This window comes from Emydura macquarii, unplaced genomic scaffold (assembly GCF_026122565.2).
Source record: "Emydura macquarii macquarii isolate MOO-44397 ecotype Brisbane River unplaced genomic scaffold, CSIRO-AGI_Emac_v2 contig_3122, whole genome shotgun sequence".
NCBI classification, from domain to species: domain Eukaryota; kingdom Metazoa; phylum Chordata; order Testudines; family Chelidae; genus Emydura; species Emydura macquarii.
The window spans coordinates 2,199,527-2,343,705 of record NW_027133259.1 but is presented as its reverse complement, the minus strand read 5'-3'; the positions used below and the strand labels follow the sequence as shown (position 1 = coordinate 2,343,705).

Sequence of the window (144,179 nt, the reverse complement as noted above, 5' to 3'; positions counted from 1 at the left end):
TCCAACAGAAGCAGGTTTTTGTTGTCATAGCTGCACCACTTCCCTGAATGACATTAGCTATGCTTGCAGTGTTGTTTTAGCTGTGTTGGTCCCAGGATATTGGAGAGACAAAGTAGATGAAGGCTATTAATGTTGCTTCATGTGTGAACACATTTGGAATCCAGCTCCAGTGGGACCTTCTTTTTGGGGTCTGTGAGGTCCCCCTAAGCATTTATTTGATGGGCAGTCTGGATTTTACCTGTTATAAAGCAGCATTTCCTTCACAATTATTCCAGGGTTTCTGTGTGGTGAAAAAAACCCTAGAGACTGATGTAAGTAAATTGAAGTCTTAATCCTACAGACAGAGAGTTCTGGATGTAATATTTAATGGAACTGTGAATAGTTCCATTACAGTTTGTGATAGGTCCATAGATTTTAAAACCAGAGGAACCATTCCGATAATCTAGTCTGACCTTCTGCATAGTACAGACCAGAGAATTTCACCCAGTAATCCCTGCCTCAGGCCCATAACTTTGAGCTAGAGTATCTTTTCTTAGAAAGACATAGTAAGGCCCAAACTTGCAGACATTTACTCTGGACCTGGTGCTTACGACAGTGAGTAGATTGCAGTAAATGCCACATCCAGCGTTGTTTGCAGAACTGGCTCCTAGGCTTACAAATTGGATCTGTGCTGTGTGCAAAGCCACGGGGAAAATTCGCAAAAAAACCTAACTGACTTTGATGTCTAAATTCTATTTTCAAAAGTCAATACAAAGTCATTAAAAGTCAAGGGACCTAAGTAACATCTTTAAAATGGCACCTAGGCTCCTAAATCACTTAGGCTCAAATCTGCAAAGCTATTGCCATGTAACACCTGATGGGACTTCAGTGGGGATTAGGTACCTAAATACCTAAATCTGGGCCTTAGGCACTTTACATTTTTTTGCCCCTTGTCTACATTTGAAAATTACACTGATTTAACTGAATCGAATTAGAAACCGATTTAGTGTGATCAGTACAACCTACTTGTGTGCACACTGAAACAGGCTTCAAAGTGCCTTATGTCAGTTTAATTCATGCCAATTGGTTTTGATTCTTTACATTTTTTTTTACCATCACCGGAGTATGTGTCAATTTTTTCCTTCAGTAAGGATAGCAACATCATCTTCAACAACTTTCTTCTCTCACTCTGTGTTGTTGGGGGAAAGGGAGATATTAAAACCAAATTTAATCACTGGCAGAACTTGAAAACATTTCAGATAAACTGTTTTTCTTTTGTACATATCATTTTATAATAGAGAACTGTAGCTTAGGCTAGTTATTTCTGCACAGCTTTACAGAGCTGGGATTTAGTTATTAAGTCATTTTATTCTTTTACTGTATAGCTTATAAGAAATGAACCAGCATATAGTGTAGAAAGTCAGATACGATGGCTTCCTTTTTCTCAGTAAGTACTTAAATCTTGGGTTGGAAAAAGGCCAGAGCAGAGAGCAACACTGTTCCAGCAGTAACATTTTGTACCTTATTTTTAAAACAACAACAACAAAACCCTCACTTGAAGTAAAAATTTTTCCCTTCCTCCATCCCAAATACACGTGCACACTCTCACTTACACATACTTTCTGTCACAAATACACACACAAAATTTGTGTTGATAATTTCTGGTGAGCACATTACATACCACAACCTCTGCAATATTGTTATACATTGACATCAAATTGCTAAAAAAGAGCTCACGTCCCAAGGCTGTAGTGCAAAATTATTTAAGTGACTCGTGATTTTAAGTACCACAATTCTGGGGTGGCCAATTTAAGACACCTCTGAAAATCAAGACTATTAAAAGTGTCCCAAGTAGGACACCCAAGAACTGAAGCACACACATCACTAGTCGCTTTGGAAACTATTAGCTTGGGGTGCCCTTGGCAGTTCTTTGAAAATGCAAAATAATCCAGTTCAATCAGCAGATACTTTCATTACTCTTCGTATTCCAGAACAAGTAGCAGCAGACATAGGAACAAAGTTTAAGATCCATAAGCGAGTGCTCACACAAGTCAGCCAGCCTGACTAATCTTCCCCTGCTCCCTAAAACCCAGGAAGAAGAGACCGACCCTGCAAAGTGCTCTTCCAAAGGTCAGTAAACTTGGGCTTCTTTTGGAGCAAGGGGAGTAGTGACTTCCTCAGGGGGGAACACACTGCTGGCGACCCCCTTTCTCTTGTAACAGTGGAGTTCCAGCTCTAGCGCCGTCACTGACTGAAAGGCAGGCTCAGGGCTGGTCTCCACTTGGAGTTATTCAGGAATTCCTATACTAGGAGTGCTTTACTGCCATAGGGATGCCAAAACACCGTGCCGGCCAAGCGCTCTGTGATGGGCATGTAAACCCCACACGGGCTGGGAAAGGATCAATGAGCTGCTGTGGGTTTTGTTTGCCCCTCCGTGCGACACCTGCCAGAGGTTTCAGCCTCGGATGGAGGGCTCAAAAGGAGAGAGCCCAACTCATTCAGTTGGAGGCTGGCTGTTCTGGACAGAGAACAGACTTTCATTTGCATTGGATGAGAGACGTTTGCCTGGGGCCAGGAACTGCTTGAGCGGCTGCTGCCTGCCAGAGCCTCCCTGGGGGAAGGTAGGCCTGCTGTGACACTAGGGGTGTGATTTGCTGCCAGTGCCTTCCTCTTGTTACGGGAGAACGCTGCTGCAGGTGCTGCCCTGCCTGAAGGGGGTGACAGCTAAATAAAGACCTTGTGCGGTGTTCACGCAACCGGGGGCCCAACCGTAGCTGGCTGTGGACCCAGAAGCACTCGTGTCCCATGCTCCTGCTCAGACTGCCATTGATACTGGCAACGCTGTGCTTTGCCTGGCACTTTGACTGGATTCCACAATCCCGGAATGAAACAAGCTACGCTGGAAAAGCACATTTTTGCTGCTGTAACTACAGCTGCACCAGGGGCTTCTGCTGGCACAGATCCATGGCCAGGGACACTTCTTCGCACCCTGATGGCAGCAGAAGTCTGTAGTGTAGACACTACCTTAATTGCTTTTCCTGAATAACTCCAGGGGCAGACAAGTGCCTGGGTACCAATCCTCCACAGAGCTCTCAGTGAACAATGTTTCCACTGCACTCTTGGAAACCACTGTTTTGTGGGGGATCTGGCTTCCACGCCCCGAATTCCTATCAGACTTTTTTGCCACTCTCCTCTCCGGCTCTGTGTCCTCTCCACATTTTGTCTCTCTTGTCTGTCGAGACGCTAAGCCTTCAAGGGCAGGGACTGTCTCTTAGTCCGTGTTTGTATTGTGCCTAGCACAATGGGGCCCTGCTCTAATAATAATAATTATCTGGTTTTGAATCGGTTTGGCCAGCTGCGGTGGACGGTGCTGCACCATTGTCAACTCTGTGCTCGAGACTACATAGTCCTTGAACAGAGCATGGAACGCTGGGGGGGGTCTTTTCAAACTGGCCAGCCCACCATGTTAAAACCTGTTTTATGATGGTACCATGTCTGAATCAGACTGTGGCTGAATGCACCCCTGTGTTTACACGCTATCGACCTTTGTAGTAATCTTTGTACAAATATGCCTTGTGAGGTGTCATTTGAAAACTGAAAACTGGCTGGACAGTAATATTATGGTAAAATGTGGGGCGCAACATCATATGTAAAGTTACGAATGCCCCACATGGTCAAACCCACAAAGCCCCTGTTAGGCAGGACAGGTCAAGTTCCTACACAAAAGGATGTGTGCTTACCCCAGTTTATATGTAAGTTCTAAACAGTTCTCAGACAGCAAGAGGAGGAAGAGGGGAGACAAAGAGAATCTGCACTTCAGCAAGCAGAGGTAAGAAGAAACAGCGTGCATTGTCTTTCACCACCAAACACCATCTTGCCTTTTTTGTTGTTTGAATAAACTTTTAACTAGGGTTAACCATCAGGAAAGTGCATTTCAAAGGATACCTGAACTGTAAAAGTGAGGGGCAAAACACCCCAAGTTATCTCTTCCTACCGTTTCTCTCTCTTTCACTTAAGAAGCAGCTGTTGGACTTTGGGAGCAGATCGTGGCCCAAGTGTTTTGTCAGCAATTTTACTGGAAACATGTGGTAAGGGACTTCACCTTGAACCAAGTCTGATTTGTTACGTCTAGTTCTAGGAAGCGTTTTTTCTTTATTTCTCTTATAACCATTTCTGACTCTAATGCCTTATACTTGTACTCACTTAAAACCAATCTCTTGGTAGTTAAATAAACTGGTTTTATACTTTAATCAGAAGTGATCCCGTGTTCTGAACTGTCTGGGTAACTCCATTTACACTAGCAAACTGCTGTATGTTGATCCCCTTAGAGCAGTGGCTCTCAACGGGTGGTCCATGAGTCCCAGTGCCTGGGGGGGGCAGAACCTCTACCCCAGCACTAAAGCCCCAAGCCCTCTCCTTTGGCAGTGCTAAAACTCCAATCCCCAGTCGTCCCCCCCACTGCGGCTGAACCCCTGAGCCCCCCTACTGGGCCCCAGAGTTTTTATAGCATGTTGGGAGGGGGGCTCAGCAAGAAAATGTTGAGAACCCCTGTCTTAGAGGTGCGACAGACCTAATATACCTGGACTGTCCAGGAGAGGGCTGGCCAGTGCAGAATGCACTTTTTGGGGGGGAAATCCGGGACTGAGTACGTGTTGGGGTCACCCTGCATGTGGTAACCAAGGTCGCTGGAAGCCAGCGTGCGGCTGGTGTTTGCTAACGGGCCGCTGGGCTCCGATTTGCTGGACCAGGACTGTGGCTGTACACAGACACTCAGGGTCTGAGCTGTGTGCTGTGTGGCTGTTTGTGGGCGGCCCACGTTGGGAGCCAGAGCAGCAAAGCACTGTGAGGCTCCCCAAGCTGCAGGGCAGGTGGTGACAGAGCCCCTCACTGGTCTGGCTTGCACCCCAGAACGTCAGACCTATTTTAATATAACTTCCAACCACAGCACAGTCCACAGTGAACAACGCTTCTGGCAGTGCGGTTGTCCCACGCACGTCGCGTAGGAGGCTTTTGAATAATCACAACGGCTGCTGCAGGTGCTCTTTACGTCAATAACTATGTTATAAACTCATTTGATTCCTGTTGTGTTAAGAATAAGTCTATTTGTATGTATGGGCTCATGTCGTTTTATGGTTATATGACAATTGTTGTCTCATAACCAAACAAAGTGGATTTTATAACCTGTGAGTCAGTTCTGGCTGTAAAGGATTTTTCGTTTAACGGACAGGATCTGCTGCAGGTAGGGCAGAGGTGGTATGGCTGTTGGTGAAAGGGATGCACTGAATGTAACTATTGTGGGCATAGCTGGCTGCTTTGCTTGTGTATATTCAGTTCTCTATCACCTCACATTCACAGCTCCGCTTTTCTCATGTCAATCATTTACAGTAGGGTTGGCCGATTTACAGCCCACAGAACACGCTTGGCCTGGAGCCTTGTTAAAAATATATACTTCCACATACTGCAGTAACATTTTTGGGCACCTGTTCTCCTCTCAGGTGCCAGTAATATTATTATCTATTATTATCAGAGCACCCAGGAGCCCCAGTCACAGACCAGGAACCCACTGTGCTAGACGCTGTACAAACTCAGAACAAAAAGATACTCATTCCTGGTGGGATCCTGGAAAGGAGCAAGAACTAAACAGCTTTTCCAAGTCTAAGGTCTTGGCCTTGGATAACATTTTCAAAAGTGAAACGGGCCAGGATCTATGGGAGGTAAGGGCCTAAATAACTTTGTGGGGCTGGGCCTATGTCATATCCCAGCCTAATTCCCATTTTCCAAAGAGACTCAGGTGCCTACGGCACACTGAAAAATAATATACTCTAGGCTCACAAGTGCCTAACTTGCTTTCGAAAATGAGACTTGGGTTCCTAAGTCACTTAGGCGCATTTGAAAACATTTCCCCCTTGTCTGTGCACACACATTGCAGGAGGATCACTTACACGGATCTAGTTAAACTGAGGTAACTAAATGCACCAACTGCAGGTGTTCGCATCGCTGCATGCCACATTGCATTTGCAGTCACCTACCCGTGAAGCATAGCTGCTGCTTCAGAGTAGTGCATTGCAAAGTGGGCAGGGGTCTCCGAGTGCTTTGTACTTCCACCAGGCTCACAGCATTCGGTGCAACTTTCATGGCATAGTGTGGGAGACGTCCTGGAGGGCAGAGGAAGTGTGGGTGGAAGGGTCAAACTCCAGTGATCCCTCCTGCTCTATCCCAGAAGTCCTCCATTGCCACTGCCACTTCCAAACGTCAGTGTCGGCATGAAGAAGGCTCAGAGGAGCACTGCACACCTCTCCCTTGCAGAGACTGAAGAGGAGTTTTTGTTGCTTGGCTTCACCGCAGAGTTCATTTGAGTTAGAACTCAAGTGTTGCTCCTAATTCAAATCCTGTCCACACAAAAACCCTCACTCTGGTGTGGTAGCGCTTTCAGCTTGAGCTGACTGGCCCGTCACAGGTTAGGGGCTACAGCTAGAGATACGCCAACTCCTCAGCTCCTGACACAACCACTATGTGCTGCTAATCCCACCTCTGCAGCTGAAGTGTTGTTTTTCACTGTGGCCACTCTCACTCACGCTAAGGTAACATGAGGGTTGATAACCAGAGTTACCTCTGCAGTGAAGACACAGCCTAAGGGAGCTGGTGGCAAGGTGTGCATCGTGGCATCCTGGAGGCAGTGGGTCTTTCTGGAGATGCTCAAGGACTGGTGCAGTGCGGGACAGCACTGGCAGGACTACTTGTGCTACTATTTGTCTACTTAAATCAGAAGTGGGATGCATTCACACTTCCACTAAACTGATTTAACTCTCTCTGAGACAGAGCTGCATCGTGCGTGAACCGAAGTAACGTCTATCAACCCAGAGAGCTATCAATGAGAGAGAACATGCGTGTGACCACATGGCATTTCCCACTGATATAAGGAACATTACACTCGTGCACTTACTGTATATAGACCAGGCCTTTATCTCCAACCCCGAGACCCAAATTTGGCGCTAGTATAAGAGGGCTCAACTCCATTAACTGCAAGGATTATTTACACCAGTATGTGATCCCATGTATGCAGCTGAATTTGGTGCAGAACAGGAAGTGGTAATTAGGGACTTTGGAGGGCAGAGTTAGAATTGAAAAGGACCTTGACAAATTGAAGAATTGGTCTGAGATCAGCAAGATGAAATTCAATAAAAAGAAGTGCAAAGTACTACACTTAGGGAGGAAAAATCAAATGCAGAACTACAAAAAGGGGGATAACTGGCTAGGCAGTAAGACTGCAGGAAAGGATTTGGGAGTTAAAGTGGATCAGAAATTGAACATGAGCCAAAAATGCGATGCAGTTGCGAAAAAGGCCCAGTCTATGCTGCCAAGCGCCAGGGTAGCGTGGGCTTGTCTGCACTAAAAAACTAATCCACTGCTGACGATAGGTGTCAGCAACAGGCTCAGCTGAACGAGGTTGTAGCTGCAAGTGTAGACAAAGACGCGGTTCAACACTTTTTCTGTGACCATAATGAAGACCTGAGCAGAAGCTGAGGGGCAGAACAGATTTCGACCGTGGTTACAGACACAGTGCTGACCATGGCAATTCCTTGCCGATGGTTGCAGGTAAACTGTGGGCAGCTGCCATTTGTGTAGCATAGACCAGGCCTGAGTTCCTACTAAGAAGGTGGTGACACAGCTCCAAATCTCTGTATAGACAGGGTCTCAGCGGACGTAACCTTTCTAGGAAGAATTCTGTTTGGTGATACTTGTTTCCTTGTCCAATGCAGACAGTGCCAGAATCATTTGCCTGTTTCCTTGTCTCAGTCTGTAAATTGTAAGTACTCGACTTTATATTTATTGTGGGCCATAGCACCTCTTCTCATGGCAAAACCCAAGGAGGGGGACAGGCAGCCCAGGAATTTCCTCTGAATGCATCCCGATAGATAAAGGGCATGCATGAGAACAGCCATCCAAACTGCATCATTCTTAGGCACCCATGAGGAGAAATACTAACCCCTAGTGTGGGGGGGTGCTCTTCTGTGCTGCCCAGCCTTCTCTTTCCCCTCTAGCAGCAATGCTGTCTCAGGTTACGTCTACACTGCATCTGAGAGCAAGTCCCACCCCCCCCCCCTCCCCACAGCCTGGGAGCAGGCTTCGCCAGTGCTCTAAAAATAGCTGTGTGGACATGTAGCTCCGGCTCTCAAGCCCCCTCAAACCTTAGCTGTGAGCTCGGGTAGCTAGCCCAAGTCTCTGCTGGAGCAGCAACATCCCCACTGCTATTCTGAGCACACTAGCCAAGCACCTGCTCGGCCCCATGCAGAGCCTGTCTACCCCGCCTAGAAGGCTCGCTCCTAGTCACAGTGTAGACATACCCTGAAGAGCCACGCAGCCACTGGCTTGTACCCAAACAGCAAGGCCCTCCCACAGGAGGGAGCAGACGCAGAATGGGAGCTCATGCACCTCCGCTTCCATGCAGAAATGTGGGAGGTCTTGAGGGGAGAACGTTCAAGACAGCAACTGCTCCGTCGCGTCTGTTTCCTCTCTCTTGTGCCCTCAAAGCTACAAGCGGGGCTTTAGCGAACTCCTGGGGAAAGGGAAGCGGGCACCTCCCATGGTCCCTACCTCCTCTCCACACGCTCTTGCTCCCCGTTGTCCTGGCGTGTGCATGTGGCAGCCCTGTGCATCCATGCAAAGGCAGGACGCGGCCTTTAACCAGGAACTCCAAAGGTGACGGTGAACAAGAGAGAGCCGGCAAGAAGCAGCCACCAGTGCCTTTCAGCCCTTCCACTTCAGCCACGTTTCCCTGCTTGCTCCCTCGTTCCGTTTTGTCTTTAGCGACATCTCTCCTCTTCCTTTTTTATCCTCTAACTTTTAAATATATTTAAGTGTTGTGCTTCAACGCCCACATTTGGTCACAGGTGTGCATAACGCTTCACGTGAAATGCTCTTGCAGACAGCTTTCTTCACAGCCGCTTTTTAAAGCTCATGTTCTTTCCTTGTCACGTTCCCTTTCTCCACTACTGTGGGTGCTTTTCAAAACAGGTCAGCTTAACCCTTGGTGTCAGTCCCAGCCCCCTCAATCTTCATGAATGTTCAGATCTCTCACCTTCGCTTGCCTAATATTTTCTTCCCTTCCCAAAAAGATGAAGAAAAACGAGTCTGCAATTGGTATTTCTTAACAGAACAAAAACAGCCGCTTTCAATGCCTTGAGGCTTGTTTTGGTTTTGATAAAATGAAGCTGTAAGGGGAGGAATGACAGGTCAGCACACCCCACCCCTGTTCTCTGCCCTAGCTGATTAGTGCACCTGTTATTCTGCAAGCTGGGGGAGGGGGAAGGGGAACAAATTTAGATCTGATGTCATCAGGCGCAGGTCTATTGACTTTGAAGAAGCCGCACCCCTTTACACCTACTCTGAACTTGGCCCTGGATTTTAATTTACTTTGTATCTCCTGCTATAGAAATCTGAGCCTGGACTTCCATAGGGGTGGTGTGTGATAAAATGATGATCGTCAGGAGATAGAGTGTGTTGGAATGAGCTCACAGGTTTATATATTTGATCATTTTTAAAATTGCAGTTTAAGTTCTCCGTTGGGACAGGCAGTAATTTTTTCCCTGGGACTTGAAGTGGAATTGCAGCGCTACCATATTGGAGCATGGTCAGCATCCGGGCCTTGATTCGGGAAAGCATCCCTGTTCTGGAGTAGTAGTGACTAGTAGTGAGGTTGCGGCCCTCGGAATGCAAGAATGTACCAGTTTGGGGGGCAGGTTTGCACAGCTCGCACTGCAGCCGGGGCTACAGTGGCTTCACTGCTATCTTTAGCTGTGCTAGCGAAATTAAAGCTGCACCAGTATGCCTGCGTGAGCTCTGATTGCAATAGCCATACCCAGACAGGTGACACCTTGCCGAGACGGCTAGGGTGATAATGATAGCTCTGAGACTAGAACAACCTTCCGGGAAGCAAGACGGCGTCAGTTTGCCCCGTGGTAGTGAGGGGTGTGGGCTCCCTTGGGGGACTGACAAGGAGGAATCACTGCCCCCCCCCCTTGGTGAACACAGCCAGGAAAACCATGCCTGCCCCACCCGCAGCAGCGGGGCGGGACAGGAATTGGGAGTATAAAGGGCAGTCTTTCCAGCGCAGTTGTGGGCGAGGGGCTGGCGAAGGAGGAGGTCTCGTTCATGCTGCTGGAGCAGGAACCCGAGGAGGACCTCTGCTGTGCCAGGGCCTTGCCTGACCTCCCAGAGCTGCTGACAATCCAGATGCTGAGGAACTGCTGGGACTACCTTGGGTGGGGTACCCCGTGGGGCTGGATGATGACCCTGGGATCCAGGGGACTCCCCGAGGGGAGGGGAGGAAGTAGCCCATGGAGAACCAGCTTCATTCTTGAACACAAGTCAGCATGCTGCAGCTGGATCCCTGCCACCAGGCATCGTTTGACTGCGATATTTGGGGGGGAGGGGGGAGTGTGATGCATGCTGCAGACAGTTCCCTGCCTCACTGTCTCTCTCACCTGCCTGGAGTGGTACCTGGGCTGCCAGGGCTGGGTGGAGGGTGGCTGGCTTGACAGGGGAGCCCCAGCTGCTGCTGCTGCCAAGGGCATGCTGCCTGCCAGGCTCCCGCTTCCCTGCCCCTATTCCCTTATCACCTTCCTTCCCCACTGCACCTCCACTGCCTGAACCCGCCTTCCCCCAGCCCACCCCCGCGGGCACTCATCCATCACCACTGTCCAGGAAACGGGGTGCTGGCCATGGGGCGCTCAGCACACACAGAAGTGGAAGTCCATCGACACTAGGACCCAGGAGGCAACATCCAACTGCAGGGGCAGTGAGCACCCCATAGGAGAAAGAGCCCCGTTCTGCCCCCTCCACTCCCGGCCCAGGCCTGGCTTGCGGCGAGAGGGGCTGAGCGTGAACCGGAAATGTGCCGGGGAGGCAGAGCGTGGGAATGACCGAGCCCCCTCCTCTGCCCCGGCCGGCCCTTGGCACCTCAGCATTCACCGAAATGGGCAGTGGGCAGTGGCACGTGACCCCGTGTGCTCCTCCCACACCTTCTCTCTGTTTCGGGGGCCAATGCCCTTCTGCACCCCCCCAAACTACGCCCATGTAACCACCACTGTTGGAGCCCTGGACTGGGACCCGGTGGAGGCGGGTGGTCCCGAGTCCCTCTGCCCCCCGCCATCAACCCCGCTTGGGGGTGGCAATTCCCCCATCTTAGCCAAGAGGCCCTGTGTTTGTGTGCCATCCGCCCGAGCCGGGACGTCCAGCGCTAGACTGCTCTGCCCTGCCAGAAGGCCAGAGCCCCTTCAGACTGCGTGCGTGCTCTGTCCTTCTCTGAGGGCCTGGGCTCCTTGTTCTGCTGATTGTCCTGCCAGCCTCGAGGGCCAGGGCATCTGAGACAGCTAATTCCCCTGTTTGAGCTTGATAACCAGGGGGACGGCCTCCCGCAGAGACTGATGACGAGGGATGGCCATGCACTCCTGCACCCGTGAAGAAGCAATTCTCTAGACAATGTGTTTTGTGTGGCTGTCTCGTTCTGTTTTTGAATGCAGTATAAGATGGGTCAGAGGGCAAGCAGAGACCAACTGGGACATAGCTGAAGTAATGCCGCTGAAATTAATGCAGTCGGTGTATGCTGGATTTACACAGCCATAACGGAGAACAGGATCTGGTTCAAGGAGAGAGCCTTAAATGCAGCTAAATAAAAAGAAATATTTGCCTCTTGTGTTTTCCTCTTCGACACATGCCTTGAACCCTTCAGATCTCTTTCTAATATGATTCTGCTCCAGTTACACAGCAGTTAATGCTGTACCCATCATAAACGTCATGACGAGGGTTGCCAAAGGCAATATATCAGTCTCGCAAGGCACTTCATGTCTGGGAAAGTTGGATTTGCTTTTGTGTCTTTAAAGTCTTGCCCTTTTCTCTAAAAAAGCCCCCTATGACATGTCACTGTCAGGTGTAGTGACACCTACCGGTGAGAACAAAGCCCACCAGATTGCTTCTGGCTTCAGCATATGTTTTTAATTTTAAAGTCAATTGGAGGTTTATGAAGTTTTCTGTTCCTGCCTGACCCATCCTCTAAGAAACAAATGCCAGCACTTTGAAGTCTAACATTTGAACCCTGCCCTCATGACTTAACTGTGCCCGACATCTTTGCATGAGTACATATTTAGGTCATGAATTAGTTTAAACTATTCTCATTAAAAGATTATACTAGGGTGCAAATTGCACTTAATGTTGCCTCCTTGATCCATGCGCAGGATTTTAACGCTGTCAGTTTTTCTGCATGTGCCTCACACATACACACTTGCAAAATGTGTACCTACATTTTTGGGGCTAATGAATCAATCTAAATTATCACCACTGACCACTTTACAAAAAAAAAGGCTTAATGAGACATTTAGGTCTGGTTTTGAGAAATAGGAAATGTACTTAGACATGGGGCAAATCTAATGTTTTTAAACTGTCAGGAGTGCCAAAAAAGAAACTCGTCTATAACTTGAACTATTCACGATTTGGTTGTGATTCATGTCACACTGCATACCCTAGTTATGTGAAAGGTAAACGCCTCGTTCATTTTGTAGTGCACATAAACATGAATGACTGGGTACAGAATTCATTTTTATGTGAATGTAAAACTTGATTAATGGAAGAAAACCCAGATATTGGAAGATGTTTAGCCTGTAGCATTTCAAAGTGAATCTGATCAAAACTAACAGAACCCCTATCTGTAATAAATTAAAACATGCCTCCACTACTTTCACGATCGTTTAAGTGACTGAGGGAAAAACTATTACACTTGGAACATTAAGGTTAAATCTGAAATGCAGGGTGAAATCCGGCCCACACTGACGTCAATGTGCAAACTCCAGTGGATGCCAATAGGACTGAGAGTCCACCATCGGTTTTGAAAACCTCAGAGACAGTGTCAAGGTAACTTTCATGGGAACAAGAGTTACCCTTCTGCAGCACACCATTGATCCATCTAGATTAATACCTGGTCTCCAGCAGAGCCCAGTACATAAGAGGAAAGCAATAACAATGAGGGAGAGAAATGAGTTAATTCCAGTTTTGTCTAGATGTAACACTAGGATCACAACTAATCAATATATTGTCAAACTGGATGAGGGGACAAGCTGTGAAATTTGCCTCTTCACACAGGGTTTTATTCTGACATCTTTACGCAAATCGAGTAGCTCCTCACACTGAGAAATTAATTGGACTACTCTGAGCGTAAGGTGCTACTCAGTGTGAGTAAGGGTGGTGGCATCTGGCTCAAAATTAATTGGGTCAGTCAAGATTAGAGAGTGGTAAGATGCTGCCCAGAAGCTGTGACAGATGCTAGCCACGTCTCTTAATGTACCTCCGGCTCAGATGCCATGGTGATGGGTGTGGTATAAGAACTTGGAGATACCTAACAAAACTAGTGCAAGAAATTGGCATATGACATTTTACACAGAAATATGCAAAGAAATAAACAGTGGGGCAGAAAACAGGTTAATTATACGCAGTAATGGGTTCTCAACTGAGTTTTATGAGACTGGATCAGACGTTTTCAAGAATAAGGTCTTGGTATCATTAGAGAGAGCTCAGAAAAGACATCTGCTCAATGGGCAGCCAGGGGAATAGCAATGAATAAGAAGTTGGGCTATCTGAAGGAGACAGATTAATATGGAATACGTTATATTTCACGTTGCATGACTCCCCTCCCAAAGGCTGGAGCAGCAATAGAAATGGACTAGAAAGGGCAAGAAAAAAATGGAGGCCTTGGGAAGAAGTTGCGAGGGCATTTCACAGAAGAAGCTAAGATTCTGTGCAGCCATATCATCTCCCACCCACCAGAGGAGAGGAAAGGCGTGGAACCCCTACTTGACTTTCCCAAAACACGTTGGAAAGAGAGCGAAAGTGACATCAGCATCCCCTATGCAATTAGGGCTCACTGGCATTTGGGATGCGTAGCCAAACAGAATATGTGGCACTGTATGTGCCATTCTCACCAGCACTCCAGGGAGATCTCACCCGTGTCTGCAGACTGTGGCTTCTGCCCACCTCTCCCTACTGCTGTGTTTGCTCTTAGCTGCAGGAGCTGGGTTTACCAACCACTTTCAGATGTCGCCAGCATTTGTTATCATCACAGGTTTGATGGATCCTGAGCTTTGTCTTAGCACAAAGATGTTTTTGCATCCATAAGCAAGACATGCACTTCATGAAGGAGGTGGCGAGATCTATTTGTTGAAGAACATCCGGTTTGCTGAAACCCAGTGACGTCTGAGGAGGAATTAGCTAAAAGTAGGATTTTGAAAACGCTGAAAAGTACTTGGCTACAGTCTACATTTTCGCTTTGCTTTTATTTAAAATCTTTGTGTAAATGAGAGATCACAAATAATGCAGAAAAACAGCAAGAAAAGATGAATAGAGAGCTGAACACAAGCATAGTTACTTAGTAGTAACTCTAAGGGCAGGTCTACACTAGAAGTGCTACAGCCGCGCATCTGGTGAAGATTCTGTATGCCGACGGGCGAGCGCTGTCACATCGGTGTAATTATTCCACCTCTGTGAGAGGTGAAAGCTATGTCAGCGGGAGAGCGTCTCCTGCCGACATAGCGCCAGGGTAGACAGCGCTTAGGTTGCTGTAACTTGCGTAGGGTAGGGGGTGTCTTTTGCACATCCCTGAGTGACGTAAGTTAGATTGACTTAAGTGATAGTGTTGACCTGCCTGAACAAACAAAGCAGACAGACTACACCCCTGGTAAAATTCAAGTAAATGTACCACCCAAAATGGGACTAAAGGGGGAGGAAAATCATATGCAATTAAGCACTGATCCAGCTCCCATTCAGATCAATGGAAAGACGTTCATTCACTTTAGTGGGATTGGGCCCCTAAGGAATGTAAATCTTTGATGTGTGATAATGTGCCATTATGAACTACAGAATAAAGTCACCCTTTATAAAGCTCTGTTGATAAATTTCTCCACCCAGGGGCTATGTCCAGTCCTGGTAACAAATTTCTAGGTCATAACATACAAGTGTTTTATTATTTAAAGCAGCTGCCCATGGAGTGCAAGAGAAGGGGTTATTCTAACCACCTCAGAACAAATGGAATTGCATATTGCTGCAAAAACAACCTTGTCTGGCAATACTTTGCTTTAATAGCTAGAGAAATGTAAGGGTGCGTTTTTCTGTTGTTACTCAAGGCCACCAGCACTAGGTGTCACTCTGAACTTTGGGGGATATGAAGTAAGAGAAAATAAAGAATATGAACAAGACAAGTTTGTTTATCCTAATGGGTTAGTGCAGGGTAGAATCCCCCCCCTCCCCCCCCCACACACACACCCTCCCCCAGATTACAGAGAATTGGACAAACAAACTGCGGGTGTGTAGCTGTTTATGAAAACAGTACTGGGGATTCAGTACATGACATGGCAACCCCAAATGAAAAATTGAACAGAAACGACACAAAAAGCCAGAGAGAAAAGCTACAGGGTCCTAAAAATTCTGAATTTTTGAATCCCCAGATAATCAGGAATGGGACAGATGAGCTTTTGCATAAAGTATTGCTAAGACGAAGACCTCAGTTAATGGTGAAGTGCAAAGGGTTCTCTGAACACAGATGTTGGCAGCAATGTGCTTGAACTGTGGGATGAAAGTCAATAATTGTTCTCATGCTGAAGCCAAGAGACAGAGAGAGAGAGAGAGAAAGAGAGAGAGACTGAATGAAGATATTTTCCAGTACATTTTCCACCTCCCTCCCCAACTTCCCCTAAACAGTAGCAGAAGTATCACGCCACTCCTACATGCACTGCACATTTTCTTCAGGAATTTGTGTCTATTTTTGGAGAATTCCGAGACCTTTGAGAACATTCCTCATTCACAAACACACTCTATTTTTTCCTGTATCCCCTGTGACTTCCCCCATCCTGCCTTCGTCAGATAGTGTGTATTAAATAGTCCTGTCTGACCAGTGACACAAGGCATGGAGCGGTGAGAATTCTACCCTCCCTAACTCCTCGGAGAACAAGGGAGAAAGGATTCCCTTCACCAAACAAATAGCTGGGGGAGCCCTGTAAGTGTGCTCTGGTCTGCGAGGGCCAGGTCTGAGCTATTTTGGCATGATGGCATTTTGCAGCAACCAAAGGAGAAACTCAAAGGTTTCCGTTCAGATTAGGATGAAAAAATTGGACTGTTCCTCTTCCTGGGTGTAGAAGTCTCACAAGCACAAGCACTCCGATACCCCCTAGTGTTGGCTGCAAATAACGCCAGTGACATTTTTGTTTGTTTCCAGGGGTGGTCAAAAAAGAGAAAGTGCAGATATGTGAGACAATGTGAAAAGAGTTGGGGGGGGTTCTTCTCCTTCAAGCAAGTTTTGGGTGAAAGTAGCATTGGTGAAGGATGCCAGACTGATGATCCTAGAGCTTGAAATGCTGTCTGTATGCACAGCGTGGGTTCAGGATAGGCGGTAGAAGAGCACACTACCCCACTCCGAATTCTGTGGAAATCCTGTTCTGGTCGTGTCACCTCTAGGGATGAAATTATAATTCAGTTCCCATGTGCAATTGGTCTGCAGGTCCGCACTGAGCCTGCCCACAAGGGACTCTATTATTTCTATTGTAATAATTTTTTGTGGAGGTGACACCAGTCCAGTGGAGCCCAGCCCGAGACAAATACATTCATTTTACACAGTTCACCAAATAATTGTTAGATGGTGAAACGTTTTGCTCACTACCAGGCTGGGATGGATTTGAAGTAAGGTATGTCTTTACTGCCAAGTTATCCTGGGCGACCAGCACCTATGAATACCCATCGCCTAGCCCAGCTCTGACAAGCCATATTGCAAAGCCCTATCTAACTTACTGGCTGCACTCGTGTGTGTCACTAGGATTTTCGGGGTACATCCCTTGCTTTTTAGTGCTGCAGTAAGCTCAGTGCATTGCAGGAGAACTTGTTTGTCCTTGTGGGCTGACAGGAGGGATTGTGGGAAGGACCTGGAGGACTGACAGCAGCGGAGCGATTTAGCCTGCATCCACACTGCAGAATGAATGGGTTACCAGCAGGAGTGAAAGCAGTACTTTGGATGTAGCCTATACCCCGGAAGAGGCCAACTAGCTTGGATTGACAGCACTGTCACACTCAGATGAGCGGGTTTGTGAGTAAGCTAACTCTGCAGTGACCACATGCCCTAAAGGTGAAAGATTACATAACAAAACCTTCGGCCCTACCCTCCCACAAAAAAGCAAACAGACAAAAAGTTAACCAAAGATCTTTAAACTTCCCAAAAAGGATGGGCTTAAGAGACAGATCTTGGAATCAGAGCACCTGGGTTCCACCACAGACTTGCTTGCAAAGTCATGGTCTGTGCCTCAGTTGCCCCATCTGTAAAATGGGGACTAATGCCTAGCTCATAGGTATAGTATGAGGATACATTAAGTAATGTTTGTAAAGTGCTTTATCCATCCTCACACTATCCCTGTGAGGTAGGAAAACACTGTTCTCCCTGTTTTACTGCTGGGAAACTGAGGCAGAGAGAAGCTAAGTGATTTACCTCAGGTCACACAGGATGTCTGTGGCAGAACAGGGCTTGAACCTAGATATCCCCTAGGCCAGTTCCCTAACCTCTGGAACATCCTTACACTACAGATTTGCCCTGTTTTCATCCACTGGTGTCTAGACACTGGTATAGCTGTGCTGGAGCGAAACCCCCATGTAGACAGACAAAGCTATTCTTTGTACTGGCAGAGCTTACATTTGTATTGGTTCAACTATATAAGGAGCTGCACAGTGATGGCTACAATCATGGCAAGTCTGCAGCGTAGACATTGCCTTAATTTGTATGAACAAGTGAATTCAGGATCTCCGTTCTTATGGTATATATTTGATTCAGGTTTTAGGTTTCTAACCCGAACCATGTAAGTGGTTATTGGGACAAAGTGTAGCATAATGGTTTGTGTGCATCAATGTAAACACAGCCCTCCTCAAAAGAGAAGACGTGTCTCAGAATTTGCACCTTGCCGACTTGGGGCTAAAAGCTTCTGCTGCTATTCCCTTTAGTGACGGTAGTGCAATGATATCCCTGGACTGCAGCGCACCTTGAGTTGTCAGGAGCACAAGCTGGGGGCTATGTCTGACAAGTTGTTTGGTCCAGGACTGCTTGGTATCAGCGGAGGTCTTGTTTCCACAGGCTACTAGTCAGAGCCTGCCCTATGTTTGGGCTGAGATGTGATCCCACAGCATAATACTGGAATTCAGTCAGTCATTGTGTACTAACCTATACAGTCTAGGCCAGGATCAGAACGGTGAAGGTTTAGGTACCTTCACTGGTGAGGCCATGGTGCATCTATCTTACTGTGTGCTTCCATACCGCCCCAAGTACAGTTGTGCACAGCTTCACAATTGCATTGCAAACAGCATGCTCGTGACTAGGCAGGCCTTACGGATAACTCGGTTTGGGAGCCACCTACAGGCTGCACAGAGAAAGCACGTGGAGGATGACCGGTATTGTCCGGGTTTCTTTGCATACGGCTCCTTAACAAATTGTTAAAGGTCTGGATATAATCAATGGGTTGAAGTTAGTTATTTTGGAGCTGTCCCTTCTCCCTGCAGAACTGGTTGATGGACACTGCAAACATGCCCTCTCAGTAATGAATTCATGTCATTGGTGAGGCCAAGGCAGGCCTTTCCACTAGAAGGGCCATTAAGAGCCGAGGCGCAGTGGTTGTATTAAGAGGGAGAGTCATTGCTCACTGTAATTCGGTGTGTTTCTTTTTCTGTTGGCAAGCAGCCAAGGCCGTGCAATGGCAGAGCTGTATCTTTAGGTCTGGGAACTTTCATAGTCGGAGGACGGCTGGAACAGTGTGTGTAAGAGAGAAGCAGACTGAACAGAGCTGTCTTGCTGGGAGTCAGGTGTGCTACCCATGCCTCTGTGCACTGTAGGCTGCACTTCGCTTTTACCATTCAGGATTCTCTGTTTATAAACAAATTAGCCAAGGATACAGGATCCTGCCTCTGTGTCAACTCATTTCTCTCCCAGTCCCAGCAAGGAAGAACGTGCTTCTCAAGTCCAGATTTTACTGACTGCTTGGAAGCTGTGACTACTTTCTAGGCGGGCTCTTTGCCATGGAGGCCAAGATACCAGCCTGCCTTCCAGCCAGACTTCGAGGGACGGATCCCAGGGAATTTTTTCTGCATACGAAGTGTTCTTATTTAACTGTGCCACATGACGTGTGATAGAAGGCTGCTCATTTAAGAGAACTGGTCACCAATGGGTATTTGAACTGCAAAATGTTTTAGTTAGCTCCCTGAGTGAATGGGCTTATATATTGTGGCGAGGGAGACCTATTCTGTGGGTTATGCCGGGGGTGGGAGCGGGGGGGGGGGCCCGGTCCCTCCCTCTACCCCAGGCCCCAACCCAGGGACCCTGCGAGGAGTAGCCTCAAACTGCTTAGTTCATGAGACCTACTACCTTCCCTGGGTCTGTGGGGCCTACCTCCATTCCTCCGTCCGGTCACGCATCCGGGCGGAGTTCCCCTGGGCGGCGTCCACTGGCTCCCTTGACACCTTCCGGGAGCAGTGGGTGCTGTCTGGGGTTCTCTGCTCGGTGTCCCCTTCTGGTTCCCTCTGTTTGGCCCTTTGACCCTCACGCCCCTCCAGTTTTTTCATTAGTTGTCCCCCATAATTAGTTGAATCCCGGGCTCAGTGGCTCCTCCCCTTAGACTGGGGGAGCCGCCTTTAGCAGCACTTGCTGGCTTACAAATAGTAGCACCCTTCTATAGCCATCAGGTCTGGCCCTATCACAATATGTTTGATTCCAAACCGCCTGGAGCTGCTCTGAATTCCCACTTTAAGCTCTCCCTGACACAATAATACCATTATTCTCATATGTATTGAATATTGGGTCTGGCCAGGTGGCAATTATACCATTAGTTTTGTTTTCACAAGTGTTTGCATATTACACATGTTCCTGCAATCTTTAAACCTAGCGTAGATACAGATGTAATTGAAGTCCAAACCCTGCTGTGGTACCATGCCTCGCCTGAGCTGTGAATAGGTTATTGATCGCTGCCGGTGCAAAGTGCAGAATAACCTTGTTCGACAGCCCACAGACAACGTCAGACTGAACTCTTGGATTACTCCGTCTAAGGGGGTGTATAGCAATCAACTTGAAGTGATCTACCAATGACTAATAAAAGATTCAACATGAGCAAGGTAACTCCTGGATATATAGTCATCTTCGGCTATCCCTTGATATGAGCATACTGTCTGCACAAAGGGTTCATTGGTGGATTTTTAGGTGGCTAAAAAGCCCAATTCATGCCCTGCAAATTTTCCCACAGAGGTAATAAGTGTAATCTTGGAGTAGACATAGTTGTTGACCAGAGTGTTGTGTCCTTTCTTTCCTCCTTTGTCGCTTTTCTGTCTCATCAGCACATCTGTTCTCCTCAAAATGGCTGTAGCTTGGTGTATGGTATGGCCCCCGGTGTTCAGTTCTGTGCCAAGTCCTCCCAGTTTGTAGGATTGATACCACCCTTTTTACGGTGTACTCTCAGTCTGTCTTTGAAGCATGTCTGCTGCCCTCTGCAAGCTCTTCATAGTCATATGCCTCGTCATCTGGCACCCAGATATTAGAGGGATGGGGCTTTGGAAGTACAGATAATACTGCCTACTGAAAGGCATGACGGAGACTTGAAGCCCACAGTTAATAGAAAAAGACTGCAGTAAGAGATTGTGCACCGTGGATCTGTGCGTGGTGGGCACACTGGCTCTATAGAGGAACTTCCAAGGGACCAGGGATCCATGCGTGTGAAGGGGGAAGACTAGAGAAGCATGCATCATTATCTGTCCCCAAAACCAGACACACAGGGAATCCACTCAGGAGTTAATGCAGCCATAACTTGGTCTTTTCATAGGTTTTGTAAATCCCACACATGGGAATTTTGCTTTGTGGGGAGGGAACCGATTCTGCTAATTCAGAGCTCTCCTGTACAAGTTTATGAACCATACAAAGAGACCAAGGTATCGCTAATTATGTTTTGTTTAACCAGGTCATTTAAATGGCTAATACATTTTGAATGTGGCTTGTCTGATCAATATTATCTCTAAATATGGCTACCATGGCTTTTTAAATGGATAACATGGCTTATATCAGTTACACTAGTGCTAAGAAGCAGAAAAGAATCTGGTAATTCCCATGTGATCATGGGACAGCAGCAGAATCCACTTTGAGTACTTATTTATATATCACTCGACATGTCGCGACATTTTACAAACCATCTGTGAAGGCAAAGTCCCTGGCTTATATGTGATCTCAAACATTGTGAGATGTACAGAGGCAGAAGGGACAGAGAGGAGGACTGAGATTTTCAGAAGTAATTTTGACTAGATACACACGGGACATAAACTGAGCGTTGCAATGCCTAATTTTTGATGTATTGCTACTCAGAGGAACTCACAGCCCTGAGTTAGCTGCCCAGGCTCCCTATGCAACATATAGGGAGAGTTAAGCACCTAAGACATCTTAAAGGGGCTTGATTTTTAGAGGGTGGGTGCTCAACGCTCTCTGAAAATCAGGCCTCTTTAAAGTACCTCAGGTTGGGCACCCAAAATTACTAGTCACTTGTGAAAATCTTGGCCATTAGCCATGATGTGACCCATGTAGGTCCCTTGAAGTGAGTAGGGTGAGTAGGGCAGAAATGAGGGAGGGGAGTAGAAGGGGGAAGGTGGATGGGAGCTGGCTGCTATATTTGTCTTCTGCAAGTCTATCCACCCAAGGAAGTTGGGTTGGAGGAGGGAAAACCTTAAGACTTTATCCCTTCTGTATTTTAAATGAATGAAAGAAGCCACTGCTATTTCTGTGATCCTTAGGGTCCCTAAAACCTTTGGTGTCTTCACTGAAATAACTAGCTTGATTCAGAGTTGGAATTTCTACTCCAAAGATTTTCTCAGTTCAAGAGACAGAGAAGAGAATGGGGGTGGGTAGAGGGAACTTTATTTTTTACTAACAGACAAGTTTGCAGTTTGACGGTTTGTAGAAAACATAAATTAACACATAGGTCACAAGTCAGACCCTGAGAATCTGCAGCAGCCACTGCTAAAGAGTAATGGTGGGGATTTCCCTTGGACTCACACTGTAGCTATAATTAGATGAAAAGAGCATGTAGATATTATCTTCCTAAAAGAAAAAATTGCCCAGTTCCCATTGCACACCTCCCGCTCCTACTGCTGGTTTGGGAAGTTCTTCTACATGTGCATTTACATAGATTGAACATCCCAGCCCTGCAGTGCTTATTTGGGTGAAACTCACATTGGCTTCCATGGGAATTTTACCTAACTAAGGACTGGTCCCATAAAAATTAGGCATAAAGAGGTGCTTAGTCCTCCAGTCCAGGCTGGGAGGCCAGTGTAGGATTGTTCCCGTGATGTTTTCTTGAGTCATGTCTCGTAAACAATTCAATACACGTTATGCATCCAGCTGTATATAACTGTAAAAAAAGGTGGGTAACTCTGGAAACTATTAGGTACCTTGTAACCAATAAACAAATCCCAACCCACATCCCAAACCAAACTGCAAATAGTTTTAATTTACTCACAACACTTGGAGTCAGACCCTCAGCTGTGTAAACACTGTGGCTTGGTCTACATTTACCTCGGTGATTCGGCAGCAGTCGACGGGAGTTATACAAAGTACGCAAAGAACTTGTGTAACTCCCGTCGACTTCTCTGCTTCTCTTCTGCGCGCCGTCTTCACTGCACTGCGCCGACGAGAACCGTGTTCCTATCGACGCAGCGCTACGCCACTTGAGGAGATGGTTTTAGTACGTCGACTTCTGGATTGACTGAGCAGGTCTTCCCTGACCGCTCAGTCGATCCAGATAAGTCGATCTGACGGCGGCAACTTTGCCGCCATCAGTGTAGACATAGCCTGTAACTCCTTTGAAGTCAATGGAAATACATAGCAGCAGAGGAACTGGCTGTTAGACCTCGTCTTCCCAACGCCAAACCATAGAGTTTAAACCTAGCTTTCCTGTCTTTATTGAGGACATCCCTTCATCGGTTTATCATCATCAACCACTCACTCACCATGAAAATGAGGCTAACCTTTTATCTGTCGGAAGGCATCTCGGGTCTCATGCAAAGGTCTATGCTTATCTCCATCAGACAGAGTTGGTTTGAATAGGATTTGGACATCACCCTGTCAGCCATGCTCCCAACCTGTTATTCCACCTGCCACCAGAGAGAAGATAAATATATATTATAAGCTTATATTCACACCGGCTTTTTGAATACAAGACATAGGCGGTTTCTATGGTGTCACTTTATAAGGGAAAGTGTCAAACATGTTTAACATAACTCTTGATATACAGCCTGCTTGCTCCATCTCATTGCGAAAAGATGCTTTAGCCCACCTCCCCAGGGATCAATGCCAGCTGAAGCAAGGGCACCACTTCAGATGGGGGGGGCAACGTTAAGCATGATTCTAGTCACTGCTTAGGTGCCTGAAAACTCTCTGATGTTTTTTCATAGGCGTAGTTTGACTTCTATATTGGGGGGGAGGGAGAACCATTCAGGGTGCAGGCAGGGGATAGCCAGGGGCTGTGTGCAGAGGGATGTAGGCACGGGATAACCAGGGGCAGTGCGCTAGGAGGGATGTAGCTCAGGGTGCAGGGAGGGGCTGTGTCTGAGCGGATGCTGCTGCTGCGGGGCCCAGCTGTGCGCTCAGTCCCTAGTTGGCACAGTGTGGGCAGATCCGCTCCTTGTGGCTGTGTGTGTGCCGGGCCTGGCCTGGCCACGCCGTCCTACATGGTCACCGTGGCCACCAGCACCCTGTGGTTTGCGGTGCCGAGGACTACGTCTACCTGAGTTTGGAGGGCACGGCGGCCGTTACCCAGCCCACGAGGAGAAACTGATCTGGACGCACGGGGTTCGCCTGCCCCCCCACCCCCCCGAACATCCCTCTGCACCCCCCAGCGGGCTCTGGCCAGCCCAAACCCCCGAGGGAGGCATGGGGCCCACCCCGTACGGCAAGGCTTGGGGAGGGAGCAGGGCCAAATGGAAGGCAGAAATCTAGGCGCCCCCCCATGCATCACCTTTGCAAAATATCCAGTGTGGGAGGACAACATTCTCTCATTTCCACTCCTCCCCCCTCAATCTCCTGCCGTGCTGTGGGGGCAGGTCCTCTCCTCGCCTTCCCTTAATGGTGCCCCTGAGCTGAGGTTATGTTGTTAGGAAAGGCACCGAGGCCAAGCCAGAACAAAAGCGTCCGGCCGACTTCCCCTGCTCAGACGTTGGAGCTGGCGAGGTGGGGAAAGGAACCCAAGAAAGCCCCGCACTAGTGCTGTCACTAGGAATTGTTGAGTGTCCTGGGGATGGACAGCAGAGTGTGTCTGGCTTTGTGGTCAACAAGCTCTGCTCCCTCCTTCTCTACATCGCCCCGCAACATAAAGCCATTTAAAGAGAACAGCAGACTTATTTGACATGTAAAGCTCCCTCCCCCGCAACTTCCTCACAGCAGAACAAAACCAAGCGGGGCATCCAAATCGAGAGGGAAAACCAAATCGTGTAAGAGACTCCAATGCTCTCAGACAAGCATAGGGGTATCCCTTACCTAGGAGGTCCTGAGCGCACAAGCAGTAAGACTGACATAAGGACAAGCACCTTCTTCCCCTTCGACATTTTTGATCTGTCTCTCCCTAGTCCTTCAAAGACAAATGTTCTGTTGTTGAAAACTGGGGGCGTGGCTGCTCCGCTCCCAGCTCCCCAGGCAGGCGGGTTGTGCCTGCCGAGCTGCTCTGCATCCTCTCTTTCCAGCTGTAGTCCGTGTGACTCAGAGTCTCCAGAAAATTCCTGGCTCAGCATCAGAGAAGGAGGAGGGATTAAAACATCTGAAAAAGGAGTTGTACCAGTCCTTTCTATACGTCTCTAATGGAGGGTCATAAGAGCTGGTCATTTCTCCTGCCTTCCCTTCCCGTTCTCCAATCCTCTGTTATTCTTGGCTGCAAACTTTTGGAAGTCCTGGTAGGGATGACTGGATCGGGACAGGATATCCCATGCCAAAGCCCAATTCCCGGCATGGCTTTTTCCTACTGGAAGCAGTCATAAAATGTACTTTGGTTTGGTACAGTTTGTCTGACCTACATTTTCTAACATGGTGTGACCTACATTATAACACTGACCTACATTTCCATTTTGAAAAATAAAAAGCCCAGCAAAAACGCCAATAGAGAGATATGGGAAGCAGGAACCCAGCCCGGTGGGAAAGAACTCTGAGCAGTTGCCTGAAAGGGAATGGATTATGCAGCTTCTCTCTCTTCTCCCCCCCCCTCCCCCCCCATTTCTCCCCAGCTGTTTCTGCTTAAAAACCAAAACAAACACAGTTTGCCTGCAAATTTGATTTCAAATTGGGACAGATTTTTTACAAAGAATCGGTCTTCTCTTGACCATTACCCCTTCCCATTTTGAAGTGAATTTAGCCCAGGTAAAAAAGGGTTAATTTCTGTAGGGAGGCAGTGCTCCCTAATCGGCAGCATTGGCATTCCCTGCAGCTACAAGGTGGTAGCCTATCTGGTGATTGGGACTGATGCATGGAGTCCAGCAAAAACATGGCAGGCCCGGGGAGGGAGGAAGGAGTCCCAGAACCCAGTTATCAACTGACAGAAGGGGATAAAAAGGGACCGAACAGGAACAGGGGGGCAGACCAGAGAGTCAAAACAAGATGAACAGAAAGGGACAATTTGACCGCTGGGCAGTGTGACAGTCTCTATTTATTCACAGACCTAGTGAAGGATGGGCGGTAGTAGTACAGGCTTCCACATGGGACATAACAGTGGTCCATCCTTGGGCCCTCTCCCCTCCTCTCTCCATACTTCAGCCCTGGGTGATCTTATCCACACTCATGGTTTTAACTGTTTTCCTCTATACTAACAACTCACAGATGGTTCTCCATTACAGCTGACAACACTACCTTCCTCCCTGGCACCCGGATTCACAACCTGGGAGCCAGCTTGGATTCCTCCCTGATATCCAAATCCAGCCACTCCTTTCACCACAACTTATTGAAAATCTGACCTTGTCTTCTCTGTGCTGACATCAAAAATGCTATCCCAGGCTCTGATCATCTGTCTCAATAACTGCAGCCTGCTCCTATGGCCTCCCTGACACACACATCAACTCCTCCAATCTGACCAAAATACACCGGCCAAAATTATTCTCTCTTGTAGCTCAGACAGGCTCATACCCCACTTTGATTCTCTCCACTGGCTTCTCCTTGAACGCTGCCTCAAGTTTAAACTTCTTGTCCTTGCTTTTAAAACCCTTCAGTGCTCCACCCAACTTACCATTATTTCACAGGCCAAAACTGCCTTAAGCGTCTAGTAATTTTGGGTACCCAGCTTGAGACCCCTTCTTGAGGCTTGTTTACCACAGGCTGCTCGGCCCTGTCTGAAAATCAGCCACCTCATGCTGGGCACCAGAGAACTGAGGCCCCTGAAGATCACTAGTCATTTGTCAAAATCCAGATACCTAGGTACCTCCGTGGGCAGCTAGCTCGTCACGCGGCCATGTGAATGTTGCTAGTTTTAGCACACCTGCTGAATCAGAGCTAGTGCACATATGTCCACTCAGGCTGGAAATCACATCTCCAGCATGAGTGTGGACATACGTTAAGTGGGCTTCAGGACCTAGCCCACCTGGGGAGTGCTAGCAAGTTATTCCCACTCTCCCCTGTGACTGTATCAATGTACTGAAAATGTCAAGGGTCTTGTAAGTCACCAAATGTTCATAGCAAACACGTGGGCCCTCAGCGAATGCATCTCATTTCCATTTGTGTTAATAGATGAGTACAGATTTCCAAGAAAGACATCATCAATCATCCCTACCCACCCACCCCCAGTATAGGTAATTTAATTTTTCATTCATAATATTTTAATTATTTTTTATATGAAAAGCTTTTTGGAAAATAAATTCTTGTAGACAACTTTGGGGCTTTAAAATTTTTTTCTGATCTTTTTTGATGGAAAAAATAAAACTGGAAAGTGTTTCATTTTTCACTCTATCCCCCTCCATCTCCCCCCTTTTTTGCTTCCTTCACCCTTACTGTAGGAAAGATGTGGACAAACTGGAGAGAGTTCCGAGGAGAGCAACAAAACTGATAACAGGTTTAGAAAACCTGGAATGAAGGTTAAAAAAGGTTAAACCTGGCCAATGAGTAAAGGTTTAATCTTGAGAAAAGAAGACTGAGGGGGGACCTGATAATCATCAAATGTGTTGAGGGCTGTTGTAAAGAGGATGGGGCTCAATTGTTCTCCATGTCCACTGATGGTAGGACAAGAAGTAATGGGCTTAGTCTGCAGCAAGAGAGATCTCGGTGTGTCTACACTGCAACTGGCAGGTGCGATTCCCAACGCAGGTAGATGGATTCATGCCAGCATGCTAAAGATAGCAGTGTGAACATTGCGGCACAGGCAGCAGCAGCTCAGTCTAGCCGCCAAAGCTTGGATGCAGGGCAGGGAGGCAGCCTTGGACTCGTGTGGCTAGCGTGAGCCACTGCCCATACGTCGGTGTCTACGCTGCTGTTTTTTGGAGCACTAGCTGGAGCAGAACTACTGCAAATCTGTCTGCCTGAGCTTGGAATTGCACCTTCCAGCTGCAGTGTAAACAGACCCCTATTCTCTTCCTCCTTTTTTTTTGGTGTGAAATCCCTGTCCCTCTCTCTTCCCTTACTCCTCCCACAGAATAGCACACTTTGCTTAGCTAATTGATTGCTCATAAAAGCAAAGCACAGCCAGCCCTGACTTCAAACACGCATAGTGCAGGTGGGAGTAATAGGCTAGTTCTCTGCACCGTCCCAATGCCCTTCAGACCTGACTTGACCCTACCCTTCCTGTGGTAGGCTACAGCCCGCTCACATAGTGCTGTAACTCACCAAGTACAGCATCCCTCACCTTATGGGTAACATCACCTCTCTTCCAAACCTGGGCTCACACATCCCTGCTGATTGCTTGCCAATCCGAACGTGTCCCTCCCGAGGGTCACTCCTCATGCCTTGTCCTCCCCCTGTTCTTTTCCAATGCATCTCAACAGGATTCTCTGCCTTTTTCAAAATCAGCGGGGTTTGCTTTGTTTTTTTTCTTTAGGAACCTAAATATGGACTTAGAAGACTAATTGATGGCATCCAGGTTTGAAAATGTTCTCCATTATATATAAAAACACCCTAGCTAAAGACCACTTCCCATTGCTCAGGACACATGGTTTTCACCTGCCTTAAAATAGAGAGTCCAGCCTACAGAATGCACCCCCCAGTAGCAGAAACAAATTCCTTGCTTCCCAAGCACAGCGCAGTAGGGATGGTGCTTCCTATTTGCAGTACGGCCCTCTAGACAGTGAAGGCTGGAACTCATGCTTGCATTGTGTCCTCGGATCACACCAGCCTGTCAGGTTTCCTTGCTGAGACATGACCATCTGTCATTCATTTCCTGCTGGAATGCAAATGCTAACTATAGAGATCCTGCCCCATCACCCGTGTTCAATAGAGAGTTCACTGGTAAGCTTTGCTTGGTGCCACAGCCTAGCACTCTGTGGTGGAGTACCGAAATGAGTACCAGGGACTCTCTTTCTCTCTTACCCTTACACAACATGCCCCCCTGAGACGTGATAAGCATTCTTCCTCCCCACTGCCCTGCATCTTCTCGAGGTAGATGTTTTCAAGGTGCCCCACCCAGAAAAGACGACTCAGCTGCCATTTAGCATACATTCAGGAACCTTGGCAGCACTGTGTGCGCTATTTCTGATGCCAACAAGAAGTCCTGTGGGATCCCAGTCAGCCAGGCATGGGGATCAGAAAAGGGCTGAACTGCAGTTGGTAATTAATAACAGGGAAACAAGACACCCAGCTGCAGTTGAAAAAGCAGGATTCTTATTTTTAATTCTATTTCACTCGGAGCACAGATCTCAACCTGTGAGTTGTGACTCCCAAGTGGGTAGGAGAGGGTCAGTGTCAGTTATCAAAGGAGGGGGTTGTGAACCTGCTCTTATTTCCTAACTCCAGACTTCTGCCCCCATAAATCATTGTGTTGAATCTCATGGACCTCCTTGGAAATGCTGTGGGAAATGGACCCCACCTTTGAGTACAGTGACAACTGACACACAAGATTCTGAAGGAGGAGTTCCAGATGTAACTGGACAAATGTGCGGGGAAGGGAGTCAGAGTACAAATAATAACATGATAATATATCAGATGTTAGTAGCACCTTTGATCTTTAAAGATCTCAAACTGCACTGTGCCTGAGATTTTCAAAGCCAAATTCCACTGGAATGCAAACAACACTGGGTGCTTAATGCCCTTAATTAAATCTCAGTCCAAATACAAGCACCACTGGAATGCAACCAGCTTTGGGGCTGAGAGTAGCAATGAGTATTGCACAACATTGGAAGGAAAGGAATCTTTGGCCAAGGACTCTCACAAAAAGCGTCAGTAGCTCTTTAATGTTGTCACGTTCTGGGGTGCAATTCAGACCAGTGAGAGGTTGCATCACCACTTGTCCTATAACTTTGAGTGCCTTAAAATGCTCTGCTGCTGTAGTTCCCTGTCTGGATATTCCTAGCCAGCATTCAAGCAAGCACTAAGAATTTGTGTGCAAGCATCCCTGGTTCAGAAATTCTGACTCCAGCAGCCTGCTTATAACATCACAGTCTTCACCAGCCTTGGTTACTACTAGAAACACCCCCACCCCAAATTGTCCCTGAAATCATCTTTCTTGAAATGTCCAGCCCTCTCCTGGAACATTCAGAGGTGTAGTAAGGTCTGTTGCTCCTTTAGAGAGCCAAAAGCAGCGTGTTGCTTTAACTGGAGTTAATAATCACTACAAGTCAAACACAGCAGTGGGATGATTTAGAATAAAAGTAAAACAAGTTTATTAACAAACAGAGAGAGGTTTTAAGTGAGTTCAAGTATAAGAAATAAATGGTTACAAGCAAATCAAAGTGAAAAAAGGCTTTCTAGTGACTAAGACTTAACAAAACGACAGTGTTGGTTCAAGGCAAGACTTTTACCACACCTTCTTTCAGCAAGATGGCTGCCCACCCCTTTGGTCAGGAGTAACAAGTCTTCTTAGGTGAAAGATGACTTGGGGTTCTTTACCCCTCTCTTTTATAGTCCAGTGAATTTTTGAAATGTACCTTTCTTAAAGTTCATTGCCCCTGCTGTGAGCAAAGGTGTCTTGGAGTCTGGTGGAGAAGGTTCCATACTGGTTTCTTCCCTACTGGTGCTTTCTACAATGCAAATAAATCTGTCCCTGCAACGTCCAATGTGCCAACAAATGGCAACTTGACTCTGATTACCAGTTGTCTATGACTGAAGCTAGCTGGAGGCAACAGCTTTTCCTGTGTCTGGAAAAAGCCTGTTTACCCATTCCCCAGACTTGTCTGGTTCAAACACAGTGTAGTCCCATATTTCTTTCACATTTGTACAGTCCATTTACCATGGAATGTTAATGATCAATGTGTTATTGATTTTCTAATGATCACTTATGTCATAATCTCTATCTAATAGGTGTTGTGTAAGGTAATTGGGTCACACTGAACGGATCCGGCCAGCTGACACCCACTGCCTGATACCAGTGAGCCCCTTGTCCTCTGACTTTGGGATGCTCTTAAAATCAGAAATGTACATACAAAGCAGACTGGACCTCAGTTTTTCAAATCTCATGGAAAAGATTGGTTGATTTCTAAGAGAAAGATAGGAGCAACTTGGCCAAGAGGCCTTGATTTTCAGAAGAGCCTCAAGTGGACCTCCAATTCAGTGCCCACATTTTTGTGATTAAATACAATGTCAGACACAATTTTATATTTATAGACGTAGATGTTTAATCATTAGTATCGGATTTGTATGAGGAATAAGGTATTAAGGCATTTTTCAAACGTAGGTGCCTAAAACTAGGAATATAAATCCACCTGTAGGTATCTAAGTGACCTGAGTTTTCAGAAGTCTTAGAATATATGTAAGAACATAAGAGCTGCCATTTGGATCAGACCATGGTCCATCTTGCCCAGTATCCTGTCTCCAACAGCGGCCCATACCAGAGCTTCAGCAGTAGTGTACAAAACAGGGCAATTATGGAGTGATCCACACTGTCTTCTACTCCCAGATTCTATGCACTGTTGTAGCTGTGTTAGTTCCAAGATATTAGAGACAAAACAAGTGAGGTAATATCTTTTATTGGACCAACTTCTGTTGGTGAGAGAGACAAGCTTTTGAGTTTACACACAGCTCTTCTGGTAGTCAGAGATTTAGGGTGTCCCCAAGCATGGATTTGCATTCCTGACCATCTTGGTTAATAGCCACTGATGCACCTATCCTCCATGAATTTGACAAGATGGACTATGTGATAAATGATCACTTACACCAAAAACCACAAAATATTCAGGTTGCACCCAGTCCCAAGAGACCAGTTACTCACCCCGGTCAATTTGCAACCTAGATCTCACAGCAAATAATGCTGGTAGCCAATTCTATAGTAAACTAATTACATGTTTATTGGCTAAGAAAAAGAAATGAGAGTTATTGAGAGGTTAAAGCAGGTAAAATATATGTTCAAGAGAGTCAAAGTCTATACTTTCAAAAAGTAGCAGAGATGTAGTAATCTGCCAGTTTCCAAAAGTCTTTTAGGGCTACCCAGAATAACTCTGGTGATCTCTGTCTTCTTATTCAGTTACTCTGCCCTCTTAGAATCCAAACAATCCGGAGATGATGAACTTTTCCTTGTGTCCATACTTATAGCTTCTTCTCACAGAATACAAGTTGACAGTTCAGCAACCCCTGTGGACTTTTTCTCTGATTGCTGAGAGAGAGGAATGCATTTAGAATCTTTGATCTCCAGTCATCACACACAGTGACCACATGCTTTGAAATGCACAAGAATTAGCATTTTCCTCTTAAAGTTCACGTGCATAACATAAGGCTTCTTTCTTGTTTGATGGGTTATTTAGTTACAGAGGGGTACATACAATGTAAATGTTTGTTATTACATTCTAACAGGATACAGATAAGTGAAAAGAATACATGCAGCATCCCATTCATTTTCATGAAGTTTAAAAACCAAATACATTCTTACACATTTAACAATCACCTTTACCTATACCAAGGCACAGATGAATTGACCTGGCTTCCAGGTGCGAGTTTGTCAGTTCTCAGCTGAGACCTAGGTCTTGGCCAGAGCTGGCACTTGGTCTGCCAGTGTCACACCCAGTTTTTCAGGAACAGAACTGTTCTGACAGTGAGATACAGATTCAGTTCCTTAATCTTAATCCTTAATCAGAATAAAACTGTGCCTGTTAACATTGGGGAACAACATCTGGAGGGCAATCAACCTATAATAACCAGCTCACTAAATCCACAAGCTGTGGCTTATTGTCTCACCGTTACAAATGACTCCCACACTGCTGCTGACACTGATGGAAGTGCTGAGATGTCATATGGATACAGGTCAAAGGAATCAGTGCCAGCATGGGGACAGGCAAACATTAAGTCATGAATCCACCCGGATGAGAAAAGAATGAAGGATGTTCACATATAATCAGCTTGGGACTCCAAATTACTAGTATAGGAACCCATAGATCAATTTGGATAGTCCCTCGGAGGTTGCCTTCAGTATACCAGTTACTACAATATTTAGTGCCAGTGAATTTAGGTCCAACAATATATGTATACCAGGATTAATTGAATAAGAGATCCTGTCATATTTAAATTGTTACTTTGAAGTATAGGCATATCTCAATCATTACACAATAAGTTTATGATCTAAAAACCAAACTGGTGACACCAAAAGCCTTGGTCCCTAGTTAGTAGAGGATTTTTTCCTGTTGGAACCAAATAGAAGTGTTACAACAAAGCAAGGCGTACCTGTAACACCGGTCATGTGTTATAGGTGTGTGCTGTATGCTTATACTGACTGAGATCATAAATAATCCTGTGTTTTCAAAGGATGGAATCTGCCTTTGGAAGCGTTACATATGCAATATGCTTGGAATTTATGTGCAGACACAACATCAGAACCCAAGTGAAACCCCTTGGAACATCAGGGCTTCCCGGCCCATTTGCTCATCACTGCAAAACTCCAAGTGTGAAATCAGAGCCCACTTCTGAAAATTCAGCCAGAAAATTCCCCATGAGAATGTGAATACAGAGGGTTTTTCTCCCTAGATGACCAAGGAAACACTTCCAGGGCACCAAAGGGAAGGATTAAGAAAACACCTATGATACGTGATGAAGTGGTCACATTGTACAAAAGTGGAGGAACTGAAAATGCCTACACAAAGACTGGTTTGTAGGCAGGGAGGGAGCAAGGGGTCAAGGATCCAAAGTTTTGATGCTGTAAAAAGGATAGGAGTGGAGCAACAGTCATCAAGGCTCCAAGAACGTCCGCAGTTCCCTCCCTGAGTTCAGCCCAGCACAGCCTGGGAGAGGTCTCTTGCCCGTAGGCTATTGAAGCACAACACGTTTAAGAGCCCGGAGACAAGTAAACCTGATATTGCCTAGTTTTGACGGGAAAGAAGCCTCTAGCATCAGAAGCTGAACTTCTGAAAAAAATGTCTTTTCTTCCTCCCCTCCCCCTTTAACCTGGGTGAAATCTGGGAGCTGCAGATAACCTTCAGCATTTGCTTTACATTACAAAGTACCATCTCAGGACTAACAAACACCCAAGTCTGTAAAACACCGATTAAGGGAAGAAATCACAATTCAATTTCCAGAAAAACCAAAGGAATATTTGGCTCACACTTACGATAATAAAGAGTGTTTAGTTAGTAAATTTTGGGGAAAGCCTCTTAAATAATTTAACTGGCACTATAACTGCCTTGGTCAATCTCCCACCCAGTATACCCATTTGTTTAAACTATAGCCTTTCCAGTCAATTGGGCACACGAGTAAAAGAAACCTTTGCAAACATCCATGTGTGTGCACACATTGTAATTGCAAACAGGTGTTTTCACATGCAGTTCCCTGTTGGCGTTTTTAAACACTTATAGGGATAGCTGGAATCGGCTGGAGTTCTTTTGACAGCAGTCCATGCTTTGATTAGCGCAGGGGTGGAAGCAGAATGCTCTTAGGAAGGCCCTAGGCTTTGGAAATTGCTTCCCTATTGATTCCACAGAGCCCTAAGCCTTGTCTGCGTGACAGTGAATACAAATAACTGGCTGCCCCCGGATCCATGCTGATGTAGTTACACGGCTGCAGACCTCCACCATAGCTGTGCTGCACTGGTGCTAACCAGGGCTTGCATGAGTGCAGCACATTTACAGCGGGGTCGGGGAGAGAAGGAAGGGGGTTGCAATAATGTTGCAGTACCGCAAACTACAAACTGCAATTGCTCCAATGCAAAAATCCCTGATGTAGACACGCCCCTAGTCTCACCCTACAGAACCACCACTGTGTAAGACTTCTCCATTTTCTGAGGCTTTCATCTGAGACCATCTATAGGGAGCAGGGATCATTCCTTTTGAGACACATGTATGGCTACCATACCGCTGCCTCTTCCACAAATGCAGACCCCTCTGAGACCTTCTTGCTTGTAAACACCCGCATGCACTTTACTTAGTGCCTCAATCCCTCCACCAACACAGATCAGTGCATCAAAAACCTTGGCAGGGTTTTCCAGCTTTCTGGACCCTTCTCCAGAAGGGGGATTGAGGTATCTCTACTCAGAAAATGTGTCGGTCTCTCCTATCCTTCTTCTTTCCCCATCTTCTCCCAGCACTTCCTTCCTGTTCTCTCTTCAAACCACTTGCCTGTTAACGGGCTAATTGGCTCATTCACTTCTTAACTCCAGTCTGGCCTAGTAATCAAGCACACCCCTGACTACTTAGGCCTTCTCTGAGGGAACCTAATTAGTGCTAAGAAATCTGGCTCTAACTCTATCTCTCCGCATGCTGCCACAAACTTCTCCTCCTTCTAACTGAAGGGAGTTTCTTCCCCCTTGCTCTCCCTTCTTTGTTGGAGGTTTTATTAGGGCAATGCTTCTCTTTGCACTCAGGGTGGTTGTCTTGACTCCTCCTAAAGGGTATGTCCATTCTCCACCTGCAAAAATCACATTTCATGGGCAGAGATGGTCCCCATAGTTCCATCTCTGGCCACAGGTCCTCACACCAAAGACAGTCAACTGAGTTATCCTCCCCATTTCCACCCTCTTTGTGTGGTATTGGGGTTTTCTTTTGCCCTTCCACCAGATATCCTGGTTTCTCAAGAGTGTTCCAGGGATGTCTCCTCCTGACATTCTAGCAGTAAGGGTTAAATCTTCATGGACAAGCTTGTGTTACCTCCACCCCTTGATCCAGTAGCTATGTTTTCTTCCTCCTCCCCCTCAGTACCTCAGGGGACTTCTCTGTCATCCTGTTCTTCAGGTTTTATTTCCACCCAACGGCAAAACTAAACTCCCCTTGACTTTCAGATGCAATTCTGCTACAGGGCAGAATTTCTTATCCCCATGTACACATTCAGTTTTGACCCTAGATCTGGGAAGCAATCAGTGGGGCTTCAGTAGCTCCCACCTGATTAACAAACAGGCAGAAGCTGTGTCCACTACACCCCTCTGGAACCTTCTCCCTACCATTACCAAGGTAGTAGGAGATTTCTTCCTTTTTTCTTTCTTGCCTGGAAGTCCCAACCCAGCCACATCATTCTGCAAAGCCGTACTCCATGTGTGGGCAGTCTCTGTCTGTGTCCTTCATGTCCACATTGGAAACACACTATGGCCCCAGCCCCCACTGGAGTTCCTCATGGCTCCTCCTCTTCCTCTCAAAGCCCTTTTCACACCATAGATTCCCCAGTCTTTTTCCCCAAGATCCAGTCCCTTAAACCGTAGACTCACTCTTGAACCATCCACCTCACCAGACTTTTTAGTCAGGTTAACTGTGGCCTCCAGTTATGAGCTGATGCAAGCTGACCCGTACTTCGGTAGTCTCAGTAAGATCTGAAGAAATTGTTCCAGAATTAGAGTCCAGAATCTCCCCCCTGTTTGTGTGCCTGGCCGTAACCAACACAGCCCAGCTTTTGGGCAAACACCCGGTGGTGCCGCTCTAAATTTCTAGTGGTACTTTTCCATGGACAGACTCACCCAATCCAGGATGGCTATCTTCACCATCTCAGTGTCTCTCGCCTGCCCATCACTGCAAGCTACACATGCTGCCTGTGAGTCCCTGATTAAATAGGAGGCCAGCTGAAGGGGCCCACCTCAGTCTGTCCCAACCAGCTCCCACTGCCACTCTCTCAAAGATGACAAGAAATGCATCAGGGTCATCTGCAGGTCCCATCTTACAGCGGTCTATCCCCGGTGCCTGGTTTCTATCCCGTCACAGGGCTCAGCAAACTTTGCAGGAGGTGCTGCTGTACCTGGCTTGCACTCTTATAAATTCCTGCAGGCTCTTTTGCTGCTCTGCCTACCCAGCCAGCAAGGACTGTGTGTGTGGTGATTGTTGGAAGAGCTGCATTTCTCTGTGCTGCTCTAGTAGCCATTGCACCTCTCCGAGTGCCATACTCTACACCAGCTCCTCGAGCACGTTCTCTAATCACACGCATACAGGCAAGATCCTGGACAAGCCCTCACGTCTGCTCAGCTACCATAGCCTTCCACAAACACAAACCACTCTGAGACCTTCTTACGTGTGAACACCAGCATCTACTTCATTTACAGTGGCTCAGTCCCTACAGCAATACATAGCAATGCACCCCCACGTCTGCACAGTGTTTGGGGTAGGTATGGATGTGCTGTTGAGGTATCTATGCTCAGAGAACTCCCCTTGTCAGGCATGTCGAGCCTTCTCTTGCACATACAGACTCTCCTCAAACCCCTCCTTCCTGTGCTCTTTTTAAAGCACTTCCCTCTTAATGGGCTAATTGGCTCATTCACTTCCTAACGCCCGTCTGAACTAGGAATCAGGCACACCCTGGACCAACTGCACCTTCTCCAGGGGAACTTAATTGGTGCTAATTGTGACCAGAGTGCTGGCTCCAGCGCCACATCAACGTTCTAGCACAATGTATTTAAGGTTGTTGTTTGCCTCTAGTCTAAGTTTCTTCCACTCCCTCCTCTCGTTCTCAGGCTCCTTATCACCATCTGCCCCCAATGGGTCCAGCTCTCGTCCCTTTTGTATTTGAGTCTGACAGCTTTCTCCTCCGCCAGACTAGCTGAGCCCAGCAGGAAGTTCATTGAGAGCACAGGCGAGACAGGATCCCTGCTCTCAGTTCAGGGGCTTGGACCCAGCATGGCCTGCAGAAGCCCAAGGCTGTAATCACAGGGAAGGTTCTGCCCAGTGCTGGGTTGGAGCGTGCCCGGTGTGAGTGGAACCTTTGGTGATTTTTGCTGATAGGCAATAGCAAGTCTCTACTGGACATGTGTAAACTACAGTTTTCTGGAGGCTTATAACGTGGCCAAATTTGGGCAGATTTTTATAGCGATTGCCAAAGGCACCTCCTTGAAAGAATGCCATCCCCCTACCAAATTTCAAGTCCCTGATCCAAAGCAGGGAAGAGTTAGAGCTTTTTAAAGAAAATGTCACCACAATTTTTTTAATATGGCCAAAACTTTGTATTTTTCCTAGCTTCATTCTTGGGAATGGCTGAATCATTTCAGCTGAAATTTTCCAGAATAATTCAACCTGAGGCAGACACATGGCATGGAAAGTTTCAGCCCAATTGGTGGTGGTTTGGCAAAGTTATAAGCAACTGAAAACAGATTCTTGTAATGAGAAATGTCAGGTAACCTTAATAATAGGTGGTGCTACCAGCCCAGACTACATGAAACTTGCAGTTAGGGGTAACTATTAGAGACACCTACCAATCTCTTTAAAGCACCCCATCCACTTTAAAACATTTTAAACAACATCCTTTAGTTAAATGACCCAACTCCACCAGGCAGCCAATTTTTCTAGTCCTCTGAATGATCACCAATGACAAATTTTACTCTCTGTGTGCTGGGCCTGCTTCTCCATGGCCCTGCACCTTGTGCATAACTCATGCACACCACTACAAAGTGGGTGTGCAACTATGGGCCAGATTCCACACTACCAGCTTAGGAGGGTAGGAGAAAGCATAGATGGTACAAAGCCACCATATCAGGTCCTTCCTGTGGCTGGCTCAGAGGTCACGGCTGGGGAAGGGGGTCATGGCCGGGGCATCCCTGCACTCCTCTGATTCCTGGCTGCTGTTGATGGCACAAGTTACAGCAGTCTCCAGCTGATCTAACTTGGGCGAGGAGGCAGGCCTAGAATAGAATGGTTGATGGATCGGGAGTACACACATGTGGTTTAAAGCACCCTTTGCTCATTCCCTTTCTTCGGTCTCATCCTGAGCTGTGCTGAGCAATTCTTGAAGCAGAAAAGAGGACTGGGACTGGACAGACTGCAGGGAATTCTCATTCGGTAGCTGGGGTGGAACATGTCAATCACTCTTCATCAGCAAGGTCTTTTCACTCACTTTGTATGGGGGGGAAGGACACCACAAGGTGTAAAGCAGTGAGAATCAGGCCCCGTCGGTCTAAAAAGCTCATTGACACCCTGTGCCAGGCAAGTTGCCATCCAGATGTGCTATTAGGTGATCAAATGAGAACTGCAGCTATTCTTTTTTGTTGTTAGATGCTTCCTTGCAATGCTTTGCTCCAATGATTTCCAAACCCAGATCGGAAGCTTTTGATTTCTCAGGCCTTTCATTCTGTGGACAACACAGTCTATTCTTACCTTGAAGAGAATGTGTAACTCTCTTTATGAGTTACCCCAGTGCGTCAGCTCTCAATCACCATCCACCGTTCTCAGTTCATTCGTCTGTATCCCCACCACCAACAATGTCCTGACTCCCCCACCCGGCAGGATAAACAGTGTATTATTCATCAGATGGAGGACAGGTTGCAACCTTTGTGGAAATACCGTGCCTCCCAACAGAGATAACATTTCTGCCAGACCTCTGTGCTACTGGCAAAGAATGACAACATCTCAATAATACAAGTAATTAATTAACAGTCATCCATGCACTCAGCTTTGGGCTTTGCGTCGTTTTCTGATACAGGGAAGCCAGGTTTTTAGCAATGCCCATGCCATCTGTCTTTTCTCTGCAGAGGAATTTATCCCTGTTTTTTAGAAGTCAGTAGGGAAACTAGGTCTGTTTAACATTCTCACCTAGTTACAGTCAGTACGCTGTGTGCTGCTACTGGAAATAAATGTGTGTGTCTTCCTGGACTAAGGAGAAGATGCTATGTGCCAATTTTTTTTTTTTTTTTTTTTTAATATTCTCTTGAAAAACATGATTACTTCAAATCTGGGGAATGTTTTCTACAGATTTCCTTACTTGGTAAATAATGCTACAGCTGCCTTGTTTATTTGTTAAAAGAAATGGTAACAACGGCTTAAGCATTTATTATGGGGGGAGAGGAATGAGAAAAGGTCGTCAGCTTCCCCCCACCCTTCATCCCAAGCACCTAACTACTACCTTTAAAAGGCCTAGAGGGGTAGCCATGTTAGTTTGTATACAGCAAAAACAACCAGAGTCCAGAGTAAAGACTAACACATTTCTGCGGGCTGCATCTGACGAAGTGGGTTGCAGCCCACGAAAGCTTACGCCCGCAGAAATGTGTTAGTCTTTAAGGTGCTAGAGGACTCTCGTTTTTAAAAGGCCTAAACCGTGGCAACACTCTTCCCTTGCTCTGCCCAATACACGGGGAGTTCTCTCATGATAACACACGCCTCACACTGCCCGTGTGCTTCAGGCCTGAGGTGCAGATCAGGTGGGTCAGAGTACTACAAGCAGCATAGTCCGGTGGAGAAGGCATTGGCCTGGGGCTCAGGTGAACCAAGTAATTCCATCCCCGGCGTTGCTTGTACAACTGTAGGCAAATCACTTTGCCACTCTGTGCCTCAGTTTACTCGTGTGTAAAATTAGGGATAATGACACTTACCCTCCTTTGCAAAGTGCTTTCAGATGTATGGATGAAAAATGCTAAGCATTACTGTTAATGGTGCTCTCACATGGGAACCCAGCAATGCTACACAACAGGAAACTGATAAAGGCCAAAAGAATTGGGGGGGAAGAGTGACCCAAGTAAATAGGGGGTAATGTCGGAGAGGGATAACCATAGAGCAGCAAGTAGCAGTGAGAGACAGGGCTAGAGGGAGCAAGGAGGACAGAGAACAAGAAGAAGGCCAGGAGGCAGGGTGAACAGGTAGCAAGTGTGAAAAATGAGGACCGGGGGGTGGGATAATAGGCGCCTATATAAGAAAAAGCTGCAAATTTCAGGACTGTCCCTATAAAATTGGGACATTTGCTCACCCTAGCAGGAGGAGAGGACAAATAGGGCAAAGGGGGAGAGAGATACAGGGCTAGATGGACCACATATCTGATCCAGTATGGCAGTTCCTAAATTTATTGGGGATTAGAGGAGAGAAGTATATTGGGAGAAGAGAATCACAGAGGCTAGAAAGGGAAGAATAGAGCTGAGGCATGACCCAGGGCCAGTCCAGGATTGTTTCTGATTGCACATTTTCTAGTTCTTTGCCCCATCTATTTTTAAATATCTCACTCCCACTATTTCCCTTAGGGAACCTAATAGATCTATCAATGTGACATTTTTCCTGATACCCAGATTGAATTTTCATTTTCTAAATCTCATCCTGTATCTCCTCGTTATTCACCCTGGGGCTTCACTAAACAATCCGCCTTCATCTCAGTGCGTGCACCCTTGGAATATTTATATACAGTTATCACCTCCCCCCACATAGTCATCTCATAGCCAAATGGTACGTATTTCTCTTTTCATCTGTCCTCACAAATGAGAAAAGAACCTCAAGAGGACAGTGAAAGAACCATCTATAAGTTATTTCTATTGCATATATGCATGAATAAAATTGCTATCATCATAACACGCCCACCACACCAACTTTCTTGTACTTAACAAATGCTAAATATTCAAGAAACTCTGCTCACCCCCTCCCCGGCCTCTTCTCCTCCACAAACACACCACTCTTTGACGTAAGGATTGTGTTTGCTCTGTGTTCATTCAGCACCTAAAACAATGGGGTCCTGTTCTGTGACAGCGGCTCCTACATGTTACCACACTACAAATAAATAATAGTAACCAACATCCAGAGCCCCAAGACTTAATGTGTTGCACCAGAACTTTCTCAAAATGTGTCAGGAGCTCACTGACTCACCTGACTGAACGCACATGCTCATTTTAGCCTGCAAAACATGTGCCCTCTCTATAAAGACATAGCCCACAATTGGCTAACTGCTCTGATTGGCAGCTAACCGGAACTAGGAGGAAACTTTCCTGCTGCAGACTGTCGGGAACCTACAGCATGAATGAATGGCCTGAAACTTCTCGTGTATCTGGTGTGAGTGGAGAGAACAGGGGCAGTCTCTGCAACTAACCTGAGAAAGTGAAGCCACCTGATTAAAAAGAAAATCAAACAACCCCAGGGACAAGTTTTACTCTGATTCCTGTTGCTTTTGCCTCTGGCTTTCTCTTGCAACAAGTGTACGGGGTGGTGGGTTAAGGGATAGCAACAGCTGCATTTGTACCAAGGGAAATTAATCCCTAGAGTTTTTCTGCAGTTAATGTAAATTTGGATGGTTAGTGTAAACACGTCCTATGTGGCTTAAATGTTCATTTGCGTTTCCCTGAGGAGGACAGGGGAGGGGTGCGCTCTGTCACTTGCAAAGCTCTGAAAATCCCCATTTCTCCCCATGCTCATACACTCTGGCACCCTCACAGAGAGACACGCAGCACGTTTCCAAACACTTGTTGCATTCAAATAGCTTGCGTTGAAGCCGCAAGCATCTCGGGAGGCTGATGGTGCTAAAACTTTGTCCTGGGCATATGACCAGCTGGAAGGATATCACAGGATGCTAGCCCACCAGGGAGACAGGAACATAGGAATTGCAACACTGGAACAGACCAATATTTCATCTGGTCCAGTATCCTGTCTCCCACACTGACCAGTGCCAGATGCTGCAGAGCAAGGCATAAAACACCCATAATGCACCTAACTGTACATTACACAACAGGGAAAGTTTCTTGCCTGTCACCTGCTGGTGATCAGGTTCTGCCTTGAAGCACGAGGGCTTAAAGGCCGTGTAAGTTTAGTTTAGCAAGTGTGACTGCAGATGCTGCTTGTCAATTGCAATCAGGCATGGGAGCACTTGAATGGGAGCACAATGTCCATACGAGGGTTTTGTTAAGAGCTAGGGTAGGATTTTCAATAGTCCACAGACTTGCACAGTTCTGCTCCTATTTAAATCGGTGGGACTTTTACAGTTGACTTCAATGGGAGCAAAATTAGGCCAAAACTGAACACTTATGAAAACCCCTTACTTATTGTCTTCAGACGTGGCTTTATGAGGCTTACCATAGCATTGTTTCAATGATCTGAAGATGATGAAGACCTTTCTTTTTATTCTTCTGGCAAACTTTCAGAAAAATCTGGCCTTGACCATGAAAAAAAGAAATCATGAAGCAAAAATTAGAACTTTCTCCACAATGCAAAATAAAATGATATTTGCTCATTAGGTGACATCCCCCCTCCACTCCCCCCCACCTCCATCTTTTGCCAAATGGTTCAGGAGTCATCATACAACCATTAAAAAATATATTTTAAAAAAACCTCCACTGCCTTAAACTATAAAATAACTAAAATGAGAGAGCGGCCCAATCCATAAAGCTCAAATATGTTTCAGACCACAATTTAAATGTTACCAGAATACAGTGGTACATGAAGATGTTGTTCCATTTTGGGCCACTAACTTTCCCTAGTACCTTTAAAATTGTTTCATTCCCCCTGCATCCCAAATACGCCTTGCTATCTTCTCTCTGTCATTCTTAGGCTGTGCCCAGACTACAGAATTCACTAAAATAATTCAACATCAAATTACTACCCTGGAATAACTTACCCCAAGGAGAGTGGACATGCTACAAAATAAGAGTCAAGTGGTGAGAGGGGATTTCTGTAATGACTTGCACCCACAGGTGGTCTACGTAGTCAGGGATGGTGCCAAGACTTCCAGGGGCACATCCCATGGCTCATAGGGTCACGATGAACTGCGTCATTCTATGAATGCCCTCACTGGGAATTACAGGAGAACTTGTTTGTCCCCTTTGTGGCTCGTGGGTGGCAATGGTGCAAACCAGGCAACTCACAAAATTATACCTAATGTTGGCATTAGTGCAACTCATTTTGGGGAGAGGAGGGCGAAGCGGAGCACTAAAAGCGGTGGTGGACCACTGAAGGACTCAGCCTTCAACTGTTGTGTCCCAGTGCTAGCCTGAATGTTTGAATGAGCAACTCTGAGGGGAGCCCACTTGAGGTCTACCCTGTGCCCGAGACTTGCTGGCTAACTTGTGTACGTGCCACAAAAACATGAGTGATGGGGTTTTGTGTCTGGATTGCGGTGGCGTTGAAGGAAAGACTCAAGCTGCAACCCATGTTAAATGGCTAGGGAAAATCCCTTAGTTAGGACATCACAACCTTCTCTGTACCCAAGTTGTGAGTTACCCTGACTCAGCCCCTTCCAAGGTCATATTTTATTTCAATAATTATAATTAATAATTAATATTTCCATGTTCAAAAGCCTTTATTACCATAAACTAATTAAGTTTTGTCTCCTAGGTGACGGTCAATGACAGTCCCAACTAGTAACATCTGAGACTGCAGCCAAATTGCCTTAAACAGGTGCAGATTTGATTGGCAAATTACACTAGTAGAAAGACAAATCACAGAATAAAAGAGAACTAGAAAGAGGCCTGGTCGTTTAGGTACCAAACAGGGAATTAGCTTTGCCACCTGGTTTGATGCCCCTTCCCACGATTACCCAGACCGTCGTTCCACTCACTCCACAGCCTCTCATGCACCAGAGCAGCAGTGCTTTCCTCTTCATGGCTTAGCTGTCTGGCTAAGTCACATTAAAGTTCCCCCCCTTCTGGGGTATCACAAGTCCTTTGAGGCAAAGTGTCCCAGGTGCTCCGCTTCCCACTGCCTGGTCTGTGCCACTCCCCCGGTGGCTACCAGGGGAATCCAGCCCACCCTCTATGCCAGGTTTCAGTCCAGGGACCCTCAGCCCAGCAGCTCTGGGCTTTTATTCCCCCAGCCTCTACTGCTCCTTCCATGGATTGTTTCCTACACCCCACTTACATCTTCCCACTCTTCCCCTTGTACCAGGGAGTGCAACTGCAGGTCTCCTCACTCAGCCTGCCAACTTCCTCTCTTTATAGAACCTGCCCCGCTCCTCTCCGCAGCTGGACTTCACCTGCAGTTAGACCCTAGCACTCTCTAGGTTTCCTCTAGGTTCAGCCTATGGTTAATTGGCCTCCTTTACCCTTCCAGGCCTTGTGTGGGGTGGACACCCCATCACACTATGTCCGAAGCTGAAGTCACAGAATAGTAAAATATGACCAGTGACATAGCTGGAAAACTCTTTTGTCCAATCCACTGTTCAAAAGGGCAGTTTCCCAGAAAGGTGACACATGTTCCAGAGTGGTTGTGTGTGTCGTCAGAGATCCTCCTTTCTTTTAGCCTCCTCCACTAGGTTATGACTACGCTGGCAGTATGTCCTGATTTAGACTAACGTGGTGAATCCTATTTGATTAGACTTTTGGGTGACTTGTGCCTCTCATTATCTCTGCTCTGCATAAAATGGTAGGCCGTTTTTCCCCTCAAAGTACTCTCTGCTAGCCCAGCAACAATGTCCTTTCACGCCATGGAGACCGGCTTTCGTCAAACTGCTAATTGTGGGGTTTCTCCCACGCTGCTATTGTATTGTAAATGTGTATTTCCTCCCCACCCCCCAGAAAACAGCTCTTCGATTACCGCTTCGTTGGGTAGCACCATGAACAACCCCATTTCTTCACAGAACTGCCTGGCAAAGGGTCAAGTTCAGAACTTGACCTTAATTGGCAAGTCTGAGTCCAGAGCCTAGATTGATCTTGGTGCAGAAACTATCTGCTTAGTAACAGTGCCCAGTGCTTGGGCCCCTCAACACAACAATTAATAAATAAAATGCCATTGAAGTGCTAAATAATAATAATGTAATAATGAATAAAGTTTCCCAAAGTGTGGGGAAAGGAGGTCAGGTTCAATGGCCCACCTCTGGCCCAGTCCATACTCAGGACGTACCATAGCACTTACAGAATACAATTATCGGTAGTGGTTTTCTGAAGATCAGGATGACTCACCAGTGGCAGACCATATCATGGTCTCGGTTCTGTTACTGTAAACCCAGGAGGATCCCAATCCCAAAGAGAAGGACCCTACAATAGCTAAGTCTCAATCCACCCCCCCCCCTTTTTTTTTTGTTTTTTTGGTATGTGACTTTCCACCCAGTACATCTTTTGTCTCGCTGAGTCATCAGCCCAGAGGGGGATGACAGTATTTGCACTGAATCCCCCTATCCTAAAGGGTTTTAAAACAGGCTTAAACAATTAACTCTGGGCTGACTTGCAGCATACAGGATCTTAAGTATTGTTTAGCTGGAAAATAAAAGCCATTGAAAGGCTGCCAAAAAGACATTATGTTTAGTTTTAATATGCTCTTTAGTGCTCCTATGACTAACTGCTCCATGGCATGCATGTTGGCCTTAAAGAAAGGCAATTAGTCTAACAGCATCATGTCATTTTGGGTGAAGGTCTGGGGTGTGTTGGGGCTACCTACAAGGGGGATCTTTGCCCCAGATGGCCAATAAAATAAATGGGAAGATATTGGCATTATGAGCCAATTACCAGCACTACTAAGGTGGCCATATTTTAAAAATTAAAACCTGAATACTTTTCTGGTGACAATTTTAGCAACATGAAATAATCATGGAAAAGACGAAGTACCTTCTTTTTCAAAATGGTGTCCTGCTGTCCCTAATGCTAACTACCTTCAGACTAGTGAGAGAGGCATGTTTCCGTTTGTCCTCATTCTGAATGAGTTTATTAGGAAATGTTGAACAAGTGTCACTAACGTTCAGTGTGAGCCAAAGGGCAGTGCGGATAGCATCTATGTTCCTTTGTCTTTTCTCTTCGCTCCACACACTGTTCATCCACTGGACAGCGTATCCCCCAAAACACAGATTAATACTAGTTGGTGCAGCAAATCATCTTAAACAACTTTTGCGAAGTTATAAAAAAAAAAACCCTCCAATGTTCTGACTGATTAAATAAAAAATTGGGACATTTCAGGAGTCCCAAAAGACGATCCTGGGACACTGGGACATTATTTTATGTAATGAGACTGGCCTAGTAAAACTGGGCCATATGGCCACTTTTAGCAGTTGACTGGGTTTGCCAATACCTCCTTCTAAGATGGCAGAGTTCTAGTTGGCTTCTGGCAAGCACTAGGTAGGCCCTTATTCCTGATCAGCAGGGATCAGGATGAGCGCTGTGTCGTTGTCCCCTAGAAGTCTAGTGAAGCCACAGCAGGGATGCACTTCTGTGAAAAACAAAATTTTACAACAGTAGAACCCAGTAGCAAAAGCTCTTCCTTTCCAAGCTTGCCTGTGTAATGCAAAGCAGAGAGACGTCCAGAACAATAGCTGCAATCTCTTTTAGGTGCATGGCAAAATATGAAACTGCAATTAAAACTTACTCTGTATCACCACAGGTGAGTAAAATATTCTGACAATGTTCTACTACACTTGAGGCTGTAGGTATCCATATCAGATTTTTTCATGCTAGAACTCTAATGTATGCTGGAATGAGTTTGGGGACCAAAGAACATAGTACCATGTGACTGATATTGTTTTGCATAACGCCAAGGATTGATGCCTGCAGGACCCCACTAGAAATACACCATTTGATGATGATTCCGCCTTTACAATTACATTTTGAGACATATCAGGTAGCCAGCTTTTAATCTATGTGTCATGTTAGTTTGATATCTTTCTAGTTTTTAAATCAAAATGTCATGTGGTACCAAGTCAAAGGTCTTACAGAAGTCTAAATATATTACATTAACACTGTTACCTTTATCAACCAAACCTGTAATCTCATCAAAAAAAGATATCAAATTAGTTTGACAGGATCTATTGTCCATAAACTCATCCTGATAGGTATTTTTTATATTACTTTCCTTTAATTCCTCATTAATCAAGTCCCATATCAGCCACTCCATTATCTCGCCTAGGATTGACATCAGACTGACAGGCCTATAATTTCCCGGGTCATCCTGTTTACTCTTTTTAAATATTGGCACAACATTAGCTTTCTTCTGGACTTCTGGAACTTCCCCAGTGCTCCAAGACTTATTGGAAATCAACACAGACAGTCCAGCAAGCTCCTCAACAAGTTCTTCTAAAATTCTTGGAGATAAGTTACCTGGACATGCTGATTTAAAATACTTTAATAGCTGCTGTTTAACATCCTCTAGAGATACTAGTGGAATGGAAAGAGTGTTATCATAGGATATGATTGCATCATTTGTTTTTTCCCCAAATATGGAACAGAAATATTTACTGAACACTTCTGCCTTTTCTGCATTTCTATTAATAAATCTATCATTTCTATCCAGTAATGGACCAATACCATTGTCATGATTCTTTTTGTTCCTAATGTACTTTAAAAACTCCATATTGTCCTTAACTCTGCTGGCCCTATATTTCTCCTTGTGTTCCTTTGCTTCCTTTATCAATTTTATACAATTCCTAACTTCTGATTTATATTCATTACTATCAACTTCCCCTTCTTTCATATATTATAGGTTAAAAAGAATCACACCCTTAACCAACATAGTTATACAGTACACAATCTGTATTTAGGCCTTAGTTTTGCAGGGTGATGGACAGACCCCTCAAAATTATGACTATCCCAAAAAATTCAGAATGGATGGCAAATTTAACCTAGAGAATGCATCACTGGTGATAACAAAGTTGTGAACCAAAACAGAACTTTAAGAATGCCTTGATGTTTAAATATGAATTACCTTTGTAATTTTGTTCAGCGTAAGATGATGATTTGAAATAGATACAATATGACTCATAATGTTTGGCACTTACAGTGTGTCTAAAACAAGGCACATGATGACATGTAATTATGTGGGAAACTATATTGCTAATTTGAGCTACCATAAAAATCCAATAAATTAGAGCATTCCAAGTTTCTGAAGAGTTCAAATTCTTGCAAAGCAAAGAAAGATCTCATATAAAGGACATTGTTATTTCAATGGGAAATTACTGTACGTAGATGGCAACGCAAACAAACTCTGCTAATTAAATATATGACTTTATAGCTTGTGATTTGCCAAGGGGACAATCTCAGGTCAAATTTAGTCCAACTTTTAGGTTTTTCTTTTCAAAAAAATACACAACAACAAGCAAAAAAAAAAAAAACGTCCACACACATTCTCAAAACCTAAGATCATGTTTCAATGATTTTCTAAATTGCAATTACAACAGAAAAAGCATCCACTCTTGTGCAGTGTTTGAACTCCAGACATTGCAACATTGTGTTACTACATGAGAACCTGAAGTGAAATTGGGTAGAAATTGGGTAGAAGATGAGAGAGATCAGCAAGGAAAGCTACCTCTTGGAGGTCAGAACATGTTGAGATAAAGTGAGAAATGCCAAAAGCCAAATAGAGTTGGACCTTGCGACATAGTAAAAGGTTCAATAATCCTATAAATAAGAAGAAAACAAAGAAAGAAGAAGTGGGATCGCTAAACACTGAGGATGGGGTAGAGATTAAGAATAATCTAGGCATGGCCCAATATCTAAACAAATACTTTGCCTCCATTTTTAATGAGGCTAATGAAGAGTTTAGGGATAGTGGCAGGGGAGCTAATGGGAATGAGGATATGGAGGTAGAAATTACCACATCTGAGGTAGAAGCCAAACTCGAACATCTTAATGGGACTAAATCAGTGGGTGTGGATAATCTCCATCCAAGAATATTAAAGGAATTGGCACATGAAATTGCAAGCCCCATAGCGAGGATTTTTAATGAATCTACAAACTCAGGGGTTGTACTATATGACTGGAGAATTACTAACATAGTTCCTCTTTTTAAGAAAGGGGAAAAATGTGATCCAGGTAACTACAGGTTTGTTAATTAGACCTCAGTAGTATGCAAGGTCTTGGGAAAAATCTGAAAGCGAAAGTAGTTAAGGACATCAAGGTAGATTGTGCCAGACCCACCTGATCTCCTTTTTTGAGAAGAGATTTTTTTAGACAAAGGGAATGCAGTAGATCTAATTTACCCAGATTTCAGTAAGGCATTTGATATGGTTCCACTTGGGGAATTGTTTGTTAAAATGGGGAAAAAATGGGGATTAATATGAGAATTGAAAGGTGGATAAGGAACTGGTTAAAGGGGGACTATAACGGCTCATACTGTAAAGTGAACTGTCAGGCTGGAAAGAAGTTATTAGTGGAGTTCCTCAGGGATCAGTTTTGGGACCAATTTTATTTAACCTTTTTATTACTGACCTTGGCACAAAAAGTGGGAATGTGCTAATAAAGTTTGTGGATGATTCAAAGTTGGGGGGTAGTGCCAATACAGAGAAGGATCGGGATATCATACAAGAAGATCTGGATGACCTTGTTAACTGGAGTAATAGAAATTGGATGAAATATAATAGTGGAAAGTGGATAGTCATGCATTTAGGGATGAATAACAAGATTTTTTGCTATAAGCTGGGGACGCATCAGTTGGAAGTGACAAGGGAGGAGAAGGACCTGGGTGTATTGGTTGATCATAGAATGACTATGACCTGCCAATGGGATGTGACTGTGAAAAAAGCTAGTGTGGTCCTAAGATGCATCAGATGTGGTATTTCCAGTAGAGATAGGGAGGTATTTATACAGTTATACAAGCACTGGTGAGACCTCATCTGGAATACTGTGTGCAGTTCTGGTCCACCTTGTTTAAGAAAGATGAATTCAAACTGGAACAGGTGCAGAGAAGGGCTACTAGGACGATCCGCTGAATGGAAAACCTGCCTTATGAGAGAAGACACAAAGAGCTTGGCTTGTTTAGCCTAACCAAAAGACTGTTGAGGGGAGATATGATTGCTCTCTACAAATACATCAGAGAGCTAAATACCAGGGAGGGAGAGGAATTATTTAAATTCAGCGCCAATGTGTACACAAGAACAAATGGATATGAACTGGCCACCAGGAAGTTTAAATTGAAAATTAAACTTGAAATTAGATGTAGGTTTCTAATCATCAGAGCAGTGAAGTTCTGGAATAGCCTTTCAAGTGAAGCAGGGGGGCAAAAAACCTAGCTGGCTTTAAAACTGAGTTTGATAAATATATGGAGGGGATGGTGTGATGGGACAGCCTAGTTTGGCAATTAACTGATCTTTGACTACTCGTGGTAGATATGCCAATGGCTTGTGATGGGACGTTTGATGGGGTGGGTTCTGATTTACTACAGAGAATTCTTTCTTGTGTGTCTGGCTGATGAGACTTGCCCAGGTGCTCAAGGTTTAGTGATCACCATATTTGTGGTCGGGAAGGAATTTTCCCCTAGGGCAGACTGGCAGAGGCCCTGGGGTTTTTTCGCCTTTCACTGTGGCATGGGGCACGGGTCACTTGCTGGTGGATTCTCTGTACTTTGAAGTCTTTAAACCATGATTTGAGGACTTCAATAACTCAGTCATAGGTCAGGGGTCTATTACAGGAGTGACTGGGTGAGGTTCTGTGGCCTGCGTTGTGCAGGAGGTCAGACTAGATGGTCATGTTGGTCCCTTCTGACCTTAAAGTCTATGAATCTATGAACATAAAAAGCATCCACTCTTGTGCAGTGTTTGAACTCCAGACATTGCAACATTGTGCTACTGCATGAGAACCTGAAGTGAAAGTGGGTAAAAACTGAGAGCCAGATCATGCACGCAAGAGCAGTGTGTGGTGAGGTCCCAGATCTATTCTCAATCCTCCTGGGCAGTCAGCCACCTTCCTCCATGTCATCACCCCTCACCCTTCCTACGACCCCCATGGCATGTTCCACAGATCTAGGATCCAGGTGGAAATAAGAATTAGAGACTGAGTGGGGCAGGAGACACACATCAAACCACCTGCAGCCCTTTGAAGAGTCCCAGGAAAATGCTCCAGCCTGGGTTCTATGAAGATGGTGGGAAGATCCAGTGGCCTATTCTACAATAGGATAAATCCCATCCCCTACTGAACAATGTGGGAGAATGTCACTGACTTTTCCTCTGCCTTCATCCCTTCCCATGGGTTTCACTGCAAGAGGGAACAATCCAACCCTCTCCAGATTTACCTTTAAATGCAAAATGTCATATCAGGTCTTCCCCATAGGAGTTCAAGGCCAGGTCTACACTTATCTGGAAATTTGGCGGCAGGTGACAAGAGTTATGCAAGCTACACAGAGTAGGTCTTCACTGATCGCTCAATCGATCTGGATAGATGGCAAATTTGTCACCGTCAGTGAAGACATACCCTAAGGATGGTTTTGAAGGGGGACATTTAAACTATTGTTTTAATATGCATTTTGGTGTGTGAATCCTTAGAGATAGAAAATAAAATTATGGTGGAAACTTTTAATGTTTTGGAAAGAACACAGCCTATTATGATTACAGTGAGTTTACAGGGATGGTCTGTGTGTCCCATATCATTTCACTCTTTTCGGGCTCCATTCAAAATTTCTTTTCTCCAACGGTAAGGATACATGCAATGGAGCCCCTATGTCTCTTTAGCCTGCCCTGCCTGTGAATAAAGAGAAAGAAGCTTCTGGTGTTCTGAGATTCCTCCCACTTTCCCAGCTTTGAACACCAAGCTAAATATTCAGAAGAAGTAGAAAACAAAAAGTAGCAGATTTTTGTCTGACCAGTGGATTCCAGGAACTCCAGAGCCCATAATCCTTTAGTTAACAACAAATTCCTTTCTGATGTGTGGCAAGTCACTTAACACTTCAGCTCCAATAAATAGCCTGATCTGTAAAATGGGGATAATACTGCTTACCTACCTACCTACTTCTCAGGGACATTGGGAGGGTAATATCTGTAAAGCACTTTGAAGAGAAATACTTCTAGCTGCGTGCTAAGTGTTATTTAAAAGCAGGGTACTATACTGCTGATTGTGGTTATATATAAATATATAGTTAAATTTTGTTCTGATTATTTTAATTAACAGTTTTCCCAAACTTAGATTTTCTACTTAAAAAAAAAAAAAAAGCAGGTTTTCGAATCTCTCCTTGATAAGTGCCAGCAATAAACAGACATCAATAGGGACGTTCAAAGGGCAAAATTAGCTCTTTCGGGCATGGAGGTTATTTCCATATTTGTCAGTAAAGCACCTTGCACACTTCAGACAATACAGTATGCTCACCGTTATAATGATAGTAAAAGGGCTATATATGTTTACATGGACTGGGGTAGACAGATTTTTTTTTTAAGTGGGGAAACATGACAATATGGTAAAAATCTCATTTGTAAAAATTGGGATTTCCCTTTTGAAAATGATAATGGCAACTTTAAAAAAAAATCACCTTTTGATCTGAAATGATGTACCTCCTGTTGTGACAAAGAACTCCTGAGATTGTTATGCCTGGAAGATCTTTTCCCCCCAGTATTTTTTCAGTATTCCTTTGTGAATGTGGAAGCTCTTCGAGGGCAGTCGATCTCGGTTGTTCCCCTGTGGCCAGCCTCGCTTTCCACTCTGTACGGATCTGTCATGGACAAGCAAGAAGGGAGGGGGAAAAAGTGTGTTTTCAACCCCAGGAAAATGTGAGTGTGCGGCCCCCTTCTACGAACGCTGCGGGGCAGGAGCGGTGCCGGAAACAAGGCATGTCTTGTTTGTGGACTGGATTTCCACCTAGCCTGCGCCCTGCACTAAAGACAGCTGGCATCTTGATCACAGACAGCAGGAGCGAAACAGCGCAGGGCAAGCCTGCCCCGTCCTGAGTCACTCTGCGGGCTGAGTCTTCTCTCCACTCCGGGCTGATGTTCCCCGCCCCCCCGCAGCATTCACTGACGGCAAGTGTCTGGCTCAGGCCTGGCCTATTTGGCAAGTGGCCGCTCGGGGGGAGGCGGGGGGGCAGTCACGTTGCAGAGCCGCGTGCCCGTGCAGCGAGCGGCTGGAGCGCGGCCCGGGCTGGGGACTGCAATCAGGCGAGGCGCTGCCGCTGCACACGCCGCGCAGACAACACCCGCAGGAGAGCCGCAGAGGAGCCAAGCGAAGCGAAGCGGTGCGAACCGCTCCCGCAGCCGGCCGCGCCTTCCCCGCACTCATCCCTTGCTGCTGCTGCTGCTGCTGCTGCTGCGGGGGGGGGGGGGACCCCAACATCTGCATGTCGGCAAACCTCTGCCGTGCCCTTTGGAAGTGAGCGGTGCCCTCCGTCTGCACCTCCGCCCGGGAAAGAGGCGACGGCGACGCGCGGCGAGCGCCCCTCAATGTAAGTGTCCTGCGCCGTGCACCGCACCGGCTAACGCCCCGCTTTGTGGATGCTGCTAACCCGAGCGCTGCTGCCTGCTGCTCGGAGCCCGGCTGGAGCCCGGCCGAGAAGGAGGACCATTGATATTCCAGGCTGAGTCCGTCCCGGGCTAGTCCCCTCCCCAGGACTGCGGTGTCAGCTTTAACACGACGGGGAGACACCCCTACAGGCAGCCCCAGCCTTACTGGGCCGGGGGGCTGCTTTCTGTCCCCGGTGACCTGCTTTGCTCTCCCCACCCCCGGAGGAGGTTTGACTCCGGCGCGGTTCGCGTGCGGGGCGGTGTGTGGTGTGGCTGGACCTGACATCTAGTCACAGCCGGTGTCGGCAGCCCCGGGTCCGGAGGAGGAGGAGGCGGAGGAAATGGGCGCTCAGATCAGGGCCTCACGGGGAAAATTTGAATCTTCCCGGGGGAAAAAAACAATCCGGCCCTCTGTCATCCAGACCGGTTCCTGTCCCTTATGTAAACGCAAACAGAACTGAATCAAACCCACACGACCCGTCCCAGCGGGCAGTCCTGTCTCCTGGGCTGGCCACTCCGCGGACACGGGGAGAGGGGCCGGATCGCTTTGCTGCCGAACTGACACCGGCGCGAGGTGCCTGTCCCGCCAGCGGGTCGCCAGTGATTGGAGTGGAAACGAAATCCCTCCTGGAGTGACACCGGAGTAACCGAGATAAGGATCGGTCAGCGAATTGATTGATTGGTTATGATTCCCTCCTGCAGTCACCCACACTGAGAGGGTCCCCTCCCCCCCGTTGATAATAGGGTTCTCTTTCCCGTGTAAACGTTCGTTCCCTCTCAACGAGTCCGGTCTGACTCCTGTTTGTGTTGTAACCGAACGAAGCGAAGCACACTTCAGCTTTGTTTACCAGGATGTCACCGGCTCCAGGTAACGTGAATGTCTCACCCCACCCCCTGCAGCTCCCGGGCAAAAGCGGCGCGTTCCCTGGCCGCTCCCGGCTGTTGGACAAGGCCGCGGTGCGCGTTACAAAGGCCGGTGCAGACGCGAGACGTTCCGGTGCAGCCTGCATCCGCGGCAGGACGCCCGGTTCGCTTCCCCGGGTTCCCCAGCCCCTCTCCTATTGCACTTTCGTAGGGGCTGGGTTCGTCTGGGCGGTGCCTTTCTTTGTCTGCCGCAGTCACTTCGCCCAAGCAGCTCTGCGCGGAGGGCAGCGGTGGTGGCTGCGATCACTGCCGCAAGCCCTTCGCGTCCCCGCGCTAGTGTCCGGCAGGGAACCGGTTTCGCTTGTCCGCTCCGAATCACGGGTTCGGGACTCGGTCCGGGCGGGTGCCGAGGGATAGCGCGGCGCTGTGAACTCGGCGCGATCCCGGTGTCGGGGGGGGGGGGAAGGGCTGCTGGGGGCTCCCTATCGTGTGTATTTCTCCTGATCGTCTGTCTTCTCCGTTATCACCACCTGCAAAGTCTGCCGCGGGGGGAACGATCCGGTGCGTTAGCTGAACAGCTGCCGGAGAGCGAACGGCCTCTGGGACTTATCTGGAGTGTGTGCGTGCAGTGCGCGGCCTGGGTGTACTGCTTGTCTGCGTGCAAGGAGCCAAAAGTCCACCCGGGTAGTACAGTTGGTTCCCTCCAGCTACGGACTTTCCCCTGCTTGGGGAGGGGGCTGGGAGAGTGACTCCTTGGTTCCCCAGCGCTGGCGGCTGCCAGAGACCCTGCAGCTGCTCTTGGAGAAGTCAGCCCTTTCCCCACAGATTGTCCAAGGGTCTGGAAAATGACACACACCCAGCCCCCCCCCTGCTGTCCTGAATCTGTGCGAGGGATGAGCCATGGAAGGACGGACTGCGGTGCACATGGCTTTGCTAAAGAGGCAGATAGGGTGGCAAACACTAGGTAAAAATTAGGGAGAAAGGAGAAGAGGTCAGAGTAATTTTAAATCAGTGAATATGGTGATGCCTGTGTATCCCTCTGGGAAAGGTAAAAAGAACTCAACCATCTGCTGTAATAATAATGATACCTAGCTCTTATAGAGAGCACTTTTCATCAGCAGCTCTCACCACCATTTACAAAGCAGATTAATGGAGTTATCCCATTTTACAGATGGGGAAACTGAGGAACAGAGCAATGCTGTGACTTGCCTGGGCTTCCCAGCAGTAAAGCCAGAAATAGAACCCAGGACTCTTGAGGTCCAGGCCCCTGTTCTGTGTAGTAGACCACGCTACATAACAGGCACATTGTGTATCTGGAAAAAAATAGGACTTTCCAGCTAGAATTTTAAACAACTATGCACACCACCCCCATTATTATACTAAGGGAACACTCATCCATTGGTAAGGATGAGAATTCAAAATTCCATCCAAACGTTTTTCCCCAAAAAATTCATTTCAGTGGTTTGACCATTGATAAGAGCTGGTTGAACTATTTTGAAATTCAACGTTTTGACAAAATGTTCCATCAAAATTTTGAGGCAAAAATAAAAATGTTTATGGAAATATGGATTAATTTTGACCTACTCTAGTTGGTATATAACCAGAGTGAAATTAAAAATGGCCATCATTGGGCAGAGCCCTGTTCTTCCATGCTTACTTAGTCAAGTTGACTTCAATGGAGCTACTTGTGTGAGTAAAGACTATGTGCATGAATGAGAGCTGATTCATGGATTTTAAGACCAGAAAGGACCATTGTGATAATCAAATCTGACCTTTGGGATAACACAGGCTATAGAACTTCCCTGAATTAATTCCTGTCTACATCTGAACATGTCTTTTAGACAAACATCCACTCTTCATTTAAAAAACTCCAGTGATGAAAGGATCAGGTTCACAAGTTGTTACTACAACTCACAAAAATCAATGGTCACGAGAGAATGAACCAAACTGATCGCAAAGATTTTCAAGGTTCTAAATATTTGGTATGTAGAAAGGAGTTCAGATTGTTTTGTTTTTGCACTTCTGCGACACACGGAGTTTTACACGACGCAGGATGAACATGTGGAACTCTCTGCCATAATGTACCTCTGAAGTCCAGGGCTTAGCAGGATTCTAGAGAAAAATTAGAGGTAAAATCCTAGTTCTAGTGAAGTCAATAATAAAGTTCCCATTGACTTCAATAAGGCCAGGATTTCACCCAATATATTTATATGAATGGTGAAAACATCTACAGTTATCAAGTATGTCAAAAGTTTGGCAAAGATATGGACCCTCATGATTCAAGGTATGAATGAAGGCACTAGAAAGCAAATTTCCCTATGGGAAGGTTATTCTAGAATTACCCACTTCCAGGTGCTCTCATCTTCCTCTGAAGCACCTGGCATTGGCCACTCTGGATAAGTCGGCACAGCTCACAGAAGCAAGGGCTAGTCTACACTGAAAACGTACAGCGGCACCGCTATATCAGTACAGCAGTGCCACTGTCAGAGCGCGTGTACAGCTAAACAAGTGGCGGAAGATCTGTCGGCGGGAGAGTGTCTCCCATCTATATAGCGCTGCCCAGACTAGAGCTTATGCTGGCAAAATTTATGCCACTCAGGGGGATGATTTTTTTCCCCCCTGGAGTGACATAAGTTTTGCCAGCATAAGTGCTAGTGTAGACAAGACCCAAGTCTCAGAGCCTGGGTCTGCAGACACAGACTTGCACAGTCCATGCTGAGGCACTCAGGCCCTGTCTACACTAGTACTTATGCCAGAAAAACTTCTGTCACTCAGGGATGTGAATAAACACGCAGTCGGAAGTCCATAGAGTGATGGGACAGGAAAAAATGCATCATGAGACGTTGAGCCCACACCCATGACGCTCTGCCTTCCCACAACTCCTAGCTGCAGAAGGTGGCAAGTTGCACAGTGGGCTAGCTACCCACAGTGCACTGCTCTCACTGTTGATGCTAGAGCACCAACTCTGGACGTGCTCCGCCAACAGAAGGAGCATTGTGCGAAGATGCACAAGCGCTGCAATTGTAGCAGTTTATGACTGTCAGCGTCATAAACCTCTGTAGTGTAGACAAAGCCTCAGTACACATTCAGGCAACTAGCCCCTCCTCTCACCCATACCACCAGGACTACACTGTTGTTTTTAGCATGCTAGCGCCATCAAAGCTAGTACACGTACATCTACCCACGCTGGAAATTACACGTCAGAGATAGGACACTGGACTGGAGAGGCGCCACTCCTGCGTTCCTATAACCAGACATGGTCAAGACATATTCCTCTCTAGCTAATGTTCTTTAAGATATTCAGAAACGCTATTACCAAAGGTCCAGAATGTTTGAGAAAAGTCATATTTTGCCCTTCAGTAATATAGCAAACAGCCAATTTACAGTTCACATGAGAAAAGTTTCTAATGCAAAAGATTATTTCCTGCAGTACAATATCTGTCCTTTCCTAATGTTGATGGATCACCTTTGAGTAAACTTAAGCTATGTTTACACTGGCAGCGGCAAATCAGGATAGTATAGACCCGCTCATAGTATAGTATAGGATAGTATAGACCCGCAAATAGGATCAGTATAGACCCGCTCAATCAATGAGGGAGTCGACTGAATAAGTCCACCCCCTCAACTAGCGTAGCGCTGAGCCGACGGGAACGCTGTGTGTGAACAGCGTGCAGAAGCAGTCGACGGGAGTTACGCAAACTATTCTGCGTGGTTTGCGTAACTCCCGTCGCCTACCGCCGAATTTCTGGGTAAGTGTGAACAAGCCCTTAGTTTAAACGGCTGGAGGTTTGGTATCAGATGAAAAAGGAGCCGAGCAGCAGCGTGACTGTTATTAGCTATAGTGACAACCAGCAAGGCTAAGTATCCTGACAACTAAGGGCCAGGTGATACCTGAATGAAGGGAAAATGGAGTTGCCTTTTGGGGTTTTGGACACCACTCAGAGGTTTATTCTTGTTGCTGGATTTGCAGCTGCTTCTCCTTTAGGGGCGCTGAGGGCTCACCAAAGGAAAAATAAATGAAAACCTTTATTTGTAGAGACTATAATGTCTTATTTATATACTAGATATTTTCACCTACAGAGGCAACATGGGCGAGTAGTGGACCGAGAAGGTGGGAGTCAGGAACTCCCAAATTCTGATTCTGGCTCTGCAGTGGTTCTGTGGACAAATCACTTAACCTCTTTCAGAGTCCTGCTCTGTGTATCCTCCAGACCTCAGAGTGGCAGCAGATAGATCCACTCCTTGGCTGGACGCTAATGCATCCCTGAGGCTGCATTAGCCTCTGTGCTGCCTCTGCTTCCATGTCCACACTATGGGGATGGGAGAACAATGGCGAGTGGATCCGTGTAGAGAAAGAAATTGGATATCTTTCTAAAAGATGTGCTCTAGGTTCAACCAGAAGTTATGGATTTGATGCGGGGTGAGATTCTATGGCCTGTGTTATGCAAGAGATCAGAGTAGATGACCATAACGCTCCCTTCTGGCCGGAAAATCTATGAATCCACTGACGTCTCAACTCCCCTCAGCTTTGCTCTGTCCCAAACCGCACAGCACATCACTGCATAGGCAGCCCTTGAGTTCTTTTCCATATAGGGGACACATGCTCCTGAACAGCTTCTACAGATCATGTCCCTCCTCTCCCGCGCAATACGGGCTGCTGCTCGGCAAGCTTTCTGCACCCACCAACACTGAGATAAGGGGTGCCCTTAGAAGGACAAAGATGGCGTTTTGCTTTTATTTTTGTCTTCTCCTCTTCCCACTGTATTCCAGAAGGAAGAATAAAAAATGGCAGAAAAAGGGTTATATTTTTAAATTTCTTTCAACTACCAGTTTGTCTAACGCAGAGAGTGAATCAGAGCAATAGCACCACTAAAATTAAGCAACTGGATTTGTCACTCATCCCCATCCTAACATTTATTTTTTTTTGTTTTAATCTCCTCTCCTTATATTGGGATGTTTTTATCCCCATCCTCTTTAGTTTGTTTTCTATCCTCCCTATGTGTTGTTATCCACTCTGTTGTGTTATTAATGATGATTATCATTATTACTATTACCTAGGAGGCCCAGTCATGGGCCAGGACCCCAATGTGTTAGGTGTATAAACACAGAACAAAAAGACTGTCCCTGCCCCCAAAAACTTGCAGTCAGCTTTCTATTGTTCCTCATGGCTTGTGTTCACTGCTAATAAAGCTGTGTTTTTACCTCAGAGTAAGTAGCACAGCTGAGCTATCCTGAGGTAAAAACACAGTGAAGAAAAGGCACTTCAGTTTTGTCATGAAACACACTTGTGAGGTCCACCCCAGGCAGGGATGTAGGGCTGACTCTGACAAGTTTAAAATTAAAGTGCCTGGTTTTCACTGTCTTTACCTCAGGATAGTTCACATTTGTTAGTTACCCTGCAGTAAAGAATTCAGATTTTTTAGCAGTGAAGAAAAAGCTTCAGTCTCCAGGACAAACTAGCCAACACCTATCACTAGCTCTACATGAAGCACCCACACATGCAAGAGAGGAAGGAACCCTCCTCCCCCTCCACAGCAAATACAGCAATCGGCCTAGGCTCCAGTCTACACAGTCCACTAAAGCCAATGAGAGTTTCACGTGAAGATTGGCAATTGGCAGAAGCTTTCCCAAACAAACAGTTTCCCAACATTTCCTGTAAGAGAGTCAGAAATTCCCCGACACTTGCTACATCCCCCTTTGAGTTGCCCTGACCACACAAAGGGTGTCTGACGGTCTTTCTATCTCCGGCAGGGAATCGCTGCTCTGTACACTCCTTGGAGAACGGCGACTTGGAGAGCAGACGGAGTGGAGGCCGGTGAAGGCAAACCATGTACGAAGGAACCTCTTCGGCCCCGTGGACCATGAGCAGCTGCAGCGGGACTTCCAGCACATGCTGCGCAGCAGCATGGAGGGAGCCCAGCGGAAGTGGAACTTTGACTTCCTACGAGACGCGCCAGCTGAGGGGCTCCTGCAGTGGGAAGAGCTGCAGAGCCATGACGTCCCGGCCTTTTACCACAGTTGTGTGGTGAGTGAGGCGCGCAAGCCTTTGAAGCCCTTGAACCAGGGTACAGTCAAGGAGGTCAAGGCTCACCACTTTGCCACGGGGACACTGACTGAGAACCCCAAAGCTGCCAAGAAAATACTGGGCAAGGAGAGCCAAGAAGCGCAGAAGCGAAGACAGACATCCTTGACAGGTGTGTGAGATTTGTGCTCTGTGCTGCTCAGTGGGGCAGAACTAGCTCTCAGAGCTTCACAGGAATTTAAGCCTGATAGGCCTGTAACTAGCCTTGTTTTAAACAAGTAACACTTCAGATAAATCAGACGGCATTTCTCACGCAGACAGGTTAAAGGAGTTTATCATGTACAGTTTACATAAGAGACAATTCGGCTGATTTTCAAAAGGGCTGAGCATCGGCAGCGCAGCAGGCATCTAGGGGATTTGTGAATTCTCAGAACATCTAAAAATCAGGCCAAATAAGGGTAGGCCTGGTCTACACTTAAAATTAGATTGATCTGGCTACGTCTTGAGCGCCATAGTGAGGTTGAGCTAACCCGCGGTGTAGACATGGTCAGGTCAGTTGTTCCATCCACCAAGCTACCATCTCTCAGAGAGGTGGATTAACGACACCGATGGAAAAAACCCTTCTATCTATGAAGGAAAAATCTGGCCATTAATTTTTATGGATAAATGGCAGCTGAGACCTTTTGAAAATCTGCCCTAATTGTGAGTGAAGAGCAAATCTGAAAATCTTATCCTACGTGATTATATTTTATTTATCCACCCAGGGAGTTTGGTTATCCTGGACTCCTGAATAATAGGATTTTTCCTAGCTTATATGGGGGATATAATGAGCAGTACCAACCTGAAATTGTCAGAAAGGATAATTAAACTACGACATGAGGAAATTTCTTTTGGATAATGATGCAGCTCAGACAATAGACTAATTTGCCAGGAGAGGCTATGGCATAAGCTGGGTGCAAGCAAACAATATGGGTTTTAGTACAGCCAAATGTAAATGTATACGTCTAGGAACAAAGAATGTAGGGCATACTTACTGGATGGGGGACTGTTTCCTGGGAAACAGTGACTCTGAAAAAGATTTGGGGGTCATGGTGGATATTCAGTTGGACGTGACACTGTGGCTAAAAAGGGCTAATGTAAGGTTTGTGTCCATAAACAAGGGAATCTCAAGTAGGAATAGAGAGGTTATTTTACCTCTCTGTTTGGTACTGGTGTGACCATTGCATCCAGTTCTGGTGTCCACAATTCAAAAAGGATGTTGATAAATCAGAGAGGGTTCAGAGAACAGCCACATGGTAGATTAAAGTATTAGAAAACATGCCTTATAGTGATAGACTCAAGGAGCAAAACCGATTTAACTGAACAAAGAGAAGGTTAAGGGGTGACTTGATTACAGCCTAGGAGTACCTACCTGGGGAACAAATATTTGACAACGTGATCTTCAACCTAGCCGAGACAGATCTAACGTGATCCAATGACTGGAAGCTGAAGCTAAACAAATTCAGACTGGAAATAAGGTGTAAATTTTTTACAGTGAGGTTAATTAACCATCGGAACAATCTACCAAGGTTCGAGCTGGATTCTCCATCACTTGTAATTTTAAAATCAAGATTTGATGTTTTTCTAAAAAATATGCTCTAGGAATTATTTTGGGGAAGTTCTGTGGTCAGACTAGGTGATTACTGTGGTCTCTTCTGGCCTTGGAATCTATGAGTCACCATCATTAGAGAAGTTCAAGAATGGTCTAGAGATTAGTGATGAGAGGACAATCCAACACCAGAGCACAGGGCATCGATACTTAGAAACATAGAATCACAGAAGATTAGGGTTGGAAGGGACCACAAGAGGTTATCTTAATGAATGCACTTTTCATCTCCAAAGCACTTTGCAGGCATTAACTAATTAACAGTATAATTTCAGTGTAGGAGTACAGGCGCGTTATTCAGGCTCCAGTGTTGTGACAGTTGGAGGGTATCATTATTCAGTTGTAAATTTGGCGACACTTTTCCACAGGAAATGAACTGAGCTATCTTCTTCGTAAGCCAGATCTCAGCAGCTTCAGCAGCCAGAGCTAGAGAAGGAGCCAAGGGCAGGAAAGATATTTTCCATGCACTGCCGGCCTACCACCTTCACATGCCAGCTCTCATCCTTTTGTTTTCAGAGCCCTGTGGACTTGACTTTGGGTGTTATCTACACCATGGATGCTGCAGCTGTGCCGCAGTAGTGTCATTGTGTAGATGCTTTCTACAGTGATGGAAGGCGGTGACCCACTTCCCGCAAGTGGCAGTAGCTAGGTCGATGGAAGAATTTTTCCGTTGACTCAGCTGTGTCTACACAGGGTGTGAGGTTAGGTCCATCTTCTGGACTAGTGGTTTCAAGATACTGAGTAAAATTTTCAAAAATGACTAAGGGCTGGTCTATACTACAAAGTTAGGTCGATCTAGTGATGTCACTCAGGGGTATGAAAATTCACTCTCCAGAAAGACATAATTAAGCGGACTAAGCCCCAGTGTAGAAACCTTGAGGTCGATGGAAGAATTCTTCTACCGTCTCCTGAGGAAGTGAATTTATTACAGCGAGAGAAGAACCCCCTTCACACCATGGCAGCGGTGTCGCTGTAGCATTGCTGGTATAGACATCCTTTAGGCACTTAGAACCCAGATCCTCAGAGGCATTTAGGTCCCTAACTTACATTGAAATCAATGAGAATTAGGCACCTTAAGTTTCTTTGAGGATCTGGGCCCTAGCAGCCATTGACTATGTCTGCACTACAGTTTATATCTGGTGTGAATAAACCATGTAAGTTACACTAACATAAGCATTGGTGTAGACAACGCTATGTCGGTGGGAGAGCTTCTCTCACCGACAAGCTTCTGCCGCTGGTGGAGGTGGATTTATTATGCCAATGGGAGAGCTTTCTCCCGTCAGCAGAGGAAGTCTTCACCAACTGTGCTGCAGCGGCGCAGTTGTATTGGTGCAGCTGTCGAAAATGGGACTTGGGCTCCTAAATTGCTTCAATGCTTTTGAAATTTTGCACTTGTTAAAATTCACCATCAGTGAAGTGAGGATAATGCTATTGAAGTCATTTGTGAATTTGACCCAGCAAGTATAATCTGCAATATATCTTTTCCTCCCCAGTGCAAAAGAAGGACAATTTATGGATAAAGTCTCCTGACTAGAGGAATTAACAATTGTGAGGATCACACTTTGTGAGCTCTCAAACATCCCAGTTATTACTGTTATTCCTTTCCAGTTCCTTCCCACCAAGAACTTGTGATATTTGCAGGCCTTTTCCCCTCTGATAAATTAGCTGTTCATACTCCCAACAATATGTGATATTAATTTGAGTCACCGCTATACATTTATACATAGTATAAATATATACAATGTAAATAAATAAATAAATATAACAACATATATATAATATATGTATATTATCCTCATCATAAACCAACCAACAAAACTTAATAACATTGACTACAGAATTTAGCTGTGAAATCCTATAGAATTCCAGGGACCTTGCCAGTAGAATTTTCTATTGAATACAAGCTGTCAGCTGCTAGGACTCCATGAATACTTGTTACATACCTTGCCAATTTGGTTATGTGGGAAACTGAAGTTAAAACATCATCAGGGTCAAATCTTGGGCTAGTTTAAATTGGAATAGCTCTATGATAGCCAATGGAGCCAATTGACACTAGCTGAGGATGTCGATCTCTGCCTGTAAATGTGGCTCAACTTTAGATTTAATGTTAACTACATTTGTGCTCTTAACTACCTGAAAAAGTGTCTTTGTGTCAGAGCTGGAAAAAAAAAATCACTGATTAGTGTTTCCACAAATTATGGAAGTCCAGTCATGGTTCTGTTGTTAGGCTGAGTTGAGTTTTGCACTTGAAGCAGGAATTTAATCACTTTACTATGGATAAAGAATACAGAGTATATTCCCCATAATTACAGCACTTACTCTGTGAGTACAGAATGAATAATAATTCAGTGTTATTGCAAGGTTATACGCAGTCTTCCTAGAGTTCTTATTTGGTGTAAGTGGAACACTGCCAGTAAACTTCAGCATAACTATAATTCTTCCAAAGTAATTCTAAACTGCAAATCTTTTTAAATGAGGTAAAGGAGCACTGAAAAACAACTGTTTCTGACCAGAAAACACTACTGTACTGGATCTAAAAGTCAGAGAGTAAAATGTCATATTGTTGAGCGTGTATAAGAGGGTCCAAAGTCCTTTGATATATGCTGGATAAAAGCCAGCACATTTCCTTTGTTTTGTTTGGTATTACACAGCTTTATATAGAACATACTAAAGGTATTAGTTTTGGTCCCTCATGGGGACCCTACCTGACTTCTTTACTATGAAAGCAGTAAGACTAAAGAGATTTCTTTAAAATATCATTCACCAGTTCTGCAGTTTCCAATTCTGTTTGTTTGTTATTCTACAGATTACTACACAGCTAAGAAGCAAGTCAAAACTAACAGTCAAACTGCTGCAAAGAATTCAGCTTTCTGAAATGGAACACAGGACTGATCTGCACCAGGGATGTTATAAAGAGCTGCCAAGTTTATTTGTCATTCAGAAAATGTGTGCGCAGGCTACAGACACTTAAGGACATCCCATGGATTGATACATTCATGAAAGTACTGATAGAAAGTCTTATAAATATAACAAAACTCGCATTGGAATGAGGTCAGGCCAAATAAACTGGAAGCCCTTTTGCTAAGGGTTACTAGCCTTAAAAGCATCAGTAAGCAAGTTTGGAAATGTTACGGGAATTGGCTAATAGTAGCAACTTAACCATGTGCATTTCAAAGAATAGTGTATATGAGAAAGCATTCTCATATAAAGCAGTGAATGCAAGCTTAAACAGCTGTACAAATGTAACACTGCATTCGAACAAGTCAAAATATAATCAGGACCATATTATGGTTTTGATGTTTTATTTTTTACACCTTTCATTTATAGCCTGTACCCTATTTCTAAGGGTGATGGCCAATAAGTTTCACCAGCTAAACTCTACAGATCTGATTTATTTAAAAAGTTCCCAACCCAGCCCCTGATTTTTCAAGTGCAAAATTGTTACTACAGTTTTGCACCTACAACTGTTTGTGGACATAAATGGTGGTATTTATAATGCACATTCTCTGCTGCTGCAAAAGGACATAGCTGTAGTTACTTCAGTGGAGTTGTGCCCGTTTACATGGGCCCTATCTACTTGACTGTGTTCACAAATCAAGTGTTAAACCTACAATTGTTATATGCAATTTTTGCACCCATGAAATCAGGGACCTTATGTTAAAATCACTCCCTATATCTGCTGGGACAAATATAGTCTTCATTTTCACCTATGGGACTCCGCTGAGACCAACCCAGGTGTGAAAATGAGGGCAATATTTGCCCTGTTGGGCACAGAACTTTGTAATGCAGGCTATTATGGAGACATTGGGCTGGATTCACAAAGACACATGGTTGTGGTAAAGCTCAACATCATCACACCTAACTTTTAGGTGCCTAGAGACTCCCCAGGATTCACAAAGCCTGAGTTCGGTGCCTCGGCTCCCTGCACAATCAATGGAGGGAGATAGGTGCCTCAGAATGGGATTCACAAAAGCCAGTGGGTGAGGCGGCCCCTCGTCTACGCGAGCCATTGGGAGATGCCAAGACATAGGTGCCTAGGGAATTTGTACTGCTAAAATGTAGGTGCTGAGTGAGTTTAGGGACCTACAGGATTTGGTGGCAGCTGGGGGTGGCGTGGGATTTGTGAATCTCATTGTGGCCTTATTCTGGGATTTAGGCACCGAAAGTGGTGGCTAGGCACCTAAATCCTTTTGTGAATCTAGCCCATTAAGGTTTAGGTTTTTTTTAAATCCCCCATATGGTGTTTCCCTTACTATGTAGGGTTTTTCTACAAAAAGAGAAAAGGTATTAACAGCACTGGATCATCCATCCCTCTGGGCATTGCATGGATCATTATTTCTAATATATATATTTGTGTATGCTGTACATATGGGATGCATGTTCACATAGATATTACATGCAACACCAAGACAAGAGAATTATTTTTCCAGAGGAGCAATAATATTTAGATGTAAACAACAGTTCATTAAAGCTACCAAAATGTATCCACTTTTCATGAGAAAATGCAGTGAATCAAGCCTTTTCCTTTACGTGCTGAGCTAAGGGTGCTCAGCAAGTTGCAGGGTCTATATTTTCAACTCCAGGCAAGTGAGAGGGTCAGGGGAAATGATTTTTCTTCTTAATCTTTGATGTGGGAACAATGGAAACAAAGAACCCAATCCGGCTCCTACTGAAATCAATGGGAGTTTTGTTCAATGGGAGCAGGATGAGACCCTAAATGGCGAATACTGTGAGTTAACTTTGTGTGTGTTTGTGTTCTCAGCAATCCTGTTACAACAGAGATGGCACACTGGGAAATCACGTTTTCTTAATTTTGCTGATGATTAAAACAAATCTATTTTTTTTAAGTATGTGATTTTTCTTTGATTCAAAAAAAAATTGCACAACCGTATGCTTTCTGTGTGTTTGTGTGTTTCTAAAAATCAGACCAATGATACGCTGTGTACTTTCTGGTTTTGTAGTGATGTGTTAAGTAGCAGTATTTTCTGATCAATAAGACAGGAGCTGCACAAAAAGCCTATACATCTGTACAAGGTTACCATGATGTTGCCTTGTTTTCTTATAGGGGAAAAGGAATACTTCTTTTTATAGAGGAAAATTACGTTAGCTTGTCAGGGATTGAGTTTGTCTAGGCATGAGTCTAGAGGTTAGAATTTAGGCCATCCTAATTTCTAACATCTCTGCCAGTTATGATTGTGAACATTAACTCAGAATGTTATAGTCAATAAGAAAATAATCTGCTGGCAAGGCGCAGTGATATTCTGTGGCTTGCTGTCCATATATTTTTTTAAAGTTTGTTAATTACAAAATATTGTAAAGGAAGGTACAGAGTACAGAAAAGAAAAAGGAAAAGGAGTTCCTCTCTGACTACTCCACTCCATGGTGTTTGCAGTTAGGATGCCCTGATACTACATAATATAGGAGCAGATGCTCAGCTGGCGTGAATTGTTGTAGATCACTGAACTGTGACAGAGGTATGCCCATTTACACCAGCTGAGTTGCTGGCCAGAGGTATTTTGCACTAGTGCTTTGTGTTATTACAGACCAAAAGTTGATGACAAGCAGCTAATCAACTGTGTACATCAACGGCCTCCTCTCTCCACACACAGGTTTTACAGAATGGTTTTTGCAATAACAGCACTACAGCTATTAGCCCTACTATTGTGAATGACAACAAGCCTCGGCTTAGTTACTGAGGTTTGTTATATATTGGATAGAGAACAGACCATTTGAAACCTTTTCTTCAATGGTTAACATTCTGATGGAGAAGTATTTGAACAAGGCAGCATGAAGTAAATGTCTTTTTTTCTTTTATCCTGTAAATTGCACTTTCTTGTCTAACACAATTGCAAATTTTCCTTATAGAGACATTTCAGTAATAATATCTAATAGGCAGCAAAAAATAAATTAATTAAATGGACCTTGAACTTTCCCAGTCTTGAAATGTATGGAAAAGGAGGCAGACCCACTTGAAGAAGCAGTATACTGTAGCTTTAGTACATGTTTAGTTCCATTTAAGTATACCGTGGTCTAAGGGAGCGAAATATAACACAGGGATGAAGCTGTTCAAGGCATATTTGCTGATCGTTGACTTTGATTGGCTGCATGGTTGTATGACACAGACCAACAGTCAAACCCCCAAGTAGCATTTTTGCATCAGGAGAAGCAAGGTGCTGCGTTCTGGAACTGAAATAAATGTGGGCATTAAAGAAGGGGAAGCAGCACTGTTTCAAGGTCTTATGCAGCTATCTTAAGTGTGCTTTTGATTACACAGCAGAGGGCAACCTGCATCAGGAATCCATGCTATATAGCTGTTTTAACCTCAACATGTTAATAAATAGACAGCTAATCCATCTGAACCATCTCCTCCACCCATTATACACATAATACATGACTCAGGGCCATATACGCTCCTCAATCTGCAACCCAATTCTCACCGACACCAATGGGCATCTTGCACACTGATTTAGGGAAGTATGTGGCCCTAAGGCTTTTCCACTCAAGATAAACATGTGTCCCATGTGCAACACAATATTAGCTGAGAGTGGGACAGAGCAAGTACAAGTACAGCCCTTGCACTTGTTTACGTATTGTACAAACTTGGAAATACTCTCTCAGGTACAGATCAGTTCATTACATCCCTTTGGCAGCAAGTGAGGGAATGGTGCCACTTCAGTGAACTATCCAGGAAAAGTGACCCCAGATGCGTTCAATTATGTACCACACAAGGACTGATCATACAAATAGAGGTCTCTTCTAATACGTAAAACAACTGCTCTGCCTATTACCAGAGCTACCCTTCTGGAGGTCAGTATTGTTTTCCTAGAGAATCTACAGATGAGTTACAGTAGACACCTATATTCTAATATTTGCTTTTGGATCTTTATTAATGGACGAGCGGAAGGACTTATTTATTCCAAAGCTTGTGATCTACTGTGAGAAAAGTGGATATTCTCGATTCAAATGGCAAATATAATGGGTAACGATGGCCAACAAAGTTCATTCTGAATTTCAGAGGGTTTATGTTATACCAGGTACTTTCTTTCAGGTATTAATTTTGCTCTGCTTGGAATGTTGAAACACTGTAGGTTCAATGAATTTCAGTGTAAGAGTGTTGGTGTGTGAAATGCTTGGTTGTCAACTGTGGATATTTGCAATATCATAAATAAAAACTGGTTTGTATACTTTTTTTTTCTCCAGCAAATGAGACTGAGTTGTCCTCTTTTCATGCAGTTCTTTTGTTTCTTCACTACTCTGACCCGGATTCCATCCCCTTTCCTCCCCATACTGTTCCGCTTTCACAATGCTTCACTGACACGAACAATATATAGACTGCATTTGGAGTAATTTTAATTCAGCTAATCTAGAACCCAGCAAAATGGACTTTGTTTCTCCACAGGGTCTTCCCATATTTTCCCACTGAGACACCACAAACATAGGCAATGAGTGGCAGGGCTATCTCTGCCTTGCCACACCACCAGCTGTATGCATCTCCAGCTCATCAGGCAAAGGCTGATGTCTGGCAGAACCAGGGCCAGGAAGAGGGGAGGGGCATCACAGAGCAAAAATCCCACCTGCACATGAACACATGCACCTCATGACACTGTGGCAGGCTTCTCTGAATAAGCAAGAGCCCGTGTGCTGGAGAGAGGAGCCGGGCCCAGCCTCACAGGACAGGTACCAGCCCTGCGGGGTGAGTGCAGGGCGGGCTAGCTCTCCAAGCCCTCCTCTTCTCCTCCACTCCTCATTGGACTGGTATAGAGCCCAGAAACCTTGCATACACACTGGAGAGTGGAACCTGACACACACAGAGCAGGTTCCTCCTGCATGCACAGCGGGTGGGGACTCAGTCCCCCCAAGAATATTTGCACTAGCTGCCTATGGGCATAAATAGTGCATTAAGAAGTCCATTTTTCTTTCCTCCTCTTCTCGGATATGTTTTTGCTGAGGAAGTGCAGCCTCTCTTTTGGTGTCAGCAATCCTCCAGTTCCCCTGGTACCACCATCAGGTGTTTAAAATGAAAGTTGTTTAATTCATATTTGCAAAGGCAGGAGGCTTGTCCCCGTGTTCGGCATGTATTCCAACACTGGTAATTACATCTCACCTGACTAAATCCTCCCTGTGGTTTCATTGGACTATGGCATTCTTCACTTCCTGCCATAAACTGCTGCAGAGAGCTGAAGCAACATATTAAGCACCTGCCATGTTTCACCCCAGAAGTGCACTTCAGTACCAGGTGAAGCGATTCATATTTTATATTCTATGCATACACCCTTATTATTAATTATCACAATGACTATATTGCCTACAGGTCAGTGGAAGCTACTGGACAGACAGCACTTTTGAAAATCAGACAGGTACCTAAATATGATTTAGGAGCCTAACTTTATGCTTCTGTTTTTAAAATCTTGGCCAAGACCATTCTTCTTCTCATAAAGTAGTGTGGGTAAATAGCAGGGCCAAGTGAATTATCTTTGATGGCAGTCACCTGCACTCTGCCCATTAGAACATCTCCTCTGAGCAGTTTCAAACAGCTGCCAGAGACCAAGACATACACACCCCTGCTAGATAAATATATCCTTTTTCATCTCCCCACCCTGCACAAATCAGAAATTTCGCCCCTAAAATTACATTGGCCTGAAGCCAAAGACAGTATTTAGTCGTGGATCAATAACAGATGGAGATAACTTCCGGGCTAGAAAGGAGTGACACATAACACTGGAAAAGGGAAACTTCCAAATTCCGGCTGGGATACATAGCACTTATTTCTAGTCCTAGAAGTACCAGACTCTAAAATCACTACATTGTTTTATACATAACCACCTTTTGGTAACTATCAGAGGTTTAAATGTGTTGTTGTTTACCCGAGTCAAGTTTGTAAGGGTGTGTCTACGCTGCAAAAAAAAAAAAAAAAGACTTGCAACAGTGAGCGTCAGAGCCCAGGTCAACTGGGTCTGAAAATGTGGGTTTCAGAGTCCAGACTCCAGCCTGAACCCCAGCATCTACCCTGCTATTTTTCGTCCCGTAGCACATTCTTACCAAGTCAGTTGGGCTCTGAGACTCACTACCACTGGCCTTTTTTTGCAGTGTAGACATACCCTAAAGGCACTTCAGAATTCATCTGGATCAGAGGCTCCATCTAAGTCCCAAATGACCAAATCAGTATTTATCAGCTTTATCCAACCTGTTGAAAAGTGGCCATTTTTGATACTAGCACTACTGGAACACAGCATAATGGATAATCTTTTGGCAGAGGGCTAGGAGAGATTGAAGGCCTTGTTTGTTTTTGAGGAAGGGGGAAAGAAGGAATAGAAGTGGAGAGAAAAATTATTTCATTTGGCTCTTGTGCCCTACTCAGGAAGAATAGGCCCAGATCCTCAAAGGTTTTTAGTTACCTAACTCCCGTTAAAATCAATGGAAGTGAGATGCCTAAATACCTTTGAAGATCTCTAGCACTTTGAGGATGAAAGAATGTAGGAAACGGGTTCCCCTTATGTTAGCTCTAGTGCCATAACTAAGGACACTATTCAGCAAAATGGATACCTGCCTTTTTAATGTCCGTAACATCTACATCTGCACCTATAATCTACAAAAACCCCTGCCCTCTCCAAATAATTACAATGGCCTTTTTTTAAAAAAAAGTGCAGGAAAATCATTTAAAAATGTGTGCCATATGCCATAAGAGTCACCACGTAAATATTTCACAAACAAAGGAGTGGTAACGTACGCTTTGGAACTCTCTTGCTTCTGAAGAGATGTTTCTATAAACCAATTGCAGTGGATATTCACACAGCTACATTAAGACACATGCTAGTTTTGTCAAGCTCTTTCCTCCATGTGCACATCCTGGGATATGGGATGTGGCAATGTTATACTTTAAAGGTCTATAAATCTTTTGCCAAGCCAACAGAGCACATTTCTTCACTTAGATTAAGAGCATTGTTTGAATTCTTGTGGTTGTACAATTTGTCCTGTCTCTTTCCATTTTTTTCCGGCCATGCGAAACAATGAAGTGGCAAAATCGTGCTGTTATGTAGGAAGGCTGATGTGATAGATAGCAGGAGATTTTTAACTTGTCTGCCACAAATCAGGATGATCCCTTTTACCTTTCCACAAATCTTTCCAACTCTATTATTTGTGGTTACCAAGAATCACATGCAAGGAGTCTCAAAGCTGGTAGAACATCTTTGCCATTAGATTTGATGAAGGCTCTTGAAAATTATGCTATATCTGGGGCATTAAAAACGTGTATTTGCATAGCACTTTTCATACAGACAGAACCCAGAAATATATGCATACTGCGTGCAAGGACCATTTGACCCACCACTGAAATGCAGCCAGCTCAGGGGTTGAACACCACAGCAGTTTCGCAGTGCACCACAGTCCCCTTACACTTTACATAATACAGATATGACATGAAGAATTTATTCTACTGAAATTAGCTGGAGGTCTCTACATAAAATGTAATTTGAATAGCACTCCAAGTGCCATGGAATTCTCTAATAGGCACAACCGCATTTGTAAAGCTGGAAAAAATTGTAAAGCCAAAATCTTTTTTTAGTGAACTATGCAGATGCATTACACCAAAACGTCTCACAAATTCACATAGGTTTTGCTGAATTATTTTGACTAAAAAAAACCTTAAACCCCCACCCCAAATCAAAATGTTTCATTTCAACATTTTCAGAATGAAACAATTCAATTCTTCAGTTCAAAATACATTTTCAAAATTTCCTTTCATTTTATTTTTTTAATTTTTTTTTAATTGCAAAAGGCGGAAAAACAAAATGAAAGGTTTTGATTTTATCAAACAAAATATTTCATTTGACCCAATATGAGTTTTTTTTAACTTGCTGAAAGCTTTTTTTAAAATGTGTTTTCTGTTTGATCCAAAATGAATTTTTTTCACTTCATTTTTCAGAATTGCTAGCAGATTGAAAAGTCTGTTATTCACACAGCTCTGCTCATTTGCACATCATCCAAAAGACACAAAACCAAATTCAAGGGTGATGTATAAGGGGTGATAGATAGTTACATTCCCCTCCCCACTACAGTAACCTAGGCCTACTTACACCCCCTCTGCTGATGTGTAAAGGCGTCTAAGTTGATATAACTTACCCACTGAGAATCCAGGTACAGGTGTAAGGGGCTGCACGGGACGGGGGGCGGAGGGGAGTTTATTTCTTGTAAATATCGGGAATTAAAAAGTTAACGCTGATTACTTTTATTACAAATTATTTTCCTCTAGTCTTTTCAGGACACTTCACACAATGGAGCAAAAAACCGTATCAATCACGTAAGTGTTGGGCTGAGGGTCAAATACCAGGGAAAGGCTGCTATCAGGGGGTGCTTCCCCTACCACCACAATGCCACCAACAGCACAGCTTTCACTGGCGCTGCTCCAAACTGTGGCTGCAAAGTTTGCTAATGTAGACATGCTTCTGAACACGACTGGAAGGAGCACCTGTCTGCAACCACCATGGGGAGAGTGGTGGCGACCTGACACGCAGTTGAGCCAGCCTGCAAGTGCAGGGGAGATCATCTCATGGACCCACATGGTCAGCAGGCCATGCCTCTCGCCGGCTCGGTACCCCCACTGTAAGGGAGAAGCATATAGTGGATTTCCCATGACATCAAATCATTAGGTGTCTCCATATAATTTGAAACATTTTAAAATGGGAAGTGGAGAGGCTATGACCTAGATTTCTCAGAAACTAACTTGGTTATATATAAAATACATTTTAGTGGGAGGGGAGGGGGAAGGGTTAACATTATTGGATCAGTAATATTAACCTAGGCTTTTAGATATCTAAAAATGTTGCAAAATCTCCCCTATGTGATATTGCCCATTCAATAATGTTAAAAAACTCCAATAAAATAAAAGATATAGTGGCACTGGGTAGCTTCTGCATATTAGCCACCCACTCTTGTAACCTTTACTCATGCAACCACTCTTTACTCATATGAATAGTTCCATTGATTCCAGCACCTTTACTCCTATGAGTATTTTACGCATGTAAAAGTCATAGGATCTAATTATAAGTTGTTGTTCCAAATGAACCACTGAAGAACTCTTATTTACTTCAGCTCACTTCCAGACTTTTAAAGTTCTCCCCTAAGGGAATAATAATTAAATCTACTGGTAGTTTCATGGCAGGTGAATACTTGTTCAGTGCCTAAAAGAAAATAAACTACCAAGGATCAAATTCTTGTTTTCAGAAATCAAACCTTTGCAATAAGGATTTTACTTTTGTTTCTTCAATATAACTTGGCCTATGAGTTTCATACTAGGTGCAAATGAGTGGCGTGCTTTGCTTTGCATATTTATAAACAGCAACAGCTCACTGAAAAAAACCATGACTGTTAAGTGCATTGGAAAAAAAATCAGTGCATGGAAAGGGGACTTACTATATTCCTGACATTCTTTATCTCTAACAAATAGCAGTAACCCCAGATGACCTTCTGGCTCCACCCAAGTTCTTGGCCTCTTTTCAGCATCCTGGCAAAAGTTGCAGACATCCGCAACACAGTGCCAAGTAGCTGTTTTGTCTGTAGATATGTAATAGAGATTAGAACAGTGGTGGTGAGGAGCCATAAAATATCCCCTTCAAACATGAAACTGGCGTAGAATTCCTCAGTGCCTTTCTCAATGACCCCAAGTATCATATCAGGAAGGAGTGGCTACACAACACAAAAGAAAAAGTTTCCACCACTTCACTTTATTGGATATAAGTTTCCCTCCTCCCACTCCCTCCCAGGGTCGATGCTGAAACCTACTCTTTCATGTCAATGATTAACTCTATGTTATTCAGCTTTTGCAGCTCATGTGAAGGGCGGATTGAGTGCAGGGGACATTACATCATACCTTTCTGATGTGCTCAGTCATGGATCGCTGATTGCAAGCTAACAAAACTGACACTTGAATGGAAAAGAGAATGTAACCCCTGCCTATGGCTCTTTAGCACTTTCCCTATGTAATCGTTTTTAAAGAGATGCCTGATCTGTGGTCATAACGGAAATAGCTTTTATTTTTCCTTTAGTAAATCTTAAAAGGAAATTTTGCTTGAACTTAAAAGCTTTTTTTCCATTCATTTTCCATTGGAGACAGGAAACAGTTCTCTTCTATGTTCAGAAATACAAATTATGATGGGCAGAACATCAGAATTACAGTAAAAGAAGGCAGCCTGTCTTTTGGAAAAGATCTCTGTTTGATGGTCAGGAAAGACAAAGAAAATGGTCTTAGGCCCATCACAAATCCAACCCCTCTTCTGTCTTTATCTACTCCCAGAAAGAAAGAGCTTTTTTAAAGTTAATTTCATTTCTCATTAAGCTTGCAATTAAAGGTGAATTGCAAAGGGAGGAGAAAAGCATTGGGCTTTCCCCTTCCTTGCTTCTTAGGAGGTATAAAGAAGGCCTGAAAGGATTTGTCAAACAAAAGAGCTAGGTGCTCAGTTGTCTTTAATATTAGAATTTCAGATCACACTTATGCTGAAAGACTGTGTTGTTAGGAGAACTAGTGCAATGGTGATGACAGACATGGAGCTGCTCAGTAATAATTGACGAGCACTGTATGTTGACCAGGTTAGTGGGACGCTTGCTATCTGACTATAGTGGCTCAACTTAACAGCAGATTGTAAGAAACAAGCAAGCAGTAAGGACGCAATTGCTCAAGATAAGACTCTTTCCTTCCCCAGTAAACACTTCAAGGTTATGAATCAATGCCCAAGTTATGAGCTGTGAATATTCTACCTCCTGACTCCAGCCAAGTTACAAAACTTGTTTTGCCAACCAGGGCCAAGGCGAAGAAACAGAAGGTCAAAAGAAGCGAAAAGGACTGTCTCTCAAGAGGGGTTTGAGTTGTTGGGGGGCTGCTCAGACCGGCACAGGCACCCACTGGGAAGTCTGAAGAAATTAGACATGCATAGGCTACCGCAAAGGGAAGGTAAGCCTCTAGGTGAGAGAGAGATAGGAAGGTGTAGGCGTCTGGTTGTTGTTTAAAAATCCCTTTTCTCTTATGTTCTGCTTTATCCCTATGGTTAAAGTTTCCAAAGGCTGTCTGGGTGCTCTGTTCATCACTGGGCTGAGACTCGTGATGGAAAGAAGTGCAGGTTCCAAACCTGTAAGTCTTGGAGACAAGTGATAATGTCACCTTTTGGCGTTCAAAGAGGCTTCGCCTACCACCCCGGAATTTAAGTAGGCTGCAGCACATTCAAAATGAAAAATGGGAGAGGGGGTCAATGTAAAATAACTTCAATTTAACATCAAAATATGTAACACTGAGAGCTTGATCTTTACTTATACTGTGGCTGCGTTATACTTCTCTAGCAGTGCAAAGGGGCCTGAAAGTGATATAAGTATAATGTAGATCCACTCCAATGTATATCCTTCGAGCGACCAGAGTGGTGTACAGGGACCTTGTGTAAATGAGAAATCAAGCCCAAAGGATACATTTTATATTGCATTTTTATGATTAATTCCTTTAAAAACTCTTTTTTCCCATTTACCTGCAGCTGCCACAGAATCCCCAGTTGGCCGTACAAACCTGGGGGCCTCACCAGCACTGCTACCACACAAAAAAAATAGATGGGGACCAGAGAGGTCATTTTCTTTTTGCTCACATTTTTAGAAAGGGGCCACTGTAGGGGGTAACAAAAATAAATCTATGGACAGGACTGCAGGCTGGGAACGTGCTCTTTTATTTAACTGCATCACAGCAGTGGAGTGAAAAACTCCCACTAACTAAAAAGGAAGTAAGGGAGGGTGGAACATGGCTCCATCTCATAATCCTCTGGGTAACCCATTAACCTTATCCTGATCACTTTACTACACAGACACTGGAGGCAGAGGAGAGGGCAAGGAACTGACTCTCCACAGATAAGTTCGGGGCTTTCCCAAAAGTCCCCTAGTAGCACCATGCTCTACATTTTTACCATGTGTGTGTGTCTGCATGCGTCAGCAAGCGGTGTCCCTCCCCATCCCCCAGCGCCTGCAATTCCCCACCGTCTCACTATCCGCTGTCTCCTTCTCTAGCCCAGACTTTCCCAATAGGGGGTGTTAATCCCTCTCCCAGCACAACTTTCCTCCACGCTAATAAGAGGGACTGGCAGGAGTCCTCAGCTTCCTCTCCTGTTCTCCAGGCCAGAAAAAAGGGGGACTCCTCTTTCCCCCATCCCGTAAGTGCAACCAGCGGCAGGGAGCTAGACTTTTCCCTGCCTCCCCTCGCTGACTGCATCTGGTACTGCTCCTGTGTGTCAGATGGAGAATGGAGCTCTTATCTCAGCTCACCAGCTGCTAGGCAGCCCTACAGACAGGGGAGGGAGAAGCATGGCACTGCACACAGGAGCACTTTGGGAGCTGGAAGTGGTATCCCTTACCCTCCTCTTCACCACAGGCTAGAAGTTGTTGGGGCGGGGGAGAGACATTGTTGGGTTTGAGGGAGAAAAATGTTCCCCTCTCTTCCTCCCAGTGGTTGCACCTTTAGGCCTCCCCAGAGACTCTAGATCAGGTTTGCCACAGTGCCCTGGCCTATAACTCCTGCAGCTGAAGGACAGCCTAGTGGTAAAGGTGTTCAAAGTCTCAGGGTCTCTACTCCTGAGGTCCCAGATTGAAGAAGTAGCCAGAAATGCTATCTATGACCTAACATTGGCCAAGAGATTGAGCCCTTTCCTCTCAGAGGCAGCCCCTGCCATGGATAGACAGACCATTGGTATTTTAGGACCTGACTAGTGCAATGTTCTCTACCTGGGGCTCACCCTGAAAGCCACTCAGCAGGTTTCTCATCTAGTTCTCCACGCAGCCATTCACCGCTCGTGCAGGGCAGGTATCTGCTCCAGTCTGCACTGGCTGCCCTTTCAGTGCCAGGTGCTAACTGCCCCCCACAAAGCTCTAAATGGCCCAGGCCTCAGACAACTCAGGGACCTCTTGCTGCTCAGGACTCCACCCTGATAACTGGGTTCAGCTGGAATCCTGTTTGCATTTCCACTAGCAGGCCCACACCCCTGCAAGTCACTTCCATTGAAATTACAACTGAGCATGACCGTGACCACACTTAGAAGGAGATGGAAGCAGCATCTCTGTGTCATTTGGGTCAGCTCGCCCTGGCTGGCAGCCAGTACCCTTGTTTTGTTCTTATTTGTACTATCTGTATTGCAAAACATGCCTAGAAATTGTTCATTGGCTCATTTTATACATGAAAACAAATATTAGAAAATTGTAGATGCTGAAAACTCCTGTACTTTAATCTAGCTGAGAGTTTTCCCCACCTCTAAGGGGAAACGTCTGCACTAGAGCTGAATTTTTAATTCCAGTTTGGGTAAACCAAGGCATACAAGCTCTGAATGAGCATGCTAAAAATAGCCATGTAACTGCAGTGCCGTAGGCATTGGGAGGCTTTGGGATTAACCACCCTGAGTCCAATCCCATCCAAGAACACAGATACGTGCTGCAGGTGGCCAGCCCCTCCCACTGCTTGTGCTACCATGGCTACCCGTCCGTGTGCCAGCTCGATCAGAACTAGTGCATGTACCTCCACCCAAGATAAAAACGACTCCTCCCACTGCTGTGTAGACATACCCTAAGATTAGCAAGGGTAGTGCTGTAGGAGAATGCAGTGTCTATGCTCTTTTGGGGATGGTTACCCAAGCTACTAAACAGTTGCATGGGTAATCACCAAGAAAAACAGGCAAAAGCAGTCTTGTTATTTCAGGGGGAGGCAAATCTTCCCTGTAATTCGGGCATGACTCATAGACCTGGTGTGGTGTTCAAGGACACTGTGCTGCCGGAGGTCTTGTCTCCCACCTAAGACAGAAAACCAAGATCCTGACTGCATATGGTCATTACAAAATCCACTGCACTTTTTACAAGAGTAAGGCTGTTAATCCTGAAGGCCTGGCCAATTTGAGTAACTTAATTCTGTCTACTTAAATTCTCCCTCGCAGAATTTCCACTTAACGTAACTGTCCTTTGAAACTTCTTGTTCTAAACAGTTGGGTCGGATTGCTGCGAGTTGTTAAACAGCCACCACATTTTACCTCACAGATGGCTGCATTTCAGTGATCCCTGCCTACTTTGAGATAGAAGAGGCTTTATGAATAAAATATATCATTCCCTTTATTATAATAGTCCCTTATGTCCTTTCCCTCTGCCATTTCCATCCTGCCAGTTGTATCATGTAAAAGCTCTTCTTTTGTAACTGAGAATCATCTGACTCTTTACGCAATGACTCCAATGATGAATGTGCACTGGATTCCTGGCAGAGTTCCATCCTACATCACTTTTAAGTCGTGAAGATGAGAGGGTAAGGGAAGAGTCCCCTGGCTATGTCTAAAACTTGGTCCGTCTAGCAGCATTGCACTTTCAAATTCATGTTTAAATTGGGTCCAGCTACACAAGCGTATGTATTAGTATGACGAAATTGCAATGACCATAGAACGGAAAAAATAGCTTCCTTAATGGACATGAATTGTGCAAGATAACCTGGTGGCACATTGGACTCTCTCGTGATATTTAACGGTCTTTCACTGCCCTGAGGAAGAGAGTCCTGACAGAGGCGCCATTATGTCTGTATAGCCATTGGTGCACAGCCGGGGCATACACTGTAATGGAAGGACACCATTTAGTATCCCCTTATTTTTATTACTTTTTAATATTCTTACAAAGCAGAAATACGTCACAATTTCTCTGTGGAACTCAGTCATAACGAGCAAGCCCAGCTGGATGCTGGGGTACTTTTCTCTCAGTCCACCTGTACGCAACCACCTGCACCCCATACAAATAACAGCACTCCAGTACCATTTCAATGAAAATGTTCCCTTCACAAAATAAGCCCAAACAAGGGTCAACCCTGTGTCCTGGTGCTCTTGCACAGCACTTCTTAGTCAATAATAAATTATGATAAAAATAATAACACAACAATAACTTCCATTGTGGATAATAATAATTTATGCTGATCCAATTTTGGAATAGGGTCCCATTGTGCTAAGCAGAATACCTACTATTTATGCAACCCTACTTTAATTCCCAGGATCCAATTCTGGACTCTTTTGTCACTTCTATAGGTCAGCTCAACACAGGCAGCAAAGCCCATGGATTTCACTCTAGAGTCAGGCCCTATACCACCTCCTCTCACAGCCCTGGGTGAAGGGTGTGTTGGAGGAGAAATGGGACGATTTGGGGGGAAGGAGGCGGCATGACTGGAGTGCACTGTGCTCCAGCTATCCTGGGCTTCTGAATGGCTCCCTAGGCAACCACTCTAACCAAGTTAAAGCAGTGTCCAGGGCATGCTATGCCTTATGCTGGTGGGTGCTTCAATCCCTAGTGGCCACCCTCAAACTTCCCATCTCCTGGGCTAGGCCTCCTCAAAGCGGCAGCTCAAACGTGGGCCTCCATCTCTTCTTCAACAGTCTGGCAGATGCAGGGCATGTGGAGAAGCAAGTGCCTTGAGCTGCTCAGCTGTGACCTACTTAGCTAGCTACCAAGGAGTGTCAATGGTTCCAAAGGGAGGCAGGTGCATCGTACCTCAACTAGATGGATGCAGGGTGCGATCTTGAGGTTCAGGGGGTGAAAATGGGAATGGAGATCTCTGTGGAAACCCCCCTCATCCTCCCGCTCTTTACCAATATACATACAAAATAATACCTGAGTCACCAGGGGTGAGTCGTAACTGATAGTCCGAAGAGCCCTCTCCTAGCTCTTTTACATGAACTGGGATCTCGACAGAATAAAGTTCCGGATCTGAGGAGTTCATGTTCATTTCTTTTTAAATAAACAAAAATCGTCCCGCCTGTCCACATAATCATAATTTGTTTTCCACCTTCTACTTAAGAGCATTTATGAGTAGGTATTTAACTGAAAGGTTCAAACTATGCTGTTGAGTTAACAAATAATTACCTAAAAGCATATTTAATTATGTGATAACTCCTTACTTACACATTTGGCCTTTCCTCCTCTCCCCATTATTCCTCCAAAAGTTGTCTGTGTCCCAATATCTCCTCCGTCACCATCCAATTTCTACAAGTATAGTCAATTTTATACGGAGGAAGTAGGTTGACAGCAGGTGATAGAGACAATTGTGTCAGCATGATGGCATCATTTGTGGAAACAGGCCCTAGTCTCTGGCTTTCTGGTGATCACTGAAAATCCAAATGAACACCTTCTGTATGTTTTGGCATTGACAGGAGATTTATCATCAGTCCCCCCTGATTTTTTTATTCTAGGTGAGGTAGACCTAATATCTGAGGAACAGCTAATGCTGTGAGACCCCTTGCATTCAAGGTGAATATTTGCCATTATGAGACAAAAATCTCATGAGAGCAGCTTGTGAGACTTTAGTGTTATCAAAGATAAACCCAAAACCATGTGACTGCAGATTCAGTGGATGAGTTTTTCTTTTGCACGTTAACCTAGTGCTCAGACAAGTTACAGGCTGATAGAGACAAATTATAGATGAATATTGCAAAAAGATTCCATGAATATTCATTTGAAGTTTTAATTAATTTGTTTTCAGTGAGCTCACACCCCTGTTGTGTTCACTTCCCATGAATATTCCAGCAAACAAGATTACTGGCAGGCGTGAGAGCCAGTTTTAAAAGACTATTGAAGAGTGTTCATAGAAAGCACATTTGAGATTTGTAATCATGAATGCTAGCATTGAAAATCTTATTCTAAGTAGAGAAAGATAAGATTTATGTTTCTGATCAAAGCAGTTTAAATGTCAAATACATAACACAACTATTCAGAAAAATTCTAGGTAGCAAATTCATTTGAGAAAGATCACACAGACAACTTGTAAATGAAAAAAGATGGAGACTGCATCAGATTCATTATTCATTGGGATTTTTTCACCCAGCTCTACTGATAACACTGGATAATAAACTGAGTTTTATTAGTCCAAGTTTCCTCCACACAGCTCAGCCAACGAACCTCAGTGCGGACTCTGAGCACTGTTTTGAATTCAATAACGACTGCCAGTCCTGCCAGACTAAGCTGTGCTTTTAAGAGGTGGACATGTGTTCAATGGAAACACAGAGGAGACTCACCAAGATCATTTCAGCTTCTTAGCTAAGCCAGGATTTAAATACAAGTTTCCAGAGTTGAAAGCTCAGTGTTGCTCCATTGCCATGCTCTTTATTCCACCTCCATCTACAACCACCACCAAGCAACTGAAGTGCTGAACACAGGGGAGAGCCTGGCTGAAGGGAAACCAGCCAGCCGGTGGCAAGAAATCACCTAAGTTTGTAAGGTTGCTGAAAGTATTAAGCTTAGTTTAGAATATGTTTTGCTTTTGTTTCCTCTTGACCAAATCTGATTTGCTATCCTTTGACTTATAATCACTTAAAATCCTTCTGTAGTTAATAAATGTGTTTGTTTGTTTGATCTAAAGCCGTGTGTTTGGTTTGAAGTGTGTGGGAGACTTCACCGGGAATAACAAGGCTGATGCATATCTGTTTCTTTATTAAATTGATGAACTTATATGAACTTACATTGTTCAATGGGCAACACTGAACATTGTAAGATGGAAGTTCCTAGGGTTGCATCTGGAACTGGGGGTATAACTGGGGTCATTTTGTTGTATAACCCAAAGAGTGGCTGGCTAGAAGTACTCACTTGGTTAGGAGCCCTTTACATGCTGAAGGACATGCATTAACTGGCCAGGAGTGGGGGTTCTCACAGCAGAGCAGAGCAAGACGGGCTCCAGGAGTGGGGGATTGGGGTGACAGCCATACACCAGTCCAGATTGCACTAAGGGAACATCACACTCATATATATGCATACACAAACCACATGGGCCCGTTCACTGTCATAGATCTGGCTGTCTTTTCCAACTGATCAATCTGCATTGCCAAAACTGGGTGTCCTACTCCACAATGACAATGCCATGCCATACCGTGGGAAGGTGACGCACTGTTAGACCCAGCCTACACTACGTTGCAGGACTCAGTTACAGCACAAGTAGAATCAGATATGGTTAAAACATGGCTGCTTTTTGCGGTGTTGATGCGGCCAAACTGTGCACAGGCGGTGGCCCTTTAAAACTCCTCCAAAGCGCAGCGTGCAGGCAGCAGCTCAGACTCCGGCTTCCACTCCAGGCCAGGCCAGGCTTTGGATGCAACAACCATCCTAGTCAGCAGCTCTCTGCGGCAGCTTCTTTCCTGGGCTCCAGCTCATACTGAACTTGCAAGTTTGTCCCACTCCTGACCGGGAGTGGTGGTGAAAACAGCTTCCCTCTCCCAGTGGGATAGGATGGGAGGGGGTGAAACAGCGCCCTTGGCTTACAGGAAACAGCACAGACCCCTTGCTGTTTCTGCTCTGCATGCCAACCTTTAAGATGCAATACAGGCACAGTATAGAATTTGCTTTCTTTTCTTTTTCCCCCTTCACTGCTGCCTGATTACTTACTTCTGGTTCCACATGGTGTTCAGTTGACCAGTCAGTTCATAATTCTGGTGTTTGTATCTTTGAGTTTCTACTGTATTCCCAGATCATGCCACAAAACTGCACATTAGAAGGCTGAAGAAGATTTGGGGAACCAGAACATAGTTGGGTCTTGTCTACACTGCATAGATGAATAGGTTTTAATTATGTTGGGCACTACCATGTTAAAAACAGCTCTTGCAACGTGGCTGATTTTCTTAGTGGAATGACCCATTGTGACCAGATGCCCCTCACTAATGAAAAAGGATCCAGACATGATTCCACTGCCGCTCACATTGTAAACTTTTATTTATTGGCAATGGTAGATCCTGCATGAATATCCAAGCCAGAAAAACAAGTCTATTTCATTCTCAAAAAGGGAAATTTCACCTTCTTGCTGACCTAACCGGTGCCAGTATGACAAACGGGGTCTAATAATTTAGTCTTTAGGGACACTAATGCCAACCAATTAGCTCATCCTGTCTGCATATTTGTTGCTAAAAAGGAGACTGGTATAATTTTCCTCATTGGAAACAGAGGTGACTTAATGCCTCAAAATAATCGGTAATGTTCTGTAATCTTTAAACTCCACCATTCAAACATTCTTCATAATCCACCCAGGGTAAAGGAATTGTCACAACATGGAAGTGATGTGTAAGATGGGTGGAGAGGGAACAGAAAAATGCTTCTGTGTTTCTCCAGTCCTAGCAACGTGAGCATGCAGAGGACTTGGTTCCTAGATTTAAGGACCAGCAGTTCACAGAGTGTGAATTAAAGTTAGTGAAATGACTTGGGATACGTTTTATGGAATGCCACAATTTGCATTGTTGTGACGGAAACACAGTCCTGACCTAAACTAGTGTAATGCCACTGCATTACACTAGTGCAACTCCATGGGTTTGAATGAAGTCCCACATGACACAGATCTGCTGTCATGGAGTAGGGAAGAAGTATTTTTAAGCTTCTGAGGAATCTGTCACTGTTCTATTTATATTGTGGTTGTGCCCACAGGCCCCAGTTGGGACTTATCACTTCATCGTCCTAGACACTGTAGGCACCGTTTAAAGGATGGGATCTACCCAGAAAAGCTTGCAATCTAATTAGGCCAGACAGACAAAAAAAGACAGACAGCATACAAGCAAAATGTCCATGGTGCAAGTCTTATTAGTTACATTTTTTTTTTAAACAAACTGCCCCCAAATTCCACCTGCCCCCTACACTCCATTGTCCAGGGGGCCCCCATCAGCATATTTCACTGGTTTCACGTGTTACCCAACATCCCTGTTGCACTGAAATGCTCTATTTACTTTAAATGCTTTTGAAACTTAAAAATAGCCTTGAATCATTTTATTACTTAAAAAACCAAAACAAAAGGGCTGTAAGTAAACGATATGGAACTAATTTCCTCTCCAGGAGAGGAAGGGGGCATTCTGGTGACAATACAAACTACTTGAGCGCCATTCTTGTGGTCTGTGATGTCACTAGCACCCTTTAATGGTATTTTTTCTATATAAATCAGGCCAGACCATCCATTATCCTCCACACACATCAGACAGAGGCAACAATGACAGATGGTCATTCAGACTAACTGGCTGTGAACAATTCCTATTAAAGGTTTTTCCCAGAGAGGCCAGATTATACAGTAGCTGAATACACGAACCTCAGTCATCACTTATTACTTCATTGTAAAATGAAGTGGCCACATGATTTATTCTGGTTAGCTACAACTTTGTGTTTCTACACAGCATAAATATAGTGTAATCTAGTCTAGCATATGCTGTCATATTAAACACCTTCCACCAAACGCAGCCCCAACATGTGAAAGAAAGCGATAAAAAGAAAGAATACTAACCATTGTGGATGAAGCCTCCAATCAGCCCATTCCTGGTTTCTTGCTCACTTGTTTGCGATCTGTCTTATGAAAAACAAAATGTAACATTGCAGTTAGAGTGGGTGGGAAATTTCCCATTGAATTTTTTTTCCAGTGGAAAATTGGGTCATCAATTAAACAATTTTTTTTTTTCTGGAAAGTGTTTGCTTTCCAAATAAATAACTATTTCACTGGAAAACTGAAAAATTTCAGCCAAAATTAAACATTTTCTGGTTTTGGACGGAGGTTGTTTGTTTGTTTGAGGAGGGTGGCTCAGCCATTTCTGGCCAATAATTTTCCATTGCCAACGCATACAAAAATGTTCAGTTTCTGAACATTTCCACTGGAAAAAAACAAAACACAAAAAAAGACCAAAAAGTTTTCATTGTAATATTCTGACCAGCTCTAATTTCAATGTCTCCCTGTCACAATGTACATGGGAAAGAGTTCCATAACCCAATTCTCAGTTCAATAGTTTGCCTTCCGCATGCTGGAATCTTGCCTCTTTTACCCTTCTTCTTTCTTTCCAGCAAGGAGACAGAAGATAGAATTAAAGACTCAGAGGAGAAAGAAGAGAAGGAGAAAAAGACAGGAGGGAAAGAAGAAACTGGATAAAAGGAAGAAAGGCACAATAGGCAGGAGAATAAGTCCTCCTCTGTCTCCACACATCTCCCTAGACCTCATGGATTAATTACTAGAGGTGATTGACAGAACTTGCTTCCTGATTCCTGACAGGTAGAGCCATACCACTGGTAATCAAGGTCTTTATCGTGGTGTAAGAAAAGGGACTTACAATAAACATTACATTGGCTGTCAATACTTATGCTTTTAGATCATCTATAACTAGGAAATGTTCACTTCCCCACCCCATTCCCAGAGACCATAATACTGTACAGTTATGGGAGGCTCAGGGAATTTGCAAGGTCCCTGTCTTTCTCTGAAGCATCCACTGTAGGATACCAGACTAGAAAGACCTTTGTTTTGTTCTAGGATGGCATTTCCTATTTTCCTAATAATCTGTGGCTAGGACTGTTTTCTTGTGGCATTTTTTGGGAGACGTTTTTAAGTGATCATGATGAAAGGTGGAAAAAACCATGAAAAATATAGTGAAAGAATCACAGGCCTTGTTTTGTTCCCCACATTACATTAAATAAGAAAATTAAGGTTAAGTTTCTATCTATTAAATTCACTTGTGCTGTGGACACAGTGGACAAGTCTTTGCACCCCATTTCCAGAACAGCTTTTATTCTTTACCATTTATATTATGGTAGCACCTACAGAATCCCAATGAGATCAGACCTGCCGCGAAGAGCCTATAATCAAAATAGACAAAACCAGCAAAGGGCAGGAGTGGAAACAGAGGTGTCAAAAGTCACAAAATACACATGGGAAAGACCCAGGACTAGCATCCAAGTCTTCTGACTCCCATGCCATTATCTTAGCCATGAGATCATACGTTCCTTTGCTTTTGCCCTAGAGAAACGAATTTTCTCACTGAAGATCCATTGGTCTTGTTTTATGTTGGCTGGCTGTTCTAAGGACATCTCTGTGAATGGTATTCAAGTATCTGACAAAGCTGATGAGCTGATGCTGTGAAAATCCTTTTCAGCACATATTGCGCTAGGGAGTTAGCTGTTCTGGGAATGGCAAAATAAAATGCCAGCCCACACTGCTCTGGGGTGATCACAGATAAATCTAGTATTTTGGAAGCACCTATATATTTATATCTGCAAGAGGATTGACAAGAACTGGTTTAAAAATAGGGGAGTGGGGAATTCACAAAACGGTTGGTAAACAATCTTTCCCCAATTTATCAAAATTTGAATTAAAAATGTTATTAAAAAGTTTGAATTTCAAAAAAACCTTCAAACAGCTCAATAGATAGTAAAAAATGGGATTTTTTTTTGCAATAATATTTCTCCTCCCCCTATCAAAATCTCAACAAATATTTTTGTCAAAAAAAATGTTTTAAAGCAATCTCCAATATTCAGCATTTCTAGTTAATCTGTGCAATTTAGTCCCAACTAGACATATCCGCATCACAAAACCACCCCACAGTTGCTGGGGAATGAATGACTCAGTGTAATAAAGGGATAAGATATAAAGCTTCTTGCCTCCAATCACTACTTCACATCACTCCCCTAGAACTCTCCCAAGCTGGGCTGAGGTACACCGGGGAGAAGACTAGTCTGTCATTGCTCATGCCCTACCAGTTGTGTGTAAACAGTGAGTTCACTCTCTACTGCTGTTTACCTGGCACCATTTACAAGCCATAAATTCACTTTTGGAAAAGTTTTAAAAGGTAAAGAAAACCACACCGCACAACAGGGCATAGCTGATAACCTGTGTTCAGCAAAGTTCCAGAGGGGTAGCCGTGTTACTCTGTATACAGCAAAAACAACCAGAGTTCTGTAGTACTTTAAAAACCAACACATTTAATTTCTGCAGGCATAAGCTTTTATGCATAAAAACTTATGCCTGCAGAAATTAAATTTGTTGGTCTTTAAAGTGCTACAGGACTCTGTCGCGTGCGGCAAAGATACTCAGGACCTACATAACAAAGGTGTTGCAGGTCAGGATTAGAAGACTAAGTTTGGGCTGAATGTATAGCTTGGCCCACAATAGACATGACTTTGGCTAGCGTTTTAGGCCTTTAGCTTTTATGGGAACTGAAAACTTTAACTATAACGAATATATGCAATAAAATGTAATTGCTTGAACAAAAAATTAAAACATCAAGTGAGAACTCTATTACAGCCCACAGGGAACTGACTTCTTACTAAGAGTTCCAAAATGAGAGCCATGATGACTGAAGTTGTCAGTTTATCTGTAAAAATGATTCCAGAAAAGTATTAGTGTAACACTTTTCAAACAAATTTGCTTCAGCTGTGTTTTCCCTTCTTGTGGGGTTCACTTCCCATGAATGTTCTAGTAAACAAGCTGAATTTACTCTTAGGAATATTTGCCAAAAAAGTTAGTGTTAATTTCAGAGTATTCTCAGAAAGCAAATATACGACTGGTAATTGTGAGTATTCTCAGCAGAATACTAAGAGTTACACACTCACCCAATCATGGAAGAGAAACTATTCAATCAAGTATAACTAATCAATCAACTGTCCAATCAAAACAGCTCACATTATGAATATTGATTATTCCTAATAAGCTGTTCACAGACAAACTATAAAACAAGGATAATTCACAGACATTCCTGGGAGAATGATTTCAAACAGAACATTTAAGAACATCAGGGCCTGATCACAGATCATTTGCAAACAGAAAAAGGGGCTAAATTCATCCATTAAGTTATTTGTTGTGAATTATTCACCCAGCTCTAGTAATAATTTTCAGACTCTGCTGACCTGGATTGGATTCGGTCCAAAATGGTGAAAGCTTCCCTCTTTCATCACCAGGCAAGCCCATGCAACTTAAATCCTCTCACCCACTGTTTTAAAAACATTTTATGTAGCTGCTCTGTAAAAGAGCAGTGAAAGGTTAGGAGTTCTTCCATGGTTTTTTTATTGTTTTAGGTTTGGTTTGTTGCTAGTTCAATTCCGTGGTTGGCAGATATTTGCATTACATGGCTTGCAGGATGATCAGTAACGCCTGACAAGCTTAAAAGAAAAGTACAAACCTCCAAAACCCATTTTTCATTCTGGAAACATTTGTTTGATTCTCACATAACAGCAGCAACCATTGCTTGTAGCTACTGGTTTTGGAAGCTTAAAAGTTTAAAAATAAAAATGCTACCATCCAGAGTGGTTATACCCACATGTTAAATGGGCTCAGCAACAATTCTGCTTATGGCAGAAACTAGCCTCTCGGCCCAACTCACTTAAAGGCTTGCACTTGTGTTCTACCCATCTTCCTGCCCTACCTTTGAAAGATGGTAACCACTTCCCCACTGCCCTTCCTACCCATAATCATGCCATGAACTATTCATATACCACAGCTAATCTGTGACCAGCTAAGATAGGGTGACCAGATGTCCCATTTTATAGGGACAACCCTGATATTCTGGGCTTTTTCTTATAGAGTTATATAGGCGCCGATTCCCCCCTGCCCAAACATACCCTCACCTGCTATCTAGTCACCCTAAGCTAAGACTTCATGGCGGGTGAAAGGAATTATTTTTGGGGGGTGTTCTCTATTAGGATCCAGCCGAAAACTTTCCCACCTTTCCACCAGGACCACTGGACACAGCTTCTCTCTTAGTTCATTTATAATGCTCCTTCAGGTAGCCAGAGGAATTTGCCAGAGAGCGACTTGAGCTCAGTTTCGTGTGTGTGTGTGTGGGGGGGGGGGGGGGAAGAGAGAGCCTTGCCAGCTCCACAGCCGTTGTTCATTTTTTTTAAACAAAAGAATAATTAATTTGATCACATACTTCAGCTAAAGTGATTTATCGCTGTTACTAGGAAAAGTAAACCAAGATGCCTTGCGCGTTGTATTTTTAAACAGATACTGCATGACGTCAACTAGTGCTCGGACAGTACTTCATAATACGTGGTGCATAGGGGAGCTCTGCCTGAGCACGTAAAGTACTGGGCTCAATACAGGGGTAACTGGGTGATGTTCTACAGCCTGTGCTATATGGGAAGTCAGACTAGATGATCGTAATGGTCTATGCTGGCCTTAAGATCTCTGAATTGATGCAGCTCACCACACTGTCAATGAGATGGGGAGGGGAGAGAAGCACTGTTCAAAATCCCTTTGTCCTTCACTTTATCTGCTGGGACGCACAATAAAGGAGGATTTTTTGCCCAGAGGTACTACTACTGATGGGTAGCCCCCTCCTACAGGGGACACAAGATATATCTTCACTGCAGAATTAGCCTAGATTATCAGCACCTAGGTCTGAACACCCAGGTTAGCCTAGACCAAGTGTGAGCAGCCATACAACAAAACTACACTTGAGTTACTGTGTCCTCACCGGTGCTGTGCTCCCCTGTATGTGTCACAATGGCTTCTGGTTCTTAGCACCACAGCAAACAGAACTGCTCTAGGATTCTTCCCCAATGAGTTGTGGGAGAAATTGTCTGTCTTTCTGGGTACATGGGGGGGAATTGTGGGAAGGCACTGGAGGACTCAGCACATGAGTGGTTTAGCCTGCATCCTCACTGCAAAGTGACTGGGTTAGCAGCCCACGCAAACGCCCCACTTGGGTTTAGCCTGTAGCCCCAGTCAGGCCAGCTAGCCCAGATTTAAAGCACCGAACTCGGATGAGAGGTTTTCGTGTGAGGACAGGAGGGTGCCAAGGGAAACACCGGAGTAAGAGCACCAGCTAACTCTGCAGTGAAGACATTCACATACACACTGGGGTACCAAAGCAGCTGCACTTACATGGCTCCTCCTTCTTGAAGGTGGAAACATGCCTCAAGTGAACCACAATGAACCGAGCAGGATACTGAAATAAACATTTTTGCTGGGGGGGGGGGGGAGAAGAGGGGGTATTTTCCCATGTTTTAGGGTGGATTAGTGTCCCCATGGGAAGAACACCCAATGTACTGTATGATTGTCTGTTCCTTCAGTAGTGCCTTATCTAAACTAGGAAATAAGATGTTATCTGACTGTGGTTGACCTCAGGCTCTCCCACTAGAGTCAGTTATTACCAGCTAACATGCTTTTAAAGTGTCAAATGGTGTCCATGCCAGGTCCAAAATGGTGTTTAAAACCATGTTGGCCCACAAGTTTTCAGACTTGACTTAATTTCCTAGTATAGACAAGTGGCATTATGATTTCAACTCAGCAATGTTACTGCTTTGAGATCTGCTAGTCCTCAGCTTGTATCTGAGGGCTTGTCTGCACTTACCTCGGAGATTCGGCAGCAGTCAACTGGAGTTACGCAAACTGTGCGGAAAACTTGCGTAACTCCCGTCGACTTCTGTGCTTCTGTTCTGCGGTCCGTCTGCAATGCACTGCGCCGACAGGAACCACGTTCCCATCAACGTAGCACTACGCCACTTGAGGAGGTGGTCTTAATATGTCGATTTCTGGATCGACTGAGCAGGTCTTCACTGACTGCTCAGTAGGGGACAGAGTCCTCACAGGCTCTCAGGCCATAAAGAATGGAATATATAACAAGTAAATGGAACAGATGCCTTGACAACAGGATTACCAGTCAGATGTCATCAGGCTCCAACTTGAATCCCTGCCCACAGCTCAACAAACCCCACCTTTTGATAACTGTACTCTCTGTACCTAGTGTCCTAAGTGAAGCACCTTATCAGTACAGCTGGACCAAAAACATGGAGTTCTGAAATTTTTTAATGAAGAAAAATATTTTGTGAAAAATGTGTTCTAACAAAAAATGTCATTCCATTTTTCAACTAGCGCTACTTATCAGTTATTGTCATACATGATGGGAAGCTGAGATCTAAATGTAGCTACAAACCTTCTTTCCCCCTTCCTGCCCTGATAGAATAGTAAGTTTTTCAGAACATTGCTTGCCTATGGTGGTCAGGAAAATGGGAATTTTTCAGTGGAAGATTTCAACTTTTAGTCAAAATAACCAAAATCTTGAAAATCAAAATTTTCTGGCAAAAGCTACCAAAAACACAAACAATTTTCAGCTGAAAACTTGGTTGGTTGGTTTGTTTTTGGACAAAACAATTCAGTTTTCCAACCTCCCAAAAATCTCCATTTTTTGAGGCAAGCAGACACTTTCAGCAAAAATTTAGTGAAAAACCCAATTTCCTAAAAAAAAAAAAAAAAAAAGTCAATTGAAAATTTTCAACCTGCTCTAGCAAACATTCAGTTCTTTATTCACATAGGTCATCCAAGTGTAGGCACCATTCCGATAGCTACGAGAACACTTATATGAAAGCAGATTCTCCTTGGGTCAGGAAAATTGATGGTGCAATAAAATGACTTGTGGTGTCTATCGTAATAGGTTAATGACTATTTATAGACAGGACCAATGTATTGGTAGTGCTTTCCGCTGCCACACAAGAGGCCCAGTTTGATTCCACTGCCATACAAGAGAACCAACTCTTTCACTATCCATGCTGGCAGTATGCGACAACACACCCAGTCTTTGGAGGAGAAGATAACACCCAGCACAGGACTTTCTGGACAGTGAAGGGCTACAGCAGTGATGAGCTATGAATATATAGCTAGTTTAGATATGTTGGCTGACCAGGTACAGAATCCTCCTCCAATCCTTCTCTTGGCCAGGTGATGTCCTGAGGATGTGATGCGAGAATTAAAGGTTGGAGCTGGGGATCATGTGGGGAGGCAATATGGGTTCCAAAAAGCACACGGAAGGGGGAGGTGTATGACACACACACACACACACACACACACACACACACACACACACACACACACCCCGCAACAGTGACATGCCGGCTAAACATTCAAAGTCAGAGAACCAGTTATACAGTCAGTCAGAGAAGACGGAAAAACATCCCGTATTTAGGAGATACAGTAAAGGCTGCTCCCTTTCTCACTTCCTTGACTGAAACCAAGGTGCCCTCTGCTGTGTCTGCCATGGAACTGTTTTAAACAAGACCCAGCAAATGTCAGTCCAGTAAATCCTTCCCCCTCATAAATATCATTACTCCACCTTACACTCGTGAAACACATTCAAGTGACGTCATGAAGGGACACACAACAGGGCCCCACTGCCTACCCTAGTGGTGCTAACGTAGGGAGAAGGTGAGATTAAAAGCACAGAATGTGATAACTGTAAAGCGTAATGGAAAACTTTCCAAAGTAAGGAACACACACACACACACACACACACAAGTAAGTCTTCTACAGCACATAACCCTGGCTGAGTCATCCCGAGTCTCTGGACCAATGGACTCATTAGCAATGTCACAAACATTCACTTTCAGGCTAATTATAGAAATGCCACTAGGAAAGCTGAACTGAAAGGGTCTGTCAGCATTTGAAACCTCCTTTTCAGGGCATTTAGCTCAGCTGCAAATGTCCCAGGTTAAAAGCGGGCACACGAGGCATTCAGGCTGAGGTGTCATTTTATTTCTGACTGGCCCTGTCCTTTTTACACTTTAAAAAAGAAACGTTTACGAAATAGCCAGTACATTTTGTGGCGAACTCAGAGGTCTTGTTCTCTATCCCCATGCAATGCCCTCCCTACTCAATGCCTCCTTCAGAGCCGGTCTGACAATCCCTCATCCCCACAGCTGTCGCTCCTTCGGAGGACTGTTTAGAATCCAAAAAGGCCCTGATTAATTGCAGAATTGGTCTGAATTCAACAAGATGAAATCTAATAAAGACAAGTGCAAAGTACTACATTTAGGTAGGAAAAAATCAAATGCACGACTACAAAATGCTGAATAACTAGCTAGGCAGTGTTAGTGCAGAAAAGGATCTGGGGGTTATAGTGGATCACAAATTGAATGAGATCCAACAACGTGATGCAACTGCAAAAAAATATACCACGATGTTAGATTTTTAACAGGAGAAGTGTAGGTAAGGCATGGGAGGTAGTTGTTCTGCTCTACAGGCACAAGTGAAGCCACCGCTGGAGTACAGTGTCCAGATCTGGCTGCCACATTTTAATAAGGGTGTGGACAAATTAGAGAGAGTCCAGAGGAGAGCAACAAAAATGATAAAAGATATAGCAAACCTGCCCTGTGAGGAACGCTTAGCAAACTGGAAGGTTTTTAGTCTTGATAAAAAAAGACTGAGGAGCTAGGGTGGGGGGGAACATGATAACAGTCTTCAAATAGGTTAAGGTTGGTTACAAAGAGGACTGTGATGCATTTTTCTACTTGGGAAGGACAAGAAGCAATGGGTTTAATCTGTCGCAAGAGAGATTGTTTAGATAGTAGGAAAAACGCTTAAGCACTGGAATAGGCTTCCGAGGGAGGTTATGGAATCCTCATCATTGACGGTTTTTAAGAAGAGGTTAAACACCTGTCATGGATAGCCTAGGTTTCTTTGGTCCTGCCTCAGTGCAGGAGACTGGACCAGATGACCAGCCCTACATTTCTGTAATTCTAACAAGTGTGTATTAATTTTGGACATCCTTTAACTATGCTTGTAAAGTAACAGACATTGCTTTTGATGGTATATCACACTGCTCTGTATCTTTCCCTACCCATCCCTGCCCCAAAGTGAAAATTGCATGATTCATCTCCAGTACAATTTGGCACCAAAATGTTTAAAAGAAATAAATCAAGGTGAAAAGCATCAGTGAGTAATTTAATGACACTATCACCGTGACACATGAAAAGAGTATTAAGCAATGCACCTAAGGCTCTACTCTATAGTCATAAATTAAACACAAGACAAAAAGAGAATGGCTTCTGATGAGTGGAAGCCTTCTTAAAATCAGACAGCAGGCAAAACTCAGATCAGTCATATGCACGAAAGCCTCACTGAAATCAACAACAGCTGCAATCAAGAGATTTTGGCCCTCTGTCTCGTAACTACAGATCTAGCGTCACTGACAGCAGAATTTCGCCCTTTGCCACAAGTGTCACAGAAAGATTAAAAAAACACAACACTGATTTGATCCGCTTAATATCCTAACACAACTTTGTGACGCTGTTATTAACACAGCAGGGTGTTAGTGACGAGTACCTACGCTAGCCATCAGCTAAAAAGCTTCGCCTCTGTAATAATGGGGAGGTGTGTTTGATTATCTCATGAGCTCAGCAGAACTAACTGTGTGCATAAAGTTACTCGTGTGTGTGGGTGTAGAGCTGAGAGCTACGTTGGTACCCGATATCCCACCTTTCCGGAGGTCAAATCATCGGTGCCCCAGATTTTTTTTCCAGCCGTATGCCTGCTGTACAGTAACACTCCAAATCACGGTAGATTGTAACAGTGTCCCTGCCACAGAGCAGTGCTTCTGCCGTAGCTTTGAGCCATGCACACACAATGCCAGAGTGTGGGTTTTTTTAAATAACGGCTGTTCGACTGGATGAGAGTTTCCTGTTATTTTAGGAGGGCCTTCCGGGCTCACCCGTTTCCTGCTCCCAAGCACCCTGAAAGGCCGGTGTTGTGGTAAGTCTCTCTGAAGGAAGCTGGATATGGCTCCCGCTGAAATCCATCACCACTGCTCCACCAGTCAGAGGGGTAGAATCCCCAGCCAGGACGGACCGAGTCCTGCTCGACACCTAAAATGCAGGTCGACATAGCTGTGTCACGCAGAGATGTGACCAATCCACACCCCCGAGTGCTGTAGCTATGCACCCTAACCCGTGGGGTAGACACAGCGAGGTTGAACCTCGCTACTGGCATTCAGGGAGACAGGGTTCTGGACAGAAAATCCTCTTCCATTGGTGTAGGCTGCATCTATTCCCCATAGCAGACAGTCAAGGTCGGGCTGGGGCCCTGGCTCTAGGACCCCACACTCCAGCCCGCGCCCTAACATCTACACGGCAATTTTATAGCCCCACAAGCCTGAGTCAGCTGACTCAAGCTAGCCACAATTGTTTTACTGCAGTGTAGACACACCCACAGTCAGTCACACCCTACCTCCCTCGCCCCCTCTCTCCGTCCCTTCTAAATAGCAAGCCCTGGAAATGTAACAGTAAATAGTAATATTCTCTCCAGGTACTTCTATTGCCCTCATTAGCATAGAATCCAAATCTCTCTCTATCTTTGGTGCCTTTATCCTCACAGCACCTCCATGAACAGGGATGTGCTATTGTCCCCATTTCACAGACTGAGAATGGAGGCGCAGTATCCCAGATCCTCAAAGCTATTTAGGCTCCTAAAGTCCATTAAAATGAATGGAAGTTAGGTGCCTATATACTTCTGAGGATCTGGCCAGAGAAACTAAAGTGACCAAGGTCACACAAAGTCTGTGGCAGGAACTGAACCCGGATTTCAGGAGTCCCCATCTATCCTTATTCTCAATATTGTGTTCATCCTGAAGCACCCTATAGTACTTCAAAAACTAGATACTGTGCCTACGAAAATCATGTCATTCAACTTGTCAAATGCAGCTGCCTCTGGGGAGGAGCACAGCAGCAGCGTAAGTCAATTTAGTTACATATGAACACTCTCTAAAACCTCAAAATTGGGACAATTACTTTGTTTTGATCCAAACAGGCAATCACCCTGGGAGCTACAAATGTTTCACAGCCTTTTTATAGGAAGTGCCGTTGTCTCCCCAGCCATTCTTGTCAGCTGTCCTCACAAGCAGGCATATTGTTCAGACAGTAATAATTGTTGTGGTTCAAAGCAAAGAGGCTAGGAGCACAGATGCTGAACAAATGTGCCTATTTCATACATCCCATTTCTGTAGTGCTTCATTTGTTCCAAACCCAGTACAGGAATGTAATAAGTAGTCTACACTACAACCATGGGAAGTGGGTAGATAAGTACTATTATCCTCATTTTACAGAAGGGCAAATTGAGACAGATGAAATGAGATGCCCAAGGTCACATCCCAAGCCATTGCCAGAGCTAGGATTAGAACCTGCTCCTCCACACTACACTGAGGACTTGTCTACAGTACTAGGAAAATTAGGACCCTTGCTCCAACATCATTACAGGTGGCGCCTCTAGTTTACACAGGACACAGGTCTATTTTTTCCCCCCAGAGTGTCAGCCATTCCTGCTCAAAAAAAGCTTGTCCACAGCTGATACATAGAATGGCCAGACATAAAATTCCCTCCAGACATTTCAGTTTTGAACAGTGCACAGTCAGCATTAGCAGGGTTACTCTGACTCGCTGAGGAAAAACTCTCCACCACCACCTCTCTAGCTCGTTATTGTATTGATCTGCAGCCTCCACGACTTGTTTGCCAGAGATTTCTTTTGGATTTGAAGCGTATTGTCTGTCCCTGCCCAGGAGTACCAGGGACAGACAGGCACACATTTATGTATTTGTATTATTGGTTTGAGCACCCCTGACCCCTAGTGATTAAGATGGAGAAATGCATAAGACAGGAAAGGAAGAAGGAATCAAGGGAGTGTGGGTACGGGAAAGGAAGGAGCCAATGAGTCTGAAAGCTCAGTGTGTGGCGCACCGGGGTACGAAGGCTGGAATACGATACAGGGCCAGGTTATGTGCAGCAGATCTCAGGAGGTACTACACAGCAAGGTGTAGGAAGAGGGGAGAAGGTGATTTTTAGCTCCCTTGTCTAGCCCCTATCACCACGTGTCTGAGCACCTCACAACCATTTACCCTCCCCCGGCCTGTGGGGTAGGGAAAAATCCGCATTTTACCAACAGCGAGTTGAGGCATGGAGAGACAGAGGGTACATCCACACAGCAACCAAAACACCCCCTCAGGGCACTGAGTCAATTGACCCAATCTCTCAGGGCTCAGGCAGTGGGTCTACAAATGCCGTGCAGATGTTTGGGCTCAGAATGGACTCCAGGCACTGAGCCTCTCCCCTATTGCCGGGCTTCAGAGCCAGGGCGCCAGTCCGAGCCCAAACATCTGCACTGCGCCTATTAGCCCCACAGCCTGAGCCCACGTCAGCTGAGCCAGGCTAGCCGTGGCCACGCCGCGAGTCTTTTACTGCAGCGGAGACGTTACCCCTGGTGACTTTCCCAAGGTCACTGAGAACATCGGTGGTGGGGCAGAGAACGGAAGCTAGGTATTTAAAACAACAACTGGCACATCTTTCCTCATGCTAACACCAGAGACCCCCTCAAGAATATTAGCACGGTATGTCCTGTCTAGAAGGTCTTCTCACGGATGTCACAGTGACACATCTGCCTGGGGGGTGCTCCTCGGGTGTCAGGCCTTGGGCTTTTGTTCCTTCTGGGATGGAAGCATGCAATTTTCCTACTCTTAGACTGGGCCTTGGCTACCGTACACCGAGTATCAACTTTGCTTCCCCATTAGCCGTTCTTTGCTTTGGGAGTCTGTGAATAGAGTGACCAGCCAGCCTTCTTATAACCCAGCAAGTCTTCACAGCAGGACTGAACCATAACATCAGAGTAAGATTTTAAAGCATCGGACAGCCTATCCTCTGCCTTACCACCATCACCTCATGTTCACCTAGGAAGGCGTAACTTCTTCAGACATCCCCAGTGGGCACGTGTATGTGTGAGAACAGCTTCCCAGTAGCAGCTGTCTCCCCTTCCTGCGGAGTGGAGGGGACACTTTTTAATCCCATCAGAATTCCTTTGTCTTATCGGTTTCCCAGGCTTTTGCCTCTGCTGAGCAAAGCTAGTTTGAGGAGCTCAACAAGAGGCTGAGCCAGACCCCTCAGAGACAATGACTGTCCCATTACCTTGTAACAATCCGTGAGTGTTGGCTGAGGGGGGCATCTTATCTAGAGTCATTGATTTCCCACCATCCCTGTTGAATTAACCCAACATAGGTCAACACACAGTATTCAGAAATTATTAGATTCTTGCATCTCCCCTGCAACCATAAAGACTTCATCATAGGAAAGAAACAGGCACAGTGGGCCAAATCCTGCCTTCAGATATATGCTCCCAACTCCCAGTGATGTTACTAGTTGTTGTGTATCTGCATATGTGGACAGAATTCAGTCCATTGTCTGTACACTGCCCTGCACTTGTCTTTGCAGAGATGTACATGGCTATTGAGTCATGTAGCTCAAGTGCAATCATTCCAGATGCAGTTCTTAGGACTTGATTCTCCTCTCATTTACATCAGTGTAAATCAGGAGAAACTGCACTGAAGTCAGTAGGTTTATAATGGTGTAAATGAAAAGAGAATCAGGCCCTTAGCCCATAACATATAATCATGAATATGTTGGTTTTTTAAACGCAATTCCATAAAACATTTAAAAAATACACTTCTCCCCCATGGAATTTAGGAGTCTGTCCAAAGGGTCCCATTAGAAAAGAGGAGGAAGGCTTGGTGTTGTCCTAGCATTACCCCAGAGTCCCAATCATATTTGGTCTGTACAAAGAGTGTGTGATTCACGTCTAATTTGGTCAAGCTGTTCCTGGATTTTCAGTCCACAACGTTTTTTCATTCAGTCATAGGGCTAGAGTCTGCTCTCTAATACACTGGTATACATCCAAAGTCATTCCATTGATGTCACTGGGGTTACTCCAGAGTTAAACTAACACATAATGCAGCCTGTTTAACGAATTATCATCGCCACAGCTTGCCAGTTTTCCTCCCTCTTTGTTTAAACTGCACGAAGCATCCTTTTTGCCTTGACCATCCCTTCAGTGACAATCTTCTCTCGTTCTTAAGGTTCACTTATAGCAATTAAAAACTATAGGGCATCATTGGCTCCAGGGCACAGCAGATAGCTGTCATCGGAAATGGCCTGGGAATTTTTAAACAAGGAATGGCTGTTCTTGTGTGAAATGGTGTTGATAAATGGAAGCAAGCAATGCCTTTGGAGGAGTCAGTGCTGTCTACATCCTGTCATTGAAGCATCTCAAGTAAGCACTCTGGATTAAAACAGAACCTGAAAGCTCTGCAGTCTGCCATGTCAATTCACAAAGGCTGTAGACGTGTTAAGTACAACTCATACAAATCTCACTATTGTACGGCCCTCCTTTCCCTTCACACAAAAACAGAGGAGCTAAATATTTTCAAAATTGACGTGATTATATTGATAATTACAATAATATAACACAAGGCCATGGGAGGGCACCCTTGCTTTTCTTATTAAACTAACACATTTTGTGCACACTGTGTCATTCAGCCATAACGTGCATATGCAGCAAACGCGGTATGCGGTGCGCATGCATACACACACACACACACACACACACACACACACACACACACACAAGCATTAATGCTCAGTATACAGACATGTGAAGGAAGGCACCATGTGGATGGAATAAATTTGCTGGAAGATATGCTAGATTTTTTTCTCAAAAAGGCCACTAACCCAGATGTCCCCCCACATCACTGAAATGTACATGTCAATCCAGCTATTTAATGGACAAGAATATAGATGCTTTTTAATTGAACCATCATTTTAGGTATCTTTCAGTTCATTTCCAGGTCATTTAAACCAATAAAGCCTGAAATGGATTGGATCCTCAGAAATCACCTCTTTCCCCCATGTGATAACATGGCAGTTGAGTTCATCTGAGGTGCTCAGGTTAACACAGCTCTGATTTGATCATGTGTAGTGTGTCCGTGTGAAGGGAGGGAAGGGAAGCAGAATATTCTTAGTGAAAGATTCTAGTCTATGGAATTTCCTTCCCACTTTGGTTCATCAGAGCATGAATACATTTATCTTCAAGATGTATTTTAAGTCTCATCTGTCAGTGGCTTATTTTTCTGGGTGGGGAGAGATAGCTGGGTGGCGATGTTGGAAGAATTTGGGATTGGAGAAGTGGTGGGATTTAGAGAGTCCATTTTATTCTCATTTATTTTTGAGAAACATTGATTCATACTGTTCTTGTAGTTTTTGTACTATTTATATATGTCCCTTGAACCCTGGAAGAGCATTTTTGAAAGGAGTACATATGAAAAATAATCTGAGGCAGTAATGTCATAGATTTTTTGACTTGGTGAAAGAGTGTAAAATGTTATGGTGGAGAATCACTGGGACTGAGAAAAATCAGCACTCCTCACTGTGATTGGTCTGTCATCTGGTGTGTCTATGGATCTGAGCTGTATAATTTGCCTAGTTTAGAGTCCTTGGGCCAAATTCATTTCTGGTGAATGCTTGGGGCAGGTACCAGGTCTCGGTCTTCAGAGTACACTGACCATGATCAATAATGCCTCTATGACCACCATTTATTTTACATATTTGAAATAAATGTCTCACACAAAATGTTACTGGGTATAAAGGTTTTGTCTGTGATAGTGATGAAGTACCTAGATGAGAATTCATTGGTTTTTTCCCCATCCAGCTTACCTACCTCCTCCCCTGCAAACACACAATAACAAAACCCACAATGGGAGCAGATGGGCCTAGCAAAGATGCAACTATATCAGCCATAGGAATCGCTGCAGAATAGTCTGAGGTGTAAATGGAGGTAAGCCCACATTTTTTCATCTAGGACAGACCTGCTTATTACCTAGGCTAGGCTAGGTTGTCTGGTCTGAAACATGTTCTAATAGGAGAGGGAATTCATAACTTCAGATATTAGGTTAATACATGTATTTTACTATGACATTAATAGCCAGCATGTTATTAGCTTTCAGGTGATACCCCACGAGGCATATTTTCTATAAATATCATTGCAGTAGAGTATAGGGTGTGAATACAAGGGCGCCTAGGGTCACAAAAGCTGTTTGGTTTCCTAGCTAAGACTTTATCTCCAAGTTATATTAATAGTTTATAAAGCATTAAGTGATTGATATATGTTATGAGCATGTTATGGACAACAGAAACGTGTTATAAGCACATCAGTCAAAGGTGTCATAATAGTGGTAAGCAACCTATTGACCCTTTGGACTTCATAACAATCTATAGCAATCATATAGGGTGAATACTAAATGGTTATCTAAGTTATTTATAAATACCACCTTAAGATAAAGTGTGACTATGTTTCTATTGCATAACTCACTCAAGCACAGGATTCCATATCTACTTGTTACAGGCTTGATCCTGTCACATCAATTGGAACTTTGCCATTGACTTTAATGGGATCAGGTTCCAAGAAAGCATGTAAGTGGCATTTATCATTTGCATTTTCCCCTGCTTATGTCATTCGATTGCTTTTTCTGGAGGAAACAGATGGAATCTGATTTTCCTGCAATTACTGTCAGTCAAGATGAACAAAGTTTGAATAGATACCGAGGAGGTGTAAAGGCAAACAAAAAAGGCTCATCAGCTCTGTGACAATCTGAGCTTGCAGAACATCTTAAACTGGCACAGGATTTATTGTACAAATGCCACAATATGACAGACAGTCAAGTTAATATATCTTTCAAAATGGCAGCATTAAAAATTAAATTCTCTGGCCTGTATTGTTTCCTTTTTATGGATTTATGGACCTGTGCAGAGATCCAAGTTAGCCCTAGCTGTGAGTGCTTAATACCTAACATTATAAAATCATTATAATGCCCTATTTAACTATATCATTTGCATAGTCCAATTGGTAAGGCGCTGGACTAGGAGTCAGGAGACTCAGGTTGTATTCCTAGTTCTGCCACTGATCTGCATATGACCTGGGGCAAATAATTTCTCTTCTCTCCACCTTTGCTTCCCCAAATTGTAAAATGGGAGTAATAATACTTCATCTCCTTAGTAAAATGCTTACTAATCTATGGATGAAAGGTGTTTGTAATGAGGTGTACTGGCCCTTTAAGAGCGGAGGGGGCCAGAAGACCCTGTTCCAGAGAGCTGGCATCAACAAAGGCCTAGGAAACCGCCTGGTAGCAGAAGAGGAAGTAGTCGAGGGGAATTAGGAATTGGATGGGGAGAAGACCCCAGCAAACTGTTCCTTTATATTCCAGGGATCAGGAGCCCTGTAGCGTAGGGTGGGGCAGGCCTCCCCTCTCGTCAGAGTTCCCTTTCCAGCAGCCTCTCTCTCTCTTTCTTTTGCATGGCCCCTTACAGACTCCCTACAGCAATCGGGAGCAGCTCTCCTGCGGAGGACAATATATAGACTGCCTTCTCCCATGGAACGGAGGAGCCACTGGCAAGAGAAAGAAGCTAGAGACAGAAGGCTAAGCCCCAGGGAGAGACAGCTAAGAGACGCAATCCCGTGAGGAGCAGGCTGTGGCCAGGGAAGAACTCTGTGTGGATGGCAGAAGAGCCAGAGATAAGTATGAACCTTTGGATTGCAGTGATGGACTTTATTGCTGGGACTGTTTGGAACTGCGTGCAGGCATTAAACCAGCCCCATGCATAAGGTAGTAGAACATATAAGAAAGGCTCTGGGGAGTCCTGAAAAGGCCCTGAAAAAAGAAAAGAACAGAGAGAGGCTGCTAGAAAGGGAACTCTGGCCATGATGGACTGCTCCAAAGTGGCAGCCCTATTACAATGCTATGTCAAATGTAAGTATTACTGTTCATTAGGACACACCTAGCACTCTACTTTTGTGGCTGTTACAGGACTAACTGTGAGACGGCTAAAATGTTCCTTTTCTAATTGGGCTTCTTTTACGTGAGAAAGTATTGGAGATCTCAGATTATTTTATTGCTCTAGAAATAGTTGTCCTGATGATGTGGGCAAGGGGAAGATTAAGCCAACATTGTAATGAAAGTATAACCTTAACAGGATGAGCCAAGCCTTGCCATCATCCGAAGAACCAATTAAATAATGCTGGGCCTCTGACTGGCATACAAGAGGTGGACTGCTCTCCTTACAATATTTGTCCATGCAAAGATGACTTCCACCTGGTCCGGGTACATTGATTTGTTCATTACAATGACATGTCAAAGTTGCAATTATTTGTATATCAGCATTGACAAGAGAGACATTTGTCTGTAAGAAGATCAGTTGTCTAAAGACTTTGGGATTACTGTTACATTAGCCTCATGCTAACTCAGCTAATGTACACGAGAGAAGCTCCATTGATTTCTACGGAGCAATGCCAATTTATACTAGCTGAGGAGCTGACCCATTCTCTTTGGGAGGGAATTAAGCTTCATGGAGTGGATTTACAGCTATGTTGCTCTGGTTCTAGGACAGTGCAACCCAACGGAGTTACACTTGCATAAAACTTGATTAATACTGTGGAAAACCAGGCCCAAAGAGCACAGATAAAATTTCTAGTTTATGCTGGGGATATGTCTTCCAAGGAAACATTATAAAATCCAACGGTAAGCCCATCACATTCCCTCAAAGTAGGGCTTTAATCAATGCAACAACTTCTTCTAAGATTGCATTATCTTCTAGGAGGCTAGCATCAGAGTTGGGTGTACTGACATGCACCAAGATTCAGCTTTCATTCTCTAACCCATTAGTTATTTATAAAGTCAGGACTAACTTCCATAATCAATCTCTGAGTCACAAGAAAAAGATTACTCTGTAGCAGCAAGGTGACAGCTCTGCCTTTCTTCTAGTAGAAGGAACAAAGCGTGTCTTCCACCCATTCTTTTAAAAATATTTCATGCTCAAACTCAGGCATGTGTGTCAGATGTTAAAAGAAATTCCTCAACCTTTTACTTTGTCCTGGATTATTCTTCACCCCCCTAATGTTTGCAGTGGCACACTTTAAACACACTTTTCTTTTGTTAATGGAGGATGTACGAGCATCAACACAAGTCCTTCCCTTCTTTGTTTGGGTCCAATCCTGCAATCTGTACTCCGTCATAACTCTGAAGAAAGACAATACAAGGTATGCTTTACTAGGACTACAGCCCGACGTTATCAGGGAAATCTGTTTCAATAAAGCAGATATTGGACTGACATTTCATTCTGCATAAACTTGGTCATCATCAACTTCCCCCCACTTTGAAATTCATACTAAAAAAAATGTAACGCAAAGAGGATTGCCACAAACAGAGGTTCAGCTTGTCCCATATGCACTGTATGCTCATAGTTCACATCTCCAAAGGCTCAAGTCCCTTGTCCAGATTTCATGCATTAAAATGTATAAAAATAGAGTCCATTGGCTCAGAGTCCTGGTGAATTTTGCGTTACAGTCAGTGCCAGGACAGGGGTATGAGCAGATAGAAAGCGGGTCCACAGGAAGTCCAGGTTAAACAACCCAAGGATCGTCTCTGAGGATTTTGATTTACAGAGTTTTTGTTCAACCAAAAGAACGAAAAATAATAATAGTCTTCTTAGGCCATATTCCCGTCATGCAGACTAACAAACATTTGATCAGTGCTGTTTGCTTTGGAGGTCTCCAGAGCTCATTATCCTGGCTTCTCTCCCCCTTAGAGTAGCCTAGCCCCTCTCCGGTATAGCTATAAAGCATTTTTCTGCGGGCATAGTAACACAACCTCCCTGAACAACATGTTAGCTTAGCACTCCTCTATGGGCATAGCTGTGCCTCCGCTGGGTGTTTTGCCAGAATAGCAATGTTTCAGGAGGAGGGGAGTGTTTTCTTCACATCCCGGACTGACATAGCTATGCCAGCAAAACTTTAGAGTGTAGAAATGACCTAAGATTCTCAGCCCAAATAGACTCAGCAGTATCTGCTTGGCTCAACTCACAGAGCACTGCAACGTGGGACTATGAAACCCCAGCTGGGATTTCACCAAAAAAATAAAATGTTGGTGCATTCTCCTCCCAAGGCACAACTTGAGTGGGGTCTGATAGGCCTGTCAGACCCTCTCCAAGGTGCCTCAAATGATCTGTCCACCTCATCACATGTAGGCAGAGTGAAATTCAATGCGGATGTAGCGTGTGGAGTAATGTACATGCCGGACCTAGTTTTGAAGCATCTTGGCCAAGTTCATTTCTGGTGTAGCTTACAGCTCTGCGGAGTTAAACTAGTGATGGATTTGGCTGACTTCAGTGGAGTTATTCTGGATTTAAACTGGTATAACAGATCAGAATTTGGCCCAGAAAGGCTAAATAGCTTGTCCAAAGTGACACATTAAGTCAGTGGCAGCGCTAGGAATATCACTCGGGACTGCAAATTCTCTGTCCCTTGCTCTAACCCCTAAACGCATCAAGTAAGGGCCAAATTCTGGTCCCAGATGCACACAGTATATCCCGAGTGAAAAGCCAGCTATAGACCATTAAGAGTATCTTTATCATAATGGTCCCCATACTTAGGGGGCATTATGTACCATGTGAGAGGCTAACTGTAAACCATATACTATTCAATTGTATGGTTTATTTCCTCACCTCGCTGTAGCTAAAATAAACCCACTAGTATTTTATGCATGCCATGTTGTTTTGGTGTAGCGTGAGGTGCTATTTGGGAGACCGGCTGTCTGTCTGGTTTTGTCACTGAACTCATTGGCTGGGTAAAGGATTTTGTACTCCTGAGATTGAGACAGGTGCCCCAAAAAATGAACCTGAAGTTTACCTCAAGCCCTAGTCAGACAAATGCACAAATCAAAAGAGATCCACTCTGAGCAAGAATTGCTTTCCCCAACAGAGGGAGTTATAAATACTAAACAGCAGATATAGCTCCAGTAACAAACTGTGCAATTTCTGATCTGGAATAGCCAAAGTCATGCAGGACAAACTTGTTCAAGGATACACGGATGTCTTTTCTGAGGGTGGATGGTAGTCGGAAGAAGAACAACATTTCATGTTTGAGGCTCATTGAAAAAGTCAATAAGGCTTTTGGCCTCAGCCATTTTCCACTATTATCAGAACTAAAATAGCGTAGCTGGATTTTATACAAGGCTGAAACATTTTATGACATTTGTAACTATGCAACATTTTATGACATTTGTAACTATGCAAGCTAAGATCATGAGAAAAGCAAACAAAGCTCATGATTCAGGGCATCACCACAAACCTATAACTACAGGGAGTCAGGAAAGGATTCTCTTCCTCTAAAGTATACAATTGTGTAGGTGTACCATAAAAGGGTGTTGCCTTCTTCTAAAGCATTGTGCATTAGCTATTGCCAGAGCCTGGATTCCTGAGCAGATGATGCAGTGGGGTGATCCAGCATGGCAACTGTCATGCTCAGATACGGTAGTCCACCAAAATAGAGCGTCCAATGGCAATCCTTTTGCTACCTTTTCCCTCACCCTCCACTACAGAAAACAAGCTTGACAGGGAACGTACAGAAAAGTGTCAGCTTTTTAGCATCATCAGTCTCTGACAATCATCATCAGAAAATAATGTAATAAAACTGCAGAGGAAAAACAGTAAAATAAGTCCCCAAAATAGGTAGAGAAAAATATTCTGGAATGAAGCTGGCACATGGTCAAGTTGCCATCAACATTCTGTGGCGTGGGCAGCCTGTTCTGCCCTTTCGTGGGTACTGCGCCCTCTTCGGCTACGACTATGATACGCCTGGGTGGGAGCGGGGGGGTGGGGGAGGAGAGGAAGAAAAGGGGGGGCTCAGTCCCACCCTCGGCCCCGGGCCCCAACCCAGGGACCCTGTGTGGAGTAGTCTCAAAACTGCCCAGTCCGTGACTTACTCCCTTCCCTAGGTCACCTGTCCTTGCTCCACTGCTCGCAGTCCGCTTCCTGGAACTGGGTGGGGAGGGGTTCTCCCTCAAGCCTGTGTGCCTTGGATCCCCCTTTTGTCTCTGGTACCTTTTGGGGTTGTGGTATGTGGCAGTGGTTGCTCCAAGTCCTGTAGCAGCTCTCCTCCGCTCCACTCTGCTTCTCCTCCTAACTCCCTTCCAGCTGCCCCTGTCTGCCTGACAGGGAGGCTTTTAACTGCTGGGGCAAGCTCCTAGATTGGCCTCAGCTGGCCTAATTGCCCTGGAGTAGCCCCAGCTGGATCACCCCGGGAACAGGGATTTGTTAACCCTGGGGCTAATATAGATCCCCTCCACTACTCTCCTGTAGCCATCAGGTCTGGCCCTGTCACAATTCCTATTCTGTGAACTGCGCAAGGACACACTGAGGCTGTCCTCCCAGTTTGTGCCTGTGATTTTGAAAGACATAAATACAGACATACTTTTTCAGGCACAAATAATTACAGGTGTCATTGATGTCACATACACATCTAACTACCCAAGGCACTTACAACTGCAAATTACACCTGCCTCTATTTGCACCCACAAATATAATAGAGGTCTCTTTCAAAATCAGGCCCTGATATCCCCCCCAAACATATTCCCCACTAGCCAGACCAAAAGACCCTTTCATTCACACACAACTTATACTAGTTCTGGCTAACTGCAAGAGAATAATTTACAGCAAAGTCTGACATGGGTTGAGCCAATTGCAATGCATTGCACACACGGCAGGAGGCTGTAGTGTTCATACCCAGGCATTCATTAGCCATTGTCAAACCTTGTGTTCATCCGACTGGAATCATTGCACCACGACCACATTTAAATGCTGACAAACTCACAGGTTAAATTCTTTCTGTTTGTCCACGTTTCAAAGGGCAGCAGCTGTGCAGTGACTGTCTTTGAGAGTCTGAACACTTGATGGAGACAGATGTGAGCGTGACCAAGCAAGTGGTTGACTCTGGCTTTATATCTTGAGCCTGATGGACCAGCTGCAATGCTATTGATGTGACACTCCAAACTGACAGCACGTATCTCCACTGAAGTCACTGCCCACTTAGGCAGCTGATCCTGCACCTTATAAGTCAATGGAAGTTTTGCCATTGACTTCAATGGAAGCAGATTTGGTTCCCTTCATCTCTTTATCTCATCTGAGTAAATAATATGGATATTAACGGTACTGTGTAGGAATAGAATAGTATCCCTTTAAAATATTTATTAGCCAACTAGGATTCTCACTCTGTTCTGTGTTGTAGAAGCTGTGGCAGTCTGTATGTAGTTTGGCCTAGCATACTTGTGTATATTTAGTAAATAGTTATTTACTAGTCAGTTAGCTAGTGAGGGGTCTATGTAGGTTGCCCCAATTGAAGACAAGTTGTGGAAGGCTACATTGGTATAGACATCTCCAGTAGAGACCCACAAATTATATTAGTAAGAAGGCTCTTGCAATGACTGTGGATGGAGGATGACCAAGGGGGAAGCCAAAGACTTGGTACATTAACCCGTTACCAGCGCAGTGTAGAGAGACCAATTTTCATGACAGACAGGCATACAATCATGAGTTTTGGCAGAAGACTATAACTGTCACTGACCCCAAATAGGGAAGTGGTGAAGAAGATGATGATGATAGTTATTTGGGATGTACAATTCATGTATGGTTTCTACCTATTATTTATTATTATTATTAAAAGAGGAAAAAAGACACACCAATAACACAACTACCTCGCAGTGTGCCATGAGAATTACTGGTTGTAAAATGCTTTGCAATCATCAGACAGAAAGTGCAAAGCATATCATTAGGAATGTGTGGTGATCAACAGAAGGACTCTCAGTACTTTGCAGAGCCGTTTATAGTTTGTACTAGCTTGCATACACAGATAAGCCAATGAAAAGTGCTCTCACCTTACAAGGCGTTTTAGCTGTGAAATTCTCTTGGGTAAGACTGCTAATTGCAACAAAATGAGCTACCTTCTGTGGGAATTTTGTATTGTGGACATGCCCCAGGGATGTCATTACTCTTAATGATGATATTTCTGTTCAACTTAAAAAACAATTACAAGTCACATTTAGATCATTAAACAATAGACAATGCAGCATTGGGGGGGTTACATTTTAAAAAGTCAACCATTATTTAATATTAAAATCCCACTTATTTAATAAAACCAAAAGAAAACACTTCTGGATTAACTCTCAAAGCTGCTACATTATATTCATAAACCACATTCCATATAGAGTAACATAAGATAAAATGATATCATGTTTATTGTAATAAAAAAGCCTTTCATTCTATTAGTTTTCCTTGCATCTGTTTCTCAAAAAGCAAATTCACTTTTTCCAAAATAGGTCATTTAAATAACTAAGCTATATTTGGGTTGCTGCACAAAAACAGGAAGAATGAGAATATTCAGGGCCCCTGCCCACACACCAATTTGACACTGCTCTAACTGTATTGAAATCACCGAAGTTAGACAGGCCTACAGCTGGATGAACTAATCCTTAAGTAATTAGTTAAAGTGTAAGACACAGTATCAGAAATGTAGGCAGCCTAAGAAAATTACCATGAATGTATTTATTTACTTATTTATTGTGGTAGTGCTTGCAGCCCCATTTTTGCTACACATCACACACACACATACTATGAAAAGACCTGCCCCCAAAGAGTTTACCATCTAATGTTGGGGAACAATTGACTATTAAGGCCCTGAAAGAGACACCTCTGAAAATGCACTGCTGGGAGAGTTACTAATGAAGATTGTTTGTAATGATTCACAAACAGAAGGGCACTCTTTGAGTGAAAAAGTCACTGGAAACCTATGTTTAAAGGAGATAAAGTGAGCATTGACATTTTGAGGTCATGGCACTCCCTAACCCCCAGCTAAATTAAGGGGGAGGATGGTATCCCTATATTGACCTATAGTATTGAAATATACAAATGAAGTGTTGCTAAATGTAAGGTTAAGAGCTATACATTTTAATAATTTTTAATTATGTATAGCAAATGAGTTTAGATGAGACGTCACTTAAGCCAAGGACTTGCTGACCTAACTGTGCTTTTGTCAATTCTTCTCTTACATAGAACTGCTGATCTGCTATAAATGAGGTCATTGCTGAGAGGATAAACTAACATGTTGTGCCGGAACATTGTAGGTAAAAGGCACACAACCTTGTAACAACAACAAAAATCTTCTTTTTACTGGGAAAACCCAGGAGCAGGATGACATGGAACAGAATGACACAGAAATTGTCTAAACAGCAAAAAATATGGGAGCTTCTATATGTGTGATGTATGGGTTACATAAGAAAATGCTTAATGTGCTTAAAGCTGATTGGAGAAAGGTTAAGAAATGTGTACTAAGGAAATGTATTAAAAGACTCAAGTGACCAGGCCCAATCAAGTGAACAAGGTCCAGAAACACTGGACCAGAAGCTGAAGGAGTGTGACTGAAGGACCAGACCAGAGGTGTCAGTGACCATCATGAAGTACAGGAGAACTTCCTGATGCACTAGAATATGGGACTCCTAACTATTCAGTCTCATCTATTTATTGTCTGACATAAATGAGTGTTTGGACACCATAGGTGACCATAATTCTGCCTGAAATTTTAATAAAGACAAAAATTGGTTAAGTCTAAACTAGATGGACTTGTGACTCAGTTCCCCACCTTACGCTCCCAACATTAATAAGAAAATACACCAAAATGATATCAAGTAACAAGTCAAAAGAATAAGGAAAATGCGAAGGCTTGTGTGTCTTTCTTTATATTGACTGTGGTAGTCTGCTTAAAAGAGAGAGCAAAAATGCTTAGTTCAATCAACAGAATATAACTTGCAGAACCACCAATATAACCACATAAGGCATATTGGGCAGCATGCACATCCCTGCTCTATTTGCCTGTAGATATTAGAAAACTTCAAACATGTACTAGAATCCACGGTTTTCTGGCAACTCCACCCACATTGGTTATAAGGCATTTATTCTTGAAAATATTCTATTGGCCAATTATATAAAGAGGATCATGGAAAGGAGGAAACAACCATGACTCCAACAAATATTATTTTTATAAGTCACAATCTGAACCACAAGCTGTCGCATTCATTAATGCAGACAATGCTGAAGATGCAGGTTAATTGGATTGGTCATATCCAAGGACTGGAGACATGACTAGTTAAAATTAGTTTATTGTGAGTGAAAAATGAACCCAACAGACTGAATCCTGGGACCCTAACTGATGCTGTTATTCTTTATTCAAAAGTAGTGATTGGGACTATTCATGAGTGAAATTCACCTCTGTGCAGAGGGTCAGCATAAGACCAACACACCACTTTCTGGAGTCCTATTTTTGAGATGTTAAGTGGGACTACAGTGGTGCACATACCCTCATGCTGGGACTATACCACAAGTGAGGAAGGGCTCGAGGAACGCCTCTAATTGAGGTGAAGGAAACTTCCCAACAGAATGTACCGCTAGCTAGGTAGTACCAGCAGAGCAAGGGGAAACGAGAGCTGTCAGCTGAGCCAGCTGGTCATTATTTATTATCAGTACAAAGGCGCTCCAGTCAGGGACCAGAATCCCAGTGTGCTAGGCTCTGTACAAACACTGTGTGTCCTAGTGAATGAAGGAGTGATGCCGAAGGGGCAGAGCCAGGTTGTAGCTGTTGCGAGGTCTTTTGTGATAATCAGTGATGCGGCTGTCCCCGTGCACCAGCACAATGAGACCACTAGCAAAGGCTGAAGGTAACGAGGATCCCCCACGGCACTGCCCTCGTTCAAGCTGTGCTTCGACGGAGGAAAGAGGCAGAGTTCCCCGTGGGTGCAGAACGGGGTTCCCATTCCTGCCAGCTCCAGGGAGCACACTTCGCACAGCTGCCCCTGGCAGCGCTGGTGGCTCTCTGCATGCGGGGACCTAGGCACGGGCCGTCGTGCCTGGGTCTGTCTGGGGAGTCGGTGCCGTGACCCCCATAAGGAGAGCAGAGCAGAGCAGAGCAGAGCAGAGCAGAGGAGCCAGGCCGGGCTGAGGGGACGGAGTGAGCCGCAGCCTGCTCCGGACGGGCTGGAGGTAAGAGGCGGGCAGTGGAGGGCTCCGCTGGAGACAGACGGCTGGGAGGAAGCTCAGTGACCCGCCACCGCCCCCCGCCCCTCATTCGGTCTGTCTCGCCACTGCCAGGCCCACGGAGAAGCCATCCTCGGCCCCATGCAGCGGGCGGTCAGCGGCGCTGGTGAGACAGGCGATGCGCGGCGGGCACGCCTGAAATCCGGGGATGGGGGGCTGGATCCCCCCATGCAGGGTCGTGCCCGGGGACGTGCCGCTTCCCGTGCAGGCCGGGCCTGTGCCGGGGGCAGGCGGGCAGAGCCGCTGGGGCGAAGGGAAGGGAAGCGAAGGGCAGGGCTGCGCCGGCCGGGGCCGTGGAGCAGACCTGGCCGGCCCGGCCCGGCTCGGCTGTGCTCGGCGCGGCGCTGCTGTCCGAGGTGCTGACGGAGCCCAGGCCGGGCCGCGGGGAGCGGGAGCGGGACCGGCCCTTTCCCGGGCTGGGCGGGCAGAGCCGGGGCCCAGCGTGCGGCGCTGCGGGGCGGGCAGGCGGAGCCGGGGACGGAGGGACCCGGTCCTGCGAGCGGAGCCCGTGCCGCGGCGGAAGCATCCCCCGGCCGGGCAGCCCACGGGCAGGGCTGGGCCGGTCCGGTCCGGTCCCGCCCGCCGCCGGGGGTCACAGCGAGAACCCAGGCTGTCGGACCCTGGAGGGGAACCACCCAGCCGCTCCTTCCTGCCGTGACAGCTCCGGGCCGGGGAGCGGCGGGTGCTAGCGCCCGCCCCGCAGAGCGTCATCCTGCCTCCGGCGACGGCAGACAGACGCACACCGCCCGCCCACCGCAGACTGCCACCGCCGGGCGGCCGAGCGGCCGGAGACATGCTCCGCGCCTCCCGCGGCGCCCGCTGCCTTCCCCGCGCCGCTCTGAGCGCCGGGCGCTGACGGACTGACGGACGCCCGGCCTCCGGCGCCGTGGCTGGCCAGAGGTAGGTGCATTGCTGTTCGCCGGCTGTCGGGCAATGCCGTGACTGGAGGGGCCGCTCCCTCCTCCGGGGTAGACACCAGAGGTTCTTGGCTATTGTTTTCTTGCCTGAGTTTCGCCAGCCTGGCTTTCTCACCTCCCTGGGTTTAAGAGGAGGACCGACTCCCCGGGGCAGGAGTCAGACCGGTTCTCCTCCGAGCAGCCTACAGCTCTGTAGAATAAAGAGCTCTCCAAAACCACCAGCAGGTTTTGAAAACCAGGCCCCTTATTTACGAGCCTAAAGATGGCAGTTCTAGTTAAGCAGAAATGAATTCCATTTCGATGGAGACAATCCTTGTCCTGCCTCCAGCTAAAACTCTTCACTCCAACAGCTGCTTTCCTCCTTGTGTTACTGTTTTGAAAGGTACTTCTGCATCCCTCTGTCCCTGTTCTGTCTGCCGCCTCCCTTGTCTGAAAGGGGCACATTGTCATCTCTTTGCCTGTGATGGGACACTGGAGCTGCTGGGAACAGCCCTGCAGAGCAGGGAGCCTTTGCTTATCTGCAGACAGCAGAGGCGGCAAGTTCCGTTCTGTTGCCTGCAATTCAGTAAATCAAAAACATGTTCCCGAAAAAGTGATGGCAGTAATCTGAATTACCTAGCTGGCTTTTCGCACTGTGAAGGGAATGAGGGTTCCACAGTGCGCGGGGTGAAGGAGGGAAATGGACTGTGCTTGGACAAACCTTTTATGTGGGTAAGGGAAGCTTGGAACAGTACTAATTCTTTCAGGTCATGATTTTTTTTTAAAATGGGTACCCAAAGTCATGCTCTTAAGGCCTAAATAAGCGGCCTGATTTTCAGAATTGCTGGGCACCAAGCAGCTCATACTGAAGTTAATGAGACCTGCTGGGTGCATTTTTTTTTTTTTTTTTTAAATGCAGTCATTTATTTAGGTGCCTAAATATGGCTTAAGAGCCCAGCTTTAGGCTCCCATTTTACATATCTTTCCCTCCAAGGCCTTGAGCAAGTCATTAGACTTTTATGTCTCAGTTTCTCCACTTGAAAACAAGAACCCTATCATTTCCATTCACCATCTATAAAGTAAAAATATGAATAGCTATTCCACAGAGATGTGAGGGGGAGGGATGTAGTCATTATTTGTAAACTATTTTGAATCCTCTGATGGAAGCCCCATAGAACTGCAAAAACTATTATTTTAATTTCCTGATTATTAGAAAAGTTACTTTCAGTAAGATTTTATCATTCATTTATAAAGTGCAGATAAGTTATAATTAAAAAAACAAAAAAACCATAATAATAATAGGACAACCACCAGTCAACATTTTGGCAACAACAATGCAAAAGTTGATGTTAAAGTTAAAGGGGCAAATTTGCTGCCAGTATAAATGGTCAGGGCTCCATTGTCCTCCATAGAATGTCACCCATTTATACCCTCTAAGAAAACATCAGTATTTCACTCTTTCCACATTACAGCATTAGATTGCACAGGATGCATTTTAGAATGTGTTAATATTTGAGCTGGGAGTTCTCACACTACGTCAGATCAGAAGGCCATCCAGTTCAGTTTCATGTCTCCACCCATGGACACTACTAGATGCTTCAACGAAAGATGCAAGAAACCCTTCTGTAGGCAACTATGCAAAATTTCTAAGGAAGTTCTTTAAATCCCCAGACATGGATTTCAAAATCCTCCTCTAGACAAAGCCTTTTTCTTTGTCACTAACTAATGCTCTCTTGGAAACAGTGGGCTTGATTACAATCTCCCTTATACCAATATAACTCCATTGTCTTTAGTGGATATACTCCTGATCTGCACCAGCGTGGGTGAGCTCAGCACTGGGCCCAAATATTGAATAATGTAGGCTTGTTCAGGTTTAGTTATCCATCAATCTTTGGATCTATCTGCTTGATGGTTTTAGGACTGCTTCATTGTATTGTATTATTGTTATTTGCTCTAAAAGCCAGAAAATGAAAGACTCTTCAAAATTGGTTATTTAAAAATGCAAATGCAATTCGGAAACCAGAGAAGGGACCAGCTGAATAATCACTTGGCATATTGTCCTTCATGCAAGTATAGCACAGACACTTGACAGTATTCGTAATATAGAGTCCCATACTTTCCTTCATTGCATGGCACAGAGGACAGTCAAAAGCAGTGCTTGGACATAGCCAGTTTATTCCCTTACGCCAGACCAGCACCTCCCTGAAACTGCTTAGTCTCCAAAATCTCCATTTTTATTTTAGACATAAGTACGTCCTTAGGTGTTATGGTTGCAAAGAAAACCCCAAAAATATGAACATTGGGTATCCAATGCATAGATGAATCTACACAAGACATGGAACGATAGCCCTGAGCGGTGGGAACTGCCCAATTCACCTCAGAGAGGGGATAAGTCATCATCATTACACCTCTGAGTTAAGGGTCACTGTGAGAAAGGAGAAGAAGGATCACAGATCTGCACAATTTGCTACGAGTGACATCTCATTTTGATGCCATAAATAGTGTTTGAGAGACAGTGCCTCCTATTTTTCTCCCCCAGATCAAGAAGGGGTACTGCCCAGAAAGCCTCACTGAACCCATGGACATGTTGAAGCCCTACCGAGGGGGAACCAAGTGGTAGGCCAAATTCTATTTTGAACTAGAGCTGATCGGGTGGGCGGGGGCAGGAAGGGGGAGGGAATGGTCATAACAGTTTCTCAGAAAGAGCTGTTTCAATGAAACTTTTTTTTCCCATGAAATAATATTAATTTCAGTGAAAATTCCTGCAGAGAAAAAAATTTCCAAACCAAAAAAATCATTTTGGAGAGTTAGTGTTGAGGAAAATTTCACAATTTCATTTTGGATTTTGTTATATAGGGTTTTTTCATTTTCTGTTTTTATTATATTGACATTACTTCATATCTAGTTAAATATTCTGTTTTTATTTCACTTTATTTTTAAAATCATTAAGGGCAGCTGCTACTTAGTCCTGACTAAAACATCTTATCTTTTTCTAGACCAAAGTGTCTCATTACAAAATGAACAAAAGAGTCTGACACTGACACAAACATATTATTCACTACTAATGCTACTGACATGTCATGAAATAATGTAAAATCAAAATATAAAAATGACTTGAAATAAAGTTCTAAATGAAGTTTTGAAATTTCTAAACAAAAGTTTTTCAAAACTGAAATTCTTTGGAAATTCCATATTGCAAAAAATGTTGAGAGATACTTGTTGTCATGCCAATCTGGAATAAAGACAAATTTTCACATGCTAAATTTCCCATGAAACAGAAATTTCAAGTTTCAGCCAGCTCTATTTTGAACATCTGCACAATCTACTGTAAGTGGCATCACATTTTGGCAACTCCCATAGATGGTGCTCACTTCGTGGATACCTGCTCAAAGGGCTTGATTCTGATCTCATTTATATCAATATAAATAAGAACGTAAGAACAGCCATACCAATGATCCAGCTAGCCCATTACCCTGTCTTCCACCATTGGCCAATGCAGGTGCTTCAGAAGGAATGCACAGAACAGGTAATCATCAAGTGATCCATCTCCTGTCACCCATTCCCAGCTTCTGCCAAATTGAGGCTAAGGGACACTTCAGAGCATGATTTTGCTTCCCTGCCCATCCTGGCTAATAGCCACTGATGGGCCTGTCCTCCATGAACTGATCTAGTTCTTTGTTTTTAATCCTGTTATAGCTTTGGCCTTTACAACAGTCTCTGGCAAAGAGTTCCAGTAACTCCACTGGTGTTAATGAATTACACTGAGGTGATTAGAAATGGCCCAGGGAGTTTTAGAAGCAATTTACAAAAGGTTTAGAAGCAATTTACAAAAGGTTTCCCCTTTTGAGGGGAGAATAGAATCCATAGTTAGGGGGTTATATTAATTTATCATAAATGTTAATTTGTCAACATTTGTTAACATTTCCTTGAGCAAAACTCCAGCACTCTGCAATCTGTCTGAGTAGCTTCACCTTCACCAGGTGCTGGACTGATGCCAAGAGGCATAGCAGAAAAAAACCAACAGCCACCTCCAGGTCATGGCACAACTGGGCAGCCACTCCACAGAGCCTGCTCCTACACAGTGACTGCAGTAGGCTCCATGGGAGTTTATGTAGCCCCCCCATCCCATGGTGGCTGGAGGTGGAAGATCCTTACAGTGCCAGCCCCTGCCCATGCCACACAGAGCGGACTCTTCCTCAAAAGAGCGGAGCTTTGTGCTGGCGGTGTGCAACCCACACACAGCCCGCCCCATCCTTGTTGGAGAGAACTGCATCTCTTCCACTACACTTTGTACTCACAGAGGTGGGGGGATGATGTATTCTGGTGCTGGGAGGTGTCACAGCTCCTTGGAGTGGTCTTTCTAGGGATCTCAGCTTCTCCTAACTGACTGGCCTTAATCTGGTCTCAATCAGACCAGTCAGTGCACCCTCACCATCAATTAAGCCTGTCAGCCGTTCAATTTTAGGGCTTACACTCACTTAGCGCCTGCCTGAGCAGGGCTATTACCCACCTTTGCACTCTCAGCTGTCCCTGTGCTCTCCCCTTTATAGCAGGTCTTATTTTCTCCGTTACTTGCAGCTGTGGGTGCCTGCCTCCATGCTTGGCAGCTCTAGCAGCTGCGTGGAGGCGTGATCAAGCTGCTTGCTTGTAAAGAGGGGATATGCTCCTCTTCTCCCCTCCCCATCTGTGTTCAGTAGGGGGTTTGTAAACCCCATTACAGAGCCTGGTTCTTCTTATACTGACATCACTTTATACCTCTCTGGCAGTGGAAGGGAATCCGAAAGTGTATGTAAATATGACTTATGGACACGATAAGGCTCCTTTCTCACTGCCAGGACAATAATATAAATCAGAATCAGGCTTCATACATCTACAACAATCTAATACCATCATATAATTAACAATAACAATTGGCAGCACACAGCAGGATCTCTAACCACCCCCTAGTCTCCTATATGTCATTCAGTTAGCACAGGAGGTCCCTTCTGAGAAGAGACGGATGAATAATGGAGTTTTTTGGTTTGAGGGCCAAGCTGAGAAATCAGGGGGAAAATAATCTAGTTCAATTCAAGCTGAAATAATTTTTTTTTAAATATATAAATTTTCTAATAAAAAAACCACAAAAAATATCATTTTGACTGAACTGAAACATTTGGGGGGACTCAAAACTTTTTTTCAGATGTTCTAGGCTGTTTTCCACCCTTTTTGTGTGTGGGTTGTTTTTTTAAAAAAAAAAAATAAACTGGCCAAATTTGAAAACAAAATGTCATTTTGCAATAAAAACGCAAAACAAAACATTTCAACCTTTTCAAAACAATTTTTCAGGGCGTTTTTTTTTTTCTTGGCCAAACCTATTCATTGAATTTGACTCCAATTTGCAACTAGTTTTGGAGCCCTGAAAAATGTATTTTTCAGCAACATTTCTATTTTCCGAAAAAAAATCACCCAGCTCCAGTTCTATTGTCAATATCTCTGATTCTGTTAAAGAAAACGTTCAATAAATGTACTGAGATTGGCCACATTGAAAAAAGAAGCCACCAGCTTTTTTCACAATTTGTAAATATTGGCAATAAAAATCCAGATACTCAGCACATTTGATTAGTTTGAACTTAATTTTGTAAAGCTCCTTCAAGGGCTGGATAACTATATAAATAAGCCATGTGGAGGTCTCATACATCTTATCATGGGGGGGGGCGGTTGGCTATGTTAATAAGTACATATAAGGATGTATTTCATTACAGATGCTTTCTTAGGTGCAATGTAGCCACTCCAGATTTAGAGCCATAGAATTTAAGGCCAGAAGGGATCATCTAGTCTGACCTCCTCTATATTGAAGGCACCAACACTACCCAGAGCCCACACACCAAACCAACAATCAAAACCAGACCAAAGTACCACAGCCCACAGGAGCATAGACTATTATATGCCACAGACAAAGAATAGGAGGGACTGAGGTGAACCAGTGTCACAGGCCCCAGCAATGGCATGAAAATGATTAAGTGAGATACACCCAGATAATCCTGGAACGTGACTCTCACCTGCATGCTGCCGAGGGAAGTGAAGCTCCCCTGCCAGGTCATTGCCAAGCTGACCTGGGGAGAAATTCTTTTTCAACCCAATATATGGCGATCAGTTATACCCTGAACGTGTGAGCAAGAAACAGCCAGCCAAGCACCTCAGAGGCAGAGACTTAGAGAGAGTCTCTATGGTCCTGGCACCTGGATGAGATGCCAAACTTTGAGCTATGTGTGCGCCAAGGACAGGATTTAGAAAACCTAATGCTGCCATCCTTATGAAGTGGGTTATGGGCGTTACTCCAGACAGGCACCAGTGTAACTGAGAGCAAAATTTGACCCCTAGTGTCTTTCACTGGCTCATTTGGGAACATTAAACACAGTTGCATGTCTAGCCAATTACAGACATGAAAGTAAGTTGAACAAGTGGGACTAGATGGGGCTAGATGGCCGGAACAGCCCACAACGTATTTACTAGCTCCACCACTTTCTGTGGCCATTATTGTCTTCTACTGTGCATATCTTTCTGAGACCTTCTGTGCATTACACACTCCTTCCCATTAACTAAGCAACAGAAAATTTGTTTCCACCAATGCCAAGAAGTCTGGAACAATTTGGCAACACTGTATATTTTAGGAGAAAATGCAATTTCTTGTAGCTAACAAACTGAAGGTTGCCATTTGTGGTGTTTGAAAAGCCAATATTTCAAAATCATCCACTTTGGCTATTTGAATACCATAGCACAGCGAGGCAAACACTCATCACAGTCTCAAATGCCAAGATATGAAGGGGGAAAGAAAAAGAAGCCCACTATTCCAGCCTTGAAAGATAGAATGCTTGGTGGAAAAGGTCTTTAAATAATATCACTAATTAACTGAAGGGGGAATCTTCATCAACAACCATCACAATAAACAAGTCAATAAAATCAATGGCTATAGACACTACCATCATCACTTATGTAGTGCTTTCACATCCAACCACCTTATGGCCAGGATTTCCAAAAGTGACAAGTGATTTTGCCCAAATTGAGAAACCTTAAAGGGGCCTGATTTTCAGAAGGTGGGTGCTCACGTTCTGAAAACCTGTGCTTCAGCCGTATAAGGCAGACAGTGGAGCTTAGTGGAGCAAGCCCTCGCTTGGCACTTAGAAGAAGTGGGTTCCATTCCCAGCTGTGTTGGTGAGTGACCTTAGGCACCTCTTTGTGCTAGAGTTTTCCCATCTGTAAAATGGGAATAATAACCCTGACCTCCTTTGTAAAATGCTCTGTGATCTATATAAGAGGTAGGTATTATTGAAGCTAGTTTGTCTCCTGACTATCAGAGGGAAGGAGGTATTGTTATGGGAGCAGAGATAGAAAGTTCCAGTGATTTGTCACAGAGGAGTTGGTAGCAAAACTGGGGATAGAACACAGGAGTATGTGGCTTCGAGGCCTTTGCTTGTACTACTTTGTCCTAGGGTGTAGATGGCCCAAGGGACTCAGATGTAAACATACATATATTGGGAGTGGGATCCTCCTTTCAAGTCCCAAAATAAACTGGAGCAACAACAGGAACAAAAAAAAAGGAGGGATAGTTGTAACAAGCTAATGGCCCAGTGTGTTGGCAGAAGGCCTGCTACATTTGAACACACTAGAGGAATTGTCACTGGGGCCAGAATCTGCTCTCCATTGCTCTAGATTTACAGCACTGTAATTCCAGTGATTTCACTGGGGCTACTGGTCTATGGACTAACCTTTATGTAATTAAGAGCAGAATCTGACCCTGTTATTATCTGCCTTATAAAGCCCCAGTTTTGTAAGTTAAAGTTGCCTGTGGGTAGCCTAAAATTACCCTATAATGTCTGATATTTTCTAATGCATGTGGGGTCCAGTTCTCATTTACATTACAGCCCCTTTGCATTGCTCTGTCTTTAAAGTGAGTGTACATATAGTTTACAGTTTAAGGCCCTTTTATCCTGCCAAAAGAGGTACTCAGAGTTTTGCCCATTGATATGCTGACATTGTTTGTTCATTTGTGCTAGTTCTCCCTCCTTTATTTTCTACGATCAGGTCTTTTAGCAGGTTACCACATGACCTTCTCCACCGCCCAGATCCACGGACACACATACATTCACAGAAAGCGCATGTTCTTATGCACTGCCAGTTGCCTGTTAGGAAGAATTCTGTACCTGGCTAAGACTTTGCTCTTGGGGGCAAGATATGGCAAGAAGCAAAGCCCCTTTTTGCAATGTGATTGATTGTTCTCAGCATGTATATCCCATGGTAACTGGGAGTAAAGAGATAAGATTAATGACAAAGAGAATCTTGAGCTCAGCTTGGGCATTCCCAACTGCTCAGCAGAAAAATCCTGTTTAAGTTGATGCTACAGCGATAGTCCGGTGCAGCAAATATGCCTAACAGTATCATTGGACACAAGATACATATCCATCTTTTATTAGAATTGGTCCATCTCTCCGGCTCAAACTGTGATGGAAAGTTAAGCTGCATTATAATATTTAGCCGCCAGGTGGCAATGTGTGAAGAAGAATCCTGCGCCATGGAGGCAGTCTACATCTTTTTCCACAATACAATTGTTGCTGCTAGTGTCCATTTTGCCCTTATCTCTGTCTGACTAACCTGATATGGTGTCAGAAGAAGACAATAGAAACTGAAGAATAAACCTGATTAGATATTGATGTGTGCACATTTTTGCGTCGCAACTAAACTCCATGAGATGGGGGAAGTGCAGGTTAATTCTGTCTGACGCGGGCTGGGAAGCTGAACATATCTTTAAATCCTTTGCCTTTAGTAAGCCCCAAGAACAATTACGCTGTGGTGCTGAGTAAGTGTGATGAGTATTCTATACCACAGCATAATATGATTTATGAGACAGCATGTTTCTGCCAGCGCGTCCAAAAACCTAGGGAATCTGTGGAATCTTTTGTAAGAGACTTGTATGACATGGCAGAAAACTGATTTTGAAGACAAAAAGGAAGAGCCCATTAGAGAGAGTGGTGATTGGCATTTTTCGATAAGGGGTTGTCAGAGAAACTGCAAATGAAAAGAGATTTAACCCTTCACACCACAGTAGAAATGGCAAGAGAATCAGAGATGATTACAAATCAAAACAGAGACCAGCCGCCACCAGAAAGAAACCTAGAAGAAGTGACTTAGAAAAAGAGTCATGCGAGCAAAAGCACTTGCAATAAATCCTCAAAGGCAATGTGGAGTTAGCCCCAGGCAAAATATAATACTTTTCAGACTAGATGCACAAGATGTAGGAAAGACCACAGATCAAGAGGTGATTGTCCAGCTAAAGGAGCCAGATGCCATATATGCACAAAAACTGGACATTTTGCCACTGTCTGTCACACAAAGGCAATACAGAAAGTGATCACTGAGAGTCAGGAACCATTTTTTCTGGGATCAATCACGTGTAATGACACAGAGCTGGCCTGGAGGGTGGAGCTAATATTTGTGAAAAGAGTGTTTATCTTCAAATAGATTCTGGTGCAGACATACGTTGTAACAGTCATCTCAGGAGTTATAATCACCTTCAACCCCTCCTGCAGCTGAAACCAGCAGATTCTGTCCTAAATAGCTCTGGAGGAATTTTGAATTGCATTGGACAGTTTTCCACAGAAACAGCATACGGAGACAAACGTTTTAATGTTAACGTGTATGTGATTAGAGGATTGGAGGCTGACAATCTCCTCAGTGGCAGTATGGTTGCCATGGTGGGTGAGAAGGTGGAAGAAGTTGATGGAATATTTGGTGATATTGAACATTTGAAAGGAGATCCTACAGAAATAATCTGAAGAGACAATGCTGAACCATACACTGTACATATGCCTCACAGAATGCCTATCCTGTTCCTTCATAAAGAGGAAATTTAGTTAAAGAGAATGGAAAAGAATGGCATAATTGATAAAACCTCTCAGCCAACTGCCTGGTGGGTATCAGCAGCACCTGCAATAAAGAAAAACGGGAAAATAGGAATCTGTGCAGATCGTAAAAGATTTACTGAGTCAGTAGTGAAAGAAAAATATAGCCGCTGAATAATAGAAGACATCCTCACTAAAGTGGAAAGAGCTGCTTTATTCTGCGTACTAAATGCCTCAAGTAGTTTCTGGATAATTCCCTTAGCTAAAGAGAGTGCTAAATTGACTACATTCGTTACATCATTTGTGAGATTTTGCTTTCAAAGATTAACTTTTGGGATTACCAGAGCTCCTCAAATTTTCCAAATGAAAATGTCGAAGTTGCTAAATAACATAGTGGGATTGTCGTTTTTATGGATGATGTTTTAGTATAGGGGTCATCAATGGAAGAACATAACAAAACCCTCAGTGATGTTCTGAACTTAATTAGTGAGTCCAGACAAAATAAAGAAAAGTGTGTTTTCTACCTACACCAAATTGAATTTTTGGGCCAAATAATAAACAAAGATGGAATTAGTCCTCGCACTGACAAAGTAAAAGCAGGTAGGAAATTGAATGCACCAACAATGTACCAGAACTGAGGTGCGTACTGAGGATGATAAATTATCGTCACCAATACCTTTCCACAGTGACTAAACCAACTGAATGAACTATTAAGGTCCAATATATCCTGGCTCTGGCCAGGAGACTGCCTTCAAAAAGGTAAAAGAAATTATCTCAGCTGCTCCAGTTTTTAAATTCCATGATGTAAACAAACTCACAATAGTCTGTGTTGAAGCCAGTAGCTATGACCTTGGTGGTATGCTGTTGCAGTTACATGGATCTGAGTGAAATCCAGTTGGTCTCTGCGCTCATACACTTACAGAAAAACAATCTGCAGACTGAAAAGGAGTGCCTGGCAAGTGTATGGGCATGTGAGAACTTCTACAGATATCTGTGTGGGTGGATTTCTTTACAATGATAGCCGATCGTGAATCTCGTGTAACCCTTATCAAGAGAAAAGACCGCTCGATACCAATGTCTTTTGATTAGGCTAATACGATTTAACCCAGCCTTGTCTAAACTACAGAGTTTTGTCAATGCAAGTTACACTGACAATCAAAAAGTGATATAATTGCATCGCTTGTGCATGTTCACACAATGCTTCTTCTGTCGGCAGAGCACGTCCACAGTTGGTGCTCTAGCATCGACAGTGAGAGCAGTGCACTGTGGGTAGCTAGTCCACTGTGCAACTTACCACCTTCTGCAGCTAGGAACTGTGGGACGGCAGAGTGGACCGCAGTACACCATGGGTGTGCGCTCAATGTCCTATGATGCAGTTTTTTCTGTTCCATCATTCCATGGGTTTCTGATTGCATTTTGCTGCATTTTTCAGTGGCCCCTGTTTACTGTGCTCCTGCCATCTCTGTCTGAAAGGATGGATCTTGCACTGCTCTCCATCGTTGTGGTCACTGTTATGAACACATCGCACATGGTCATTCAGTATATCATGAGTTCCCAATCTGAATAGGAATCAAAAGTGCCTGACCTGCTGTGTACGATGGAAAGAAACAACACCAGATTACTTTTGGCATTCACAGAGCAGCTGCATACAGTGGACTGTTGCTTTTGGGCTCAGGAAACAAGCACTGAGTAGTGGGATCGTATCATTATGCAGGTCTGGGATGACAAGCAGTGTCTGCAGAACTTACGAATATGCAAACCCACGTTCATGGAACTCAGTGCAGAGCTCACCCCTGCCCTGCAATGCAAGGATACCAGAATGAGAGCTGCCCTGTTGGTGGAGAAGGGCATGGCGATTGCCGTGGGGAAGCTGGCAACTCCAGACTGCTACTGGTCGGTCGCTAATCAGTTTGGAGTGGGGAAGTCCATCATTGGAGCTGTTAGTGTTGGAGCTGTTAGCTGTTGGAAATGTTAGTGAAACAGAGGATGGCTTCGAGGCGATGGGATTCCTTAACTGTGGCAGGGTGATAGATGGCATGCATATCCCAATTTTGGATATGTAAACGCCCCTATAGTCATAGGAATAAAAGAGAGGGTTGTAGGTTACATATTCTTGTAATAAATCCGGTGTCTTTATTAAGACCATGATTTTTAGTGTCTAGCAAAATTATAAATTTAAGCTCCGAGGCTCCCTACAGACCAGGATATTCCAGTTAAAAGCAGCACCAGACCCTGCCAAAACAACAGATGCAAAACCTGCAGACATATCTCCACTGCTGTGATGATCAATACCCTCCACAACACACCTTTCAATATTCATGGATCCTACACATGCTTTATCACAACATCTGGTGCACCTCATCCAGTGCACTAAATGCCCCAGTTAAAATTATGTGGGTGACACCTGACAATCACTATGCTCTTAAATGAATTCACACAGGAAAATGATAAATGACAACAACAACAACAAAAACCCTATCACCTGTGGGTGAACACTGCACAAAATGATCACTCCGATCTATCAGTCCTCATCCTCAAAGGAAATCTGCACAACACTTTCAAAAGACAAGCTTGGGAACTTAAATTCATGACTTTGCCAGACACCAAAAATCACAGTCTTCATAAGGAGACTGGATTTATGGCTTATTACAACAATTTATAACCCACCAACCCTCCCTTTTGTCCTCCAACTGCTCCATTAGAATATGTGCTAACTACTTAAGCTGAACTATCTGTTGACCTTGTATTTAGCTGTGACACTCTAAATACTTTTCCCAGACGCGAGGAAGAGCTCTGTGTAGCTCAAAAGCTTGTCTCTCTCACCTCAAAAGTTGGTCCAGTTAAAGATATTACCTCACCGCCTTCTCTTTCCCAAGTATCTAAAGAGTACTATGGCCATGACAAGAGAATACATTGCTGTACAGGGATAATTGAATGACTCCAATGATTCAAGGTGATCTCACTGTCTTCTCAAGTACTTTGAGAGGAAAAATTCTAGACCTCATCCATGATGAACATCAAGGACTAATTAAATGCCATGAACCCATCAGTCAGTGTGGGGGGCCTGGAATCAGTAAGAACATGAAAAAATAAAGTATCCTCATGTGAACATTGCAGAACTAACAGACCAGCACAATGCAAAGAGCTTCTAATAACAACACTTCCACCAGACAGATCCTGGAAGAGGCTAACAGCAGATTTCTGTGAATTTAAAGGATATTACCTAGTTGTAATGGATTATTTTTCTAAATACGTTGAAATAATATATTTGAAAGGCACAATATATCTCAGTGTTATCGATAAATTAAAGAGCACATTAGCCCATTTTGGTATTCCAGAACAACTAACAACAGACAATGGACCACAATTCATTGCAGTTGAATTTAAGTAATTCCAAACAAAATATTATTTTGAATGCATCAGTAGCTGCCTGCATTACTCACAAGCAAATGAAGAGCTGAGAGGGCTGTATTGACAGCCAAGGAAATACTGAAGCAGGAAGATACATTCCTTGCTCTTCTGAACTACATATCAACACTATTAATAGCTATCGTGTGTAGCCTTGCCCAACTCCTGATGGAAAAGCTTCTCCAGACTCTTTTACAACCCTGGAAAAGATTCTAGCCCCTAAAAGGCCCAGACATCAGAAGAGTAGCCAAATAAGATCAAAAGGCAAAAAAAATTTAGGAACGCTTCTGTAACCACTATCTGAACTTGGTGCTCACGTTTGTGTCACACTGGATGGAGGAAAAGGATAAAACTCCAGCTGTTGTAGAGCAAAAGAATGCATCTCCCACACTGAATTAACAGAAATTGTTGACATCTTCAGTTAGTTCCAGAGACTGAACAATCAACTGAGCAAACTCTACAGATGGCAGATGAAGAACGAGGAGAAAAAAATTCCCCTATTCCGAGACTGCCAGAGAAAGCCATTGCAAATAAAAGATAGTGGCCATGTAGTTAAAAAACAACATACAATGTGGCTGAGTAACACATGAATGCATGATGAGATTAAAAGATAGTTTGAAAAAAACGTGTTATCGTTTTCAAATTGTTAAAATTCAGAACAGAAAAATCAAAGGGGGAGATGTGATGGAAAGTTTAAACTGCATTATAATGTTTAGTAATTAGGTGGTGATGAGTGAAGAATACTGCAGCACATCTTTACCCAGTGCTGGAGACATTCTATTTTTATATATATATATATATATATATATATATATATATATATATGATAAAGTTGTTGCTGTTATCTTCCATTGTGCCCCTGTCTCTGTGTGACTAACCTAACACCAATGACTGCCCTCGCAGTGTAAGCTGATTCCTCAGGTGTAGGTGTAAAATGCACTCACTTGTATCATCTCTTGTGTTTTCTTCCATCCCATCTCATGAATAAATGAAAATTGTTACCAGCTGCTGGCTGAACAGTATCCTGTGTGAAATGAGCTGGTAGTTACAATTCATTTCTTTGTGGAAAGGTGTTCCCATCACAAACCATCCCTGCATTCAGTATTAATCCAGTCGCTTTTGTGGGCAATCTCTGCAGAAGGGCTTAGGATACAGTGGCTCATATTGAAAGAGGTTCTTTCTGACATGTAGCTGGAGGCATATCAGCAGGGCAGCATGTGGAAGCTTCCTATGCTGTTGCCTTTGCTGTATCTGTACTGGGTATAGAGACATTATTTCTGCGTCCACAGCTGTTGATCGAGTTTCTTTCACCACCACTAAATCCACTATAAAAGAAAGTGGCTATGTGCCTGGTGAGATCATACTAGGAACTTTTACCACCACTAGCGCAGTACATTGTTTATGCACAATAGTTAGAGCAGACCTCTGCTGGCATCAGACAATCTTCACTGAATCTTTAGCTAAATATGGGGCAAATCTCAGCCAGTCTGGTTGTGTCAGGGCTGGAAGCAATGACACAGAGGCTGCAAGTTTGATCTTTTTATTTAAAGTGAAGGGTGGGGTCATTTTCTCCTTCCACTGTAAGACCATGGGGAGAGACAGACAGACAGCATTTCAGCTCAAAATTGGAGATCTTCAGAGCACTCTTGTATATCTGAGGAGATGTCAGGCGTGTAGGCCAGCCTTATAGTGGTAGCAGAGCTGGTCCCTATGCTTGCTCATTAGTACCATGCTAGCAGCAGGGAAAGAAACCAGCGTGGTATTCATGTGATTACAAAAGCAAATATATTTGGAATTTCTGTACCACACAAGACAGCCTGGCTTCCCCAGGTAACTTTTTGCCATCCAAAAAAGCTAAATAGAAATGCTAAGTGGCATCAACATGGGACAAGTGACATTTGTATGCCCAGTAACTTGTATTGATTAGTTGGCTATACAATATGACATAAAATTATTGTTACATTGATATATGAATATCCAGTGCATTCTCTGTAATGGGAAGAAAATGCTTTGCAGCATATACTTGCTATTGTACACTCCTGACACAGGGAAGATAAGATAATGCTTTGAAAAAAAAAATCAATGTATTAACCAAACCTCACGCAGTGCCCAGATTTTATGCAACTACCATATACCGATCGTATCTTAATTGATTTGATTATCATTTTAATCCTAAAAAAGGGAAAGAAAAATGTGTCATGCCTTTGCATGAGTCACAAAGGACAATTTATAGAGTGAACTAAAATAGGTTTCCTCAATGAATCAATACATAAGGTTTTAACTGCCTCAAACTACAACAGAACTCAGAAAACCGTTTCTAATCATGTCAGTAAATGCATAATTGCACTGTAAACACGCTAGACATCCTGCTGGTGGAGTGATAACAGATTTCTTGGTGTGTTTCGGACAGTTACTGGATCTGTACCCACCCCAACCCACTGACAACCCAAGAGAAAAATGGAACCAGTTCAAAGATGTGATTATTGACACAGCTAAATCAGTGCTGGGGCCAAAGAAAAGGGTACATCAGGATTGGTTCGACGAGAACAATGGGGACATTTCCAAACTCCTCAGTGACAAGCAGAAAGCACTTGTTGAATGGCAGGATGATCTCACCTCCATCTCAAAGAAAGATAGGGTTAAGTGCCTAGAGAGCAGGGGCCCGTTTGACCTGAGGAGAATGCAGGATGGGTGGTGGGAAAGGAAAGCTGCAAAAATTCAGCTTTATGTGGATACAAACAACACAAAGATGTCCTTTGACTCTCTTAAAGCAGTCTATGGATCACCTAAATCTGGCACAGCTCCCCAGAAGTAGGCAGATAGTATAACCCTCATAAAAGACAAGGAGGGAATCATGCAGAGATGGGTTGAACACTTCAATAGTTTACTCAACAGACCATCCACAGTCAATTGGGGTGTCTTTGGTCAATTATCCGAGAAACCCATCAAAGAGGATCTTGATCTCCCTCCATCGGTTGAAGAGGTCATGAAAGCCATCAAACAATTGAAGTCTGGCAAAGCATTTGGAAAGAATGTATTCCGGCAGAACTGTACAAAGTAGCAGGCCCAAAAGCTAGTGAGATGTTTCACGACATCCTGAGTAGCATTTGTGGGGAAGAAGAAACGCCACAAGACTTCAAAGATACTACTATTGAATCACTGTTCAAAAACAAAGGCAGCAAAGCTGACTGCAGAAACTATGGAGGCATTTTTCTCCTCTGTACAGCAGGGAAAATACTAGCTCACATCCTACTGCACAGACTCATTGCAATCATATCTGAGGAGAATCAGTCAGAAGTGCAATGTGGTTTCAGATCAGGCTGTAGTACTATGGACATGATTTTTGTCATAAGGCAGGTCCAGGGAAAATGGTTAGAGAAGAACATGGACCTGTATACAGTCTTCATCAGCTGAACCAAAGCTTTTGATATGGCCAACTGAGAGGATCTATAGGCTATTCTACACAAACTGGGCTGCCCAAGAAAGTTCATACAAATTATCCATCTGTTCCATGACCACATGACAGTGCAAGCGCTCTCATACGGTGACTCTTCTGATGAATTTGAAATCTCGAATGGAGTGAAGAAAGGCTGAATACTTGCTCCAGTGCTATTCAATAAGTTCTTTGCCTGTGTCCTCAGCCATGCCACAAAGAACTTGGATCAGGGAATATACATTCGCTACCAACTCAATGGTTCCCTCTTTGATCTTCAAAGACTTAATGCTAAGACCAAGACACTGGAGAGATGTCTCGTTGAGGCACTTTTTGCAGATGACTGCATTTGATGGCCCGTAGACATGCTAACTTTAAAAAATGAAAGGAATTAGTTAGGGAAGTGGACTGAGAAAGAGAAAGTAGTTAAAGACATTGAGGTGAACGGTAATTGGGATAAAATACATCATGGTTTGACAAAAGGTAGATCGTACCAGGTGTGGAGGGGATGGTCTGATGGGCCTGCCTACAATGGCATGTAGCTGATCTGCGACTGCTAGCAACAAATATCTCCAATGGCTGGTGATGGGACACTGGATGGGGAGAGCTCTAAGTTACTACAGAGAATTCTTCCCCAGATGCCTGGCTTGTGGGTCTTGCCCACATGCTCAGGGTCTAACTGATTGCTATATTTGCGGGTGGGAAGGAATTTTTTCCTGGGTCAGATTGGCAGAGAACCTGGGAAATTTGAGGAAGGGGTTTGTCTTCCTCTTCAGCATGGGGCACGGGTCACTTGCAGGTTTAAACTGGTATAAATAGTAGATTCTCTGTAACTTGAAGTCTTTAAATCATGATTTGAGAACTTCACTAACTCAGCCAGAGGTTATGTGTCTATTACAGGAGTGGCTGGGTGAAGTTCTATGGCCTGCAATGTGCAGGAGGTCAGACTAGATGATCATGCTGGTGTCTTCTGACCTTAAAGTCTATGAGACTACGAGGATCAGGGGAGTCCAAAGGTGGCTTAAGGCCAACTTTTCATCTCTTCCCCAGGCTGCAATGTTCTGTGTGTTATTTGGCCATAGTGAAGGATCTGGGCCATTGTCTCAGTGACTAATTTTGAATAAGTGAGTAAGTTTTCAACAGCTAACAGTCAGCTGTTGAGCTTAACAGTCAGCTTGAAGCTTTTTTAATGGTGCACAGCTACATCGATTTGGCAGGAGGCTCCTGTGCAAAGATACCACCATTTTAATATTACATATGTAATCAAAAGTAATCATTATTACCCCGGGATTGCTTCCTTTAAGTCACTTGGCCTTCAACTTGAGCTGTGGCATTATCAGTTCCTGGATTCTTCACTGTGAAATCTACAAGGAAAAGCCAGGTACTTCAGGAAGTGATGTTGGTGATTCAGTCATTCTCACTTTTTCCTCAAAATCCATCAGTGTCGTCACACGGCATTTGGGACACTGCAGCGCTGAAGTTGCTGTGTTTCAGATTAGATGTGAAACTCAGGCCTAGTCATTAAAGATTTCACAGCTCTCTTTTTCAAAATGAGGTGTATCGGCACCAGTTTCCTGGCCAAATCTCGAATTAGGCAATTACATTCTGTCTAGTTAAATTTCCTCTGTAATTTCAATTGGAGAAGTCATACTTCATTCCCTTCCTAAAAACTGTGTCCTGTAGCTAGGAAAGAATAACTGCTGTGTTTGACCCCAGAGGTGGCTGCATTTCAATGGCATGAAGTGATTCCTGTATAGATACAGACATCTATTAAGCATTTGGACATGGACATGAATGAAAAGCAATATAGAAAATATAAGGGATTATTATTATTAGTTGTTCAGCATGATGCTATGCTTAGAATTTGGGGTTGGAGCACTGACATACTGACGGTGTTCTGCATTGCTTATTAGAAGACATAGAGCTCCATCTACAAGATGCTGAGTGCTCTTAAATCCTACTAAAGTCAATGCAATCCTCGGGCACTCAACCCCTCACACGATCAAAACACTATGGACTTTCCAATCCTACACTTTCTTTTTTGACTGATGGGTTTAGTAGGGCATTCCATCTAGCCCTCATTAAAGGCATGAAGGATAAGACACAGCTGTATGGGAGGGATTGCTATGACGTTAGAGAAAATGAGGGTCTCTGCAGAGATCCAGTAGGGGAACAGATGGAGCCATGTGAGCACAGAAAAAGAAAATAAGTCTTTGACATGGCTAAACTGAGCCATCTGTACTCAGATTGCAGATTGTTCCAAAACAATCAATTCTGACCATTGGAAACCAGTGTGTCAATTCATAGTGTGGTCCCCAAAACACACAGAAAATAATTTAGCACATCTCAAAGGCAGCCAAAACATTTCCACTTATTCCCAGAGCCAGACAAGAGCTTCTCTATGGAATAGCTGTGAGCTGGCCAAGAAGTCTCAGCTTTTAAGTGGTGAATTGATTGCTACATTCAACAGTTCACTGCAGCAGTTTATAACCCAGTCATAATAAACCTACAGGATTTATTTTTACAGTGCATCTAAAGTAGACACAAGTATATTCTTTCACTCATTTTCTCTTAGGCAGAGTCACATGACACAATGAGCATAAATTGCTAGACCGGGCAGTGCTCCAGGACTGTCAGGTGTTTGTTTTAATATTCAGAGTCTGTATTCCAAAAATGTCAGTGCACATCTTCAGAATTTCACTCTACAGTCATGTGCCATTGCACATGTATCCCACTGTTACAGCTCCCAGCTTGAGAGCCTGACTCTTTAGTCCAAGCCATAAAGACCTGTGCTTTCAGCTCTGGAGATCCCTGGCCATGGCCCAAGATGTCAGCCCTCACACAGAGATCCCTCCAGAGCACGCAATCCTCAGAAGTTGACCCTATTTCCTGCGTAATAAAAAAGCAATAGGCAGAGACAAAGTCAAGATAATCAGACAAAACTTAACAGCTGGGTCCCCTTCAGCTCCCAGCTTTCCACCAACTCTCTATCTTTCATGAGCACACTTTCCTCCACCATATTCTTCCCCATCCCTATTTATAAAGTTCTGTAGCTGGTAAAAATAGTTTGAATTCATATTTATCTTAGCAGCTAATCCTCAGATGAGGTGACTGAGACAAGGATGAGTGAAGCTGGTGAGGCTGGCAGCATTATCCATGGTGGTTTATTCGAGTGTATGGTTCTCCAGTTGCTGAAGGAAATGGCGCACAATGTCACTAGGTATTACGGACATCCCACCATTCAGTAACGCCACTGATACTCTCAGTAACCTTCCCCACTATCATTTACTCACCCGCTAACCCAGCCACCACCACCACAACTCACTCATCCGGTTACCACTATAACCAGTGACCCACCATACCCACAAACCTAATTCCACCACTTGCTCCTCTCAGTCACCCAGGGCCAGCTCCACAAACGGACTTAGCCATTGCGATGCAGCCCGAGAAAGTCACAGGATCAACACTGTGATCCACAAAGCCTGAGAGAGGCACCTACGCTCCCCTAGACAACGACTGCAGGAGAGATAGGCGCCTCTGAATTCAATCCACAAAAGCCAACACGCTGGGAACTGCCTCAGCTAGCCAGTGGAGATTCCAATGGGAAGGGGGGTGTGCTCTGCCCCACCTCTCTGCCAGTGTTGGGCACATAACTTCAGGCGCTTATCTCCACTGGCAATCCACAGGCAGGAACCCCTCTCTGGCGTCAGGAAGCCGAGGCACCTAAATCAGCTTTTGTGAGAATGAGTTAGGCACCTGCCTCATCTACACAAAACAGCCAGAAGAGACATTGCAGGTGCCAACCTTATAACTTTTAGTCTAACGATCCGCGTACTTACCTGGCAGACCCAGGTTCAATTCCTCCCTCTACCAGAAAGAGCCTGCTACCGCTCTAGCAAGTGCGCTAACCATTGAGCGATGAGACAGTTATGAGGTGCCCTCAGTCTCTCCTGCTGCAGCTGTTCCACTGGGGATAAATAATCCAAGGATGACTGGGCCAGAGAGAGAGCAAGAGGATGACAATGACTCTGTAGCATGATGCTTAGGGAACCCACGAGGGAGGCGGGAGACCCAGGGTCCAGTCCCCCTGCTCCAATGACTTTTTAGGTATTTATACACAGTGGAACACCCTCCACAGGAGAGGCTGAGGGAGCCCCACTTTAGACTGTCTCATATCTCAGTGGTTAGCGCACCTTCCTGAGAGGTGGGAGACCCCTGTTCAAATCCTCTCTACCCCACAGACAGAGGGAGTGCTCTAACCACTGGGTTACAAAATGGGCAGCAGCAGCATCTTCTCCTCAGATTTTTGACTGGGACCATATCTGGTTGGCAGCCTCTGAATATGCCTGCACATGAGAAAGGCAGGTGAACACCGATCTTCCCCGAGTTGTGGATCACTCTGGGGCTCAGTGGGAGATAGGCATCTGGACACCTCGAGTGTGCAGAGTGGGCCCTGAAGTAGAAACTTAGGTGCTTCAGGAGCTTTTACCCCAAAAACGTAGGCACTTATAGGGTTAGGTTGGAGTTTTGTGGAAAGCACACCTGAGATTTATGTATCTAATCCCCAGTAAGCACCACCTCACAAGACAGGCACTACATCTATCACTCACCCCTCTCAGTCACTGAGTTACCACTGTTAGTCACGCACCCCACCACACACACCCCCATCATCAGCATTCCCTCCTCACAATCACCCACCACCACTCTTCACTCATGTTACTTTGCTGATTGCTCTTGCCAAGAGTGGGGAAAGGATCTTCTCTTCCTCTCCCATAGGAGGAAGGGAAGTAGGAGCTATGGGAATCTTCTCCCTTGATCGCTTCCAGGATGCAAGAGCTTCTTCTCCTCATCCTGGGAGACTGCACGGAGGATTGTTCTGACCCATCTTCCCTCCCTGCCCCTCGTGAGGGGCTGGGTATTCAATTCCACGTCTGGCCATACACCTCTCTTCCCCATAGCCTCCAAGTTCTTGACTGTTGGAAACATGCCAGGGAAGAGAAAGGATTCAGCCACCCCTTGCTGCTGATTGCATAACACTGCAAGCTCTGAGTTTAAAAAAATTGTTCAGATCACGTGGGCTGGCAGCACATAAGATAGTGAAATAGGATGAAGTGCGTCCTTGGACAGTTTCTGAACAGGTTACTAATTTGAACGTATTTAGCATTTTTGTGCTTACCAATTATGGTCTCGTCTGTGGCTATCTCATCACTGCAGCTTTCTGTGCACTTAGGTCCAAACTTCAGTCATGCTAACATTAAATAGCAAAGATCCAATTGACTTTGATGGGAGCAATATTTGACCTTTAAACCATTGATCCATGAAGATTTGGGATATTGATATGAAAAATAAACAAATCTCAACCCCCCCCCCACACACACACACATTTGAATACCATAAAAAGCTCCTGTTAATAATCTATTCCACAGATCCCTGAGAACCTGGATAGATAAATACAGATATAGATAAATACACCAGCATTTCAGCATACCTCTCTGTGTGAGATAGATAGATAGATACCAACACACACATGCGCACGCGTGCAATCACAGGATAGACTGATTTTATGGGGGCGGGGGGTGGGGGGGAGAGAGAGAGAGAGACAGAGAGAGAGAGAGGTCCAGGTTGTCAGGGAATCTGGAATACATTACAAAAAGGTATTTATTATATTCAAACATGGGTTAGATAGTTGCTTATTTTTCATAATAATACCCCAAAGCAAAATTTATTATTTGCTAATCATATATTTCTCTCCCCTCTTCCTCTTTTAACAATAACTAACGTTCCTGCTTCTGTCTCCATGCAGAGTTCAAGGGGAAAAACCGTGACTATGATGTTTGCCCACGGTATGGATAATAGCAAAGGTTCTTTTATTATCCCAACAGTACTGCTACCACTACAGAACAACAGCCACACTGAAACCTTCATGTCTCTAGCAAGCCATGAGATGACCGATTTACCCCCGGAACACAGATCAGAGAGGAACAGTACTGTCTTGCAGTATGAACTGAGACCAGGGGAAATAGCAGCAGCCAGCATGGTCTTTGGAGCATTATGGTTGCTCTCTGTCTTTGGAAATTCCCTCGTTTGCTTAGTGATCCACAGGAGCAGGAGGACTCAGTCTACCACCAACTACTTTGTGGTCTCCATGGCTTGTGCCGATCTCCTCATTAGCATGGCGAGTGCTCCGTTTGTGCTGCTCCAGTTTACGTCTGGCAGGTGGACACTTGGGAGTGTTATGTGCAAGCTAGTGAGATATTTTCAGTATCTCACCCCGGGTGTCCAGATCTACGTGCTGCTTTCTATCTGCGTAGACAGGTTCTACACAATTGTCTATCCTTTGAGTTTCAAAGTGTCCAGAGAAAAAGCCAAGAAAATGATTGCAGCATCTTGGATCTTTGATGCCGCTTTTGTGTCCCCAGCTTTCTTCTTCTATGGCTCCAGTTGGGACAACCATTGCAACTTTTTTCTCCCCTATTCTTGGGATGGAGCTGTCTACAGCATCATCCATCTTTTGGTGAGTTTTTTGATTCCATCCATTTTCATCATCCTGTTTTATCAAAAGGTCATCAAATACATTTGGAGGATAGGTACCGATGGCAGAACAGTCAGGCGGACCATGAATATAGTCCCCAGGACAAAAGTGAAAACCATCAAGATGTTCCTGATGTTAAATTTAGTATTTCTGCTATCATGGCTCCCTTTTTATGTGGTGCAGCTCTGGCACCCAAAGGAGACAGACTACAGAAAGAGTTCCTTGGTTTTTATGGCTATCACGTGGATATCCTTTAGTTCTTCAGCCTCTAAGCCCACTCTGTACTCAGTGTATAATGCAAATTTCAGAAAAGGGATGAAAGAAACATTTTGCATGTCCTCCATGAAATGCTACCGAAGCAATGCATACACCATCACCACCAGTTCAAGGATAGCCAAAAAAAATTATGTTGGCATCTCAGAAATCCCCGCACTAACCAAAACAGTAACCAAAGACTCAATCTATGATTCATTTGACAGAGAAGCAAAAGAAAAAAAGCTTGCTTGGCCTATTAATTCAAACCCACCAAATACATTTGTCTAATTGATTTAATTGTTTTGAATAATTATTATGCACCACTAGATCAAAGAGCTTTATCTCTTTTTTGAACAGATGTATATTTACATATTTTTGCATACAATTTAAAGGGAGACAAAAATCTGCTTTATTTTATTAAATGCATTGATTTTGTTGTATATGGTATCTTTTTTATTTTAGTTATCTTCTGCTTTTTTGGAACTATTATCCTAGAACCGTGAACAGTCTTTTAAAAAAAATCTCATACTATCTGCATGTAAATAAAAGAAAAAAATGCTTTTTAATACCGCATGTTGACCACTCTGTATAAAAGTGTAAAGCCATCCAAGTCCATATAGACTTCCTCTGGTTACTACTCTAATGATATGTTGTTGGACTGTGTTTTTTCTCCTTGTGCAAACCTTGTGGGTGAGATCTTTGGAAGTGCTCAACTTGGCTTAACTTTACTCCCATAGAAGTGAATGGTAAAATTCACACTAACATCAATGGAGCAGAGTTAGCCCAGTACTATGCTTTTGAATATCTCACTGCCTGTATCTAAAGGACTTCTGTTGTATTTCATGCCTAAGGAAATCTCTTTTGTCTTGGGTGTATTGGCTTCTTAATATTTCTAGGAGACATTTTCACACACACACATGTTGTATGTAAGAAGTGCAAACCAAGTTCTGCATCCTTCAAACACTTACCCAGGTGAGTGACTTTACACATGTGAATAGTCTCACCGACGTCAATGGAACTACTCACATGTGTAAAGTTACTTGTGGATCTGGGCTCAAGCACCACATGCCCCAAGGAAACTAGCATTTGGATCAAGGTTTTGAATAAGTAAAACCAAAACTAAAACCAGAAATTCACTGCATAATAGTGCACGCTCTTTGGGGAAGGAGGCGGGGCCAGGGTGTGTTTTTTCACTACATCTTTGTGCAGCACTTTCCCCAATGGGGTCCAATCCCTAATTGGAGTCTCAAGGTGCCACTGTAATACAAATTGTTATTATTAGAGAGATTAAATTGCCATACCCAAGCATCAGTGGGGTTTACTGGAGGTGTTTTAAAACCCAATTCCATCAAGCAAATATATTTTACAAGTGTGCATTGCCCTATAGCTTTGTACACATGTTGAGTGGGAAAGGAATTGTTCTGATGCCTTAGAAACCGTTTCTTTTTCTCCTTCAAGTCTTGATCTCCTGCCACCAAAGGAGGAAGAGGGATGAATACCAGGTTGAGTGAATGACACTTCTTGGATCACAGGTTGTCACTAGAGAATGGTGCAAAGTGCTTCTGCCCATCCTCTTACACACACACACAAAAGTACTAGTGGGCTTTCTGTATATTTTTCCAGCATCGTCAAGCCCAAGACTGAACTTGATTCCGCTGATATTTTAGCACACGTTAAATGGTCGTTGCATATCTATGAGTCACAGTGACGAAAAACAGAATAGTGTGTTCTGCATCCTTTATCCTATATATGAGCATCAACTTCCATAACACTGTAATGATAATACATGCTTCTACAGTACCTTTCATCCAAGAATCCAAAAGTGCTTTGCACAGCTGGGTTAGAAATATTCTCATTTTACAAATGGGGAAGCTAAGGCATAGAATATATTGGACATTACCGACAGCGAGTAATTGGCAGAACTGGAACTAGAACCCACATTTCTTTATCCCCATTCCCTGCTCTAACCACTAGACTTGCTGGCTCCCAGCAAATATGACATTGGTGATATACTTGCGCTATATAGGTTACATTGCAGACCATGTGTCCATTTCAGGAGTGGTATAATGGTTGCAAAGGCATTCAGCATAGCTTGCAGTAACCCAGGTATAACAACTCTACATTGCATCTACCTTCTGACGGACCTGAAGACTGCGATTCCAGAAACTTTTACTCTGACGCGATTGAAGGTTGTTAATATAGATTGCCACCCTGGTCATCAATCCTTATTGCTACTGCCAACGTATAACAGATTTAGACTGCATTCCACTCCTGCTCAGGACTATAACAACTTGCTGATGAACAGGGAGGAAGGACCACGGCCAGGCTTCCCATCCTCTTCCAAAGATATAGTGCTTCCAGCAGCGTAAGCACCCCACCATGTTGCACTCGGGGAGTAATGGTTGCCAGATGATGACTGCTTCCTGGGTGAGAGCACAGAAAAGGGACTCCCACACCCACTCTCCATGCTAGTGCACCTGTACAGGGACAGACACACTATGGAGTACATATACTAACTCGTACATAATAGACATATTGGAAGAGACAAATTGGCATGTAGACGCCACTGTTGATAAACATGGCTTCTGCTCATACCTCTGTAGAAGCACAGAACAGAAGAATTCAAGGTTTGTCACAAAGGAAACAAGAGGGGGAGTGGTCACTGTCCCCGCCAAGGAAGAGGGAGAGCCCTGTTTACCCAAGCAAAAGAGAGGAAGGGGAGCTCCCCTTTGCTTTTAGCAGAAGAGAAGAGCTGCATTTTCCCCTTCCTCTAAACAATTATTATGACAAGCTGGACACTTCAGAGAAAGTTGTAAACAGCCCGTCCCTAAAATAATTCACATACGTATACAATTCCTGGAGCTGGCTACCCACAGAAACCTCAGGAACTGCATCACCACCTTTAGGAATCAAGCCAGGTCAGTGCAACAAAAATGCACATGCAGTTTGGTCAAGTCCAGCTAATTCTATTGCCGGTTTCCCATCTGTAGTTCCAACCCCATCGTCCTTATTCAGCCAAAACGCTGACTTACTGTGAGAGTAGGCCCTGCATTGGGTTAATACACATGGGTGCTATACACACACATGCATAGACTTGGCCTGCAGGGGATCTCTGTTCAATTCTGAAAGTATAAGGGCTGCTTATTCTTCTAACATCCAACCACGCAACCATAATTTCCGACATTTCTCTTTTCTGATTATACAGAATTAACCACCTGGTGGCACTGTGGACATTGGGCAGATAAGTCCAGCTGTTAAAACTGCTGGTCACATCTATGATGTTGGTTGAATGCCAGTTTCATAGCAACAAGAGCTGTTTAAAAAATCCTGAGCGCCAAAAGACAGCTGCAGCAGCAGCAAAGGAGAACTTGACTAATCTATCATTATGGTCAAAATACAGAGCAATCTTTAAGTGCTGGATGAAATTCCAAACCAGTGCCCCTAGCAGTCTGAAGATCATTCCAATTTCTAACCAACAAAGAACAGAACTGTAAGTCCAGCATGCAAGTTGCTTAGTGGCCAGCTCGGCCCAATGAAACTTTAAATTGACCTGAACAAAATTATTGGGCAAAGGCACCTCAGATCCATTGACTCGGTATGGCTTACTCCAGGGACGAATTTGTGCCATTATGTCTGGACTTCAAATACATTTCTTGCATTTGATACAAGGACTGGGAAATGGCATCTCATATGAACCAGATGAGAAGGTCTCGTTATGAAAACATGGAGGACAATGAAGATTCTTTTTGTAGGTAGAAGGTTGACTAGAGTATGAGAAGTATTTGTTTTTCCTGATGTAGGTATCAGCATCATTACTGAGAACTTGACAGAGTATCTGTGTTGAATGATAATTTTTAGAAAACTTGCATTGTTGCTTCAAGGTACTGTACTGACATCTTTGGAGAATGAAGAGAACTTTATAGTCACAGAACACGTGCGCGGCAGCAGCAACGCACGCTCCCCTCAGCGTGCCTCAGTGGCGAATTAAGGGGACTGTCTGGATTTATAAAAGGGTAATTTGGTCCCCATACTCAATCCACCAACAGGAGTTTCAGCTAGTCCCTTTGTGGTGCTGCTTGTGGCCATGTAGATGTTTGTCTGTTAAGAGCTGAACAGAGACCACCAACTCATTTCACACACTCCACTGATCAGCTATTAGATAGCAGTAACTTTCAGTCATTGCTGATTTGGTCCACAACTGAATTGATAAGAGGGACAGGGCCTGAAGTCTCTTCTTGGAGTTTATTCAAGTAAAGCTCCATCTGACCTCACTGGACCTAACTGAGTAGGACCTGCAGGATGTGACCCTCACTCGCTAAGGATTTTGAAAGGGACACTGTCTTTCTGTTATATAAGTTCATCAGCAGTAACTCCACTGAAGTCAATGGACTTTCAGTGATGTAAAACCAGGCTACATGAAATCAGTATGAGGCCCTATGATTTTAGGCAGCTACTTGGGGATAAATCCTGGCCTTGCTGAAGTCAGGGGCAAAATTCCCATTGACTTCAGTGGGACCAGCACTCCACCCTCGATGAAGAAAACAAAACAAAACCAAACCAAAAACCAAACACCATTTGGGAATGTAATGACCTTTGGCAGCAAATACACTAAACCGCAGGGATTCTGCAGAAATGATTGTGCCCAGGGCAGATGTTAGTTACACCAGCTCCATTGGTGTTTCTGGCCACATGTCTCACCAGTTTTATGCCAGTATGTCTCTAGAGAAATCAGTGCAGCTACAGCTGTGTAAAACTAGGGTAATGGTGTAGAGAATCAGGCCCTTTATGCTTCCACACCACAGATAAAGGAGTCAAAGAAGTGACGCTTCCTTCCAATGAATTTTTAACTCCAAGGTGTGGAAGATGGTGCCTGAGTTAAACCAAGTTACCTGATCGGTTTCTTCCAAAGACAACACTGACATTTGTTTTCCTATTGAAAAAGGGGAGAGGAGGAAAAAGAGAAGAAACACAGAGTGAGTTATTGCAGGTTCTGCAGCCTAAATGTAAACTCCTCACAGCAGGGATGATGTCGTCTTTGTTTGTACAACACCACACACCCCAAGAATAGTGATAATTCAGATGCTATCAACATGGATATGTTATCTTGTCATAGTCACTGCAACAGAGCTTGGTAAAACTGTTTGAAACAAAGGCTAGAGGCACTCCATACAGACTCTCAAACGGGACTTTAACACTTATTAACTATAGGCTCTTTTAAAAACCTAAAGTAAAAGTGGCTAAAGGATTTTGGAAGAGGGACTCACATAATGATCACAGATTGAGATTCTACATTGCAACTGTCTCAGGGGCTGCTTTATAACTCTAGGTCATTGACTCATCCGACTGCAGCAGGCTGCCTGGAGAGCATGCCAACCCTCTGAGACCTTATCTGTATGCCTTTTGGAAGTCTTATCCTACACTGCCTCTTGGACCCTATTGAACTTTTCAGAGGTTTCAGCCCACAAAATGGGCATACAGTCTCCCTGTACAACCCCAGTGGTGGCAGAGAAAAGCATTACAGACCTTTTGAAAATCTGGGGTTTGCAAAATATCATAAGAGTCTGTTTTAGAGGCTTTTATCTGGCTTGGCAGACTGGGCAGCTTTGGAAGAACTGCATTCAGACTAAGATGGCCCATTTAAAACCAGATTATCTACAAAACCAGCTGGCATCTATCATCGCTGCATTCCAGGCTTTGGGAATCAGAGTACAGACTTCCCTCCATCAACCAGCATCAGAGTATCTGGCCAGCAATTCTTCTCAGCTCTGCTATGGGGAGCTCAAAGTGCAAGGTAGAGAACAATATTGTCCCCAACAGACACAACATGGCTTCAGTTAGCTAGGAATTTTGGTTAGCTGGATTTTGGCAAATTGGGGTTTTCTCACTGTTATACATTAACCATCAAAAATTCTGTTTAAATAATAATGCAGTAAAACCATGGCCACATAGGACTTCAGGCTTCTCACTACGCTGCCTCACAGAGTCGCTCAGACCTTAATAGTAGCAAGAGGATAGAACCCAGATCCTCCTACTCCAAAATTTCAGCCTCTACCATAAGATGTAAAAAGACAATCTTGCTTAGATGCAAGCTCTTTGGGCCAAGGACTATCTTTTTGTTCTGTGTTTGTACAGCACCTAGCACAATGGGACCCTGATCCATGACTGGGGCTTCTAGACAATACTATAATACCAAGATATTAATAATAGCAGGATAAGGACTATGGCACACATTTGAGAAGTTCTGCTTTCATCCAGCAGAGAGCGATGGTACACATGCAGACTAGCCTCAAATTACAATATTTAAAGGGATGCCATCATGGCACGGGGAAACGCCTCTCTTTAGAAGTATTTCTGCATATGTCACATACTCTCTGTATTTCTCTTCCTCTTTTATTGTTTTTTAATACTATAAAAACAGAATTGTTTTCTTTAGGAACATTTTCTGTGTTTCATGCACCCCTGGAAATCCCTTTGACAAGTGTTAAACATTTGTACATACAAGGAATTTTCCTAGAAATTAGGGTTCTAATCCTATTTCCACCAATATCAGTGGCAAAACTCCCATCGACTTCAATTGCAGCAGGCCTTCAAATGAGGGAAGACAAATAAAATATATATATTGACTCATAAAGAGAAGTGGCTCTCAGCAGGTTGTTTCTCCATGAGACATCAAGATCTGTTTGTATTGTGTGTTGGACTCAGTCACCCCCAAACCTGGAAATTCAGATTTAAGGGATTTGGTGGTGTCAACTCAGGTCTGGTCAACCCCACCATGTTATTTTAACATTGATCTGCTGGATTTAAATCCCTTTGGTTTGTTCTTTCAAATAGTAGTTTGATTAAAGCCGTCTGTCTGAATGGAATCATTACGCCTCTGGACGGGCATGAAGCAGTATTACTCAACTCCCGTTGGGTCTCATTGTTAACAGTTCTTCCATTGAGGTCAACTGAATGAAAGTACACGAGACAGCCCCATTATCTGTGGCTCATAGATGCGACAAACTGTAACAGTGGTTCTATCTGTCAACACATAGCAAGCAAGTCCTTAATCTGTGGATCCCTAATGCTGAGGTATTCCAGTGTATTGTGCGAATGCACTGAGAGTTGTGGGTCTGAGTGTCGAGAGGAACTCTCAAAGCATTACAAGTCCTTAAGGAAAATAGTAACTGCGCTAACCACAGGCAAGGACGGGTTTTTGAAAACTTGCTCTATTGTTTTCAGTGATGGGAGTTAGGGGGGAATCTACCTCCAAGCACTAAAACCACATTATGAACTAACGGTCTGCTAGATATAATTTTAAAAATCCAAATGCTTCTCAAGCTACGGAAGCTCATTAATGGGTCTGAAACCTCAACATTCTTCAGTTTTAATTTTTTCCTCTTATAAACTAAAATACATTTGGATGTATTTTTTTCCCCCCAAAAAAGTTGTAGAACTAGACAGTAAGGATAAGGAAAATATCTATTATCACAATTATTTCACAGTTTCGAATACATCACGATTTTGAAACTGAGGGCATGTCTACACTTAAAACTTCTGCTATAGCAATGATGGTTGGGGGTTGATTTTTGTTTGTTTGTTTGTTTACATTACCATGCCACTAAAACCCCTCG

The 144,179-nt window shown here is 44.3% G+C and overlaps 2 protein-coding genes and 1 long non-coding RNA gene across 3 annotated transcripts; 2 read left to right on the top strand and 1 right to left on the bottom strand.

The window, feature by feature from the left end:
• Window positions 1–53,189: 53,189 nt before the first annotated feature.
• On the top strand, window positions 53,190–65,078 carry LOC137141872 (cyclin-dependent kinase inhibitor 1-like). Its single transcript, XM_067530972.1, has 3 exons — window positions 53,190–53,298; window positions 59,972–60,414; window positions 64,694–65,078. Coding segments are annotated over exons 1-3 (513 nt in total). The 5' UTR covers window positions 53,190–53,296; the 3' UTR covers window positions 64,762–65,078.
• On the bottom strand, window positions 54,362–117,561 carry LOC137141873 (uncharacterized). Its single transcript, XR_010916754.1, has 3 exons — window positions 117,362–117,561; window positions 85,151–85,209; window positions 54,362–55,180 (listed from the first exon to the last, which is right to left on the bottom strand). It is a non-coding gene; the product is annotated as an uncharacterized lncRNA (long non-coding RNA).
• A 14,205-nt stretch (window positions 117,562–131,766) lies between these two features.
• On the top strand, window positions 131,767–137,209 carry GPR19 (G protein-coupled receptor 19). The gene is made up of 2 exons (XM_067530953.1): window positions 131,767–132,999; window positions 135,583–137,209. Exon 2 carries the CDS (start codon window positions 135,607–135,609, stop codon window positions 136,852–136,854), a length of 1,248 nt encoding a protein of 415 aa, XP_067387054.1. The 5' UTR covers window positions 131,767–132,999; window positions 135,583–135,606; the 3' UTR covers window positions 136,855–137,209.
• The last annotated feature ends 6,970 nt before the right edge of the window (window positions 137,210–144,179 follow it).

Bases quoted from the DNA above. Each gene is read 5' to 3' on its own strand.
- GPR19 (XM_067530953.1), top strand. From the start codon at position 135,607: ATGATGTTTGCCCACGGTATGGATAATAGCAAAGGTTCTTTTATTATC.
- LOC137141872 (XM_067530972.1), top strand. The intron at 60,415-64,693 runs GTGTGTGAGATT...GTTATTCTACAG, and splicing joins AAGACAGACATCCTTGACAG to ATTACTACACAGCTAAGAAG.